Genomic DNA, 128,732 nt, shown 5'->3' on the forward strand with positions numbered 1-128,732 from the left:
TACAGCAAAATTAACTTCTGATGAAAACTCCCTTTAACAAAGACCAGACTAAAATGCACAGGAGAAAAGTCCCTGTCCTGCGGCTACCCAGGTGCGCTTTAAATTCAGACCATTTCCGAAAGGGTTATAAGGAAGTGAGTCTTTAAATCAAAATCTCCATGGTTGGGTTTAATATGAATAAAGAAGCTTTTTAAAAAAGCGTCTTATTTTTTCACAGAGGAGAATGTTTATAGTTGAGATCCAACTTGAGAACCACACAGAAAAGTCAGGCTGCCTTGTTCTAGGCATTGCTATTTGAGTAGGCAAGAACACAGCGCATAGACCACCTCTTCTGTTTGGTGTGGGATTGAAGTCATTACTGGGGTCTGTGGCATCCATACTTTAGGGCAGAGGAAATGGCTGGGAGTGGTTACTGGGGCAGGATACATCCTACTGTCCCTTGGAAATATGAGGTGTCATTTTCTTTTCCCTAGGGGTCTATGTTTGTTGAAAGCATGTTAGCATCTTCTCATCCCAAGAATTGGCTACAAGAAACCCCTCATCTGAGCTACCAGAAATGTGTGAGTATAGCTTTTCAGAATGTGTGTGCACACTTCGCTGTGTCTGACTCTTTGCAACCCCATGGACGGTAACCCGCCAGGCTCCGCTGCCCATAGAATTTCCCAGGCATGAATACTGGGGTGACCTGCCATTCAAATGTACTTATTTTCAAATCAGAACTAAGAAAAAAAGTAAAATGCATATTTCAGTTTTCAAAGTTGTAACCTCACGTCAAATTCATAACGCTATTCCTCAATGAGAGCTCACACTAAACGCATGGCAAAAGACTACTGCAGTTGATGTAAAGCATAATTTAAAATACGGGATATTATTTTAGGCAGCTGTATTTCCTCTTTTAACCTAGGCTCAAAATGTAACACTATGTTTCAGATTTAATACACCCATAAACAAATTCAGAATACACCAAAAAACCTTACTTTTTCCCCCCTTAGTCACTAGCCAAATTTAGAAGGCCAACTAACACCTGCTTTCAAACCAACCTTGTTTTTCCCTGGTGGCTCAGTTGGTAAAGAATCTGACTGCAATGCGGGCGACCTGGGTTCAATCCCTGGGTTGGGAAGATCCCCTGGAGAAGGAAAAGGCTACCCATTCCAGTATTCTGGCCTGGTATAGTCCATGGGGTCGCAAAGAGTCGGACACAACTGAGCGACTTTCACTTCCTTCCAACCTAACACTGAACTTGAGTATTTAGGAGATTCAGGTATGACATGTATGTCTTCCTTTGGTTCTAGCATTATATTTTCAGTTCATTCTTGACTTTAAAGAAAGTGTTTAAATGTGTTTAAAGTGTTTAAACCTTCTAGAATTAAACCAGCTTTTCTATGATATAAATTATCAGTCTTCTTTTCAGCTTCAAACTGGTTTTGTAATGACTATTGCCTGTCACACTTTGTCACAGAGGAATAGCAATTACAAACGTAAACGTGAATTGCATATTGATAAATTATCACTGCAGAAAAGCGTCTGAAAAGGTTAAGTGCTACTTTTGGTTACTTGGCACCATGCTTTTCTAAAGACAAAAACACAATGAGAGGGACATCCTATAGCCATTTCTCGTTTATCAAAGTGTAAGGTTTTTTTCAACACTCACTACATTCTACTCTGGCCTGCACTCCTTCCAAAACAGTATATTGGAAGCTTTTCCCTGTAAGAATGGAGGGTCTGCAAATCTCAGTGTAAGAAGCCTACTTCAAGTGTCTGATGCTGAGTGGATAAGTGCTAAACAAAAACCCAACATCCGATTTATCTACCACTTACATTACTAGTTACAGTTAACTAATCCAAGCTTCAGTAAATTAGAAAGGCAAATCTGTTCATATTTTACTGCAAATCTTTTTTTTTTTTTTTTAATTGATTTGGCTGTGCTGGGTCTCTGTTGCTCCGCAGGCTTTGTTGTAGTTGCAGCGAGTGGGGGCTACTCTCTAGTTGTGGTGTGTGGATCTCTCATCGTGGTGGTTTCTCTTGTTGATTACCGGCTCTAGAGCACAGGTTCAGTAGTTGCGGTGCATGGACTTTTGTCTCCAGGCATGTGGAATCTTCCTGGACCAGGGATCAAACCCATGTCTCCTACATTGGCAGGCGATTCTTTTACCAGTGAGCCACCAGGGAAGCCCGCAAATCTCAATTTTTGGTTTTTGGCTTTTAATTAAAAATCTCAACCTTGGGGCAATAGAGAAGGTTAACTACAACCCAAGAGCTTGGTATTTAAATCTGACTCAGTAACTTTAGCTTTTAAATCTCTCTAATGTAATACATTCATGACCTAGTCAGACTTCCTAAGGAAGATATGGTTAACACAGCCTTGTAGGAATCCACATTAGGCCCATTTTGCTGAGAAAGGATTTATACTAAATGCTTAAGACATTCTGAAAGTAGATGACTGAAGAACTAACTACTAGTACTACTGATTAGTATTTTCAGTAGTAATAACCTTCTAGATTTTTGACTTTAAACACACAGCCTGAAAAAGCTGTTTCCCTATTCACCCAACAGGACACACTAATTTACATCAAGAACCCTTTAGGGACACATCCCAAACATAGAGACCTTTGGGAAAAGGATTACGAAGGGTTAACCTATATCTCCTTGGTGACCCAAAGACACTATTCCTTGCTGACAGCCTTGGGGCACGCATAGTAGGACACTGCCAGCCTTCACAATGTTAACACTTCCTTCTCAGTCCCACTTAAGAGCACCAGATTTAAGACCCCAAGTTATCTACTTCCAGATTCCAAAGATGCACCCAGTGTTTTAATGGGTGGGGAAGAACTAGATGGCAACTCAAAGAATACACATGGAATCCTCATGTGAGGATTTGCTTGCGGAAAAACACTCCAGTGTCCAAAGCATCTGTTTTGAATAGTTTTACATCTATACAATTGAAAAGAAATAGGAAAAGAATTGACTTCAATTTTGTAGGGTGGTCCCCACTGGGCTCCCTCTGGGGCAGGAGGTGGTGAAGGGAAGGAGGCTGGGGCAGCTGGTGTTTGAACTGTCATTTACATGAAAAAAGCCCACCACAATGAAAAACTTCTATTTTTAGATAAATGCTGATGGAGCAAAAGGAGATGACCGTCTGTTTTCAGATGACAACTAAAAGCATTCCCATTTTACTCTTGAGCTGCATACATTTCAGTGGAATATCTTTAAAAATCAACTGATTTTTATGTGGGTCTGTAATTTGTTTTGTGGAAGAAAGTTTTTAGTAGAGCTTAAGAACATTTCCCTTGAGAATTTAGGTCCTAAAGCAAATGAATTATTAAGGAAGCCTTTGCTATCACCTTAACTTTAAACTTCGAGGTAGAAATATTATCCATTTTCTATCTACCTGTAAATCATCAGATTACAATGAAGCAATTCAAAATATTGGTGGCCATATACATTTTCACTGTTAGATATGTTCATGTGTCTAAAAATACTTAAAAGTCAAACGGCTTAATCCAACTAGTTATCCAAACTGCAGAATACTGGATTTATTCATCTTCTCATTCTTTTCAAAAAACAAAGTTTGATGAAAATTAGGGCTATGTCTCTTTCTTTAGCAGTAATGCTTGCAGTAACCCAACTTAAGGGAAGTACCAACAGGTTTCTATGGAAGTCATATTTCTTTGGAACAAGGCAACAAAGAATTACTTTTCAGATGCAGAGCAGATGGAATCTGTTAGACAATTAAGTGAATTTCCACTTCTATTCAGTTCAGTTGCTCAGTCATGTCCAACTCTTTGCGACCCCCATGAATCGCAGCATGCGAGGCCTCCCTGTCCATCACCAACTCCTGGAGTCTACTCAAACCCATGTCCATTGAGTCGGTGATGCCATCCAACCATCTCATCCTGTCGTCCCCATCTCCTCCTGCCCCCAATCCCTCCCAGCATCAGGGTCTTTTCCAATGAGTCAACTCTTCGCATGAGGTGGCCAAAACTGGAGTTTCAGCTTCAGCATCAGTCCCTCCACTTCTATTAACACCCCTCAAATATGTGACCTGCTTTATTGCTGATTTAAGTGAACTTTGAAACCAAGTGTTTGACCAATCTTGGTTTTATAATGAAGGGTTGTCAATAGTTAGACCACATCTCGTTTGAAAGGCTTAGATGTGAAGATACAAATTAAGGGCTGCATCCCTCTACTTAAAGTTCCCTGCAGATCAATTACACCTCTAATTTACCTTCCATTTAGAAAATCTTATTTTAATAAATAAAAGGGGAAACCATAATTTAATTTATAAAGTTTTATTTTTGTATATGTGCTAAATCTTAGGAACTGTGGACAATCTTCAGTCTGTTGGCTTGTAAAAGGCTGAGAAGTATGTGATCTGGGTGGTGAGATTTCCTTTTAGGAATCTGGATTTCAAAATGCAAAAAAATTTTTTCACTCATAGGCAAGTTTAGAACATGGTGCACCTGTCCCCCTTTTTACTTAGACCTATAAATTCGGAGGAAAAGTGCTACATTTCTGCGGACGTAAAATAATCTAAAATAATCGTAAATACAATCGGCAGCAAGTTCTTAATACATTTAGCACTTCCGTAGTGATTTACCACACCCAAAACCTTATTTTCAAACACTAAACACTCACATAGGTGCAGGACCAATTTTAGTTGAGCCCCACTAGGAAACCAGTACTGAATTTTTTTTTAAAATCAGTAACACAAAAACTGGGGGTTAAGAGGAGCAGTGTTTACTTTCTCGGCAGTATGTAATACCTTCAAACTAGAAAACAAAATTGGGCACTTACGAAAAGGCAATTTTTTTTAATCCAGTTATAATTCTAAATAAGGCAGGATATATCCACCAAAATTAACCACAAGATTCAGCCAAGTAAGAGTTCCAGCTGGAAAAATAAGAAAAAATGGAACTATTTTGGAGTAGTCATCTGAGTATTCACAGACTTGCTTTCATTTATAAATGTAATTCAAATAAAAAAGGCTCCTCTTCTTTTTAACCCACTACTTAAATACTTAAATTGTTATCATTCACTAATAAAAGTTAATCATGAAAAAAATATAAAACATTTTCATAATTCTAAATTTGTACACATAACAGCTCAAAGACAAGGCTGGGAAATTATCATTGAGAGAAAAATCAATGAAGACAAAAATCCCAAATATGAGGATGTTCTTATTTCTGCCTCGACAGTGCTGAACATGAAAATTTGGTTGATAGAGGGCTTAGAAACAGCAGCAGTATGGTTTTTGCCAAGTTGTGCACTGAAATACTTAGATCCAATAGGGCAAAGCCCTTGTTCACACAGATTAACAATGCAAGTATCTTCAGTCTTTATGTTAACAGATTCTACTGTCTCCTATAAAGTAACCACGCCATTTAGAATTTTCGGGGGTACTTTTCTGAAAGGAAGACTAGTGATTCTGCAACAAACATTTAAAGTAGGAAATATATATATGGCTCAAGAAATCAGTTGAGGGAGAATTAAATAATCTGTAGGCACTTTGAAGACTTGAAGTTTAAAATGTGCCATTTGTTTTCAGAAAAAGACCTCAAAATCACCGCTATGTTGCTCTTACAATAACATGCATCTTAAAATTTTCAGTTATACATTAATGCTTGCTTAAGAGTTAAATAGAGAAAATAATTTGCACAAACAAAAGTAACTCTTTCCATTCACTTTCCCTAGATCCTGATCACAGCACAGACCACTCTTTCTCAAGTGGAGGGGGAAAGGATTCACAAGCCCTCAAAGCAGCCAAGGTGGGATCTCCCTCCAAGGAGAAAAATTCACAGCCTTTTAAAATGTCAAGTTTTGACGTCTAGGAAGTCATTCGTTTTTAAATTAAGTATATTACATACTTTTGTTAAGGACCAGGACACACACAAATCACTTCAGATGGTTAGATGGTGTAATTTATGATAGCAACTTGTTCAAATAAATGTAACCTATTTTTGCTCATTGTTAAGTAAACTTGGAATTGAGGAACTTCTAATTTAAAGTTACCAATTGGAATTGCAGATAGTGTGTATGACTTTGGCTCACACTTAAACTCATATGTAATATACTCAAGGTAAAAACAGGCTCTATCTGGTGTCAAATTTTCCTAATGTTACAGAAAACCTAGAAGCACAGATTGACTAGAGTACTGCAAATAAGATATCCAAAGCTTTATCTTAAATACCTGCCCCCTTTAATCACAAAATAACAAATTCTCAATTTTGTTTCTGCTTTGTTCAATTCCAACTATAGCCTTTTTGACAAAACATTTGCCTATTAACTGAATTGTAAAAAATACAACCAAGCTTGTGCTCATTAAATATACATGTATATAAAAAACATACAAAAAGTACAAGATTGATTATGTTAGGAAACTTTTACAGTGTCAACATCCTGTTTTTCTCTTAAATCTTCAGTCAAGGGCCAAAGGTCAAATCTTTCTGTGCACAAAAACTCAATGGGACTGAACTCCTGAATTCAGGGTCATGTCTAGGTGTGTTATGCACAGAATTAACCTTCATATGCAGTCCTTAAAAAAAAAAAAAAAAAAGACAAAAAAGTAACAACAACAACAAAAAACCCAGAAACACACCACAGGACGAAAAGTTCTTCTTAAATCAAATTCTATTTGTGAATTCAGCAAAATAATTTCTATAAAATAAAACAGCAAAATATTTAAATAGAATAGGGTGGACTGTATCTGTTTGCAGGGGTATTTGGTTTTTAGACAGGTTCCAAAAAATTACACACATTCAAGTTACCAATTCTCTTTTAAATACAGTATTAGCTGATGAATTTATCATCTTAAATGTTTATTCTGATATTGATACCTCAATTATATTAACCAGTTTTCTTTTTAATTAGACCCTGCTTCAAACATGAAAATTTTTGGAATAATGGAAAAGGAGCTAGGACAACTCTTGCTTTCAAGTAAAACTGTGACTGAGCAGCAGCTCAGCAAACATCTTGGTGCAGTGGTATTCCAAGTACTGTGGGTTTCTGAGGACTTCCGCTTCCCTGGGATCCAGTAGAAGGCAAGTTTTAGAAGGTTCTCCTAGTAAGCTCTACAAAAGAAACAAAACAAGCACACCAAATACAGTCTTCTATTATGCTCCGAGCATCCTGGCATAGCAAATTTTTGCATATGTGTTTTAAATCTTTTAAAATTCCCATTACTGACACTTAAAGTTTCTTTATCCCACCCAGAGATTGAATTGTCAAACATTAAGATGTAAGCAACATATGTGTAACTGAAATCCACCTGTTTATCACACTTCTCCCCTTGTTTTTCTATTTTATATTCTAGGTGTAAGAAGGAAAAGCTCTGAGCAATCCAGCTGCCACACTGGGACAACTGCTGTCATTACGGTAATTTTTTCCTCATTGGCTACACTAACCTGGTGTGAAGCCATGCTAAATGTTACAGCATAACTATAGCTTCAAAGTGATTAACCTAACATCAGAATAAAAAGGCAATGAAAAAGATCTAGAAACAATGTTACATCACCAATTTTCCACATCAACCAAATAATTTAAAGGTTACCAGCCTTACATTGCTCATAATAAAACTGACTCCAGTGGCAAAGAATTAACATGAAACTATTGGTGTGGCTGACATGGATGGGCTCTGGTTTGTTGCTGTTGGTTTAGTTTTTGTTTTTGTAAAGGAGTTGATCCAACTGCCGTCAGGCAGGCAACACTGGTTGCAGAGTGCAATGGGTATAACAAGAAAATTAACTTTTGTAGGTTTTGTAGATCTGTGAGTCTCATCAAGAAAAAAGTCTCGCTTAAGAATTAACAGTCAGACATTAATATACTATATACACCTTTGCCATTTACACATTAGCATCAGGCCATTTATTACAAAACACTATACACTTTCCACTGCAGGCGAGTTATATATTGACAGCAAATTTCTGCAGATAAGACAGTGAATAAACTTTCCACTCCATATTGATTAGGAATAGTTTTTTCTAGTTTTAAATATTAGCCAGACACAGAAAAAGGTTGGACTGTAAGGCCTGGGTGCACAGTCTTGATGGAACCAGTTAATCATGTGCATTTCACTGATCCTTCGTCTGAGGTGGGGACACTTCTTCACTGCCTTCATAATTTTCTTGTGCTCGTTGGCCAGTTCTCTGAGGGTTGTTCATGTGATGCGCCGCTGGGCCTGTATACGGCTGTCCATGCACATGGTTATTCTGGGAGGGGAGACAAGATCTGCATGTTAAAACTTTTAATATATTGAACTTCAACTTTAAAGACCACAGGCTGAAGTTTGTGGAAATGTAAACATTTCCTTTTATTCCTGGGACTTAACGAGTAAATACGCTTGGGCTAATGATGAGAAACGTTGGTTTGAAACAGAAAAGACAGCCTCAAAGCCCCAAGTAAGAGCAGCATAGGTGTGATTCTTTGGCCAAGGTGATTTTAAGTGTCCAAAATTATTCACATTCAAGTCTGACAAATAAGGGATAACACAGCCCATTATTGCTTGTGGTAAAAAAAAAAAAAAAAATTCACAAAAGAGCCAGAACACATCCATTCTCACTCTAAGCACATAACTTCTATATGAGAAATCTGACTAAATGATCATATGAAATCCGCATAAGCAACAACCCTCAACACAGAATGATGTTAATGAAAACAAAACAACATTGAAGATAATGGATTAATCAGGCATGATTAAGCATGAGCTTTCTCAGGGCTGAGGGAAGTAACTCTTCTGCTGGATTTGGGTCCTTAATGTTTTAAACCCCTGAACTCTCATTTTTCTGTACATTCCCACCAGGCAAGCCAAGAAGATTTTAGGCTTTCACTTTCTGTAATTTCTATTAGGAAAATAAATATCTTGAATATGCATTTTCTAATTATCCAGCATGCTTCTACCTCTACTATGAACTGTAAGAATGCTTAAATAATGGCTCTGAAAGCATGGTTCCTAGACCAGCAGCAGCATCAACTGGGAACTCATTAGAAAAGTAGACTTTTCTGCTCCCATCTCCTAGACCTATTGAATTAGAAACTCTGAGGTACCCCACCCCGCCCCCACAACAGCCCACCAGGGGATTCCAATGCTTGTTCCAGAATCACTGCCACAAAAGATCAAAATTAGTCACACCTGGGACTTAGACACATTCTCATTTAGAAAGTTTCATCTAAATTTAGTTATTGATCTTCAAAAAAAATTCAGGGAAATCTGTCAAATCCCTGACTTTTTTCCAATAATTTTTTACTGTCATTGAAGTCTTGGTTATGCTATGTAAGCAAACAGTTCTTCCTTCATTGCCATATCCAGGGTCTTCCTTCACTGCCATGTTTCATGTCCCTACTTGCAGACTTGGCCTACCAGGAAATGTCATCTTAATCCATTATACTAAATATTATCATTTTATATTGATACAATTAATCATAGTTTTTACTAACTTCATCTACTAAGTACAAGAGGGGTGCATATATTTGACCAGGAAACATCACAGGGGAAGCTCAAACATGTCACACTGTGACCCCATGCCAACCATTCCTCTTTTGATCATGCCCCCAAAGCTGGTCTAGATTACCCCCCTATTACTTTACATTGGCAACAAAAAACTTAGCCATCCCATAAATAATGCGTACAAATTCTAGGGGATAAAAACCCAAACTAAGCCTGATATACCTGCTGATACTGAGATCCGGGTGAGTGGGGGTATAACGGGGCATCTTCAGGTGGAGGTGACTCATGCTCATCCGGGGCATCTTGGTCATCTGGCTCCTGATTTTAAATATTTAAAGATAAAGAATTATGTAGGCAAATTCAGTTTTTGGGGGGTTTGAAATAAAATCTTTAAAAAACCGACCCACTAACAAATTTTATTATAGACAAAATAACTGAAAGAAACCTGATTTGGGTTCTTTCAGAAATACTAGATTCAGGCAATCTCCCCCAAATTACTTTAAAAGAAGACTCCCTCATTAAATTAAGACCACATATAGTATACACATTAAAGCAAACAAAATCTCCACATAACCCCCCTCCCATTATCATTAATATAAACACTGGCCTATAAAGTAAAGAATTACTTTGCTTTCTTCCATTTCTATCTGCTGCACACTGGTGGCTTTTTTTACCTCCTCTGGACAGAGTTCACAAGCTTTTGCAAGTGTCATCCTAGCACTATGTGATCTCTCCAAGAAATAACCATTTGATGTTTCATTGCTTTGCACCGGAGGAGACCAATTGTTATAAGTGTATTGAGGATTGCCAGTGTATGGTCGTCTTTCAAGTTCATCTCCAAGCCATTCCACTGCCCAGGTCCACTTCCTTTTAAGATCTCCATTGCCCTTCAAAAAAGAAAGCTATGCATGTAAAAAGGTTTTGCAATATTTTTCAAAGTTAACTTGAAACGACAACTCCAAATTCTCAAAATTCTCTTCTTTTAAAACAGAATCCTTAAATCAGATTCAGGTTTCTACAAAATTATACACACACACGACAGAGGTTTCTACAAAATTATATACACAGACACACAGAGAAAAAACCCTCACCTGTAGAATCTGGTAAGCAACAGGACAATTGCTGAAGAGAGCTACCATACATTTTATACACTGGTATGCTCTTTTTTGATAGTGATTCTTAGAGCGCTGGATTGTGTCAAACAGCCCATCTCGGTCATCTGGGATTCCTTTGAGTGCATTGTGAATTCTGAAAGGAAACGACATAAATTAAAACTTCTAAAATCAAACAGCAGCTAACATTTACTAAGTACCTACTATGGGCCATTCAATAAAGGTCTTTAATGTAGTCATGTAATCTAATACTTGAACACATAAGAAAAAAGAGGTTAAAAGGCTTGCACCCAAGGTCATGTGGCTGCCTAGAACCAACTTATTTCTGATCCAAAATGACAAATATTGTGTGATTCCACTTACATGAGGTATTCAAAATAGGCAAAAGTCAGAGAAAGCAAGAATAATGGGCACAGAGTTTCACTTTGGGATGATGAAAAAGTTCTGGGGATGGATAGCAGTGATGGTAACACAACACTGTACACTTAAAAATGGTTAAAACAGCAAATCTTGTTATGAATACTTCCAATTTTTCAAAAGAGATTTTAAAAATTACCTGCCTGCAATTCTACTCTGAGCTATATAAAAAGAGAATTGAAAACACGTGGTTTTTTGAAAATACAAAACGTGTACATGAATGTTCACAACAGTATTCTTCACAATAGCCAAAAGGTGGAAACAATTCAAATATCCACCAACAAATGAACAAATAGATAAAATGTAATGTGTATCCATACAACAGAATATTATTCGGTCATGAAGAGGGATGAATTACAGATATGTACTCTAACATGGATGCATTTGAAAACTCTGCTAAGTGAAAGAAGCCAGATACAAAAGAACATATTGTATGATTCTGATCATATGAGATGAACAGAATATCCAAGTCCTGGGTATTTTGCCCATGGATAGACAAACCTATAGACAGAAAGCAGACAAGTGGGTGTCAGGGGCTGGGGGATAGGAGGACAAGGAAGTGACTGCTTAACTGGGTTTGGATTTTCCTTCCAGAGTGATGAAAATGAACGGAATTAGACAGTGGTTATGGTTGCACAACACTAAATATACTAAAAGTCACTGAACTGCATATTTCAAAATGGTTAAAACAGTAAATTAAAAAAAACAGTGAATTTTATCTCAATAAAGAAACATTACCTGTATAGTCAGTAATTTAAAAAAACCTTTTATACACTGTATATTTTACTTAATAGAATATTTTAAATCAAAAGGCAAGTTTTGTCTTTTTTGTATTACATGCATTCATAAAATTCATTTTGTTTGGAAGTAACTTTGTAATTCTGCAAAATTAAACCATCTCAGGCCACATAATCAACCATGTACAGGCTTCCTGCTATTTAATCTGAAACACTGCAGTGTATTTTCTGTTTTTACCTTCAATTTTTTCAAGTGATAACGAATCAACTGCTTCACAAATGCCATCTTTATCAATATTATCTTTGCCTCCCTTGTTCTTCAATGCCTAACAGTGCCAAGCCCATGGGAGATGCTCCATAAATACACAGTTTACTGAATGACTAATAGCCCACTATGAGAAAATTATTTTCAAGCTTGATGCCAGGGAATCATAACAACAATCTTATTACACAAAAAACAAACTCTCATGTTTAAACCAGCACACGTGCTTTTAGCGTTATTACTTATTCTAATTAGGGCTAAGATATGGCTAACTGGTTTAAAGCTATACATATTTACAATATTTTCAAAAGAAAATAGTGAAAACTTAAGATTCCATTTCAACTGACTCATAAGTTTTAAATCCTCTGATCATATTGAGAAAGGTACTCGTAGTGTTCAAAATAAACAGCTACAGTTTTGGAACTATTAAATTTTGTTTTTAATTTCTGGTTTAATCTGATTTTTGTAATATTAACTGTTTGAAAACTATGATTGTTAATTTTGGTGAATAATTTGAAAATATTATTTCATGATTTCTGGCATTTGCAATCCACACTAAGACTCAAGACTTTTTATTTTTTGTTGTTACAGAATTTGTTTTCAGGTTTCTGTTTTAGTTATAGTGACAGAGAGGAAGCAGTCTACTATACAAATTCTTAATGGTTTCCCAACAAATTCTTCAATATATATTAAATAAGATTTCTTTAAACAGAACACAATTTTAAAAAGGTTATGTATTGACTGGTTGAAAAAAAATGTGCCCAGAGGCTTGCATGAACCTAACTCTGTGTATCTCCCGGGAGCAATGACCTAGCACTTGCTCAGTGTTCATACTGACTTTCAGATCTAAATTAACTACTATGAATATTGGGAACCGCCTATACTTATTTACCGAAGGGACTCTCACGTAATTCTAAAACTAACGTAATCCAATCCTAAAATAACTCTAGAGCATCACTGATGAAATGGAAACATTCACCAAAAAGTTCCTCCAAATAAAAAACATAACGCCAATTGAAAGAAGAAGGTTAGTATATTAAGTATGCAACTTGGGCAATGAGAGGGGAAAAAAAATGAAGTTGTGAGGGAAGGGGGAACCTTTTTATTCATCCTTAAGTTTTACAATAAAACATTTATTAGACTTCCAAGAGGTTAAAAAGAATAAATGTGCTGTTAATTTCACTTACTCTAAGAACTGGGCAAGAAACAAAAAAAGGGTAGCTACCTGTGAGTCTGCCAGGAGTCCTCGATCAGCAAGATCTGCAGAAGCAGATCCAAGTAGGGCCGGAGTTCGTAAGTATAGGAATATGCCACCTAAAAACAGGTCAAACATGGTGAAGACCTTATTTAAAGCAGCAACAGTGGTGATCACTTTGTAATGTGTAATGTATAAAAACATCAAATCACTATGTTGCACACCTAAAACTAGTATAACTGTAAAGTCAATTATACTTAAAAATATAATAAAAATAAAATAACAAGTTATAGAGACATATGAATGTATATTTTCCTTTAACCTGCCAGAGAAGTTCACTGAGGACAGTAGATGAGAACTGAGGATTCTCCCAGCAGCAAAAACGAAGCAATTTGACGGTTTCCTCTGAGTTGCTGCAGTCCTCAATGATTTTCTTCACATAACTTGTCCTCACAAATAAAATGTCTGCCACGTTCTGCTGAATTGGCATTATAGGTTGTGATAAATTAGGATCACCAAAAGGATTGGGAAGAGGAGGGTTACCTAGAATACAGATTTGTCATCAATGAAAAACTAATCGGCTTTTCCACAAGAATATCCAGCTTTCACTACAGAAAATAGGTTCATCATTGTTTTAAAAGAAAATAATAATATAGACCGTTTCCTAAGTACAAAGAAAGTAATATGAAGCATTATAATGATCAGATATAACAAGATGATAAGACATAAAAGTTAAACACCAATACTGGTGTTTTCTTATTTAAAAGTTAGTTCTTAAACTACTTCATAAACAAGATACCAACCTCAGTAGCAAATAAATAGAAAGATTCCCTTTTAAGCATGTGAAAAACGTGCAGGACTCAAAATATTATAAAATATTCCAAAGCATGGACTTTCAGATTCTTGTTTTATACTGAAACTTCTTCAGAATCACTTTTAATGAGGTACTATTTATGGCCAGCAGTACTTTAAAACCAATGTAAAGAATGGAGTATTTGACTTTACCATTGATTGAAGACTGCATTCTTGACGAGACATTGCAACAGCGGATCAGCTGCGACACTACCGAGTATAATTTGCCTAATTCAGCATACTGATACTTGATTGGAGGACCTGGACCTTCGTCTAAAGACACAAGCATAAAGGTAGCAGGTACACTCAATTTCAGGAGCTGTGTCTTCTCTGCCACACCTACAGTCCAGAAGGGAGAAGCAGGAAGAGAGGGGAAGAATTATATGAAAGAACTGGGATGGAAGGGCTTCATAATAAAGTAGTTATTTTTTCTACAACCTTTATGATCAGAAGATTACTTTTACTTGGCATTCAGAGTATTATTAAATCATACTTAATACAAAGAATAATTATTAAAAAAATTAAAAGAACCAAAAATCTAATTGGAGTTAAGTATTAAAAGGACACTGCAATCCTCTGGACACTTTCTATGGCCAGGGGAGTCTCAGGGACCAGCCTAGACAGCAATCCTTAACATTAGGTGAATGCCGAAAATGGAGAAATCAGAGTTCTTTTATAAATTGCCTTTCTTCTTTCTTCTAAGCCAAGCTTCTTGAAAGACGCCTAACCTCGTTCCCTCTACTTTCTCATTTTCCCGCTCTTCAATCCATGCTTATCTGGCTTCTGCCCCTCTTCTTGGTTTAAAGTTAAGGAATAGTTCTCAAATTGTAACCATTTCACCCTTTGTTGGGTTCCTCTCTTATTTTCTTTCTACCTCTTCTTGGTCTTATTTGTGAGTCCTCCTTCTGTCTCTTAAAAAGTGATGGGCCTCCAAGTTCCCATGTCAGGCTATCTCCTCACACACACACACACACGCCTTCCCTGGATGATCAAACCCATTCTAATGGCTTCAAATTCCAGCTATTTTCATTCAGCTGATTCAAAAATATTTCCAAAGAGATCCTGTTCTACTGGACACCTCTATCTGGGTGTCACAAAGACTCAAATTCCCTGTCCATGTTCTTCCTGTGTCTCCCCTGCTCAGCACATGGCACTACTACCTGCTCAGCTTATCAAGCTGGAATTCTGGGCATCATTCTTAACATCTCTTCCACTTTACCCTTCCCTGAACATCCAATCACCAAATCCTACTGGCCTTGCATCTAATGAAAAGCACCAGAATTTGTCTACTTGTATCCCCCTCACTGTCAATTTCTCAGTATAAGCCACATTTCTGTCGACAGGTGGTCTAGGATTAAAAAATCCTCTAGCCTTAACTCCCTGTAATCCATTTCACACTGGAGCCAGGATGATCTTTCTAGAAGCCAGACATCTACTCAAAATTCTATAATGGATCATCAATGCCCTCAGGATAAAGTCCAGAATCTCTCAAGGCTTGACAGAATAGCACAATTAGAGAATTCTGCTCACTGCTCCTGTCATCCCCATATTACATCAATTCTAGTCAGACTGAATAACCTTTCATTTCCTCCAATGAGCCATGCTGAATTTACTTCCAAGTCTCTGCACCTGCTGTTCACTCTGGATGGAAAAATTCAACCAATTCCTACAATCAATTTCTCCATTAAGTCCCACACACTCCCCAAATCTGGTCAGGTACCCCTATTGATGTACTTCCACAGCACTCTGTATTTTCCCCATTATTGTCACAAACATATTTTATGGCAAGTACCCTTTAATTTGCTTCTATACCCCATTAGAAAGTAACAGTCTTATTTATTGCCATGTTCCAAGAAGTATATAATAAATACAAGTCCACAATCCCTTATTTGAAATCCCTAGATTCAAACAGCTCTTTTCATCAATATAAACAAGTTCACTTATAAAGTTGGTTTGAAAATCTGGCCTAAACTGATAAAAGCTATTACAGTCTTCCATCCAGCCCCTCTCAATGTGAATATTCATGTGTATGATTACAAAGTGCTGTTCTGGACACTGCTCCAGGGATGTTACATAATTCATGGTATATGCACTATTTTACCTTTCTTAAACCCGAACAGTTCTGAACCCCAAAGCCTATTGGTCCTAAGGATTTTGCATTAAAGTTTATAGACCTGTATTTGCTTTCAGCAGCAAAACTTTAGATTACATGATGGACAAATGATGAATGCTTTTTTAGACAGGGAATACCTAAAAAAGGGAGTTGAACAGAGTAGAATTTTTATAAATACCTATGATTTAGCACATCTAAGTGTAAAGTACAGATTCCCCTTATGCTTGTTTGTGTAATAAATATTCTTTTCATCTGCAAATATGCAAGTATTTCTAGTATGGGGAGGTAAGGGAAAAAAAGACAAATACAAAGTAGAATGTTGCTGTGTTAAAAGGGTCATGGATCAATGGTGATTAGTAAGTGACACACACAAACCCTGGAATGACAGTAATGTTTGGGTTTAGAATTTAACATAAATAACAGGCAATTTAAGTGAATATTTATATTATCCCCAACTTTTAATTTCATTTACTTCAAACCAAAACTTAAGTATAGACCAAATCCTTTACCCAAACTTGGTGAATACTACACAATCATCTGGGGCCTTTTGAAAATGTGGATTCCTCGTGTTAGTTCTGAGAATTCTTATTCAGTTGGTTTGGGATGGGGCCTAGGAATCAGTATTTTCAAAAAACCAGGTCTAGCACCACTGCTTTAGGGAGATAAAAATATGACTAAGATACAGATTCTGACCTGTGTCTGAGCAGAGATAAGACACATGCATAAATAAAAGTACAAGGTAAAAAGTGTAGCAAAAAGTTTCAGATAAAATTCATAATAGAAAAAAAAAAATTCATAATAGGTTTTATGAAACACTTTCTATTTTAGACCAGGTTATATTTCATCACTTGACTTAAATGATTTCATTACTTAATACATTAAAACAAAATTACGAAAACTTAAATTCTTACCTAAATTGGCATACATTACAAACAGGTTGAAATACTGCTGTAAATGACGCCCATGCTCTGAAACTTCTCTTCTCAGCAGATTTAATACTGCTCTTAGTAAGTGATCACTCAGGCTTAAGTTGTCATAAGCCTGTAAAAGATGAAACATTGGTTGTTTTCTAGCAACAAGATGCAGGTATGATATAATTTCCTTCACATAAAAAAGGAAGATGTACATATACATGTTAAATATAGGCAGATATTTCTGGAAGGGCTGATCACACAAGAACAATTAAAAAGGGTTGCTTTTTTAGGAAAGGGGATGAATTAAAATTCATGTATAACATATAACAGTAAGTGTATAACTAAGCCACTGAATGTAACCAAATTAACAGAAAATTCCGTTAAGTTTTAAAGAAGCAATAGTCACTATTCATTGCTGGGAAGTACTTTTTAATGGAACTCATAGACATTGAGGCATCAGATCAGATGGTTATTACATGCTCATGCACATTTGTTAGGTAAACATCTCAAACAGATGCACATATGTGTGGCTTCAGCTTCCAGGAAACAGAATTCATGTGTAAGCATTTAATCATTAGAAGTAAACTGGGCAATTACCTGACTAGAAGGTCCTGGAGAGGCAAAAGGTGAAGGACATGGCCCATCTTGCAAGGAAAAATGTGCAATAAAAACTATCAGTTTTGCAAATGCACCTCTCACTTCTGCACTAGGGCACTCCAGAAGGTATTCAGAGAAGCGATTTGAAACATTAAAAAGGACATTATGAGCAAACCAAAAACGTACATTCTTGCTGTGACGAAGCAGAATACATAATGCATCATACCTAAGACAAAACAAAATACGAGGTTCAATGACAAAAACGATAATCCCCATTAACATCTTACTATTAGAATAGTTAGGTAAATACTGTTAAATCAAGGTATGATATAAATGGTCTCTAAACTTCCACAATTAGAAACAAATTCATTTTAAGGTTTTACCTTTTTAATCTACGGCTGAATGTAATCTAGGGAAGCTAAAATGTGATAATTTTGTGATTAGATAACCTTTAAGTATCATCCTGTAATGTTTTGTACACAGAAGTCAAAGATATGATATACACTATAACAGAAGCCGGCTCTTGAGTAATAAAAGGCCACATTTAATCTCAGGAATTACTTAAATATGATATCTTTCACTATTGCTACCAAGATTTTTTAAATTCTGCATTCCAAATCTGAAACAAGATTATTACGGCTTGGAAAAAATAAAGCAGTATATTAAAGAACCAAACTAAATGCCAGTAATAATAGGAATGAAAATCCAAAACAATGTACCAATCACTGGCGGAGCCACGGACTATTTTCTTGGTATGAAATCCTGTGGTAAAGAGGAACCTAGCGGCAAGCTGAATACTAATCATTGTGATTTCTTCTGCTTCAGGCAACAGGTGATCTTGCCCTATAAAAAAAGTGCAGATTAAAAAAGAGTCAAATTTGTATGCCCAAGCCCCATTTTCACACAAATCTGCATCACCTACAATTTTCCAAGCCCCAATTATGTTAAAACCCCTCTGAGGCTACTTATGAAATAATTCTGTTCATTAAAGCACACTTCAATTAGTGCCTGAGTAAATAAAAACAAATTGTTATAACAAACAAAAGCTCCTCTGTCTCTAAATACCCAGACAATATATAATTCTCAAACAGTCATCTGAAACAGGACTTGAAAACAATCAGAAAGAAAACAAACATATTGACGCTTGCTAAGAAATCCTGCAAGAGGAGGAATGCTTTGTTACTAAGAAGATAAATTCTTGATACTTACCTGGAGGAGGATTTAAGTAAACACCATTACATGTAAGCAGTTTTTTCATAAACTGAAAATATTCCAAACTGTATTGCATTCGGTTATGCATGAACTGCACGTTCTGTTTCCGTACACTTCTCTCAATGGCTGATGGCATAATAATCTGATGGGGTCTTGTGGTGATAGCAAGCTCTGATATATATCTTATCAACTCGTCGCCCTGGTCTATTGTGTCCAATCGTTCATAAAAAAGTATGTAAGCATTCCACCACCTTTTCTGGCGCCTGTATGACATGCGCTTCATCATGTGATCGAATACTTCTCCCATGTACTCTCCACCAAAACACTGGTTTTTCATTTCTTCATCGTCATCCATTTTACATTCAGTTACATCTCCATCATCAAATTTATACCAACGGTTTCTCTCACCATCTCCTCCATTCCTCTGAATGATATAAGAGTAGTAATGTCCTCCGCTTGCTTGACCGCTGTGTACGAGCACCCCCACAAGTCTGTATTTGGTGCTTCCTGCCGTCTCACTGTCAGACTGCTCATTCTGTTGTATCAACTGACTCTCTGGGTTTACGTTATCTCCTTCCAGCTTTGCAACACCTGCAACTGTGTAAGGTTCCATGTCCAGCTCACGAGGAAATTCAAAGTAATCATTAAACTTGATTGCACATTCTCTTTCCCAATCATAGTCGAATCGTTTTAGTTGGATAGCAAGAACAGGAGGCAATTTTTTAATAAGCAAGCGCTTTACAGTATCAACCTAAAATGAACAGAGCAAATTACTAGATGTTCTCTTATAATCCACTACAAAAAAACACCAAACTTTAAAACTCTATTGTTAAATTCTCAACACTAATTTGAAATTTTAAGTGTAAACATAACGTGATAGTGAACATAATCAGAGCAATTCTGTCAGTTTATAGTTTTAATGTTAACTAAAACAAGTAATATAGAAGTACCCTGATGCCACTTGCTACAAACTGCAAAAATTAGTGATTTACTCACTGCCTGATTTCAATATTGGCAGTATTATCTAACCATTATTATCTGTTTGATATTTATTGTTATTTTAATGAAGGTGTGGTTTCCTGTGAGCCAACTACAGAAATATAATAACAGCACCTAATATATATTGGGCAGTTAGGTATCAAATTATATGCTAAGTGCTGCCCCAGGAGTAACATGTATAATCCTCACAACCCTCTCAAGCAGGTACTACTGAACCTTAAGCATGAGAATGAGGAGCAGTTGAAAGATTTAAGTAACCTGCCTCAAGTCTTAGAGCTGTGAGTGGCAGGGGTATGACTTTACAGGTCATCTCAACCTCTAGATTTTAAAACCTCTCCAAGTGGTATGTAAAGTCAAAACAATACAGGTGACTTAGAGGTGAGAGGGCTTGGGAGCCCAGAAAGATACTATTAAATGCCCATAGACAAAAACCAATACCAGGTGAGTCAAAAAAAATTTGATCCAAGTGGTTTAAAAAATACAGGTGGTAGAAGAAATCTTATGTGGCTAAATAAAGCAATTAAAACAGTTTGGTTTCAGCGAACTTCTCAGTCTTGGCTAGTAACTCTGGATGTGAGAGGAGCAATGTTTTCCTCTATGAGCTCTGTAGCTTTGCGGAGCTCAAGCAGTCTGGTCAGATATGGATGAAAGGTGCCTGTGTAAGTCAGACAAGAGATTAAATAAGCTATTGTGACCTCTGAAGTGATTCACTCTTATCTTTACCTGTTTCCCCTAGCCCTTTCTGGCACTAATTTCTCTCGATAGTCTTTACCTGACAAACCTTTTAAGTCTGTTATCTTAACTACCTCTCTGCTACCACCGTTAACAAAGGAGGGCAGGGAATAAAGAGGGCAAATTTCGAGAACAAATGAAAACAATCATTCTTCCAAACCCATTATATGTAACCATCATTATTTTAAACAAAACTGGGCAATCCATACCTTTTTATTGCATTTTTCACAATGATAAGCATTTGCACCTTCTAATAAATCTCCTTTGACATATTGTTCCAAAGAATCAAGAAGATTTTGGTGATTTCTAATGTCTACATTCAAAGTCGTAAAAGATTCTTCACACTCGTATCTAAAGATATTATTTAAGAAATGATCAAAGAGAATTTATTCCTTAATTTTCTAAACATCTTACTTAGTTATGGGCTCAATGTAAACTACTTTTGCAACATTTATAATAGAACACAAAACCCATTAAGTCAAAAAAATGTTCTAATAAATGACAGTTACCATTTACGGGCCATTTACCCTCTGCTGGGCACTACATTAGATTATTTACACACTATATACATAACAGGTTCTTTGTCTTCACAACAAATATTCTCTATCACCATCTCCACATCAGAGATGAGGGAAATGGGGTTCAGAATGTGATTTGGCCAAGATTACTAGAAGAAATGGTGTTTTGAAGCTAGATTTGTCTGGCTTCACAGCTCTGTCTCTACATAATCTATGATGCTCCTTCCGCCATCATCTGTTTAGATTATAATGAGCTAAATTTCTAAATGTTTCTCCTCTTCTATAATGGAAACATTACTAAAGCACAAGTTGAACATACAAATGAACATGTGCTAAGCAATCAGACTAGGAGCCAGAATCCCACCTTTTGGCAATATTCTACCAAAGGAATTCTCAGATTTGTGATGAGACATATTCATAAATTTAGAACATGCGATGTGAGAATTTCACTCTCAACCATTAAATTAAATCACTGAACAAATATATGCCGTGCCTACCATGTATAAAGCACTGTGGGATAGTCAGTGTTTAAAATGGTCCCTCATATTAAGGGCTTTTCAATTTAGTTAGTGAAAAAGGCATTTATAAGTGACATGAATGGAATATGAAGTATTAAGCAAACTGTTATGATAACTAGGGAACAGCCCATAGATGAGGAAAAAGAAGTTCGATTTTATGATTTCAGGTAAAAAATTGGTCATTCGAAAATGAGAAGTCAGCAAAGTTTTTCTGTATGTAAAAGGCCAGAGAGTAAATATTACCAGCTTTTTCGGGCCATGAGGTCCCTATAGCAACTACTCAAGTCTGTTGTTACAGTGAGAGCAGTCAGACAGCTGGTAAAGGAGCGGGTATGTGCCAATAAAACTCTACAAAAACAGATGCAGGGTTGGACTTGAACTATGGTCCATAGTTTGTTAACGGTTATTCTAGATAAATACCCTAAAACAGACTGTCACAGGACTCTTCATTTATGTAACCTTCTAGCATGGAACAGGACTAGTTTAGTTGTGGAGTTAGGTATTTGAACTTCAGGAATTTTACTTAAGAATAGAGAACAGCATCGAAACATGTATATTATCTAGGGTGAAACAGATCACCAGCCCAGGCTGGATGCATGAGACAAGTGCTCGGGCCTGGTGCACTGGGAAGACCCAGAGGGATCGGGTGGAGAGGGAGGTGGGAGGGGGGATCGGGATGGGGAATACATGTAAATCCATGGCTGATTCATGTCAATGTATGACAAAAACCACTACAATACTGTAAAGTAATTAGCCTCCAACTAATAAATGAAAAAAAAAAATTATAAACTAGAAAAAAAAAAAAAGAGTATATGTTCTCTGGACATTTTCACTTAGCAAAGAAAACCAGTAATTTCCCAATAATTTTGAAAACTGTCTATAAGAAACCAAGACAAACTGACCAAAACAGATAGCCAGAAAATTTTTTTTAAATCAGTATAAAAACAAGAGGTTAAAATGACAATTTTATGGTCCACCTAATAATGCACAAGGTCTTTCAAAAGAAGCAAAAGTTGCCCAGTCTGTGTAAACAATTTTATGGCCTCATTCAGAATGAATAGCTTAACATTTATATATAATATTACCACTCCCTCAATCATTTCCAAAATGAAATGATTCTAAAATGGTTCAAAAATGAAGCACCCCCCACTAACCATACACACACACAACCTCTGACTATACATAATGCTCTTTTGTTGCTGTTGTTCAGTTGCTAAGTTGTGTCCTTGTAGAAAATACTACCTCTTACTGTGATATTTTGGTGAGAAGGGACTTCAATAACTAACATTGATTAACTGATGACATGCAAGAGAAGTTCCAAAGTAAAACTTCCATAAAGTAGTCATAAACGTGTATCTGTCAGTAATAAACTTTAATAGTTATTTTAACTATTTTCAATAAAAAGAAAAAATCCAAACAAATTTGTTTATAGTCATTTTTCGCTATAAATGCTTTGTGTGGGAAACATACCTTAAAGACAATGACAGTGAATCAATGCTATTTTTAAAGTCAGTATTTCATTTGTATAGGAAATAATGCCCCACACTTGTCATCTTCTAAACTTAACATATTTACAATATTATTAACTATTTTAAGATAAAGGAAAAATTCATTAGTAATACCCGTATATGCAAAATGCCATGTTATTTTCTTAGGCATGATCATACATAAGGACATATAAGAGTATAAAACAGTAAGAGCTTAGGTGGAGTTAAAGGAACCAAGTATTATTTGACAAAAACAAACAGATCCACAAAGGTCATGGAACTTTTCTGTTCTGTTAAACTTCATTGTAATAAAATGTGAAAACAAACAAACAACCCCCCCCAATAGTAAGGTATGCACAATTCCCATCTCAGGTATTTAGTAATCGGTAGCATATTTCACTTGTTTACATAATTAATAATAAACAGTACAACATACATATAAAGTATGCAATTAGTACTCACCTATGTGGGCAGCCTTGGCAAATCTTCTGATCGGCAAAGGAACCTCCTAAGACCTTACTTAGCATAGCTGGATGTCCTAAGGCTTTCAAAGCTTCATCTAAACTATCCACCAATGAATTAAAAAATTCTAAAGCATCATGTTGTTCACGAAGATTAACAGGCTCACCCCAAAGCCTAAGAAATGAATGGAGTAAAATATGTAATGTGCGACACTCCCAGAACAATAAATACCATATATTTTTCAGGAAAAAAGCAATACAACCAAAATAACACAGATAAACTGAGATTTTATTCCTCAATTACATGAGGAAGTAGGAAAAAAAGGAATGCTCTTTATGTATTGATTGCTGTGGAGGAGAAAGTAAGATTCACAGTAAAGGTGGTACTTTTAATAGGAAAGAAATACCACAAAACTACAAAGAAAAACTACATAGGTGATGTTACTATATGCTTCTCATTGCACTGCATTCAGAGGTATTTCTTCTTGCCAAAAAAGTTTAACCTGAATCTAATCATGGGGAAATAATCATACAAATCAATAAAGTACCATAAAGGTCATGACAAAATAGGGAGATTAATTTAGAGATGACTGAAGAGCTAACAACCAAATTCTTGTGAATCCTTCTAGGAAACCAGTCTGAAATTGGGGGGGAAAAATTACAAAGACTATTTTGGGGAAATTGGAATATATACTGATGAATTAGACATTATTGAATACTAAATTTCATGCATGTGATAATTGTATTAAATATTATGTAGAAAAATGTCCTTATTCTTAGAGGATACATTTTGAGGCATATAAGGAGATCAAGAGTAATATTTACAACTATCAACTAGTTTACAAAAAACAAACAAAACCCAAAACTCAAGTATACCCATAAGCAAATATGGCAAAATGTTAACAATTGGTAAATCTGAGTGAAGAATATGCATCATAAAGGCAATTCTTATACTACTTTACCTTTTCTGCTGGTGTGAAATTTTTCAACATAAAAAATTAGGGGTGCAAAATGTGGTTAACTCACCCACATGTACCTGGAGTACATCACAGGTCTAAAGTGTTGATAATCCAAAAGTGCTAGTCTAGACAAATTGAGAGCTCCACTAACATAGGGAACAATTAACTGAGAAGCCAAAAAAAAGCAAACATATTACAAGAAGAGTGATAATTATAACCGAATAACAAATTTTAAGACAAAAGTTCAAAAAGTTTAAGAGTAATAATCTGGAAGAGAAAGAACAGAAATGCTAAAAGCCTTATGGCAGAGATGGGACAAGCTAGGGAAAGAAAGAAAACTTGAATAGTCAGAGAGGAAGGTGAGAGTTCTGCCAGGTGATGGGACTGAAAGAGCGAAAGCAGAGCTGGGAAAGGGGTGTGGGTGGGTGTGTGTGTGTGTGTGTGTGTGTGTGTGTAAGCCGGTAAGTGTGGATTAAATAGGGGGCCTAGTTAGAGAAATCGGTGGAATTTATATGGTGAGTCATAAGGAGGTCACGGTATTATAAACTAGTGGTTTCAAAAGAAATCTAAGTAGTATCCTGGTAGGGAAAAGGGCAGCTGCTATGACTGAAGCAGAGAAGGTGGACCAGAGCAGCAGTGTCAGGTGACCCTTGGCTCCCCTGCTCTCAGCTGTCTGGGAGATACCCTGAAGGGATTCTAAGGAGTATTATTTAAGGGAATTCCCTGCTGGTCCAGTGGTTAGGACTCCATGCTTTCACTGCCAAGGGTCTGGGTTCAATACCTGGTTGGGGAACTAAGATCCTACAAGCTGTCTGGGACAGCAAAAAAAAAAAAAAAAGGCAAGAAAGGAGTACTATTTAAAAACAAAAACACTACTACGAAGGATTATGGTGTTTTCATACATAGTACAGATACGTAGTTGTATAATACTACAGTATTTTAGTATAGCGCATGACACAAGAGGTAATAAAAAAAAAAGGTGAAATAAATGAAGCCAGAGAAATAAGATCAAGATATAACTGAAGAATTTTTTACATTAAAAACAACAACAAATCCTGCCCCACCCCCCCACCCCAGGTATTTATCACACCTTTCCTATAAAATTGTACATAAGACTAGCCAAAAAGTTGCTATGGGGATGTTTCCTTTACAGATCTACTCTGGCTATTAAATGAAAGAATGATAAAACTAGGATGTGACCATTTTGTAGTCCTGAGGAAATGTTGCACTTAGGCAATGATAATCAATGGGTGTTATCCTAAGAGGCAGAGAGACATTATGTACTTCTCTTCACTGAGCTTATTGTTATCACCTATGAGGTAGGCCTTGTCTAGCCACTCCAAAACAAGAAAAAAATAACAGTGGAACCTGATCAAGCCTCTCTCTCTCTCTACCTATTTATGTGACATGTAGGGAACTGAGGAAAACACAGCACCACAGGGATCTCAATAAAATCCAAACGGGAAAATGTATGGAGTTAACTACTTATTTGTTTTCTATCCCCAACAAATAACTACAAGGGTGGAAAGAGAGACTACAGAGACATATCAACACCTGTAGCATATGGACTTCATTTGGGTCATGATTTCAAAAAACTTAATAGTAAAAAAAAAGAATTATGAGGTCATTGGGTAAAATCAAACATTGACAAGGATATTAAGGAATTTTTAAAAGACACGACAATAGTATCACGGTCATGTTAAAAAAGACATTAGAGATACACACTGAAATATTTATGGGTGAAATTATGCATCTGCTTCAAAACAACCTAAAAAGCAGCAGATGGGAATGTAGATTAAATGGCAATGAGTTGACAATTATTGAAGTTGAGTGATGAATATATAAGAGTTCATACTCTTCTCCCTACATATGTAAATATTATAAGCTTTCAGAATAAAATATTATTAACATCTTATGAGACTAAAGAATGCTGCCTCTAACTAAGACATTTTCTACCTCCTTTGGGGACAATGAGAAAACAAACCTAACTATGGAAATAAACTTTGACTATTACTACTGCTTAAATATTAAACATAAAAGTGCTTTCCAATAAAGGTTTTAGAAGTTTAATGTTAGTGTCATGAGAAGGTCATAAAGGTTTAAGCAATATCCCAATTACCAGTCATCCATAACTTACCTGAACTGTTTCCAAAATCCTCTGGGCACATAGTACTGTAGTCGAGAAGCAGCTAAATGACCAAAGATGACCTGAAGGTGTCTCAAAACACCAATATTGTACTCTTTTCTGTCTTCTGTTTTACTTAATGCTGGTTTGTCTTCAAATTGTTGAGGGTATCCAAATACATCATCTCTGGGATCAACATTGCTCTGGAAAGCAAAACGTATCACTAATGAGCTAATCGAACTTCAAAGTAGAGTAAAAATTATGTTGAGACAAATGCTGAACGATTAGTGAACAAATCACTTGTATTTCTATTTATTTCCAAAGCACTTAATGGTCAATTTATAAATTTTAATTTACAGTATTAGTGTTTATCCCCACCCATTTCACATAAGAGTTATCATAAAGGAATAAATATGTATTGCAGAGGTAGGTGATAGAGCAAAGGACAGTTAAGTAATTAACTTAGGCTGTACTGGACACAAACGCAGGCTTTGCTACTTATAAGGCTAAGTGACTTTGAGCCATTAAGTGCCTCATGTGTAAATGGGTGAACATACTCTTCATGTAGCTGTTGTGAGGAGGATATGAGATAATGTATGCCAACTGCTTAGACTTGTAAACACTCAATACAATGTACATGTTAAGAGAGTAGTACCCTTCAACAAATGGTGCTGTAAAAACTAGATATCCATATGCAGAGGAATAAAGCTGGACTTTCCCCTAACACTATACAGAAAAGGTTATTCAATATGGATCAAAGATTTGAATGTAATAGCTAAAACTACGAAACTCTTAAAACATAGAGCAAAAACTTCATGGCATTAGATTTGACAATGATTTACTGGATATGATAACCAAAAGCACATGCAACGAAAGAACAGAGACATATCGGACCTCAGAAAAATGAAAGAGCCCTGTGCAAAGAAACTGGAATCCTAGGACGCTGTTGGTGGAAAATGTAAAATGGTGTAGCCACTGTAGAAAACAATTCCTAAAGAAAAATAAAACTATCAAATGATCCAGCAATTCCATGCCTGGGTTCAACAACCAAAGAACTGCAAGAAAGATCTTATGCCCATGTTCAGAACAGGATTATTTGCCAAAAGGTGGAAGCAGACTTCCCTGGTGGTCCCAGTGGTTAAGACTCCAAGCTCCCAATGCAGGGGGCACAGGTTCCATCCCTGGTTGGGGGACTAAGATCCTACAAGCCGAGTGGCAAAAAGAAAAGAAAAAAGAAAAAAGTAGAAGCAACCCAAGTGTCCATTGATGAATAAATGGATAAACAAAATGTGGTACATACATTCAAAGGAATATTATTCAGCCTTTAAAAAAAAGGAAATTCTGAAACATGCTATGAAATGGATATTACGTTAAGTCAAACAAGCCAGTCACAGAAAAATAAACATGGTACGATCTACTTTGATGAGGTACCTAGAATGATCAAATTCATAGAGATGGAAAGACAATGCTGGGTGTGGAATTGTGTGTGAGACCCAGATGTAGAAATAGACAATGGTCAGCCCCTGCTCAGGAGAAACTTAGTCTAGCGAAGGAAAAAAGCACAGAGGCAAAAAAAGCAAACCTGGGAAAAGTTGAGGCAAGTGTATGTTTCAGAAGCCCTCCCCGTAAGTGATTCAACTACTCAGAGCAAAGAGTTTGGTGACTGAAGAGATGGAATGAGAAAAGAACCATTTAAGATATTTGCCACAGACAGAGCATGCTCTGGCTTCTCTCCTCGGCTCTCACCAACACCATGAATGGGAAAAGGTCAAATAAAAACAAAGAAATACAGGGTGAACACAAACATGACCACAGTCTCTTCTTTAAAGAACTATGCCATAGATCAACTCTGCTCCATCACTATCTAATTTATTCACAGCTTTATTTCTGCATTGGATACTTGGCAAGAGCCTAAATTTTGTTGCAAGTAGAGAGAAGCTTGTTTCCTAGGTAAAAAGAGTTATGACCTGGGAGAAAGGCAAAAGTAATCAAAAAGTAAGCATAGGTAATGAAACTGGTATATTATATAACAGCATAAATGGAGATACATAATTAAAATACCAAACAGGAAAGTAAAAGTGTAATCAAACTATTATTAAAGATGAAGGTTTTTATCATCATACAAACTCTAAATTAAACCAAACCTCCAAAAGTGAGTACATTAACTGTTGCTTTAAAAATATTAACTATTAAAAAAAAAATATTAACTATCATAAAAATCAGCTGTAGTTGGAAGTCCCATAGGTAGTGAGCACTATGTCGAGGGAGCAGTCTACACTGGGAGGTTCTAGCTTTATTTTCAAAAATAGGCCAACAGGTCCAATGAAAGTAGCTCTCTAAGAGAGAGCAAGAGTTATCATGTATTAGAACTTCGAACACAGAAGACAAAAATGCTAAATAAAATTTACCTCATTGTCCTGCTTCTCATCCCCAGACAAATCATCGTCGACATCACTACCTGTGCCTTCAATTGCAAGAATACCATTCCTAATGGACGGAATCATGTAGAGCTGCTGAATCACAGAGTTCATGTAACAAGTAGCACCAGCGTTTTTCAGCCCCACAAATCCTTTTGGTGGGCGGGGTCCAACAGGCGGTAGATATTCCCACTCAGTAAGTGCTTCACAAGCTGAGAAGACAAAAGGTTCTTGCAGCGTGAATACAAATATTTTGCCCGCTTTATACTTTATCAACTTGATAAATTAACATCACCAACAATTCCACTACTCTTACGGTGACCTGAAGCAGTGCTCTAAGCATACATTTCAGTCTCAATAAACCTAAGATGTATGTTCTTACCCCAGGGTCTGTGAACCCAAGTTTTATCTGAGGTTGCTTCTAAGGCAGTCTCAGTAGTCTCACAAGATGGCACAAGGCTATTTTCCACATGTTTACTTTTAACTTTGTTATAGTTTAGTCATTATGAACTTAACTTTTTCTTCTTTTGTATGTTTTTTTAAAGCACCTTCAAACTCATTCTGGCATGAAGTGTTATATAAAATATATAAATACATAATAGCTTACTCAGTTTCAAATAATCCTAAGCTATTACCTGGGTTAAAAGCCAGGTTCTGATACCTACCAACTCTTTCATCTTCAGCTAAGCCTCCGTTTCCTTCCTAAGAAGTGTCGTAATAAGAGTAACACTTGGCTTGCTTATAACTACAATGTTATTTTGAGGAGCAAAGGAGACAGTGGATCTGAGTTCTGTGAGAATTATAAATCACTGAACATCTCCTTCTACCTAGTATAAACCTGAAAACAATGCAAATATCATCACTGCCTTTAAGACCAGTTAAAGAAATTATAGCACATTGAACTGAAAGATAAATAGCTAATAAGTGGATTTAGGTAAATATTTATGTGTTGATAGGAAATAGATATATTAAGGGAGAGAACAAAGTGAAGAACACTGTGCACTACATCACAATGTGTGGTTAAAAAACTAAACAAACCGAACAAGATCTTGTGTGCGTATTCTGCATACAGAGATGCTGGGAGGACAGCAGGGACTGAAGATGATGGCCACAGCTATTGAAGGGGACAACGGGACTGGAAGGGGCGGGAAACAGTTTGTAGGATATACCCTTCTTTGGTACTTGAAATTTTTACTGTGCAAATGTACTACTTAAAAACAAGTGGCCTTTCTCTTTCTGACATCTTGGAGCCTGTGGAGGAATGCTGGGAACAGTACTTCTAAAACAAATAGGTCTGGAAGGCTATGGTCCAAGGTTCCACTTTTGGTGGCTATAAGCAGGGTCCTGTGAAACCAGAGGGAGCATTTGGTTCCTCTTCTGAAAATTGGAGGAGTTTATGCCCAAGATGAAACCGAAATTTGGGCAAGAGATGTGCTCACGTGTACAATGCAAAGAACAGTGACTCCTGGTGCCAAACTGAACAAAACTGTAAGAATCTGGGAAAAAGATAACTTGTGTCCATGGAAACAGTGGCCTGGTTCTTGTGGAACTCCGCTATATCTCTTGAGGGCTTAAACTTATTGAAAACTAAAGTGTGGAATTGTTTAAAAAAATGAAAACAAAAAATCCCGATCCTACTGTATATAGATTTTGATTGGATAACTATATAATCTTTTAAGCAGTTTAATCAGAACCTCCTAAAATATTATTAATTAAACATCCTGATATTCTAAAATATAACAAATCACAAAAAAATTTGACATGTTCTCGAAGACTGCCTATTATCAATTATATTCTTAAGCTTGGTTTTCTTCTAAAACAGAACAGCCTCCATTGTGGTTTGCTTTCTTATGTCTGTTGTATCAGTCATTTTCATATCACCCTCATCCCCTCTGAGCTTCAGTTCTGTATCAGCGAGATCTGGAGTCTACAGTCAGTTCCATGGGCTTCATGTGAGCATTAACTGAGGATCAAGGGCACTAGAATGTTACCTTCTCACATCCTAGTCTTTAAAACCAGATTTTCTCAGAATTCATTTGAAAATAACATAAAGAGCTTCTAAGTGAGGGCCTAAAAGGTTTTTCAATGCATGTAATTTGAATTTTTACATTGTTGAACTCTGAAATCTATTGACTATTTATTCCCTCCTGGAAAAGGAAATGGCAACCCACTTCAGTATTCTTGCCTGAAAAATCCCATGGATACAGGAGCCTGGCAGGCTACAGTCCATGGGGTTGCAAAAGTCAGACATAACTTAGCGACTAAACCACCATTTATTACTCTGGAGTTTGGATTTTAGTCCGTATTTGACTGAAGTCAAATTTTGTGGCTAAATGCTTGTACCACTCACAGGAAGACATTTTACAAACATCTGAAAACTTTTCTACATTAAGACTCGCTTGTAATGGTGTTAAACTAGTTGTGAAAGAAAGGAAAATATTGAGTTGAAGATATTTACTAAAAGGAAAAGAATTTGAACAGATTAGAGAATTATCTGTCATCAGAACTTTGTATTTTAAAATACTTACTAGTTATTGCTGTGCCAATGTAATACATTTCAGTCAAAGAATCTACTATCTGTTTGAGGTTCCTCACACAGCCAACAGCTAATGCTACAAGTAACTCAAAGCCCGCATTAATGGTAGCTGGTGAACCACAGACTGGAATAGCCTGTTCGGCTGGCAGTTCTCCATTTCTCATATACTGCAGGTAAACATTGGACGCAGGGAAGATGAAATCATCAATTAATTCCTGCAAAGTTGAAAAAGGATTATGTATTAGCAATGGTATGTATTTATATAAAACAAATATAGTTATTTATGTGTGCATGTGTTTCTTAAGAAAGAAATGTCTCTTGGCAGGAAATATTGTTAAATTACTTGTCAGAACACAAGATCTCATTACATTTCCGCTAACTTACTTGTATTTTCTAATAAAAAGATCCCTACTTCAAAACACTTTCCTACAATTAACAAATCTAATTTGTCAGGTTAAAAACTATGTTAAGTATCAAGAACAAGCTGAGTGTAGCACTTACAATTCACATTAAGTAAATTTACTCTTAATTACATGTATACCAAAACTCACTTTGAATTAGAAGAAAATGTCCTAAAGTGGTACTTTTTGTTTCCCTGTGTTACCACGTACGTGAAAAAACTCATTATAGAAATATGCACAGTCTTGGGACTTTCCTGGTGGTCCAGTGGCTAAGACTCCACACTCCAAATGCTGGGGGCCAGGTTTTGATCCCTGGTCAGGGAACTAGACCCCACACACTGCCACTAAATACCTTGCATGCCACAGCTAAGACCCAGTGCAGCCAAATAAATATTAAAAAAAGAAAGAAATATGCACAGTCTTACATAATAGAGGTCTGTCTCATTTTACATAGTCTGATGAAGTGAAAAGTTCAGGTTTTCTAAATAGAAAAATTAAATAGTGCTTATTTACATAGTACTGAAATTTTATTTATGTATAAAATTTAGGAACGATATTTAAAACATTACTGTAGCCTCTATATTCTTTAAAAGTAGAAAAGAGAAAAGGACAAGATAATACACCAAAGACTAATGATACCATAAATTAACCAGATTTGCTAACAAACATTCAGAAGGTTATGATATCTAGCTTAGGACCAGGATGACATAACTTACCTTAATGAGATTAGCACCTCCTTTTTCACAACCAATATGATACTTTTTCTCAGGGGTTTGAAAAGCCAGTAATTCTTTTGTTACCCCAAGATGACCTTCCAAGATCGTCTCTTCAATACCCGTTTCACCTGTTCTCTTAACATCATCCTGCCAAAGAAAAACATCAAATGCCTAACTTATGAAAAGGTGGTAAAGAGGGAAGGAGAAGTCAGGACAAAAGAGCTGGACAGACAATTCCCTCAAACCTTTCTATTCTAAACAATTTTTTTCTCTCCAGAACTTTCAGAAGTAGGCTTCCCAAACTAGGAAGAAATGTTAATCCGAAGGCTACTAGCTATCAATCTTTTTAGAAATAAATTCTTCTACAACTAAGTATCAGATGTTAATAAAGTTAAATTAAGTGCTGGCCTATCACTGATTTTTTGATGAGAACAATTCAAAAATACTTTACAAAAGATGAAAATTTGCAAATGGGCCTAAGATTCTAAAATGGAAGAAGCTGAATATCAGTGTTTTGAGTCTCATGTAAAACAAAGCATTTCACAAAACTAGTTATGCATTCATTCAGTGAATCACGAGTTAGTAATATTCAACACCACAGAGTATATTCTTTGGTTCTTTAACCAAATTGCTCAAAGACTATCAACTATTTATTAATAAAACATTCTATTTATTGATACGATAAACACAGTATTAAATGCAACTTACCCTGATTCTCTTAAGCCAATCAATTTCGTTATTAAGAAGAACTTCAGCATTGGGTATGTTAATATTACTATTGTAGGCATAATTAAGAAGATGCCTTAAAAGAGTAAAGTAGTCGCCTGAATGTTTAGCTCTCTCTCTGGCTGTGCTCTGAAACAATAAAGTTGAATAATATTAATTTACAAGTCCATCCTTGGAATCCACTTTTTAAAAACCCAGAGTTAACTAGAGTAGATGACTAAGATAGTATGGGCAATTACTAATATTTATTAAATAAATACAGACTGCTCTGACTTTAATATAAGCTAGAACCATCAATTCTTGACTATTCCTGGTGTAAGAATGAATCACAATGATAAGCATATTTTTAAAATGTCTCACCCCCAAAACGGTGAAGAGCAGAGTAATGAAGAAAAGTAGAGGCCTGTGTCCCATGCAACATCTGGTGCACATTAAAAAGAACTGCTCCTGTGCCACCTGGCGAACAGTTCTGAAATAAAAATTTTTCACATTCAATATATTATCTTCATGAAAAAAAGGAAAAAAAAAAAAAACTTCCAACACGGTCTCTTGGGACGGGGGACGGTATTAAGGGGTTGGTAAACTCAAAGTAAAAATACAAGAATATGTAACACCCCTTTAAGCAGCAACATTTCATAGATGAACTTAGGCTCTGTGTCAAGAACTAAAATGTCAAAATGTCACTGACAGAATTTGAGGGATACCCTCTCACACCCTCTCTTCGAACAGGCTGGAAATGTTCCTCTAGATACAAGAATTCTATGGTAAATCTTATGCATCTTCTGGGCATTCCACAGAATTTTTATCTCAAAGCATATTACCCAGATCAGCAGCATCTGAGAACTTGCTATGTGGTTTCTCAGGTCCCAGCAATCCGTGTTTTAATAAACCCTTCAGGTGATTCTAACATGTGCTAAAGACTGAGGACAACTGTATTACACAACATTCTATGGATTACTCATGGGAAAAACTTCTCTGGTCCCAGTACTGGGAATTTTACCTAAGCATCATGGATCTCTTAAAAAATATGTATCCTATACAGCTATCACTAGAATAAATGCTTCAAGAGGGCAAAGACATCATCCATTTAGTTTACTTCTGTGCTCCTAGTCTGTACTTCCAGACTCTCTCATCTTTTATTTGGACTAATGAAGTAGTCCAAGTGCGTTTCCTGCCACTCTGTAACTTATTCTCAACAAAGCAACCAGAATAAACGTAAATGTTAACCCAGGGCCAATAGGGGCCTTCCCTCACAGTCCAGGGGTTAAGACTCTGTGCTCCCAGTGCAGGGGGCACAGGTTTTAATCTCTAGTCAGGGAACCAAGATCCCACATGCCCAGCAGAGTGGCCAAAAAACAAAACAAAACAAAACAAACCAACCCCCCCCCCCCCAAACCACCCAACCCAAATGGAAAACAAACCCTCCAAAGGATACCCATTTCACTTAGGGTAAAAGTTAATGTCTTTACAGTGATCTATAAAAATCCTCACAAGCTGCTTGTTGCCTCTCTGGCCTCACCTCCTATGACTTCCCTGCCTCTGCTGTTCCAATAATCCTCATCTCCTCCATACTGTTCCTGCCTTGGGATATTTGCATCTGTTGTTTCTTTCTGCTTAAAGCACACTTTCCCCAAGGCGGTAGGGGGAGGGATAAACATGGAATTTGGGATTAACAGACTACTACATACATATATATAAAGGACCTACTATATAGTACAGGAAATTATATTCAGTATCTTGTAATAACCTATGATGGAAAAGAATCTGAAAATATATATATCTAACTCAATCACTTTGCTATACACCTGAAAAAGCTGTAAAGCAGCTATACCTTAATTAAAAAGCAAACATTAAAAAAATATTTATTTGGTCACATAACCAAATATATATTTTTCACATAAAACATAAAATTTTAAAAAAGATATGATGGCGGTGTTAGCTAACCTAAGGCTATGGTGGTAACCATATTGCAAGATATGAGTGTATCAAACCAACACTTTGTACACCTTAAACTTACACAGTTATGTTGACTACATCTCAATAAAGCTGAACAAAATAAAAAAATACAATTCAAAATGAAAAACAAAAATCCCACCCAAAAATCCAACACACTTCCTCCAAAGATCTCTATGTCACTCTTTTCAGAGCTTTGTTTAAAAGGTCTCCTTCTCAGGGAAGCCTTCTCTGACTATCCCATATAAAACTGAACTCCACTGACCGCCCCCTCCCCATTCCTAATTCCTGCTTTCTCTCAATAGCATTTATTATAACATACCATATATTTCCCCATGTCTTCCCTCCCCACTCCTCACCTCCCTTTTAGTACAGACTCCCAAGAAGGTTGACGTTTTGCCTGTTTTATTTACGGCTATATCCCCAGTAGCTAAGTTACATATGACAGTAATAATGATTAGAGCTCAAGTTTAAAAAGTTACCTTATGAAGGTCAAGATTAGATTGACATAAGAGGATGGAAAACCGACATTTTCTACAAATTTGATTGACTTGCACAAAAAGAAGCCCAAAGAACAATCAATGTCATTGATTAAATGCTCTTTTTTTTTATTAAATGCTCTTAAAATGAAAAGCTAGGACTTTATAATTGGCCTTTATTCTTGGTGTATAATGTAAAAGTTATTACCATAACCACACCTTGTGAATTTCATACTGACTTAAAAACGTCACTAAAAAAACACTTGCCTTCTAGGTATGCAGAAAGGAAGCCAATGTCCTATTTATTTAAATCCTGTAAACCACATTTTTAAAATGGACTAAAATACATACCTCTTAGGTGAAACTAAATTCTGGAATTATAGAAAAAGTAATTTTACTTTTGAGAATAATGTTGGCATTGTGTAGACAAAACCAAACAAATTCAGGTCTAGGCAAAAACACAGTTTAATAAAAATTTCCTCAATATTAATGTTCTATAGAGACAATAAACATTTGATTTCCGGGACAAATTTTGCCAACATAAATTAATTCATTTCTGCTTCAAAAATTAAGATCAAATCTCTTACAATTAAAAAGATACTTACTTGCTGTGACAGTGCAATAGTAAATCAATAATGAATGTCTGCCAAGCCTTTTCTTTACTAAGAGTATCTAAGGCTGTTGGAATCAAGGCAAAACATAATGTCATCACTTCCATTGCTTCACAGCAAACCTGTTCATCCTCCAAATCTGGCTCATTGCCTGCATTGGTCTGTAAAATTATAGTCAGGGACAAATTACCTAGAGATGCATTTAAGAAAAATCTCATACAACTTCAAGTTAGTGCTTAATACATACCTACTCACTTAAACCACTTGGCATGAGCCTCTTTCCCTACAACTCCTAAGGCCCCTTTGGAATAGTCCAGAGATGACTCCAGAGGATGAAGTCTAATGCCATTCTTCCGCTACATCCCAAGGAGGGCTGCGGAAGCACACCGAGCATACTGCCTGCTTCTCTGCCCTTCTGGCTCCCAGAGACCTTCTGAGTTGTGTACTTCTGCACCAACAACTGTTCCTTCCTCAAGAATCATTCTGGCACTGCAGACAGACTACTCAACTGACTAGTTCCATCATGTAGCTTGCCTACAGCACTATTTTATTCAAACACAATGGTCTTAAGACCACTGTTCAGGAAGGATTTGAAGGTTTTATAAACTAAAATATGCTTCAGTAGGTAGCTAATAAATTCTAACCTGAATTTATCAATAAGCAGCGTTTCTAGTACATGCTGGCAAAAGAACAGGCATTCAAATATTAGCTAAATGAATAAACACCACCACACCAGACATACTATAGGACATAAAGACATATCCCAGGCAAATCAGGGTTATGTTGGCCATAAAAGGGAAGCTCTGACAATTTAATTTCCCCTTCTATAAAAGCAGCAGTGGTTATCAAGGGCAGGTATATATAACAGAAAGTCAAGAGTCAGTCTCTCTTCTTTAAATGACTTGATTAATCTAATGGGAGATCAAGGATGATACCTAACTGGTTGATATTCTTGACTGCTTTAAAAGAATCAAAAATACTTAAATGCCATGGTATCCCAACTGACAGTCACCCAAACTAAAATTTACACAAGACAAAAAGATAATGAAAGAAGAATAAAGAGAATAGGAGAAAGCAAATTCAGTATGAAACAATTATATCTGATCATAGTGAGAAGTAAGATAGTTTAAGAAAAAGCCTTGTGGCACAAATCCGAAGTAGTTTATTTTCAAAGTAAAATTTTACTATATCCTCACCTTAACTATAGCTACCAGTTTACTTTCAACCATTAAAATGCAACTGGTTTTACTTTTAAAGATGGCAGATATAATAATTCAGCCTCATGCACAATTAAACAGCATTTACTTTAAAGTATTATATTTCTGTGGTAATTCTTACCTTCTCATAAATTTTAGTGATTTCTTCATTTGGGCTAAATACTAGCTGTAATGCCCCACATCCTGATGCCCAGATGATTTTTTGGATAGCTCTAATTACACAAATATCAGGCATGTATCTTGAAGCCTGCAAGACAATGAGTAATTAGAACAGTGGATAAAGCATTGGAATGAAAAAAATCCCTAGAAAAGCAAAAATGCTTCTCTGTAAAGGAAACAGAAATGGCTATGAAGCAGTACCACTGACTTTAGGTTCCCACATTGCCTTTGTTCCATTATTTCGTTTAACAGCAATACCATGAAGTCTGCTCTCCAAGTTATTATCCGGCTCTACACTACTTTCAGAAGAATCTGAAAAACACTACAGACGTGACCTAACCATTCCACTCCTAGTTTTTTTACCCAGGAGAAATAAAAACTTACATCCACACAATCACTTGTACAGAATGTTCACAGGAGCTTCATTCAGAGCTAAGAAAGAGAAACAATCCAAATGTCTTTCGCCAAGTATGTAGATAAACACAAGGTGGAATATTCTTAATGGGATATAATACTCAGCAATAAAAAGGAATGGACTAAAGGTCCACACCACACAGATAATGCTCAAAGCCATTATTCTGCGTGAAAGAAGCTAGACATAAAAGAACACAAACTGTAAGATTCCACTTGTGTAAAATTCTAGAAAGTGAAAACTACTATACAGTAAGAAAAGATCAGTGGTTATCTGAGGCCAGAGGAAGAAGTGACTGCAAAGGGGCATACAGAAAGAGGGACAGAGATGTTCTGTGTCTTGACTACAGTGGAGGTGTGACATAAACATGTATTTGTTAGATTTTACTGAAGTATATACTTTAAAAGGATGCTATTCATTGTACATCATGTATTATGTGTTCAGCTGCTCAGTTGTGGCCAACTCTTTGCGACCCCATGACTGTAGCCAACCAGGCTCCTCTATCCCTGGGATTTCCCAGACAAGAACACTGGAGTGGGTTGCCGTTTCCTGCTCCAGGGGATCTTCCCAGCCTCGGGATCGAATCCATATCTCTTACATCTCCTGCATTTACAGGTGGATTTTTTTTAACCACTGAGCCACCTGGTAAGGTGATTAAAACCAAAAAGTACTAATATTAACATTAGATACAATTCATGTTAAGGGGACTTTATCTGGACTGACTTGGTGATTAGAGTGAGTGGGTCTAGGAAAAGGAAGCCCCCAAATGTGATAAGGGTTATTTCTACATTAACAGAGGGTCAAAAATGAAAGAAATGAACCTTCTGGAATTTGAGAGCCTTACAAGTTTAATACTAACCTCATCAGATATTTGCTGAGCAAGACGAATTGACACATTTCTAAGCATGCATTCAGATGATGGATTGGGAATGCTCTGAAGGGCACTTTGTAGCACCACTGCTTGATCATGAGTCACTTGGTTGACCTGAAAAAAGTCAAACATTTTAATACTATGTACATAGCCAGAGCCAATCATTTGCCCCTCATTCATCCCCCCCGCCCCCGATGACGTGCCTTCTGTAAATACACTGTAGAACCTGTGTGGCTTACACAAAAAGTTCTTTGCATTACCAACAATGTGGGCTTTCTCTTTACCTTGTGCAGTGGAGGGCCACATATCCCTCTGCAAATCCCTTTTAGATCAATCTGACTTGTGTCTCTACAGCTGCATTCAGCATAACTTGTAGAGGTGAGTGAATGATAAACCAAACTGACTCATTCCAATTCTATCTAGAAACTCAGTAAAGTACTCCACATGCATGCTCCTGGGCAGAGTCTGCTCCCCATTCACCTGGTCATCAAATTCTTCTTAGAAAAGGAGAAAAACTAAGGAATATCAGTAACAGAATAGAAGCATTAATGTATAAAAGGCACTAGAGCATCACACTTAAGTTCATAAAGAAAAAATGTTACTTTAAAGTCATCAGCCAGGCAATTCTGTTTTACAAGTTCTACCTCCTCTTTATGCTCCAAGTATTTCTACAACAGTATTTAAGACAACTCTGTGTTACTAATTTTGCCTTTAGTGTCCTGCTGACTGTGAGCTCCTTGAGATTAGAGGCTATTATGTACCTTCATATCCACAGTAGCACATTTTCTGAATAAAAGAGAAAAGTGAAAGAGGGAAGCATTTATATTTTCTGTTTACCTCATTAACAAGCTCCTGTGTCAGGGATTACAATAAAAATTTGTTTTTATCTTAAGAAGAATACCACTGTTTAAAAATCCTAGTAAATATACTACTTTTAATACAGAACAATTTAAGACTTAGGCCACTTTTTTTTCATTATCCTTTTTAATGAAAATTTCTAATATATATGACAATGGAGAGAACAGTATTACCCACTGTGCTGCTTTAACAATTATGAACAAAAGGACCAAAATTATCTTGGCTAACCACTCCTGCTCACTTTCCATCCTCTCCCTACCCCAGGATTATTTTGAAGCAAATCCTAAATACTATAATTTTATTTGTAAATGACAATTATTTTTGAGAGGGTTCTTTCTTTTAAACATAATCATAAGTATCTTCATCACACCTAAAATAATTATGTTATTACCTCAATTACATGTGATTATTATAACATCACATATATAATCAATATTCTAATCTCCCTAAGACCTAAGCCATTCCTAAAACAGAAAATTTGTATTCCTGAACCTTGTATCTTCTATTGCTAACTTAGAAAACTATCACTTATGAGGCATGTAAAAGAACTCAAATGCATAGTTTTGACTTCTCGTGACAGACATTGAATTCTGGCATGTCTTGAGAACCTTTGCTAAAATGGATCAAGGATGCCATCAAGACGACAACAGTCAAAATGAGATCAGAATTGGAGGTTAAGCCTGTTAAGGTGAGAAGAGAGGCTGGCAAAAGGGTAAATCAGTTACAGGTGACGCCTGAACAGCATGTGTGTTAAGACAGACATTCCATGCAGTCGAAAATCTGCACATAGCTTTACAGTTGGCCCTGGGTATCTGTGGTTCCAATCAAATTAGGATGGTGTAGTACTGCAGTGCTTATTGAAAAATCCATGTATAAGTAGACTCGAGCAGTTCAAACCTGTGTTGTACATGGGTCAACTGTACATCTTTTTTATTACCACCTGTGTCTATATGAGGTAGTAAAAGATTCATATGGAGTTTTTAATAGGTTTAAAATAATTGAAAGAGTGACTTCCCTGGTGGTCCAGTGGTCAGGACTCTGCGTTTTCACTGTTGAGAGTCCGGGTTCATTCTCTGGTTGGGAAACTAAAATCCCACAAGCTGCTCAGCAAGGCTAAAATAAATAAAGTAATTGAAGACTATCTGGGGTTTCTAGTGGTTCCATACCAACTTTAGGATTATTTGTTCTAGTTCTGTGAAGAATGTCACAAGTATTTTGATAGCAATTGCATTAAATCTGTAGATTGCTTTGGGTATGAACATTTTAACAATATTAATTCTTCCACTCCATGAACACAGCAAAACTTTCCATTTCTTCATATTGTATTACAACTTCCTTTTATCAATGTCTTATAATCTTCAGACTATAGGTCTTTGATTTCCTCGGTTAAATTTATTGCTACATATTTTTTTTCATGTGACTCCTTTCTTGATTTCTCTGATAGTTTATTATTAGCATATAGAAACGCAACAGATTTCTGTATATCAATCTTGATTCTTACAACTTTACTGAATTCACTTTTTCTACTATTTTTTTTGGTGGAGCCTTTAGGGTTTTCTAAAAATCGTATCATGTCATCTGCAAACAGGGATCGGGATCCAACAATTCCAGTCCTGGGTATATACTTGAAGAAAATGAAAACCCTAATTTGGACAGACACATGCACCTCAACGTTCATTAACAGCGTTATTCACAATTACCAAGATATGAAAGGAAGCAACCTAAGTGTCCATCAACAGATGAATGGATAAAGAAGACGTGGTCTGTGCGTAGTGTATGGAATATATTACTCAGCCACAAAAAGAATGGAAAGGTTTGCCATTTGTGACTACATGGACGATCATGAGGGTATTATGCTAATAGAATAAGTTAGAGAAAGACAAATATCATATATTTTTATGTATATGTGGAATCTGAAAGATAAAACAAACAAGTATAGCTAAACAGAAATAGAACCACAGATACAGAAAACAAACTAGTGGTAACCAGAGTGGAAAGGGGTAGGTTGGAGAAGGGCAAAAAAGGTGAAGAGGATAAGAGGTACAAACTACTATGTATAAAGTAAGTGAGTTATAAGGATGGAAGGTAGAGCACAGGGAATATAGCCAATATTTTATAACTACATGAAGTATGATCTATAAAAACATCAAATCACTATGCTGCACACCTGAAACTAACATAACATTGTAGTCAACTACGTGTCAATAAACATTAATTGAAAGTCAACAGGACTTAAGGGGGCCAGGAAGAACTCTCTGCTAAGAGTACAGTCAGTGAAAAGCATTTTTAATTTTAATACAAATATAATTTAATAGAAGGAAACCAATAAAATGAGGTACTACTGGAAAGGAACTGAAAGCATTTTGAATCAACTCTGAACTCTATACTTAAGAGTTACTAAGTTTAACTTTAAAAACTGCCATCTGTTATTATAAAAAGATTTTTTAAAAAGTCTGTATTACCGATGCCATGGGATTCACGCCTTCCACACCTGGCTGACAAGCTTCTGCCACGGCTCGAACGTGACCATAGCCAATGGCAGTTAGCAACAGCTTGGCTATTTTAAGAGCATTGAGGTAGGCACCCCTTCGAGTTTCCATATCTGCATTTGGTAAGAAGTTATTTCTGGTTAGCATGCTCAAGACAAGGGGGAGGCCACCACTTTTCAAGAAGTGAAACTGAAAATCAGAGGAATCATCAGCCAGAGGTGCACCAGCAGGCATTAACAAGGCATAGACTACCTGGAAAAAAGAAAAACTGTATTAAAAGATTTTAAAAAGACAACTTATTTGCCTCATCATCATTAGTTTAAAATTTTCCTGTATTTTTAAATTCTTTCAAAAATACTTCACAAGTATTCCATGTTCTTCACACTATCATATAAGAGATCAAATTTAAAGAACATGGGGTAAATTCAAAAAGTAAAAACAAACCTCTGTTAGGTATAGTACTTGTGAGGCTGAAGGACCAAAGAAAAGTGAGTCAAGAGATGGACTAAGGCTGCTGTCTCCAAGTTTGGCATGGTCTAAACAAATAGCTCTTAATTTTTCTATTGTTGTGCTGTCTGTAAGAAAAAAAAAAAGACATAGTCTAAAATAAAACAATAATTCATGCATTCATATTTCATTTTGGACATTCTGAAGACTACTTTAGTATGAAATAGAAATCAGTTGAGTTATAGACTCAAACTTCACAAGATATAACCAGATCTGCATTGATTTAAAACAAAGAAAAAGTCACAATCAATCAGGGCTCTTTTATCATTCAACACAGATATGAAGGAAGCAGTCTCTTCCTACTCAGAGATCTGAAATCAACATGTCTTCCTCAGACACTAGAGGCTGAAAATGGAGAAGGAAATGGCAACCCTCGCCAATATTTTTGCCTAGGAAATCCTATGGACGGAGGAGCCTGGCAGGCTACAATCCATGGAGTCACAAAGAGTGGGACACGACTGAGTGACTGAGCACACAGCAACGGAGACTAAAAAATATAACACACTTCAAAAGGAAGTAGTTCTTACTGAAAATAACAAAATGAAAGTATGACAAGCTCTCCTTTCCAACTTCTCTAATTTTAGCCTCCATGACACCATGTATTATCTGGTTTGTTACAATGCAAGAAACTTACTGGTACCATTAGTAACTGTACCTTAAAAAGTAAACATTAAAAAAAAAAAAAAAAGGAACAGTATCTCAAAGTAAAAGGATTTTTTTTTATAATATTAGAAGATGCACTTCATTTAAGTCACAGTGAAAAGATACAGTAGAAAAGAGAAAGAATCCTATTATTAGCTACCAAATACTCAAACTTACTTCAGAAAGTACTTTAATAAAGAAAAAATTTGCAAGGTAAATGCCCTATGATTTAAATACACTTGGATAAAAAAGATTTTCTTTTTTTAGTAAAAGCGTTTTTTCTTGAAGAGTAAAGATAACCGAAAATTACTATAATTTCCATCGGCTAAGCTAACTTTTAGTGGCCCGGAAATATCTTATTAAAAAAATTCAAATTAGTGTTGAAATATGTTGGTTTTCCCTATTCTGAAGGGGGAGTAACATGTACCTAAATGAAATATTGTTTTAATAATATAACATTTGTGAATATTTTCTCCTGTCATTAAATATTCACCCCTACATCATTTTTAATGATTAAAATGATATGTCACTTTAACCAGTATACTAGTTTAATATCTAACAATGGTTATTTTAGGTTTTCTCAAAAAACGTTTGTTAGACAATAAAGATCCAAATTATTCTCTACAAAGAAACCAATTCATACACTATATCTGAAAATATCTTGCTTAGTTTTATAAGTATTCTGAGTGAAGGGCAAAGGGAATAGGAGAAAAGAAACAAGAGCTATAAGAAAAGGATGCACTGAGTTTTAAGTAAATCATTTAATGTTGGATTATGGTTTATTCATTTGCGGGATCTGAACCAAATCACTAGTGGCCATTTCACCTTTAGCATCTATGAACCTAAATAACTTTAGGTCCTCGATTATGTACATGCTCATTTAACAAAATATGGAAAATAAAGAGAAAAATTTAAACTGCCCATAATGCTGGATTTTAGTTTATTTCTTTCTAGCCTTTGGAAGAGATACCTAAGCCTAATTAATTATATGATATAGCAGCATGCTATTAAAAAGTCTAGAAAATGATGAGCAGTAACACATGGGTTAAGAGTACAAACTTTAGAGCCCAACTGCATGCATTATTTTAGAACTTCCTCTAAGCTGTGTGTCTCTGGCCAAAAGCAGCAGCAGCAGCAACAACAACAACAACAACAACAAAAAATCACTCCGTGCCTCAATTTCCCCATCTTTAAAATACAAATAAAAATAATTCCCTCCATAGGAATGTTGTGAGGTTAAGTAACTTAACAAGTGTGAAGATATTAGTTAGACCAAACTCCTGGGAAAAAGAAAGCTCTGAAGAGGAAAAGCAACTCCTCTGCTGGTAAAGCAACATACATTTTGACTTCTCTGTAACAGGCAAGAACCTGGTTTCCTGATGTGCTTAAGGGTCACAAGAACTCTTGAGGAGTTTACCTACAGAGGACTGTGTAAGTTCTAAGGTTTAACAGCAAATTATAATGGAGGCACTTGAGTTTAGGCAAAGATTCAGAATAAACAGAAGTCAATTACTAGGAAAAAGCTTCTAATTCCACCTTGGTTTTGTTCCTTGGTTTTGTTCCTCCTTTTAAAATATGTGCAAGTGTACACAAACACTAAATGACTCCTCAAATGTTAGAAACAGAATTTATAACTACTTCCTCTTCTTTGAGCTCCTGCTTCCTTTCTTAAAGAATGTGTTCATGCACAGCCCATGTGTGTAACAACCACAGTGACAAAGACCAGGTTGACACTTGTTGAATACTGATTAAATACCAGTCACCAGGCTAGGGTTTTCCATATATGATCCCATTTAATCCATACAATTCTATGAATTGTTATTCATAGTTATCCAATAGTTATTATTGGTCCAGTTTTATAGATAAGGAAGCTCTGAAAAACTAAGATAACTTATGTCTAAGGCCATGGAATAGCAACTTGAAGAAGCAGGATCTGAACTCAAGTTCATTTGAGTCCAAAGCCTATGATTTGTATACTGTCGTACAACCATTACTGGCATTTTCAAAGCTGGCTATTTCAAATTAAGGTATGATACTTGGATTATATAAAATATGATAAAAGCACCCTCTTAAGTTTTCTGCTTGAGCTGCCTGGCAAGAGCTCCCTCTCACCATCTGGTGGCAGTATGCTCCAATCACAAGATCAGGGATTATGAGATGGCCTTTTCAAATATTAAAGGTGAATTTGCATACATAAAGCAACAACTCTTACTCGAATACTAGGTAAGTAAAATAAATTCTAAGCAATACAACGGATAAAGATCAAATTAAATCAAGTCATTAAGAAAAGCTTTATTTAAGAATGTAATTAACATCTGAATTGATTCTACACCATATGACTCAGGAAATGAGATGGGGTGAGAAAGGTCAACATACTTTAGAAAAAGAAGATAATGGAAACATAAGACAGTTTTAAAAATTATCTAGGCCAATTACTGAACTGCATTTATCAGCAACAAACTTCATTAAAATGAGAATAAATTAAAATACATAAACTCAAAACGAATAAAGACACTGAAAGGAGTGGAAAAAATGTTAGAGATGTCAGCTAATTATTGAAGGTGTAGAGGGGATGGAAGATATTAATAGCTGGCTTAGCTGAACCCAAGAAGTGCTTTTTGGGGAGAAAGAAAAAGGGTACCTATAAATCAGCACCCCACCAAATTCTAAAAGTTAAGGATATGAAAGCAAAACATACTTGAGCAGATACAGATGAATTAAAGACTTTGAAAACAGAGTGACTGAAGTCTGCAAAAGAAGCCACTTTCTACTCTATTTCCCTCCCTAATAGACTGATAAAGCTGGGAAGCAGATGTCTCACTAACAGAGAATAGAGACAGATATGGAATGCAGAAAAACTAAGAAGCAAGATTAGTCAGTATGTGTCCATGTTTGTTTTCTGATATAAATGTGTGTGTGTGTTTAAGTGTGTATTACTTCCTCAGTTCAAAGAAAAGGCCTAGGTGACAAGAACACCCCAATAGTAACGAGCACAATTTAGCTGTTGGATTCTGGTTTCTACCAGAGTACCCTCCCCCTTGCTAAAAGGAGAAATGCCTGTTTCTAGGGCTGGAATACAGAAAGCGCTACACGAACTTTAAATATCTTGTGCCAGAAAGTAAAAAGTACTGGAAAGATGATAAACTATATCTAAACTACATCTAAAAAAGCATTAGGTTCATATAAAAAACATAGTGTGTACATCCACTGACCATAACTGGGACAACTGAGCATCAAAATAAATAATGATTGTAATGGCTATAATGGATAAGGTGGTTAGATAGCATCACCGACTCAATGGACATGAACTTGAGCAAACCCTGGGCGACAGTGGAGGACAGGGAAGCCTGGAGCGCCTGCAGTCCATGGGGTCACAGAGAGTCCGACACGACTCAGCAACTGAGCAACAACAATGTAATGGCTATAACCCAATGGATAAAATAAGAATCTATGAGTAAATAGTGATCACACGTTAATTTACAGGGGAGAAGCAAGGCTCTACTTTGTCGTTCTTGGAGTTCTTGAATTGTAGTTGCAACTTTTCTGTAAAGGAGTAAATGTTTCCAAAAAGTTTTTTTAAACATTTTTTAAAAAGTTGTATAGAATTGAATGATCTGGTTCAATTCTTTCCACCAACTCTTATTTTCAGCTCATAACTTTGTAGAATGTTAGGTTTTAGATGAAAACATCTATTAGAGCACAAACACTGAAATGTGTTAATGAAAAACAAAATCCTATGGAAAGGATTCCTTGGAGGAAGGTCTTAAAATTTTAACACTAGAATACCTGGGGTCAAGAAGTTAACAGAAGAGCTAGAAAAAGTTAAGGATGCCACCACAAAGCCGAACTACTAATCAAATGTGAATGTTATATATTCAGATTAGTATTACTTTGGAAACAAACAAACCAAACCACCTCCCATGTACCCCCCTTCTGAAATAAATGCACGAAGGTTATCAGCATAACAGAGTCCCTCAAAAAAGGTTCAAGACATAGGAGCTGATGAACAGAAATCTACCATAGGAAGGCTGAAGAAAGAAGTCCCAAAATGGTAACTGCATAACAAACAGCAACCAGATGAGAGGAGGCAGAAGAATAATTCCAGAACAGTGGAGCCGACATATTATATAATACCCATGATAATGGAAAATTATTTTGAGAGATTATTAGAGAATACGTGGGAAGAATTAGTGATAGGTGTATAGAAAATCAAGAAAATGAAAAGGGAAAATTATTAAGCCCCGAAAAAAAAAAGCTGCCATTAATCTAGCAAACTATTTTTCACACACTCTTCAACAAGCAAATGCTGAATATGATTTTAAGAAAATATTGGAGGAGGGACTTGCCTACAGGGCCAGTGGTTAAGACTCTGCCCTTTCACTGCAGGGGGCTTAGGTTAGATCAGGGAACTAAGATCCTGAATGCCATGTGGTGCAGACAAAAAAGGGAAAAAGAAAAAATTGGAAGAATGTGGAAGTAAGTTTACATTTACACAACAGAAAACCAGTAGGTATGTAAAACTGACAGTTGTATGAGGGTATTATTTACAGATAATACAAACATAGATAATAAAAGCTAACAAATCGAAAATGGTTGTTTCCCAGGAATAAAACAGAAACAATGCTATAGATGACACATGATCCAACACACAGTCCAAGGGTCAGAAAATGTTTCCTGTAAAGGGCCAGATAGTAAATATTTAAGAGGCCATATGGTTTCTCCCATAACTGCTGCTATGCTATGACAAAAGCAGTTACAGACAGCATGCACATGAATGAGCATAGCTTACACACCAATAAAACTTTGTTTATGGATATCAAAATTGAAATGTCAATATAATTTTCGTAAGTCACAAAATATTCTTTTTTATTTTTTTCTATAGCATTAGAAAATGTAAAAACCCTCCTTAACTCTTGGACTGTTCAAAAAGCAGGCAGTGGGCTGGATTTGGCCAGTGAGCTATAGTTTGCCAACTCCCATTATTTTCCATCTAGGAACATAATTTGCTAACAAACCCATTCCTGTCCAACATGTACTTTATCAACACTATAATTATTTAAGAAGGAAATTCTTACCTGGTGGCATAAGTTTCATAAGTACTCTTGCTCCATCTCTAAGAGGTGGCATATTTAAGCTGCTACCCAAGTCCGCAACTTGCCAAAGGAAAGAGATGTATCTGGGATTCAGTGACATTATCTAGAATACAAAATACACGAAGTGTTTATCTGTAAATTACACCTCCACAAAGGAAGTCCCCGAATAAATGTTTGTTAATCTCCATACTGTTGCTTCTGTCATTTCTGTCCTGAAATGGTCGGCCCACACCATCTTCTCACCGTTAGAAACCCTTCATAATGTAGACTGAATATATTATCCGAGCCACCTCTAGTACGTTGTGTCCGACAGCTTTTTTACTATTTTGTTAAACTATTCCCATTATTCATACAAGTCAGATTCTGTACAAACAGCTGCCATGCCCCACTAACAGTTAAATTCCTAATCCAACTGATAGACTGCCAACTCTTCCGACACTAGAATGGCTGGTATTATTGTAGCCATTAAAATGTTTGTGGGGAGGTAAGGCAGGGAGACGTTACTTTCTTTAGAAACAAAAATACATTACTGACGATCTGAGAAAGACTGCGGGTATTTTCCTACAGAAACAGTTCTGAAGAATTCATTTTTTGTGACACAAATACAAAATACAGTGCTATTTTTCTCAGTGAACTTACAAGTTATAATTAAGTTGTATAATAGGCCAGTTTTATGTAAATATAATGACACTCTATCTATACAAAATGTGGTTTTTAAAATTTCAACCAAGTTACAATCACCTTTCAAAGGGATCCCTTTGAAAGTTGATGATTAACTGTACAGTTTGCCACAATAAATTTTAAGTTCAAAAAAAAAAAAAAAACTATTCCATACATGTTCCTCTTAAATAATCCAGCATAATGCCTTGCATACAGTAGTTCAAAACTATCTACTCACCACCCCAGGCAAACAGCTTTCCACTTCTGGATTGGGACCATCACTGTAATGATTACCATGGTTTCCAGGAGACCCAGTTGAGGAATCAGAAGAGCTATCAGGGCTTGAAGGCATATTGGAACTGATCTGTGTAAGTTTGGCTGTAATTAGCTAAAAATGATATACTAAGTTAGTATCAAAGACAAGGAAAACTACACAAAACAGTAGTGATACACCAATCAAAACAAAAAACGACACACTATATTTTTAGAAATATAATTTATAACTATTGTCTAACCTAATCACTTAAACAGTTTTGTTTTTAGAAATCTTTTCCTCTGCTATATTGTAGGTACCAATATGCCTGTCTCAGTGTTATAGTAATCCAAACACCTAATACAGTCACACATATAATGGATGCTCCATCAACATTTATTGATTAAAATGTTGACTACTAAACTGAAGAGTCCCAGGCTTGGTTTTCATGAAAAATTTGGTAATTATACTTACCGACTTATCTTTTAAGTTTAATTGTCCGATCAACTTTCTATCATCTGCAGGATCTATCAGTTCACCACCCACAAAGAGCTCAATTTTTGTATGAGCTACATTGGCTTTGATACGATTGAGAATACATCGTCGTACTGAGCCGATTGTATCATTTGTATGAGACCATACATCCAAGTCATCAACCTGTCTGCCTTGGTTTGGAAATCGAACTATAAAAGAGAGATGTTTACCACGGAAAGCTCTGGGGAAATAAAAAGGGAAAACATCATTGTGTTCAGCAGACTTTCAATTTTCTTGCTAAGAAAATAAAGCTAGGAATTTAAAATGGAATATTTTCTTACTAAACAAGAGAAAATGAGTTAAAGACATATCATTTTTGTGTGCTGTGCTTAGTTGCTTAGTCATGTCCGACTCTTTGCAACCCAATGGACTGTAACGTGCCAGGCTCCTCTGTCCATGGGGATTCTCCAGGAAAGAATACTCGAGTGGGCTGCCATGCCCTCCTCCAGGGGATCTTCCTAACCCAGGGACTGAACCCAGGTCTCCCACGTTGCAGGAAGATTCTTTACCATCTGAGCCACCAGGGAAGCCCATATTTTTAGGATCTTAAAACAAGTATTTACTGCTCCTTTCAACTACAAATATTATAAATAATCTTCAAAACACAACAATCATAGTTGTTACTCTTGTACCTAGTTTGTAGGTATCTAGTTACTAGACATTATAACAGAGACATGAGTAATATTTCACTTGAAAAGAAGCAAAAAAATTAACATATTCAAGGAGCAATTTAAATAATTCCATGGTCAAAAACAGAACTCTTAAATACTAATGGCTCATATTCAATAAATATTTCTAAATTATACATATTATTTGAAATTACTACATGGTAAAATCTTAAGAGAAATATCAAGACCCAAAGATGAGTGAATTAGCTAAGGGGAATTTTTTTTTTTTTTAAAAGGGGAATTTTAAGAGGCATAAATTCCCAGTTACAAAATAAAAGAGCCACAGGACACGTAGTAACTAGGCTTATCATGGTGATCGCTCTGTAATGAAATATTCAACCACTATGTTGTATACCAGGAATTAACATAGTATTGTAGGTCAATTATACCTCAAGATCAAATAAACTCATAGAAAAAGAGATCAGACTTATGATCAGCAGGCAGGGGGAAGGACAGGGAGTGAGGAATTGAATAAAGGTGATTAAAAGGTATAAACTTCCAGTTATAACTAAGTACTAGAGATGTAGTGTTCAACATGATTAACATAATGCTATTATATATGAAAGCTGTTAAGAGAATAAATCCTGACAGTTCTTGGCACAAAGGAAGAGTAATTTTTTTTCTTTTCTATCTGTATGAGATGATGAATGTTCACTAAACTTATTACAATCATATCATGATGTACTAAATCATTATAAACTTATATATCTGTATGTCTATTATATCTCAATAAAATTGGGTGAAAAAAGAAATGTTAGTAATCATTTGAAAGTATTTCTTACTATATTGGCTATCTGTCAAAGCAGCCTATTTTAAGAGTTCTTTCTAACTAACTCTGCAATCAGACTATTATTTTCAAAAGTGGAAATGAATGGTGTCAAAACACCTCAACTGCAAAATATCCCTGGCAACATTTAATGGGCAATAAAGTCAATGGCAAAAACAAAAACAAAACACCAAACAACCCTCCCCCCACAGAATAAAAAGAAACCAGACTTAATTTGAATGCCCTAAACAAAAACCAACAAAAAAACAGATCCAGAAAACAAAACAAAAATGGTCTACTATTAAAAAAAGATTCTGTAAGACATAAACACTGTTCGTAAGCAAGATGCTAAACATTTTCAAAAATGAAAAATTTCCTCTCCTTCTTCCTATACATCACTTTTTAGAATCCAATGGCTAGGAGACTGTCAAATCATTAAGGAGCAGCACAGTAGACAGTTACAAACCTTGACATAGGTAGAATTGTTCTTTCCTCATGATAATCACTGTCACATTCATTTATATATTCCCTTAATACAGTTAATACTCGAACCATTCGAACAGCTTCCTGTCTTGCACAATTAATACTGTCTTTGTCACCATCCAAAACACATAAAGTGTCATAGGAGGCTTTCAAACGATCAAAGCAAGACTGAATGAAGTCTTCATGGATAACCACCTACAAATAATGGGCCAAATAAAGACAGTTCAAGTTTTCTATAATTAAAGATGGGAACAATTAAGTTAAAGGTAGATTTCATTTAACCATAATCATATTTAACAAGAGGTTATACTGATAATAAAACACACTATGTTTGAAATAGACTTGTGGTTGCCAAGGGGGGAGAGAGGTTAGGGGAGGGAAGGATTGGGATTAAAGATGTAAACTATTATATACGGAATGGATAAACAACAAGGCCCTACTGCATAGCACAGGGAAATATATTCAATATCCTGTGATAAACCATAATGGAAAAGAATATGAAAAAGACATATTGTATATATGTATAACTGAGTCACTTTGCCGCATAGCAGAAATTAACAAAACATTGTAAATTAACTCCACTTCAATAAAATAAAAACAACAACAAACACTCATTATGTTTTGTCAAAGAAAGCTAAGGTTATTTCTAAGTTAACAAGTATAAACTAGACACACAAAAACTGAATTTCAGGATGAGGTGTTAAAATTGAAAGAAATTCAGCTGAAATCTCCTACTATAATTATACTCAAAAATAATCACTTTAAGATAATTTTCAAAACGAGACTCATTTAGACAGCAGTTTGTATGAGAGAAATGTGGATTAAATATTTTAGGTATATTTTTATAGTATGAGTTAAAACAAAAATTTTCTAGTTAATTCTGAATTAAAGATAAAAATTCTCATTAACAAGAGTTCTTCAATCAGAATTCAAACTTGTGAAAACTTTAATACATGTTAATCCTCACCTGATTGACCTGTAGCCTTGGACCAAGGTTTGTGTATATCTCTTTAAGGAGATCTATAGCTCGGCTGGCAATATCATCATTACTCTGAATCACCACCTAGATTCAAAAAGATTCAAGTGTAAGTATCTTTCAAGAAATATCTTAGTTGGCCACTTCCATTCAAACCATACCTTCAGTATTTTTAACACAGCATTCAATAATTTAAAAAGGAATATCGACTTGTAATAATCAAATAAAATTAAAGTGAGAAAACAGACCAAAACTGTAACAAAAGCAAAACTCAACTCTTTGTATAAATCAAGTTAAGAAAGGAAGACACATTTCACTAAGAAGAAAATACGCTGTCATTAGTATCATTTACTCCTGCAATTCAACACCTTGGTAACCAAGCGGCGGGCTTCCCTGGTGCTGTGTTTAGTTGCTCAGTTGTGTCCGACTCTGTGACCCTATGGACTGTAGCCCACCAGGCTCCTCCGTCCATAGGGATTTTCCAGGCAAGAATACCGGAGAGGGTTGCCATGCCCTTCTCCAATGGATCCTCCCAATGCAGGGATCGAACCCAAGTCTCCTGCATTGCAGGCAGATTCTTTACCATCTGAGACACCAGGGCAGCCCAAGAATACTGGAGTGGGCAGCCTGTCCCTTTCTCCAGGGGATCTTCCTAACCCAGGAATCAAACTGGGGTCTCCTGCATTGGCAGGTAAGCCACCAGGGAAGCCCCGCCTGCCAATGCAGGAGACGCAAGTTGGATCCCTGAGTCACAAAGATCCCCTGGAGAAGGAAATGCTAACCCACTCCAGTATTCTTACCTGGGAAATCCCATGGACAGAGGAGCCTAGAGGGCTAGGCTATGGTCCATGGGGTCTCAAAAGAGTTGGACACAACTCAGTGACTAAACAACAACAACCAAGTAGTGAGATATTAAAGAAGGAATTTAAATTAGTTAAAGGAAATCAAGATTACATGAAATACAGCTTAGCATAAAAGGCTACCCACCCCATTACTATAGATCTTTATCATCTAATCATATCAGTGGTTTTCAAACTACGTATAGAACTCTACGAGTGATGAAGAATGTTAGGGATGAACCCTGTAATAGGCATGGGAGGGGGAAGGGAGTAAAGCACAGGGAGACTGAGTCACAAGAAAAAAACAACCACCAGGCTGGCTTTCTTTTCTCACTTCAACTAGTTTTACATTTTGAAGTGTTATGTAAACTTTGATTTTTAAAAATGGTTTCTGCTGTTTAAAAATGAAAACCACTTAAAGTGTGAATAATCAAATACTAAAATAAACAACTTAGTCTGCCTATGGTTTGCAGAAACACATTTTATATCCAGAAAACAATATAAACTGCTGCGAACAGGTCAGATTTTTAGATATTTGAAGATAGGACTAATAATTAATAACTACAACATGGGTGGAACCTGAGGGCATTATGCTAAGTGAAATAAGTCAGAGAGAGAAATACTGTATGATCTCACTTACATGTGGAATCCAAAAATCAAAGAAACACAAACAAAAAATTGAACTCATAGATACAGAGAATAGATTGGTGTTTGCCAAATGAGTGAAGGGGCTCAAAGTAACATATAGCATGGTGCTATATTTAATAATACTGTACTGCATATTTGAAAGAGTGAATGCTAAGGCAATAAATTTTTCTTTTTGACCACGTCACACAGCTTGTGGGATCTTAGTTCCCTGCCCAGGGACTGAATCCAGGCCCTGGCAATGAAAGCAGAGCTCTAGCCACTGGACCACCAGGGAAGTCCCAAGTAAATCTTAAAAGTTCTCACTACGAGAAAAAAAAAAACTCGTGACAATAGATTGTGATCATTCTGTAATATGTACACATCAAATCATTATGTTGTATACCTGTAACTAATATGGTGTTGTATGTCAACTGTAACTCTACTAAAAAATATATATAATATTGCAAGTTAAAACAGTGCTGATAAAGTATACATTCATAAGCCTCTCTAAAGTCTTCTTTTCTGTCTTCTATATTAGCATTAAGTGCATAATAAGCTAAAATTAATACTGAAAAGAAACAGAGGTCTATGTTAAATTAAGAAGGGGAAGAAAATAACTTTCATGGAGAGGCATGATTTCTATGGTTAGTGCACTTACTTCTAAACACATTGGGAGCAGACAGATTCTAAGCCAAGAGAAAAGGAATATCAGTGGCAGAAGGACAGGGAGGTGGAGGGAGAGAGATATGAAAAAGTCCAATGACAAATGACATAGAAAGATAAAGATGAACTATCACTAGCTCCTAGGACAAGCATCAGAGCAGCATATATACATGCAATTTATACGTAAAATTGTGATTTCTTACCTATTTGAAAAAACTATATCACATACAGTGTTTATCAAGTTCCCACTTCTCACTTACCCTCCAAAGGTAGTCTAATCCAATCAGTTCCAAATCATCCATCATATATGCTCTCCTTTTGGCTACCAGTTTTCCTTCCCGACAATTCACAGCTTTGAAGAATCGTTCAAAACATTTCATCCCATTTTCAGTCAATAAGGATGGATCAAGCTGAAGTACATTGCTTTCAAAGAAGTCCTTATTAATATCAGGATCCAAGTCTGGTTCATCCCCCATCAACTTGGAATACCACTTAAAACAGGCTTCGCGATCACAAAGGTAAACTGCATTCTCTGCTAAGCATTTCCATATTTGTTTTGCCTGAGGAGCGCATAGCCACAGTTGGCCATCCTTTAATAAAAATCTTGAAAAACATAAAATTAGCAATTAGATCTACATAATTTTTTATTCTGAAAGGCAATCTATTTGTATATATGGGAAATAATCCACTTATCACAACTATATTCAAACTACAGGTAAAAGGATGTCAGTTCTTATCAGCATCTTAAAATAATTCATTTCTTAATTTTTATCTATTACTAAAAAATACTAGGTATTCATTCAGCAAGCACATATTAAGCATCTACAAAGACAAACCTTTGTTCTCTGTACACCTGAAAACACTGTAAATCAACTATATTTCAATAAAAACAAAAGGATATACAGTGGGAGAAAAAAAAAGATTTGTTCCCTGATTTGATCTCTGAAACCAGCCCATTTTGAAAGTATGTTTAACAGGTTATCTGAGTTTTAGCATTCTGCTTATATGGTATCACTGGAGAAAGAGGTATTCTGTGACTTTCACAGATAAATCATAACACTGAAGAGTTAAAATTCCTTAAATTTTAACATCTGCTGATGATCTAACAGTCATCACTCAGCACTTGGCCACATTGAACTGAGTAACCTACATATGTCTTAGACTTTTTAATGTAAAAATTCAACAGGATGCTTATCCATTATTCAACGGCATTCTCAGGGGTCTTTCTAGTTTGAGGACTATAGGTTTTGTTAAAGACAATAAAGGTGAACTCTGTTTCACCTAGTTTCTTCAGTTAGCTTTTTCTTTTAGTATTCATCCACCCACCCTGTCTGCCGTATCTCTGAATGACAGAATGAATATCTCATTTTATTCTGAAAAACTTAACACAATTTTTAGCTAATCTAATGGTGCCTCTTTACCCAATTACAGAGTTGGGTGAATGTATTTAAGGTTCCCTTTTCATTTCAAAGCATTTTGAGTTATTAATTCTAGTGTCTTTGGTATTTTCATAAGATTGTTGACCTTAACGAGGGCTTTCTAGCACCTGTCCTATTTAATAACCCTGTCACCCTGTCTAATTTATAGATAGGAAACTGAGGTTCAATGTGATAAAATACAACTGTTTTCATTTTTGGGTTGTATGTGGGTGTGTGTCTTCTTTTTTTTTTTTTGCTTTCTTTAAGCAAAAATTCCATTTGGAAGGGCACTGTATAAAAAATAAAAACAGAGTTGCTCCAACTGTTGGGAAGAGGAGGAAAGAAGTGAGAAAGGGATATAAAACTTCTATTGCTTGTCCAGAAATCTTGGAGGAAGCTCCTCAGAAGCCCTAAGGCTCCAAAGTAGGTTTGAAAAATCACTTGTCTAATAGAAAGAGCAAAGACTGAAGTCGGATACACCTAGTTGAGTAGTGCAACTAACTATATACTGGGGCTGTGTGATTCCAATAGCTTTAAGCCATGTGAATCTCAGTTTCCATATTAATCAAATGGGGATAATACCTGTCTCCCTGTGCTGCTATGAGGTTTAAATGTAAAGTGAGTAAAGTTCAGTTCCTGCGCCTTCAGAGAACTGATGTAGGTCATACAGGTAAGTATTATAGAGCAGGGACTAAAACAGGTTCTCTGATCCCAAACTTTAATTTAGCAAAAGAGCTTATAATCACTCTTCTGTTCTAGGCAATCTAAAGGATACAACACACACCAATCAATAACAATGACTTAACTATGGCAATGATTCTCAATCTGGGGAGGACGGTCCTTTCATTCAGATGGTTGAAAAACCACACCCACACCCACACCCCACTACAACTCACAGAACCATTTTGCTTTAAACAAAGGCCAAATTTCTTAAACTCTGGTGTCTAGACTTTACCCTCAAGTTAAAATCTTAATGTAACTACTTATGCAAATATTTCCAAGTAAGCACATAATAAGCAATAAACATAAGCCTATAATTAATGCAGTCCAGGAGAAAATTCCCCAGTGCATCAAAATAATACATGCAATAGATTTTCTGAAGCACTGATCATTTGGGCATCTCCCTTAGCATGCTTATGATCTGAAAATATATGGTGGGGTTTCTGAATTGCAAGAAACCTCTCATCATCAAAATTTTTTAACAATTTTAAATATATAAGTGTATAATCATTAAAAGCTAATCACTGAGTATATCAAGCCCTGGAATACATTTAGCTTTGGCTTACAGGAATAAGGGGCTTCCCTGGTGGCTCAGCTGGTAAAGCATCTGCCTGCAATGTGGAAGACCTGGATTCAATCCCTGGGTTGGGAAGATCCCCTGGAGAAGGAAGCGGCACTCCAGCATTATGGCCAGGAGAATTCCATGGACTATTCCCATGGAGTCGCAAAGAGTCGGACACAACTGAGCGACTTTTCACGCCCTCACTCACTCACTATGGGAATAAATCTCTTTTCTCCATCCCCAACAGAATGTTATTAACACATGATTTCAGACTGCCTTTGTCAGCCACTGTTAGGATTAACAAAGCACCAGAGAACTCAAACCACTCTTTTAGGGTACTGGTCAAAAAGACTTTTGTCCCCATTTCCTTAATATGGTTCTCCAGCTGGCTGTGTCAAATATGGAAATTTGTTCTTTAAAAACTAAATATATTCTCAATATAAACACACATGAAGACCAGAAGTCTATACAAAAGGTTTAAATATGTTCTTTTCCAATACTGCAAAGAAGAAAAGTTAAAACCCAGTCAATAATTTAAAAATATTTAATCATGAACACTCAGGGAAATGTCCTGTGACTTTCACGTAAGGATTTCCAGATTGGAAAAATCAAAGGTGACAAGAGTCACCTGACAAAGACCTAGCCATACAGCATATCAACTTGACATTCTTTATCTGTGTCTTAGCACTAATTGTTTAAAACAAACCTAAGGAAGTTAAGCCGTTCTTGGACTTCTTGAACATGACTGTATCTACTTCCCAGCCTCACAGTTTGTGGGTCATAGTCTTCATGGTCTGCAAATTAAGAAAAGTTGTGCATTACACACATGGTTATCCATATCATTGCTGACTTAATCGAAGGAAAACAAGTCAGTTAAGATCGTTAATTCTTTATCACTAAAGGCAACTTGAAATTTACTTATTAGTCATAGTTTCTATCCATCTCCTTTTTTCCCAATCAGAATAATCTTCCCTTTTTTTCTAACCAAAAGAAAATGGTCTGTTAAATGTGTCATCAAAAATAATCCTTCATACAACCCTCTGTCCAATTTTCATACATAATGAAGTAATGTCTGATTATAGCATAAGACTGACCTGAATGGTCTATGAACTGACCACCAAGACAAACTTTTTTCTCCAATTTCCTTTCTGTTATATTGAAATGTCTTCATGGAAAAAAAAATATAGCTATAAAAAATTATATTATTAACTTCTATCTGGACATTAGAGTGACACAAGATGCTCCTCTATATAATGAAGTTATCATACCATAATTATCATCAGCATGTTGTTATGAAAGTCTTAGATAAATTTAAGAAAACCTACCCTTCTATCATGAGTATGAGTAGGTACTGGTCACAAGGTCTAGCTTAAATGGGAAATTCTTAAAAAAAAAAAAAAAGCCAGTAAACCCTTTGATTTTACTTTTATTTGAATATATCATACAATGGGGAAAAAAAAAGAGCCTTGGTGTTTGCAATGGAAGATCAGAGCAAAAAAAAAAAAAAAAATCTTTAAAAGCACCTCCAGTCCTAAAACACCGCTGAGAAAAGGATTCCTGGTAATGAAGGCTGTGTTAAGTCCCACATTCTGATTACAGAGAGCATGTCAGTGCTGATGGTGGGGTAATGAATATAGCTTCCAACTCAGCAACCACCTAGATACTTAAAACAGAGGTAGCCTGAAAGCTTGGCTCATTGCATCAACATCAACATCAGAAACACACAACAACAGAGCTTCCTAGCCCATAAAAATGGATCCCAGGCTTTGGCCCAGCAGTGTGAAATGAGGATACAGTCAATCTTCCACAAGGCAGCGCTTCCTCAAGAAAACAAACTTCACTGGGCAAGTTAACCTGATGTTAAATCTTCTGAAAGTGCCTTCTAGTATCTGTTGGCCACTGACATCGGTATTGCCAGTATAAACAACATAAACTGCTTCGGGATATCTACTTTTCCTGCAGAGCCCTTAAAGCACACCATAACATTCTTTCCCTTCCTCCGCCAGCATTGCAGTATGGATGAAAAATGCAATCACCATTTGATTTTTCCCAGTTTTGCTAGATGACACAGACTTTTTCTCTGTAGCAGCACTTGGACTCCCCAAAGGACAGTAAGTAAACACACACATAAAGTTCCACATGCAATTAGCCCGGGGAAGAATAATGAATTAAAAAACCTGAATTCTGGAGAGAATACATATACACTGCTATTGAGGATGCTATCGTATTAATGATCAATTTTCAACCTCAACTCGCACAAGCACCAACGCCTTTCGGTGGCCGCCATCTTTCACTGACCCTTGAACTCAGAAAGCTCTTCCCTGTTCCTCTTCTCTACTGGCTCCTGATGGATTATGTCTTAATTGCTGAGTTGTAAGATACTAGTCCCTTGTGAGATATATGGTTTGCAGATATTTTCTCCCATTCTCGGGTTGTGATTTTACTTTAAACTGTAGCAGTTAAATGTATATTCCAATCACTGTTTTTTATCCTTACAATTTTCCTTTGCCTAACTCAAGACCACAAAGATTTATTTGTATGTTGTTTTATTTCAGCTGAGCCTTGAACACCACAGGGGTAAAGCCAAGTATAACAAATTCAGCAAACTGCAATCGCAGTTTCTCTGCATACACAGATGAAACCAACCATGGACCATTCAGTACTGTGGTGTTTACTACTGAAAAATATTCATGTATAAGTGGACTTTCACAGCTCAAATGGGATTTTCAAAAGCCAACTGTACTTTATCTATTGTAAATGGAATTATTTTGATTTCATTTTCAGAATGCTCATTGACAGTGTATAGAAATACAACTTGTATATACTGATTTTAATCCCTGCAATCTATGGAAACTCATTTATTATTAATTTTAATAGATTTTAGCAGATTCTTTAGGATTTTTTGCATATGAGATGTGTTATCTAAGATTAGAGACACTGTTTCTTTTCCAATATGGATGCTTTTTCTTTTTCATGTCTAATTAATTTCACTAGCATCTCAAGGAGAATGTTAAACAGAAGCGATTAAGAGTGGAAATCCTTGACTCAATCCTGTTCCTGAGAGGGAAGTAGTCAGCCTTTCACTGTTAAGTATGATGCTAACTGTAGCTTTTTTGAGATGTGCTTTAGCAGGTTGAGGAAATTTCCTTCTAGTCCAAGTCAGCTGAATATTTTTATAATGAAAGGTGCTGGACTTTGTCAAATGCTTTTTCTGCATCTACTGAGATAACCTCATAGTTTTGGCCCTTTATTCTATTAACAAATGACTTTGGAGTGTCAAATCAACATTGTATTCCAGGGACACACTGATTATCTTTCTTATATGTTGTTAAGATTCTGTTTGCTTGTTTTTGAGAACTTTTAACTATATTCACAAGGTCTGTAGATTTCTTTTCATGTCTTTGTATTATTTTGGTATCAGAGTAACAATGGCTTCATAGAATGAGCCTGGAAGTGCTCCTCTGTTTTATTTTTTGGCTGTGTTGGGTCTTACTTGTGGCATACAGGATCTTCATTGTCATGGTGGATCTTTCATTGCAGAGCACGGACTCTGTAGTCGTGGCGTGGGGGCTTAGTTGCTCTGAGGCATGTGGGATCTAAGTGCACTGCAAGATGGATTCTTAACCACTGGACCACCAGGGAAGCCCCAGTTCCTCTATCTTTTTGAAAGAACTGGTTTAATTCTAGTGTTAATTCTTCTTTATATACCCAGTAAATTCACTAATGAAGCCACCTGGTTCTGGGCTTTTCTTTGTGAGAAGTTTTTTGATTACTAATTCAATCTTTTTACATGTTATACACCTATTCAGATTTTCAATTGCTTCGTGAGTCAATTTCAGTAATTTGGCATTCTCTTATTTTTCTTATTTTTGTAAGGTTAGCAGTGATATCTTCTTTTTTACTTTCCCAACTGAGCCTAACTAGAGGTTTGTGAATTTTGCTGATCTTTTTGAAGAACGCTAATTGATTTTTCTCTTCTCTATTTCACTTATCTCCACTCTAATCTTTATTAATTTCTTTGTTTTCAGGTTAGTTTTCTCTCCCCCACTTTTTGAAGGTGAAATGCTACTGATTTGCTATCTTTCTTCTTTAATGTAAGAACTCAGCTGTATAAATTTCCTCTAAGCACTGATTTAGGAACACTCCATTAGTTTTTATATTTCACGTTTTTTTTTCATTCATTTCAGCATATTCTCATTTCACTTGTCATTTCATCTTTGACCCACTAGGTTAGTAATGAATGTATTCTTTTGGCACACTTGTGAAATTCCCAGATTTACTTTTTAATTCATAATTTAATTTCACTGTGGACCAAAAAAGACCCTACTTTGTATAATTTCAACACTTTTAAGGTTAGTAAGGCTTGCTTATGGCCTAGAGTATGGTCTGTCCTGCAGAATCCTGTGTATATGTGAGAATATACATTCTGCTGTTTTTGGGTGGCTCTGAATTACTGTCTGCTGTCACTTGCTTTCAGTCTAATTACTTCCTTTAGTATTTCTTCTCAGGCAAGTTGGCTAACAACAAATTATCCCACTGTTTGAGAATGTCTTTACTTTTCATTTTTGAAAGACAGTTTTGCTGAATTAAGGTTCTTAGTTGTCAGGTCCCTCCCTCTGCCCCTGGCACTCTGAATAGGTGGTCCTATTGCCTTCAATGTTCTGATAACTTAGTTGTTCATTTTAGTGGGGTTTCCTCGTCTATGAGGACATAATTGAAAGTGGCAGCCCTGAGAAGACAGAATGCAAAAATGTGATCTACAGTAAAGACAAGTCCTCCAACTCTACCCAGAAACCAAGGAAAAAAAGGTAAATAAAACCTTTACAAGTGTTCAAGTCAGTATAGTCTATCCTACCAATAAGGTAAAACTTAAGTAAAAACTGAAAGATGGTTTTATATTGTGTTGTATATGCGCATGAAAAACTTTAAGAATAACTTGGTAAGCACCAAGACAATAAGAATAAGAACATGAGTAAATACTGAAGATAATTTTATTTTTTTTTCTGAAGATAATTTTAGTTATAAATAATGCTAAAACAGGAGGTAGAATCAGTTGACTGTACTATTGAGGAAGTGGGGTTTTTTCCTCCCCATAGCTTAAGATACTAGTAGAGATGAAACATGGGCAGGACAAATACTTAATATTGGTGAAATACTTATCAGAAACTAAGAATATCAGTAAACTAGAAACCTGATATTATCCTACTGAATAATGTCTCATACCTAATGGTATCCATGCAACACTTTTATTATATAGAGGCTAAAAGAAATTTATTTTAGAATTACAGACTTGGAAATTAGTGACTGATGGTATCATCAACCACCAATTTCTAAATGCTGTGAAAAGCCTGTTTTAATAGGAGAATTTTACTAGCTGGAGACTGATCAGTATTAATCAGAAGAGTACTATAATATAGGAAGAAAAGGTATATCAAAGGTTAGGACAAACAGAAGGTATGGTTCCAATAAACTCAGGGGAACATAGCAACAAAAATTCAAGGGCTTACTATGTGCCAGGCATTATTCTAGCATAAATAACTTGTTCAAGGTCATACACCTAATACGTTAGGTCATGTTTCAAATCCAGGCAATCTGTGCAGATTCACAGCTCTTACTTTATGAAGATACAGATGATATAAGAAGGGGAAACTGAAGCCTGAAGATGTTAAGTCCATGCAACTGAGATGAAGCAAAGACTCATGTAGAATTTGACTACAAAGGAGCAGAAAATTCAAGTGAGTCTGAATTGCATGTGCATCAATCATCTCCTGATAGCCTCCACAGCAGGGGTCTCAACCTGTGCCAATGAAACTAAATGAAATACCATATGCAAATAAAGTATGTAAAAATTAGTAATGGAGTCATGTGATTTATATTAAGGCTTCATTGGGGGAAGGCCTTTATTAGCCTCTGTTGAGGGCATTATACCAAAAAGAGGAGGTGACATCATACTGAAGAATCAATTACATTAAACTAAGCTTATACCTCTCTCAGATTTCGTTTGACATATGCAAACATGTCCCAAATGTTGGCTGCATTCATATACTGCCATGATTATTCTAGCATGCTACTTAGAAGGAACTAAGGAATGAAATTATAAAAGATCACTGCCTGGTGCCTATCAGTTGCCTGATGCTTAGATTGCTAATGCTCAGAGTGGTAAATGGAAGACAGTCAACAAAATCAGCTCAGGTATCTGAGGGCTGTTTCATTTTTCAATTATGTTTATCTGAATTTTATATGGGAATGTATGTATGTACCTGAAGTGTTAAGGAAAAATATCCTTGCAATGTGTAAGAGCCTTCGTTGGAATTTTATTCAACAATGCCAACAGTCTAAATCTTCAAATAATGAGGTATGAGAAATATCCTCATTTTTAGTACATATATTGGCTTCTGCAGACTCTAACCTGTTAAAAGGAGTGGTATGTTCAATATCCATTATGTTAATTCTATCTCTCTGGTAATATAAAGTTTTCTTTCTGTGCCTATGGGGACCAACTTCAACCTACAAGAAAGTTTGGGGGTTTATTTTGGAGCCTATGAATTTGGTGTAAGACAGAGGAATATGTACCAACAATCCATCTGCACTCTGGCACACACACTCAGACACAATTGTCAGAGGGCAAAAACACGCTGAAACAGAGCTCCATATATGGCAGGTGCTTAAAAACTGACTGTTGACGCCACAGAAATCTCTACCAGAACATGTTAAAGCAAATTCACACTTTGAAATCCAATGTAAATATGTGGACTCTAGTAGTCTCGGATCTCATAAACTTTCAATTCATAACGTCTGAAGAACTTATGAAACACAGACTTAGGATTACAAAAGAACTATGGTATTTGCAAGAACAGACTTTGACAAAAGTTTTCTTAAAAAGATAAAGGTGGTGGTAGGAAGGAAACAAAGGATGGAAGTGAGTCAGGTACATACCTAGAAAGGTAACAACCAATTGTAGTATAGGCAGGCAGAGCTCCCAGGCAGAGAAGAAAAAGAAATCAATTTAAGAAGGAGAGTAAGAAAGGCAAGCACTTAGTAAAGAGCCTTGAACTGCTGGCCTGGAGTTTAGGGTGTGTAAGATAAGAAGTAAAAGAAGATCACAAGCTCATAAAGGAACACAAGTTATAAAACCTTGCATCTTTAAAAATATATCTATTGTCACTTCTATGGTAACTGATTAAAAAAAGCTGGGAAGGGAAACTGCTGTGATTTCCCATAGCTCATGTTAGATTACAATACATACCTCTAGCATATAGCCTCATGCTTTCCATGTAAGTTGCAAGGTTTTCTGCTACCAAAGTAACTAGGGCATGATTGTGCTGAAGTTGATTGATTAAGTCATGGCGATAGAACACATGGGGACTTCGCTGTGTTTGACTGAAACGAGAAGAACTTAACAATATAATTAGGCAATTAAACTCTGCTGTAATCAAAAGAGCTTATACAATTCTAAATTCTTAGCTCCTAATTTAAAAACTTAAAATGGTTTCCTTCGTAACAGAATTAACTTGGCCATTTACTTTAATGATAATATTAAGCGATTTAAAAGAAAATAATCAATGCCTCAAAAATAAGACATTAATTCCATTATTCTTACTCTATAGAAAAACTACACATTAATATTTTCCAATTCACACCATGGGAAAAAAATCAATGACTGATGTCTTCTTCTATACTATATATAGTAGTACCAAGGTGCTTCTAAGTTTACATGATTATTATCAGAGTTATAAAACAGAAACATTTCTTGTAACATTAGCACCACGAAGATTTATGTTGTAATTGTAGTGGAGGATTTAATCAAAGAAAGGGCTTTCATTAAAATTTTATTAGCCAAAGTACAGAATTATCTCTTATTTCTAGCAAATATGCCAATATACTTTCAGTGGCATGTTTTCTATCTATTAATGTCATTCCTCATTTCATTTTCTCTCTCCTGCTTTGTTTCCCTTTTCACCAGTATCTACACTAATCCATTAATTTTTCTTACAGATGGTATCTTCCCATGATCGGTTTACTCTGAAATAGTTAATGTTTTATTGACTTTGAAATGTCATACTACGTTAAGTCTTCACAGTAAAATAAACTTGCTGGTTTTTTAAATAGTTAATTTTTAAAGTTAATTTCAAATATTAAATTGCATGTATGTTTAAATGATGAAAGATGACAAGGCATAGTTTGAAAATACCTTTTCTGATATTTTTTAGCTAAATTTCTGTTAAATAGCCAACTTTAAATATCTTAACATGCCGAACTTTAGTTACTGAAATAATTTGTTCTTGAACTTTCTGGTTATATGAGCTGGAACAGATAACATGAAGGCAATATTATCACCTCTATTCTGATACTTATCACTAAATTCTGTCTTCTTCATCAATAAAATCAAAGAGGTGGATGTGATAAAGGAATCCTCTTTTTTAATTTAGTGTGTATGCTTCCTGTCACCCTACTCTAGTTTTCTTTTTAAAACCTGCTTTCACCAAACAATGTTTCTTTTCAATAAAATATGTAATTAAAAATATTGAAATTTTCTGTTAAGTCTTACCTCAAATTCTGAGGTGCTTCACCAAACAAACTACAAATTTCTCTAATTTGTTTCAGTGCAGGAATTACCCATTTGTCATTTGTGCGAAGCTCTTCTATAAAGCGATCTATCCACTGTATCTTCTGTGTGTCACGGTCCTTAAGAAACAATTTCAGTGTTTTATATAGGTCAATACTCAGAAGAATTCTACCTCCAAATTAGTTTGAGAATTACCAAATAGAGCTCTTCTTGTAATACCAGCATCATTGCAGTAAAGAATTTAATGATAAAAAAAGCTGCTTTAAATATGCTTTTATTCCACATATACTACCAAAACTCCTAAATACTATTATAAAAACTCAACATGACATGGATTCACATATAGCTACTGAAAGGTATTAAGCACACTGACAGAAAGTTTGATTTTAAAAGTTGCCAGGAGGTAGGCATTTAAGCTTTACCCAATGTTTTAAGAGATTCTACCATATAATAAAAATCCAGTAAGAACACGTAACTCCAATTGCTACTCTGTATGGGTTTGTTTTTAGCATAGAAAGAACACAGAAAATTTGTATTTTACCAAGGAAACAATGGTACAGCAACTGAGTGAAAAAAATTCACCAAAAACAAAAATAAGGACATCTCCACATACACACAAGGAGAGAAAGAGAAACAATGATAAGCAATTAAAATTAACGTTATAAAATCAAAACTACTTCAAATATTTTTACTTCTCATACTTTATTTACTTTACTCCTTCCCTGAGTTCACAGTAATCAGAAATGTAGGTTTGTGTACCTAAAAATTTAAGTTCGGATTACTTTTATTTTGTGTTTGTGTGTTTAATGAAATAATTTAAACTTGAGGTTCTTATTATTTGATATACCAAATACTTAATGAACTATCTCAAGTATCGGAAAAAAAACACCTACACCTGCTAGAACTTATTGGTTTTTATCTAAATTTCAGTTCATCAGTATGGCAAAAAGTTTTAACAAGCAGGAAATTAGTTTTTCAGCAATATTCATTTTACCATGAATTAAAAGATACACATGCTACAAGTTAGAATGCAGGGAAGTTGTGCGACTTGCTTACAGGGAAGGCACTAACATGTTTCAGTGTTTAGGAAATTCTATTAATTTTTCTTAACTTCCCTAAGAAGCAAAGAAAACCTAACTTCTCTTACCTCTGAAGTCCATAATTAGCTTTAGTATCGTATTATCTACTTGAAACTGGTATTTAGCACCATACATCTGACATTACCACAACTTTGTAACTTACTTATACTGTCTTTCTACCAAGAAGACTAAAATGTGTTCAGATGATGCAGAAAATTTAAGACATAAGAGACAGAGGAAGGCAGTGAACCAAGTATGTCAATTCTTAAAGATCACTTCAAAAATAATGTCAGAAAAACCTAGAACTATTCTATATCTAAAAGCCATCCTCATCGTGAAAGAGAAAGGTCACAAAAAGTGAGCAAGACAGCACAGCCTTACCTGGGAACAACTGTAATCTAGTATTTTTATGTGGGCGCTGAGGGCCAGGTCCATGATGTCTACAGGCACATCATCACTATGGGCCAGATTCCAGAGGAGGTTCAACACTTTGTGCGCCATCACACCATCTTTGTCATCTTCTGCAAGACGACGTATCAGCTCAAGTAGCTTTTCTCGCTGCTTTTTACTCGCATTTGTCCAACTGGCCTAGAAAATAAATCGTAAACAATATGGCAACACCACCTATTTATTCATCACTGCTTAAAAGTGTCACCAGATAAACAATATTCATCAGAAAAATAACACAGCAGAGCACAGAATTATTCGAGTGGTATTTGAGCAGTAAGATACGATAGATTTAAACTCCCAAGAAAAATTAAAAAAAATCTCTGTTTACAGTTAAATACCATAGATCAGGGTTTCTCAGTCTTGGTATTACCAACATTTTGGACTAGGAAAACTGTTGTCGGGGGCTGTCCTGTGCACTATAGGAAGTTTAACAGCACCCCTGGCCTCTACCCCACTAGAAGTCAGTAGCAACTCCTCCTTTTATCTGTAACAACCAAAAATATCTCCAGGTATTGCCAAGTATCTCTGGGAAGCACAAGAGCCTCCTGCTGAGAACTAGTGCCTTAGACTCAGTCTGTCATTTGTACCTTTAAAATTATATTAAAAGATGTTAAAGACAACTTGATATACAAAAATATTCATAATAAATGAAAAAGCAATGTGCATTGCACACATTAAAAAAAAAGTCTATAACAAACTCTGTTATTATCTAAGAAGAAGTTTCTAACTTACAGGCATGATACAATGCTATTTCAATTTAGTAGATGACCGGCCACTCATTTAAAAATTCTAAAATAGAAAAGAAACAAAACAAAACAACCAAAACACCCTCCCTAAAATACTTCTTTCTAAACACCCAGTTTATATAATGGTGTGTGTGTGCCTGTGTCTGTGTGAATGCACTAGTGGCATGTAGTGGGGGTAGAAGCCAGGGACATTGTTAAACATGAGGAAACGTGTATGTATAAAGTTGGTAACTGGTTGTTTATTGGAAAGTAAACTGAAAGCAACCAAATGGCAAATAGCAGGATGATTAAGTAATTACAGAGGATTCTTTCAATGGAATTATTATGCAGACATTAACAATGTGGTAAATACAGGATATCTTGAAGTCAACTGGAATGCATACTTCCAATTCCTCCAAACCCCTTAAAATTATGAAAGGAATATCAGAAAGCTGCTAAGAATATGACGGAAATATTAGATTATATTACAAATAAGAATATTTTAAAGAGACCAGCAAGCATAATGTGCCTCCTAAAGGAAGAGCACATCACCACCTATGATATATATTAGCAAAAGAACAATGACAAAGCCTTTGTTTCATACTTTTCACAATCAATAATCAATCCAGTTTCAACAAATAATTTACAAGGAAAAACAAAAGACAATGGGGGAAACTATAGCTTCAAAGAGCCTTAAAAAACATTTGCAACTGATTACAAACTATGGAGCCTAATTCAAACAAACTTCAAACAAAGTATAATCTGAGACAACTGGAAGTTTTATCACTACGTGACAATTAAGGAAGCATTAGTTTTTAGGTATGATAATGATATTGCAAAGTTTTTCTTCATGTACTCATCTCAAACAGATATATACTAAAATCATTAAATATGAAAAGGAGAAATTGATTAAGAACATTTGTTCATCCAAAGCCACCATAAAGTTAAAAAAAAAAAAACCAACCACAATTTACAACACTTAAACTGATAAAGACTAGCATTCAAAATGTGTCAAGAATTTCTATGAGTCAATAAGGAAAGTATAAATAACTCAAAAGGGAAAAATTAGGCAAAAGACTTGAATAGGCTTCTCTCTCTCTCTCACACACACACACGAAGAATAGAAACGTATGAAAAGAAGTTAAACTTCATTAGTGATCAAGGATATAAAAACCAATACCACAGTGAGGTAACACTTCATACCAAGCGGACTGTCAAAAATCCCTAATTCTGACAAAAACAAGTGCTGGCAAGGATGTGAAAATCTTGATGGGACTATAAACTGGAATAAGCACTTTAAAGAACATAGACTTAATTAGAACTCAAACAATGAAAAAGTAGACCAGGTAAGTATATAAGTCTAAGTCACTAAGCTTTGAAATCATTTGGTTGCCCTCTATAAAGAACTGCAAAGTGACCTGGACTTCATGTTTCCTTTCAATCCTCATTAGTAGGAAGTTTCGACACACTCTATAAAAATTCTAGTTTTACCAACAGCTCCAAAAACACTGCTTGTTACCAAATAATAAATGCTCAATAAAAATCTATTAAGCCAAAGTAAGGTGGAACATAGATAATGGAATTCTTTTTATATTTAGACTATTATTATATTTAGACCACTCTGAGAAGAGGGGGTAGAGGGTCTAGAGAACATCATAATATTCAACCTTTCTTCTTTCCTTTTCCCAGCATGGTCATCACTGGTCACAAACCATCATTTCATAAGTCATCTCAAAATTAGAAATGAATGGCAATTAGAGTACCCACCTAACTGATTCTATTATTTCCTTAGCTGCCTTTGATGACTTCAAACTTAATTTTTCCATAAGGCAGTGATTTACAACTCTACTGTAATTATCTGAGAATCCTGCTTAAAATACAGACTCCGAGGTCCTAGCAACTCAGAATTAATTGGTCTTGGATGGAAGCTAGTAATTGGTATTATTTTTTCTTCAACTGTGAAATACACATCAAGAAAGGTACAAACATACACATTGTAGTACATAATATGTATATATATGTACCTATGTAACTATTACCCAGGATGAAAATATCAAACGGTAAGCGGCACTCCAGAAGCTAGCTGGGTCTATTTCTGAAGTTTATGTTCTATCAAGGTTTATGAATTCTTGTGTGCCTTTATTCCTTTCTTCAACCTTCTGTTTATTAGACTCATCCTTGTGGTTGAGTTGGTCATTCTCATTGTTATGTTTCATTATATGAACATTCCACCATTTATCCAACTTACATAGCAATTGTTTGCTATTACAAATAATTGTGCTGCAAATGTTGAATGTGTATACTGGTGCACATATGCATCAGTTCCTCTAGAGTATATATTCAGAAGTCAAACTGACTGTCATGAAAATCTTAACACTTTGCCAGAAACACCAAACTATTTTTCTAAGGGGTTGCAAGAACTTATGTTCCCATCAGCAGTCAGTATAACTTATTTTTAACAAGATACCTTCACGATCTTACACTAGTTATTAACAGAATACCCCTTTGTGAACACTGCCATGGCGTCTTGTCTTCTTAATCCACAAATTCACTCATCACTTGGCTTTTACAAACCCAATACTAGTAACTGGAGAGACCACTATACAATATGGCCTTAAAAAGTGCAGGACGGCACTAATGCAGATATGCCCATAGGAGCTCTTGGGCTACACCTTATGAACTACAATTCCACAAAGTCCATGAATTACATTTCCAGCTTGCCTGTGCATATCACCCTAGACTACCAGGACTACCCACAGCAGGTAGTCCTTGCTGTTGACGATGTTTCATTGTAATCACTTATCTTTCCCTTCAGTCCTACAGAACCTATAATAAAAACACAAACTGCTAGGGGAAAGGAATCCAAATTAACCACCTGAGTTTAAAAAAAACAAGAAGAAAAAAAAAAAAAAAGGTTCTTTATTTATAAGGGCTATTATTATAAAAAGTGCTCACTGAAAAAGAAAACAATGGTCAATTCTCTTACACCAGAAATCATTTAAAGATTTCTATTTAAGTATTTACTGGGTAAGAATCATTCATAGATCTAATGAACTAATTCTATTAAAAATCAAACTGTACTACTAAACTACGTTAACTATTACCTTAAAGCAATCAAAAAGATGATCAAGTTGCTCAGGAGAAAAATCCCATGCCAACTTTGCCAGTAGATCGTGTACATTCTTCACAATGGCTTCATGCTTCCCTGCCTGTGGAAAAAACAAACAAAATCAGAGCACACTAAAATCTCAACAGCAATAAGTAGCATATACTGTCTATGAACACTATTAATTAATCAAGTGTTCCCATCTCCATCTAACTGTGTAACCTAAGAAAATTCCTAACATTTTACATGCTTTAGAACAGCCATCTAAAACCTGACAGCTTGATTTCTTGATGGTTAAATGTAGATGGTTAATGTAGACTTTGGGAACTCATGTTAACTTTTAGTACAGTTTATTGAATTTAACATGACAATTTTAACAATGCAAATAGGAAAATAATAAGGCACACCAGTGGTATTGTTTCAAAACTGGAACCAAAGACAAAACTGAATGTTTTCTCAGTTTCTGAAGACTAAATAAGGGCTTCCCTGGTAGGCTCAGTGGTAAAGAATCAGCCTGTAATGCAGTAGACGTGAGTTCAATCCCTGTGTTGGGAAGATGCCCTGGAGAAGGAAATGGCAACCCACTGTAGTATTCTTGCCTGGGAAATCCCATGCAAAGAGGAGCCTGGTGGGCTACAAGTCCATGGGGTTGCAAAAGAGTCGGACACAAGTGAGCGACTAAACAACAACAACAAACTCAATAAACAAAGCTTTGTAGTACAGAACTCATGAATAATTCTCAAGTGCTCCAATGAACAGAAAACTTGTCATTAAGATAATCATACAGTTTCTATCTCTGAAACCAAAGACTACTTACCGTTCTAAAAACTATTAATTCTTTGGATTATCACAGGTTTTTATAAATAATTTAGTGATTTAACTCTCCTGACACTAGAGTTCTTTAAGTATACGAAGAAATCAATTATAGATGTCTTATACTCTTTCAATAGACATTTCTCATTATTTTACTGTTTGTTTCTTATTTAAAACCTACAAATTGCTGACTTTTACCAAATATATACAGTAGATGATGGACTATTTTTATTTTAAAAATATGACTGGCTACTTCAAAAAGATTCTTGACAGGACTTTCAAACAATGTAAGCCTTCATTCCATTTCACTACAACTACTTCATTTCTTTAGTTTTTAGTACGTTTCTTTTTACAAATCAAATAACCACCATCTTAAAGTCCTTACCTGTGCTGCCCAGATATTATCAAGATCTTGTAAGGTCAGGGCTTTTTCTTTGATGACAAAACGAAGAATCTTCTCTAGCTTTTCCACATACTGTGGTTGATGAAGACTATCTCGCAAGACTATCGACAAAATATTGTTCTGCTGTATCCATTCCTAAAAAGAATTTAAAAACTTGCCTCAAAGCTTTCAAAAATATAATAATTATAAATACAATTATACAATTTTTATAATTTTATAAATACAATTTTTATAAATATAAAAATATATACATAAAGTATTGCTCACACTTCTAAGCATTAGTAGGAATTTAAAAACTCACAAAATATAATGTACTAATGTAACACATTTATGTGTTTTGATACAAAATTATGAAAAATCACAATTTCATGGAACTTAACTTTGCACAAACAGAAATGCTTCATGAATTAAAAATAGTGAAATCATTAAAAAATATTTTACTCTAGCATTTACTCAGAAAATTATTACTTAAATGTAGCAATCACCATGGTTTAACTATGGTAGATACAGGACCCATTTTAGGATTTAGATTTTTTATACCAGTTTTGATTTGGATAAAAGGTACTTTTAAATTTTTTGCTTTTATTTATTACCCAATTACACTATTATTGTTTATCCATTAGCTTGTTTAATCTTAACAATCCTAATGAGGGCTATACTGCCCTATTACAGAAAAGTAAACAGGCTCAGTAGTATTGGAACCAGAAAGTGAATCAAGGCTGTAAGCTTCCTAAGCCTGAACACTATGCTATATTGCTTGACAGGCATTTATTTAACATTTAAGCCAATAAAAGAAAACTAACTCATGATATTATACAAAATAGCCCACACTGTATGATTTCACAGTGTTCAACTTATTAAAACTATATAGTCCCAAAACATGTTAGAGAAGGAGGTACACTTCTCAGCTGGTAAAGGTCCATTTTTACTTCTAATCTGTTACAGGCATATATTTTTGAAGAACACAATTAAAATGTGGCAGTATCAATTTGCTACAGAAGTTCCTAGACACTTACTGCCATTTTCTGTATTCATCTAGGCTCAAGGACCAGAATGAGACCTCAGACCACACTGAGTAGCTCTGTGCTAGACCTCCCATGAGGTGAACAGACAAACAACACACCCCAAGCCAGAAGGCTACCACCTGACCCCCTAACACACAGCCAAAATCAAGGCATCCTCCACATACCATACCTTTTATCACATCCTAATCACTGTTTTCCCTATTAAACTGAGGCCTCCTTGAGGTCAAGGACACTTCTTTTACAGATGTCTCCTCAGTACTGTCAGACAGTATGCACTGAGGTTATGCAACCAATATTTAAGTGGCATTCTTACTCATTTTTAAACTACAAGGATGCAATCATCTCTGGTAAGTAAAATTTCCTAAACTTTCAACATCAAAATAATATAAACGCAACTGCTTAAGTGAAGTCCTTACAATTATGATAAAACATTAACTTACGTGTTCCTTATTCCAGTAATTTTATTTCCTATTTTAAAATCTTTAAGTGGATGGAATTCATCAAATGAATAGGTGACTTCATTCAACAGGTACCAGATACTACCCAATCACCTTTCTTTACTCAACTTCAACTCCCACCCAGCTGATAATTACTTCAGAACACCTACATTCAGCAGTAAGTGTATCAAAGATGTGCTAAGCTACCCATTATCATCAAATAATTATATATCACCAAAAAAAAAACACAAATAATAAACCATGTTAGTTACAAAAAGTTATCAGGATTAACAGTCACAAACTGATCCAACCATCTCCCAATTGCAACATTTTCTTTAAAATGCTAATATCACTAACTTTAAGTAGAGTTACGGTTTTTGCCTTAGACAGATTCTTATTCATGAAATTAGAATCAAAGGACTTACCGCCATTCGTTCAGCTGTGAGCCATTCTTCCTCCTCAGGGTTACCGTGCCGATGGGTGTAGTATGATACACTTGATATCACCTTATTCACCTCATTAAGTGCATTCATCTTTCCATTGAAAGAAGAAATTTGCAATAATCTATAAGAGAAATTAAGTGTTAAATATGATTCTAAAATTCACATAAATTATTTCAAGAGGTAAATATCTTACCTAAGTATCATTTTTAACCTAAATATTTCTAAATTTTTTACAGTTTCTTCTTGTCCTGGAACTCTTGAAGCTAAATTTTTCAAAGATTTAATAATCATTGAAAGAGCATCATTTTTGGCTTCATTCTTTGCTTCTTTTTTCAGTTCTTCATCAGTTAAGTTTTCTAAAAACTGTGGAACCATTTCTATTACTGGAAGAAAGTACTTTTTCACCGTATGAAGAGTGAGAAACTCATAGCATTGTCCAAATGGTCTGAAACAAGAAAGACAGAAATTTCTTTCAATATACAATTTCTTACAATCAACTAGGACTGAACTCAGACTATTTTTTTTTTAATCCAAGTTACCAGCTAAAGAAACCATATTTGAGAAAGGAAACTCAATTTTTATTAAGCAATTAAGTAGCAATTTCTAGAATGCACTGAAGATTCATTTTAAAACATAACTTACTTAATAAGGGCTGCAATTATTTGAACATTTAATGCTGATCCATTAATAAAACGATCATGCAAAATCTGGAATCCATTTAAAGTGCCGAATTTGTTGAGAAGATCCACTAGCCAACCCTGTAATACAGTTAGTAAAAAAGTTAACTTCCGACTTTGGGAGGGAAAATGCTATCTGAAGTAATTTCTTAAACACATTAGAAACAGGAAATGCAATAAAGGAAAATAATTATGTAAAACCATCTTTGAAAAAAAGACACAAAATATTGCATGTTGTTAACAGTAATCCTGTCTATGAGAGAAAAGCATAATTGGTAGTACCGATTAGATCATTAGGGCACAGCTGTTTGTATCAATATAACTGGTGAACTGGAATTAGAAGCCATGCTTCTATCTCAAATATCCCATCATGAGACTACCTTATTATCTGAGGTCTATTTTTAAAAATTTAAGAGGGTAAAAAGACTTTAAGAAAAGAAAGATTATTTGGTAACCTAAGGTACTGTTTGAAATTTATTTTTTGTTGTAGCTTTGAATAACCACAAATACCCTTGCAACACAATAATCTTAAAGCTCAAGAGTGACCTATCCATTAAAAATGAATTCCTGGTATCCTATTTGCTGCTCCTAATTAGAACATGCTGGTTGATGCTTTGTGCTGACTTGTGAATACCCCCCAGTTCTCATGTTAGAGGTACCACAATGCAATATACTATGAATTACCTTTCAACCTCCTCCCTAAGAGACAACAAGTACAATGTAGCTGGGATAGGCAACAGTATGTGTAGTTAAAAGCATGCCTATAGGTAAAATTAAAAACAAATCAATAGCTTACATAGATAAAAGAATCAAATATATTTAAAAACTCATCTACCTAAAACAGCTTTCTATTCCTTGCCTTCTAAAAGGCTGCATTTTGGAAGTCCCTAAGGGAAGAAAAACAAAGGGAGCTGGGGGTGAGGGAGGGGAGGGGCACTTTCTATATTAGGTCTTAAGCGAAAGTCATTTCTACAATTATTTAAAAACAAACAAAAAAAAAACAATGTTCAGGACATGGGGAAAATGCCAAGTATTAGATAATGCTTTAAAGAAACACTATGGCAGTTTTGATATGATTTTTATAAGTTCATTATAATATTTTCCTTTTAATTTGGCCTTAAAAGGCTAAATCAAAACAATGAAAAATCTGAGCATTTAATTCACCAGGTCCCTTCTGACATTCAGCAATTCAAAGAAAGTACATTTTTATTATGTAATATATTTTTATTTCTCCAGTAACTGCAATGAGACTATTAGGCTGACACACTCAACAGTTATTATAATATATATAGCATATTATATATATGTGCACAAAGTAAAAATCAGTCTAAAGTTAATCTCATGTTTTTAGTTGAAATGTACATTTAAGCAATTAGAAATACTCAAAAACTAGTAATATTCAAGAAAAGCTAGGCTTCAAAGATACATAAAAAAATCTTCAACTCAAAGCCATCCTAAATCAAGTTGTCCCCTCTGACACTCTTGCAGATTATTGACTATAGAGCAAAAAATTTAAAAAAAAAACAAAAAACAACAAAAAAAAACAGGTATATTTTGGAGATTGTCATTATTTAAATACTGATTTACTCAAACAAAAACAAGCCTGAAGCAGCAACAATATCAATCTTAGGAAAAATCAGAAAATCTTAGCTCAATGTAATCAATATACTTTGATGACTTCCACTTTTAACAGGATAAACCAAACATTTTAAGTTCAAATTTTCCTGTTTTTTAAAAAAAAGAATAATAAGGTCATCAAATTTAAAAACGTCTTCCTAAATTCTAAAATTTAAAAACTATATATGGTTAATTATTTAATATTAATTAGAATAAGTATAGTTAGGCATTCTTTTTTTTTTAAGGAATTCATTTTTTAATGTACATTCTATTTATGCTGGTATAGAAAATTTACACTGGAGGACTTTTGCATTTTGTATACTAAATATATTTAATTGATATTTGTCAGCTTTGCTACTTTGCTTTCATTTGTATTTTCTATTGTTTTATGACACATTAGACAGGCCTCAGTCAAAGAAATAATCTACTCCACCCTTATTGAAAAGGAAAAACATGTTCTGTTTCATACTAACTCAAATTATGACTATTTCCCAAGAGAATGGGCAAAAGACAATGGGACTAACTATACTGAGAAAGCCAAAAATATTTTTAAATTAAAAAAATAACAACAACAATGCAAAATCCCTTGAAGAGCTATATGAAATAACTCTACTCCATGCTACCAGGAGGTTAAGGTCATTTAAAGTTCTGTAGCAGAGCAGAACAACTGTTAACATTTAACTTTAAAAACAACAAATCAACACACTTTTGGTGATCGAGGGTCTGGAGAACGAGCAAAGAGTTCGTCTTCAGGCAATTGAACATTTGAGGAAACGGATTCACACGGACGTGTACCATTGTAGATATGGAATTTGCAATGAGGATTTAAGGCCATGGAGAGAAGTTCTAGAAGTGGAAACCAATCCTGGGACAACTTGGCCACACATAGCTCCACCAGGCGATGAGTATTATTGATAATACACCTCTGTTATATAAAAGGAGAGGGTAATTAATGAGATAAAGACATTCTGAACAGAAGTATCTTCCAATCTTGATTAATTATATTTTAATAATTATCCTTCAGTTGTTCAATACTGATCATTTGAGTTATGTTTAACTTTACTAATATTGGGATCAAACCGATGTATCAAAAAAGAAATTAGGGAGGTGGCAAAGAGTTTCAAGAGGGAGGGGACATATGTGTACCTATGGCAGAAACCAACACAATATTGTAAAGCAATTATCCTTCAATTAAAAATAAATTTTAAGAAAGAAATTAGCATTTACTTAAATTATATAGTATCTACTTTCAAAAAACATTTGCAATGGCTTACAAAATGAAGTAGGCACTGCTCTGTGTCCCCAGACAAGATGAAAATTACCACTGCTTCCTCTCTGCAATTTTTAAACTAGAGGCAACAACTCTAAAATCTAAGCAATGTACTAAATATCCAAGATGGAACAGGTTTACTATCTAAGCCTCAATGCAAAAGTCTGATACAACTCCCAAAGCTTCCATTCCATACTCAAAAACTCACAATTTGAGACCATATTTTCCTATAATAAACAAGGAACAGAGACTTGTAGTAATTACAGTACTTCAATCTAAAAATGCACATTTTTTTTCACTTTTTAAGATCTTTAAAATCTGATTATATCATATAATCATATAATATTATATCATATAAACCTGAGACCACTACTGAATATTGGCTTGTGGTTAAAAATTTCAAGAGATCTTCTCCCCCTCCATCAGGTGCCAAAGTTGAAATGTGCAGGTTTCTTTGGTGTCTCTTTTTGTATGTAGAGTTTATTTCTCTGCATTGACCCTTTGTGTGCCAGATAATAGGTTCCCCATCTTGGGCATTTTCCTTCCCTAGTGGTACATAAAATGAGTGACTGGTGCATTTCACAACCGTGTCATATTTTCAGTGAAATATGGTGGCATCTCAAAAGTCACAAGGCACTTGAGAAATAAGGAAACAGATTAAACCAATGTTTTCTATCTTGAAAACTCACACTCATTCTAAATGATTATGCTTCTTTCAACCGAAATTATAACAAAATTTCTCATTTTAAAAAATCCTTTAATTCAAGTAGTGATCAAATATGTAACCAAATATATATATATATAAATCAGATTTTTAAAATAAAAGACTCACATGAATTTCAAACTTCCAGCCACTCACTGCCTCGTCTGTAAGGATTTTAGTGAAAGATATTGTTAGCCCATCTCGAAAAAATCGCTGACATGCTTCACTTTTAACATCAAGGCCTAAGAAAAGGAGAGAAAAATTAATGTAAACAAATTATTTATCTGATTGTCTTACAATGTCCAATTACATGATAAAAGCAGTAACTGTAAAATATTCAGTAACAGCTAACAATTGCAGACTAGTTTTGGAAAAGAATTCATAGCATTATCTAAGAGGTCAAAAAAGTAACATTGAAAAATAAAAACCACCATCAGTGAATTTCAAAAATACTTAACTGTATAAAAGTACATTAAGCCAAGTAATACTAGGATAAACTGAAAATATTTCTAATTATGACAGTGGCCCAACATTAAAAACACAATGGTTATGAGAACAATGTGCTAGGAGATTTAAATACGTTATAGTATTTTATTGACAACAAACTTTAAAACAAACAAAAAATGATGCTTCTCAACTATTTTTAAAATCTCATTTTGGTTGTAAATTATCCACTTGAAAAATACTATTATATTATTCTACAGAAGAGCTTCATCAATTAAAGATAAATTATCATCTTCATTATTAGTCTCTTTTACTGGCCTAACATCTGTTTCTTAATGTCTTTAATTCCATCTGGTTTCAGAAAGGCAATAGTGCTACATGTCCCCAAACACACACAAAAGATCTTTAACTCTTGATGACAAAATGAAAAGCCATTCAATTTGTATATAAAGTATTATCTGATTTTGGTTAAAATCTGAACCTTGTCTAAAATTAAAATAAACCATGGGTCCTAAAGAAATATGGGGGAGTGGGAGGGGTAGAGACTGCATGTCCCATGGATGTCAATGATATTAAATGAAATAACCATTGTGTGTTTTTACCTAACATTGTATAGTCAGGACTTAAAACATGCCTAGGACAGAAGTTTTCAAAAAATTTGCTGAACTGATGAATAAATGTGTAAAAGAACAAAAGAAATTTGAGCAGTAGAAACAATGGTAATCTGAAAATGCATTTTCGTAACTCATTATATTGGTTTTATAAGATTAGTAAGGTGTAAAGACACATTCTTTAAATGAAGGAGGGTAATGAAGACAAAGGAAATTTTACCCTTGCCATGGAATGAGACAGACTTAAGCTAGGTACCAAAGACAATTTTTACAATAATTAATTTCAACTGATAATTGGAACACATCCATGGCTACCCAATTTCAGAAGCTAAAATGTTGCTGCTGCTTACTTTAATCTCCAAAGCCTTAAAAATAAGTAGATATTACAATAGTAGCCCTTTGCTAAGAGAATTCAGTTGCACCTCAAGAATCAATCATTGAAAAAAATTATTTCCAAAATTAAGCTTTTACTTCTAGACAAGAATAAAAAGTTTTTAAAAAATGGGTTTTTAAAAAAAAAAACAAAAAACACACAGTATCTCATCTTTCAAGTCTTTTTTTTTCTTTTAGAGGAAATTCAAACCTTTCTGTGTATTAAAAAATAATCAACACATAAGCTGGACAGTTTAAACATGATTATATACAAATTTCATGTATAACTTCAGAGAGTTCACAAACATCCTTCAAGGTTGTCCAAAGGATATGAACCCGTGCTCCAGGTATAAATCTTAAGCCATAGCAAGAAAACTTGCTAAATGTTCTTGTCTAGGAATATACAGAAAAAGTATTCAGGCATGAAGTGAAACTATTTTCTAGTAGGATACATTATATGGAAAGCCTCATACCATTTAAACTTACCTTTTTTACTAAGGTCAATAGCAGCTTCTAAAAGCACTTCTAATTCCCCTTTTGGCAAAACTGGAACCACCCATCGAGGCCTAAGAGTTTTAATAATATACAAAGATGTTTATTGGTTGAACACTGAAAGAGGCACTATAAATGAGTTACTAATTACTTACCTCACCATGAAAATATTAAAATTAAAATGACACTAAAATATTAAAACCATAAGTTGGCAAACTATCTGCTTTGTTTGACTAAGTGTCATCTGTTGTCTCTACAAACAAAAAACTTTTTAAGACACTGTCAAGAAAAAAATATAAAAAAAAAGAAAATATAGCAATGAGAGAAGGGGGAAATAGATTATTTTAATAACTTAGCTATAAAACTACTATAATAATCAAATATCACTTAAATGGATATCTATTGTTAGAATTCATACGAAAGTGCAAAAAACAATCATTTTATGTTTCTCTTCCCCAAGAGATTTGGTAACATGCAATTTTGTCCTTGAGTGAGCAACCACCAGACAAAAATTGAAAAGCAAAATATAACTTTTTGCTATTGTATCTCTGTTATAGAGAACGGTCAGGGACATCACAACTTTATACAACTGTTTGCTTGCTTGACTAATTCATTATATACATTTAATGTGTTCTTTCAAATATACCTCTGAAAACAATGAATTAAATATATATTAATAGGAAAAATATTTAAGATAAATGAAATGAGGAAAACATTTCAGTAATATATAAGAATTCCATTATTTGTAGAGAAAGCAGTACTTATGATAATAAACACAAAGATAATCTGGAAGAACGCACACCTTATTGCTAGTGATAACTTTTGGTTGGGAGGTGTGTACCTAAGGAGGAAATTACAGTGAACCTTATTGACATAATATATTTCTATGTTTAACAGTGCGTACTTACATTATATTAGTTATGGAATCAGAATGTTTTTAAGAAGTAAACTTAGTAAAGCAAGTAAGTCCCTATAAGCGTGTGTTTGCCTTTTCTTTTGAGGGGATGTGTCACACCTCCCTAGGACTCACTTGTTGAGCTTATAGCCTGGTGTAAGACCACAGACCTATGGGGGCGAGGGGGCGGGTCCCTGACACACTCTTCCCTTATCTTCTTTTTAAATATTTTCCTTCCGTATACACAAGCTTAAACTTTCACTCTCTGACTCTTATTCCAAATAAAGCGTGGGGGTGGGTGGAGGTGAATGTTTGTATTATGAGTATGAAAAAATGTATACTCTGAACTACCCCCATGAGATGAAGATCAGGAGAAACAAATGGGTGAGATGCTTAAATGCCTCAAACTAATCAGTTGACAAGGAGCAGGCTCTGAGGAACTCAATCTCCTTATGACCTGGTTTACCTCAGGGCCATGCAAAAAGTATTCAAGTCATCCAGTAACCCATTCACCAATAAGAAAAAAGGGAAATCACACATATGGTTCTACTTCAGTAATACACCAGCTAGAGTGATCATCATTAATCTTAACACTTTATTGACACTGTTACTTCCTTTCATTTTTAAATCCATTAAGAACCACAGGTTGCAAAGTACTTGGCAATGACTAAGATGTTAAGGTTATTTAAACAGGCAACATAGTTAACTGATATTCCTATCCACTCTTGCTGTTTTCTTAGTACTAATGACTATGCTGAAAATCTTGTTTTTCCTGTGTATGACATACATCAAAAAATAAGACAAAATCAACTCACCTATTGATCATGTCATCCAACTTTGCTAGGTCAGTATGTGGAAATGCAGGCTCCTCATCTTCAAGCTGTGATGGGGCATCACCCTGACCTTGTTCATCGGGAGGAGTTGCCGGGGAATTTTCATTGGAAGAATCAGGCGATGAGGTCTTAAAGATTAGATATTCCAGATTTAAGTTTCTATAACAAACGTACATCTAATAATTCAAACACCAAAGCAGATTAGGGGGACATAATTTAAATTTTTAAAAAAAATATGATCATTGTAAATTTATGATGTATCAGGCAGTCTCTGGGCTACTACACTTTAACGTAATTTCATTTAATCCTCAACAGCCTAAGGAAGTATTCTTCCACTTAATAGATTAAAAAAACAAAACCTCAGACAATACATAATTAGCCCAAGGTCACAAAGCTCCAATTCTGTGGTCAGGATTTAAATCCAGGTCTAATTCTAAAGTCTGAGTTCTTATCTACAATGTGTACTGCTTCTCCACTTACATTTTCCATTATATGAGCCCTTCATGATACAAATTATTGCACACATTTTAGATTAAAAAGTCTCTTGACTTAGAACTTTTATTTTTCATTTTGAAGAGGAAAAATAACTTTTATTCCATAGTTACCCTAGTCTCAAACTACTATCGAAACAATTATTAAAACTTTATTGTGGTTTCTAAACAAGTCACTTCATCTTCAACTAATAAGGCTAACTTTACTCTTCACTGTTAGTGCTTCTTCCCCACCCCCCATACTTTAGTTGTAGAAATACTGTGCACAGCTAAGTGTATGAACTTTTAAAACCCTTATTAATTTTGAAAGCAGATGGTATTTTTCTCCTAATTGAAACTAATCTAAATTTTAAGCTGATTTTTGTGTGTGTTTGAATTTTTCTACCCACTGTAGGTTGATGGCCCTTTTAGAGAAGGCCCCATTCCTTATCATTTTACTAGCACTTACTGAACAGATGCATAAATAAATGCTTGTACTGAAGATAGGTGGGTATGCTATATTCTAGTTACAAACTTTATACATGAACTCATAGAGACAATTTGCAAGAAAACAGCAAATCTTTACTTAAGATGATGAACACTATGCAGGTGCTAAAGGGCTAGTTTCAAGGCAAAAAAACTACAGAACAGAATTCAAGTTTTAGAAGCCCAACAGAAATATTTGCATTTTAAGTATGTAACTTAGGAAGTCTGCTTCATTAATTTTTAAAAAGCCCCCCCCCCATTTCCTCTGGTATATATGTATTACAGATATGCTCACAGAAATTGTAAAGACAAAAATAACAATTAAGATACCCATAATAAAACACCAAAGATAAGCACCAGAGACATTTTCAATTATTTCCTGAAATTTTTGTTCTGTGATCTCCACAAATCCTGTCCATATACACGTATAAATTTTCAATAAAATTGGGATTATACTTGCTTAGGTTTGTGTCTTTTTCCATTTAAGTATTTTCCCACATCACTAACAATCTTTTTTAAAGAGCTGATTAATGGCCATATGGCCGTAGCATTCAATCAATTAAAATTAAAGGACATTTAGCATTCTGCAATTTTTACTGCTAACATAAAATTATACTTCTATATATAAATCTTTTACATAAAAATTTTCAATTTTTCCTTAGGACAGGACCCTGGGAATATAATTAGTACAACAACGGTAAAAATTATTTCTTTTAGGGCTGCTGACATATATATTACCAAATTCCATTCCAGAAAGTTTGCACCCTCCCATAAACATCTCCCGAGTGTTCATCTCATAGGGCCTTTGCTGAGGCTGCTTCATTTATCACTGAGCTGTAGTAGAGATTAAAATTCTCTCCTGTGGGAACGCTTTTAAAAATTACTATATATTAAGTGAAAAATCTGATTGATTTTAGAAATTCCCTTTATGCCATATGAAAAAAAAATACTCAAGGTAAGCCATAAGGTGGGCAGTGATTAGTGCTATGGTTGCTTCTCCCAGGTCCATTAACTGCCAAACCTTTTGAAATAACTAGAATCCTAACATTAGTAGAGAATAAGAAAGCGAAAAAGGGAGGCTACAGACGGTTATGAATATAATTTGTGGGAATTCCCTGGCGACCCAGTGGTCAGGACTCCGTGCTCTCACTGCCAAGGGCCCAGGTTCAATCCCTGGTCAGGGAACTAAAATTCCACAAGCCATGAGGCCAAAAAAAGTGAAGAATGCAATTTGTTTGTTCCTTTTTAAATTATCGTCTCCAAAAATATAAAGAGCTCTTTAAAGGAAGAGGACATAATGCAGATGCATAATATTAAGTTGAAGATCACAAACCCAAGCGCTCTTAGTATACCTTAAGAGGAAGATTAGAGATTTAATTTCTACCTAAAGCCATGCAAACCACAAACACTGGCGAATGATTTAGGAGTCTGTGCACAGTGCAGGTATGAAACAGAAAAGAGAGGGCAAAAGACAATGGAAATCGAACTACAAGCTCCTGGTTTAAAAATATAAAACTCTGGCATCCACCACAAACTGACTACGTTTAAAGAAACATGAGTACCGGCTAACAAATTTATGACATAGGAAAGACTTAACTCTGTCCAAGACCTGTGACCATATACCTAAGTATTACATGTCCTAAAAGTGGGAACTGGAGAGGAAAAGGAATAAAGTTGACATTTATTAAAACCTGACTTGCTCACTTCTTTAAAATGACAGGAGAGGATGAAAGTGGGGGAAGGAGGGCGGGAAAGAGGACGACACACATGGGCGCACACACACACGTGCAACTCTTTCCTATCATACTTGTAAATAGAGAGAATGACCTATAATAGCTCTACAATAAAAACTTACCCTCCAATGACAGATGTAAGTACTCTACAATAACTTTTGCCTAAAACTTACCCATACAGAATTCTACATAAACATGCACCAACTGTAAGCAAGTCTGTGATTCACAGGCATGCCCCGCAGTGACAAATTCACCTCTAAGTGCTATTTGAGCTGCATTACAAGTTTTAATGTTTGTCTTATTCAATTTAATATTTCCTGGTATAAAAGAATGTACAATAGAAAGCTGAAAATTAATTCTTTAAACTCCCATTTCAAGAAATGAGAAAAAGAACAGCAATTCAAATTCAAAAGAAGTAAAAGGGAACATGAAATAAGGTTAAAAGCATACAAGTAGGAAGGAGGAAGAGAGTTAAAGCCAAAAATTGGTTTGAGGGAAGGTTTGATGAAATTGGTAAATCCTTTAGGAGAGGGTAATCAGGAGAGAGAACACAAATTAGCAGTATCAGGGATGAAAAAGGAGATGGTACCACAGATCCTAAGACATTAAAAAGATAAAAAAGGATATTATAAACAGTCTTGCTTCAATAAATTTGACAATCTAGATGCAGTGGACAAATTCCTTGAGAAAACACATTACCAAAAGTCACACACACACACGTATCAGAAAATCCCCCTATTAAAAAAAAAAAGCTGGATTTGCAGTTATATCCTTTCCACAAATAAAGCCCCAGGCCAGATTGTTTCAATTTTACTGGTGAAATTATTAATGCAGAAATAACTGAAATCTTACACAAATTCACCCAGAGAACAGAAAAAGAATATTACCCTCTGAGTTTTGAGGTCAGCATAAAATCTTGATACCAAAATCTATTTTAAGCTCTTAGAAAATATTATTTCATTTGATCCTCTTAATGATCCCATGAAGTAGTTACAGTATTGTTATCTTTTTACAGCAGAAAAACTGAGGCTTAAAAGGTCATATAATTTACCCAGAGTCATAAAGCTAGCATCGTATGGTACAAAGCTTAAATGTGAACACAAGCAACATGACTTGAGTCCATACTCTCACCAAAGGCTACATCAAATGACTTAATGCTTTGCTCTGGAACTGACAAAGGGCTTAACTTTAATGATTACTGGTAGAATAAGGCGCCAGAGGGAAAAAGGGGGCTACAGACCCAAGCATCACCACCTATACAGCATTTGAGATTCTTGTTACTGTGTAAGACACCTGTTTATTTTTCTTAATAACAGCTTTATGGTTACTTCCCAAATTATTCAGAACATGGGATATTTAGTTATTTAGAACATGGGATATCTGTATCCGTAACAGATACACCAACGTAGCTTTAACTAGTATCTTAAACTTCCTACCTGATTCTGTTGGAGGGCGGGCTGAGACTGTCCATCAGGAGCCTGGCCCTGGCTGTCATTCCCTCCTACTGGAGAGCCACGAGTCGTGGCTGTCATACTCGACACAGGGCAGATCTTTGCAATTTTGTCTGCTTATGTAGTTGTCTTGAAAAAAGAAATTATAGTCCACTTATAGAAGATGAAGTACCAGCATTTGTCAGTCTTAAAAAGCTCCAATTCAAGAATAAACCATCTTGCAGAGACCATTGCATAACCTACAAGTAGAAGAAAAAAAAGCACATTTGTTTTAGACATAAAAAACATTTAAGAATTGTTCAAATTCAATATTACCAGTGAATCTAGTCAGGAGAAGGTGGCTATATAAAAGAGGACAAAGTGAAAAGTTAGTTTCATTAATACTGTATTTAAATAAATTGATAATAGTGTATCAGTAGTTACATCAAGAAAACATACAAGTACAGCCTCATAATATTTCAGTTTCCTCCTGGGATTCCAAAGACCTTATCAAGGTTATTTACTTGGCTGTTATTTCGATTCAACTATGGAGTGGCAAAAACTGTCTTCAATTTGCTAATGCCTTGAATATATACAATTTCACAAACCTATTTAAGACATAAATCAAGTAATAAAATCTGAATTATTAAAAATATTTCATGTCAATGTATGACAAAACCCACAAAATATTGTAAAGTTATTAGCCTCCAACTAATAAAAATAAATGTAAAAAAATATATATATAAATAAAAAGATTTCAGGAAGAACTGTACAACTAACATTTATCACTGGTACATGGGTATTAAAATGGTTTCTAAACAAATGTACATGTGGTTTTAACAGAAACTTTAAAACTTTGGGGGCCTTTTTCTTTGGAGAGGGCTCAAACTGGATCCTACTCCTCCAATACAACCTGTTTTGTCAAATGACCTTGACTTTTCCCTTTTGGGAAGGTTTTGGCCACAAGCACTCCCAGAGCCACGGCAGGGCTCCAGACCCAAACTGTTTAACAATGGAATTCTTCTTTGCTACCTGAGCAGCAAAGGTGTATAGAGGAAGACCACCAAATCCTCAATTCTGTATTCTTGGCTGCAGAGTAAAATCATCCAAGGTGCTTTTAAAAACACTGATGTCCAAACCCCTCTCCAGTATGAATAAATTACAATATTTGGAGTTAAGCCTAGGCATCAGTACTTTTAAAAAAATCTCCCCCATAACTAATTCTAATATGTCACAAGAATGAGAACCTCAACTGATTGATTTACAGGTATTTAGTTTTAAGGAAACCACATTTCCATTTACTCCATGTTTGCCTCAAACTTAAATATAATCACTTAACCTAGAGATGGGGTTCTAAGAAGATTTCCTTTCACTTATCAAACTGGAATAACAAAAAGTTTAAGACTGATAATATCAAGTACTGGTGAGGCTAAAAACGGAAAAACCTTTATTTAATACGTAAAGTGGAAAAACAAAAGGTAACATGGTTGAACAGCCTCTCTCTCACTTTTGCTTTCCATTTTTATACAACCTACACTACAAAAAAGTTTTACGTGAAGTAGACAATTTAAAAAACCCAGAAAAACCCACCTATCACTTTCTTCAGCCATTTTGGGTTGGCTGGCAAATTGTTGAACTATTCTTTTTCTTACCACTCAAAACATCAGCTAACCAATTCAACTTCAATCTTCTCTACTTCAACCCTGCTCCATCCAATCTCTTCCTTTTGATCCCATTACTCATGATCCCCAATGATATCCCAATTGTCACCCCCCTCAATCTTTTCCTGGATGTCTCTTAGCCTATAAATGTGCTTGAATCTTCATTACCAAAATGAAAATTCACCAACTTCTGCCCTTCCCTTTCCCCCCAAATCTTAAAAAGAATGCCTCTGCTTCCCCCTTCCTTTCTTCCATTCTCTCTCATCATCTACTTGTATCTAAGCTATCAAGACTGTTTTAAGCCAGTGGGTCTTAGACCTCAGTTGAGGTCTATGGACAGGTTTGAGGATTAAATCCCCTCAAATTACATGCAAATTTTTATAAATATGTACTTTGGAGGGGGAAGAAGGTCTGGTTCACTGACCAATGCTCTACTAATTGACAGCTGATAGTCAAATGACCGTCTGTTGCTGTTCACCCTGTCTGTCCTCTTCTCAGAATTAGCCACAACTGGCTGCCACTACTCCCATGTCTGTTCCTGAACCTCTGAGGTTCCTTGGCTTTTACAATCCTGAACTTTGATTTCCTTTCCACTTCTTTTCAAAGGGGAGGGAAGAGAATAGTAAGTAGATAGTAGTCACATCAGTGACAAGTACAGTTTTTGACGCTGAAACAACAGTGAAAACATCCACTAAACAGTTGACTTTAGGTCAGAAACTGAAGGAAAACTTGGGGGTGGGGGTTTTGAAGAGAACGCTAATGTTCACAAAAGAGTGGGAGATGGATTCATTAGCATCGTATGGGTTGTTGTTCAGTCGCTAAGCCATGTCCAACTCTGTGATTCCATGAACTGAAGCGAACCAGGCTTCTCTGTCCTTCACTATCTCCCTAAGTTTGCTCAAAATCATGTCCATTGAGTCGGTGATGCCATCCAACCATCTCATTATGTTGCCCCATTCTCCACTTGCCCTCAATTTTTCCCAGCATCAGCGTCTTTTCCAATGAGTTGGCTCTTTGCATCAGACAGCCGATGTACAGGAGCTTCAGCTTCAGCATCAGTCCTTCCAATGAATATTCAGGGTTACTTCCTTTAGGATGGACTGGTTTGATCTCCTTGCAGTTCAAGGGACTCTCTAGTCTCCTCCAGCACCACAGTTCAAAAGTGTCAATTCTTTGGTGCTCAGCCTTCTTTATGGTCCAACTCTTACATCCATATATGACTACTGGAAAAACCACAGCTTTGACTATATGGACCTTTGTCAGCAAAGTGATGTCTCTGCTTTTTAATATACTGTTTAGATTTGTCATTGCTATTCTTCCAAGGAGCAAGTGTCTTTTAATTTTGAGGCTGCAGTCACCATCCACATTGATTGTGGTATTTTCCTATAAACTAGAAGACCATGGCTCTAAGAAGTGACTTGAACAAAACACAGACAGATAAGTTAATAACTCTAAAGAGAATTCTATTACTTTATCCACTAAACCAATGCCATCACTCTTCAAAAGGTATTTCCAGGAAGCAAACCCAAGGGTGAATGGATAAACATTTGGTATACACACACAATGGAATAGTATTTAGCGTTAACAAGGAAGAAAATTCTGACTTCGATGTACCTAGAGGACATAATGCTAAATGAAACAAGTCAGTCACAAAGGGGCAGACAGTCCATGACTCCACTTATACGAGGTAACTACACTCAGAGAAGGCAAGTAGAAAGGTGGTTTCCAGGGGCTGGAAAGTGGGGTGACAGGCAATTATTGATCAAGAGGTACAGAGTTACAGTTTGGGAGGATGAAAAGTTGTGGAGATGGCTGCACAATGTTAATGCACTTAATGCCACTGAACTGTATTCTTAATAATGGTTAAAATCGGTTATATATTTTCCCCACAATAATATATTTTATATATATATTAAACGGCTCTCTTGCTTTGTACTCCTTTAACATTAGGACATTAACTTAAAACATCTTAAAATTATATTCTCATGTTGTTTGTTTATGGTCAACATCCATATGCATCTCAGTGACTCTCCATCTATAGACAAATCAAAAATATCTGGCAAAAGTCAGAGGACAAATTATTCTAGATAAAAGCATTCTGTGGATAACTAAGGGACTATCCTTTTCAACAAAATAACACTAAGGTAAATGGAAAGGGCAGCAGTCTGAGACCTCTCCCCAAATAAAACCTTTCTCTCAGACCACAGAATTAAATCATCTTCTCCACATTTCTGTGCTGGGCAGGCACAGTAGGTCTCAGCACAGCACATACTCCACTCTATTCTGCTATTTTTAACAGTCATCTCTCTACCACCTCCTAAGAACTGGATACTATTTCCTTAGTGTGCTAGGTTGAGAGATTAAGAACAAGACACAGGAATGGAGCAATTAAAAGTAACTTCTGGATTCAAACATAACTCTTGCTCAAAACCCCACCTCTGCCACTTACAAGCTGCCCTATCTTAAAGTCCAGTAACAAACACTCTCACTAATTTTCCAGGTCTTTAAAGCAGACAGTGCTACCCACAAAAATGCCATGAAGGGGCTTCCCTCGTGGTCCTGTGGTTAAGACTGCATGCTCCCAAGGAAGGGGACAGAAGGTTCGATGCTCGGTTGGGGAACTAAAATCCCACATGCCATGTAGCACAGCAAAAAGAGAAAAAAAGTCATGAGAATTATTTTAATAAAAGTGTTTCATAAATACCAAACACACAGTAATTCTCAAAAATTTTAATTTTCTTTTCCTTTTCTATAGTGTACTGTGCAGGATTAGTGAATATTTGAGCTAAAAATTCGAAAATAATGTATTCAAATATAATTTGGAAAGTCTGAATGGAGGGGAAAAAAAAATCAAAGATATGCTACAACTATGTTACCCAAGAATAACACCACTATTTTTTTCCTCCTTTTTCTTTTCTTCTTTTTTTTGGGCTGCACCACAGGGCTTTCAAGACTTTAGTTTCCCCACAGGAATCGAACCTGGGTCACTGGCAGTGAGAGTGCGGAGTCCTAACCACTGACAGCCAGGGAATTTCCAACACTAGTAGCTTTCTTAATTTTTTTTTTTTTTAAGTGAAATGTTAGTCACTCAGTCGTGTCCAATTCTTTGCCACCTCACGGACTGTAGCCCGCCAGGCTCCTCAGTCCATGGGATTTCCCAGGCAAGAATACTGGAGTGGGTAGCCATTCCCTTCTCCAGGGGATCTTCCCCACCCAGGGATCGAACTAGGGTCTCTCCTGCACTGCAGGCAGATTCTTTTACCATCCGAACCATCAGGGAATCCCCTGGAACATTGGTACCTTTCTTAAGAAATCCCATTCAATTCAAGTGGATGGGATTTGAATGGCTATCACACTGCTTTACTTGATTACAAGAAGTACTCTCAAGGTTCTAAAGGAGCTTATCTTCCAAGTCACAGATATTTAGGCAATTCATAGCTGAGTTAGAACAGACTTTCTACCAAGTCAAAGTAGCAGTATCCTACACAGAACTGAGCAACCTAATAATCATTCAAATAATTTAAAACCTGACACAATACCCACCACCTCCTGTAGGAACACTAAAAGTCAACAAATCACAATGTGAAAATTTACTGTGCGATGTAAAGTCTGAAACCTAACATTTTATTTTAGAAAACCTAGAGTACTGCAAGGGTCATTGTTTTCCCTCCCTTCCATATGAATTTTACCAGAATGCAACTTGGATTTTCTGCAATACAAAACGGCAATATTAGGTGTTTTATCTGGGGGGAGGTCTCAGACTGCTGCCTTTTCCATTTACCTTAGTGTTATTTTGTTGAAAAGGATAGTCCCTTTAGAACCTACAGTATTTTTATATTCAAACTTAGCATCTTCCAAAATGGGAATAGCATCATTATCCATTCACCCTGAATAAAGCTTGGTCACCCATTATACTAAATAACCTAGTATTCCATAAACATCAACCATTTGTATTTATTTTAAACTTTATATGACTGAATTTCTATAGCAGCTTTCCAATGCAAGGGCCTTAATACCACAGAAACCCTCAAGACAAAGAATGGTCCTTCTCTACATTCTTCCATCTCTGCCCAAACTTTCCCTACATTCTAGAATCTCTTTTATACAGCACACTGAAAGTCTCTACAATTCCACATATATGATCCTAGTATACTTAAAGCGTCCCTTCTCTTTCTAAATTTTCCTTTTTTCATCCAAAATATAAAGGACGTTAAAATAAAAACTCAAAGCTTAGTCATTTAAGAAATATATGCTGAGTATCTACAGTGGGCCACATATTGTTTTAAGCATAAAGGAATAAATGCATGGCGTTACACAGCTGGCAAATCTCTCTGCTCTTGTGGAACTAACATTATACATTGTGTTGAGAGATAAACAAGCAACAATGGCAAGTCCAACAGTCCAACAAATTATTTACTGATCACCAAAATGAGTTCATTAGAAACTAATCTGATAGATCATCCTTATATACATCCGTGAAATTATCTTGAAAACCTAACTTATTCTGGTTTTATGTGTGAAAACCAAAGGGGAAAATTATTTAGCATCTTTATCCATCTAGTGACTTTCTATGTTTAATTGGCATCTATTACCCTTGTTTTCCTCTTAAAATACTTGACTCAAGAGGTGAGAGACGTAACTGTGAAACACAAGCTGTACATACCTAGCACTAGACCTTACTACTCTGACCAATCACTACAAAATGAAAACCTTAATTACAACTAATTAGACAAACTATTATTTTGCAATTAATACTCTAGCACATAACAGAAAGAAAGAACTTACATGTTGGTTTAAAATTTTACTGCAAAATGTGTTAGTCGTCTCATCTTTATTATAAGTCAATATGAAACATCTTTTAAGTACTAAGCTTTATTTCAAAATAACCACTATTTTAGTGTATTGGCTTATTTTAAGCCCAGAGTACTTAGATCTTCTTGAATCTTAAATGGGAATTTCTATTGCTATGATAGATCCAACATGTTTAAAAGCAAACTTTTTATGCATTGTAGTCTGGAAGAAAAAATATCCTTCCCTACATAGCAGTTCTTCTACAACGTAAGAAATGACACACATGGGGTATTACAGGTTTGACACACTTCCATGGACAGAGAAAAACTGCCAAAATCCTCAACATGTATGAAACAGAACACGAAATTAAAAAAAAACAACATCAAAAACAGGTATGTACTTTTAATCATTTGTGCAATACCTGGACTTCTGGTTTTTTAAAAATCCCTTCTAAGATAACATTGAAATGATAAGTGAAAATTATTGGGGGATAATCCTGACTAATTTTTAGATAAACTCATTTGCAAACATTGTCACTGTATTTAACTAATTATTTAACTACTTATTATTATTACTTGTGACATAGCTCACAATCAATTATATTAATACACCATGACCCATAACCACTTTAGTGGGTAAGGCAAGACACGTTTCAGTATTTATACTATCCAAGGAATTTTTTCTTTTGTGGAGTTGTTGGTTCTATTCCATTCAAAGTTTCTCTGTGGCTCTACAATTCTGTATCCCATTATTTACAATGGGTGTTTTTTTGCCCCACACCAAGTAATTATCGATACCAGCTGGATGTCCTACAATTCAACTCAATTCTGACACTATCTACCGAAAGACAGCTTCAGATTCCACTTGCTAAGGGCTCAGTGTTACAAGATTGACCCTCCTCCCACTTCACCTATCAGCCACAAATCCAAGTTGTCACCTGTGCTTCTGACCGACAGGCTACAGAATGGAGGCTCCAAAGATTCCCTCTTCAGGTTAATTTGCTAAAGCAGCTCACAGAAATCAAAGAAACATTTTACTTACTAAATTATTGGTTTATTTATTGTAAAAGGGTATAAGTTAAGAACAGCCAGATGGTATACACTATTCATAGGGTTGGCTTCCCTGGCAACTAGCCCCCATCCTTGGCTTTTCTAGGGGCTTTTCAAGTTATTTCATTAACATAATAACAGACACCTTCCAGATCCTCACCACTTAGATAATGCCAAGTTTTAAAAGCTCAGTTGCCAATAACTGGGATACACACCCTTTCTTACTATAAATCACAATATCACAGGTTCCTTTCCAGTTCCATCTTAATTTGTACATTACTCTAGAAAAATTATGAGCACTTACGTACGAGGCACAATAGTAGGTCCTTTATTTATATAATCTCATTTAACCACCAGGATACCTATTCCATGATTATCAGTCCAATTTAACAAACAGAAGCTAAGAGATTAAGTAACTTCAGTGTCCAAAATGGCATTAACATCTTTTTAGATTCTCAAAGCCGTTGGCTCTTCCATTATATATCATGAAGATTCTCTACAGCCCCCAAGATAAAGATATTCTTTCCATATTTGAAGAGGGAGAATTAAGAGGGAGGAGAAGGTGGGAGACAAGGATAAGAGACTGATTTTTCTCTTAAAAGTATGGTTACTGTCAGGCCTGTCTGTGCCAATTATGTTTCTCTTTTTTGGCATTAAAAATGATCACTATTGAATTTTATTAAAATGCAAACCCTAAAATATCATGGCCCTGCTTAAAAATCCTCAAAGACCTGATGAAGACCAAAATACTTCTCTAATGGTCTAGGAGGCTCTTGAACACCCAACTTCGGGCTCATCTTGCAACTACTCTACCCAAAACTTCTTGTTGTCCCTTCAAAATGTACTTTCTCATGCTGACTGTGCAGCCTTTGCAAAAGTGGTCTTAGTCTTGCCCATACTGATTCACCAATCCTCAACTCTCCTTACTCAGAATCCATCAAGTACTCCTATCAGAGGCTCTCAGAGGAAACTGCACTTTTCTTTCATAGCACCTGTGTATGATCTCTCTCCCTACCAGAACAGAAAAGCTCCACAAGCGGGAATTCCCTGGCAGTCCGGTGGTTAGGACTCTGAAATTCTACTGTAGGGGGCACGGGTTTGATCCGTGATAGGGGAACAAAGATCCCACGTGCCTCAAGGAACAGTTTAAAAAAAAAAAAAATAACTCTAAGGGCTGAAGCTGTATGAGCTTTGCTCATCATTGAATCCCAAGAATTCATTGGCACACAATAGGTAAACACTCAAAACAAAAAAAAAGGGAGTGGTGGTGTTAAACTACAAGTCAAACCTCTCCCTTTCCAGTTCTATTAATTCCTTTTACGACATGTCCAACATAATTTTTTCCACTCCCACTCACACCACTCCAGGCTAGACTCCAATTTTAACATCCTGGATGGTCTCCACACTACCAATCTTTTTAGTATATTATTGCTAAATTAATCTCTCAACATTTTCAGTCTCTGAAACCTTTAGTGGCTTCCTCCTCTCTACTTTTTACATAATATTGTTCAAGATCAATCACAATCAGCCCTAACTTATCTTTCCAAGTCTATCTCTCATTCCCCAATTTCAATACTATCACAGTCAGGTTGACAAGCCTCAGAAAGTGAGGCAGAGTGAAGAGGCAGTCAAGTGGAAGGGCCAGAATTCTAACTGAGGCAGTACAAGTTCCAGGGTTCTACAGTCTTAACTACCAGGCCATGCACAAATAATGCCTGAAAATAGGGAGAAAACTAACATTAATCTCACCATATCCACACCTCCAAGATACAGTATCAAAACATTTATGATGCAGAAGCACATTTGATAAAATTGGATTTTTCACCTAATTTATAATTTCCTCATGCTAAGTATTCTTCTATATTCACCTTTAATGGCTACATATCACAAAATATTTTCTTCTAAAGCACAATAGCTGTACTCCTAAGAAACACGGCATAATCAAAAATGATGTTATAAAAATAATAGTTCAATGGGAAAATGCCATTTCATATCCATAACTATAAACCTAAATATCCCTAGGCAATTTTAAAATGTAGCCTTCACTCAAGAGTAAAGGCCTTTCTTTTCATCATTCAACCAGCACTGCCATTATCATTATAACAGGACTCATCATTCTTATCACACATTATTACAATAAATTATACACAAAACCAGTCAAGGCAGCTATATTAAACAGAGTCCCCACCCCTCCAGTGTGATGCTAGTTTTAGATAGCTTCAAATTCGATCAATAACTCAGGCTAATGCAATTGAAGATGTCTAATTAATCTTTGTTAAATCCAAATACATTACTTAAGCTAAATGTCCATATTCTATTATTATCAGTATTAAACACACACACCATTAATTTTTGTCACCAAATCACTACGTACATCCACTAGTACTTCCTAGAAGTCATCACAACAGAACTGCATCCTGCATTCTCAACTCTGTGGCAAAAGAAATTTATTCATTTAGAAATGCTCAGTAAATGGTCCTTTTTATTCAAAACTTCTCCATACTGTGTCTGTCAAGCCATATGTACACAATTGGGGTACTAGAGGTTTTTATATGTACATAAAAGCTTCAATAAATTCTAGCATCCTTCCCAAAGCATTCTCAAATGTGAATTTTTTTTAGTGGCTGTAGGCAATGAGTAATAAATTAAAAATGACTTACAGGGGACTACCCTGGCAGTTCAGTGGTTAAAACTCCCCCTCCCCTCAACACAGGGGAGACTGACTGGATCCCTGGTTGGGGGACTAATATCCTTGTATGCTGCTGCTGCTGCTAAGTCACTTCAGTCGTGTCTGACTGTGCGACCCCATAGACGGCAGCCCACCAGGCTCCGCCATCCCTGGGATTCTCCAGGCAAGAACACTGGAGTGGGTTGCCATTTCCTTCTCCAATGCATGAAAGTGAAAAGTGAAAGTGAAGTCACTCAGTAGTGTCTGACTCCTAGCGACTCCATGGACTGCATCCTACCAGGCTCCTCCGTCCATGGGATTTTCCAGGAAAGGGTACTGGAGTGGGGTGCCATTGCCTTCTCCAAATTGTATGCTGCACCGTGTGGCAAAAACAAAAAGACTTGTGGAATGATGGCATCAAAAGCTCTGTGGACGCTCTCGCCAGTGAATCAACTGTAACTGGTAAAAACCATTAAAAAACTTTTTTGTAAGTCTCTAGAAATCATCCTAAGGGTATACAGCAAATGAATACTAAAAAAATCTACTCAGTAAAAACAGAGAGTCTGGCATTTTGAGCCAGCTCAGCAGGACAGAAGCTCCATTCCAGGTGGGTCCAGAGAGGAACACAGGGCTCTTGCCCCCAAACTCCCAGTCAACCCCTCCCCCCGCCCACCCCACCCTCCCCTTAAGAGGAGGAAGACAGCAAGCATTTCTCCGCATCCTCAACTCTCAGCTGCAGAGGCTCCTACTGCAGGGAAGAGCAGCTGAGAAGTCTGGGGGGGGCTCTTTCCTTCCATCCAGGCCCCACTTGCAGAGCAGAAGCTTTGACCCCAGGTTCAGCAGGCCGAGAATAACGCGGTCCTAATGCCCCTCACTCCGTCTCACGCACATGACTGAGGTTCCACACCAAGAAACTAGAGGCTGCTGCTCCCACTCAGCACTGCTCATGAAGCAGGGGGTCACTGGCAAGCACCCCATGAAGCAGGGCCACTGTTCGACCCCAACTCTGAAGCAATGGTGTAAAGGTTTTGTTCAAGGGGAGAAGGAGGCCAGAAGGGATCTCTGAAGCTGTCTCCAAGTAAGCTGACTTTACTTGGAACAGAGTAAAAGGAAGTTCGTGCCCGAGGCTGCACTTTAACATAACGCAGGCTGAGGTAATAAGCAATTAAGGGGCTGTCCGTCTGATGAGGGCAACAAGCTCAACTTGAACAGAAAGAACAAGGGGAAAAAACAGCCAAGAAGAGCCTCCCTGAGGTCAGAACAAACCTAAAAAACTGACCTCAAAGATTACCTCTTTGGAAAGTAGGGGAAATCGAGCTGGATAAGGCTGTGGGGCAATTAAATCCCAGGATATCACCTAAAACAATACAGCAATCAGCCATTTTTAGTGGAGACTAGCATTTGCAGGTGATGCCAACAGAGGGAGACAGTTTGAGAGGGAGATCATCACAAAGCCTCGCTAAAACCACTGTTGTCCCAGGATGGCTGGGTGTGTAACTAAAGCTGCGCCCGCTGAAGAGCAAAAGCGCAGGCTGAACAATGCAGGGAAAACAGACTTCTTTAAAGTAGTCTAGCCAGTCAGTAGACAAATAGGTGAGCAAATAACAAGGCCCTGGGGATGGGGGTACTGGGGACTCAGTATACAAATTTGCTGCATTATATGAAAGGTCCGATTTTCACAATAAATAAAATTACAAGATATGCAAAGAAACAGGAAAGTGTGCCCCATACACTGGGGGTGGGGAAAAGAAGGCAAGCAAAAACCAAACGACTTGGTAAGTATGTTTGGGACTTCCTTGACAGTCCAGTGGTTAAGATGGAGGGCATGAGTTCAATCCCCGGTCAGGGAACTAAGCTCCCACATGTGGAGTGACACTGCCAAAAAACAGACTTCAACCTCGCCCCACCCCCCCCACTTTCAATAATAGATAGAACTAAGCAAAAGGTCAACAAATAAAGACTTTAACAACTACACATCAACTAAGTCATAGAGACATCTATAGAACACTCTACCCAACAGCAGAATATATAGTCTTCTTGAGTATACATGCTAGACTGTCGTCAGTCTCAAGATATTTAAGGACAGAAAGTTAAGTCTATTCTCTGAACACAGTGGGATAAAATTAGAATTTAGCCAAAGGGAATTTTGGATATTCACAAATATGTGAAAATTAAATAGATTAATTTTGGCATGATAATCATTCAAACCACTTACTAGCTCCTCAGCTCATTTTCCCGGTATAAAATCCTGCCACATACAAATAATAAAAATTCTGAATTCTCCTTAAAGATAAAATAAAACTAAGGTAAGATTTTGTCACTGAAATATACTTTAACATTTTTTTCTTGGTTAATGTGTATATAAAATACAAAAAACTTAGGCACACAAAATGGTTAGACTAATGCACAGCACTTACCTTAAGAAATAAAAGCATTACGAGTCCTTATAATCACTGATTTTTAAGACTGTCCAGCCCTACAAACAACAGGTATTCAAACATATACACCCAAAACATTAATGAAAACTTAGGGAGTATTGGAAAGATTAATAGTCGTAAGTACAATCTATATTTAACTATTTCAAATCAATGATACAAAGAGATGGGGAGGAAAGCGAGAAATTAGGAAAACAGTATGGAATTAGCGTAGAAAAAGAATGAACCAAAAAGGAAATGAGGGAAGCAATGGGGCAGGAGTGACAAACAGTTAACATCTACTGAGCAGTTACTACGCATCAGGTATCATTTAAAAGTTTTGACCTATTAACCCATTTAATACTCAATCTCAAGAATTAAGTACTCATTATTATTACCATTTTACAGATGGAAAAATGAGGCACATAAAGGTAATCTGACTAAAATGAAATAACAAATAGGGGACAAAGCTAGCAAATTAAATTTCAAATCTAGATACCCTGGTGCCAACAGTTTTGCTCATCTCCCTGCTATGCTACAAGTGCTATTCCTATTTCAGCGCTATAGGAGGAAAGACCATAGAGGGGATAAATAGAAGGACTTCATCAATTCTATTAAGTGTGTTAGTCAACCACTTTTGTTAAAGATCTCAAACTTATTGTGCCAGAGGCAGTGTGGTATACAAAAGCAATTCTCTGGCCAGAAATATATGAACTTAAATTTCTACTCTGGTACGTAACTATGTGATCTTGGGCAAAATTCCCAAACCTCTTTGGGACTTGGTCTCCTCACCTGAGGAGGACACAAGGCTACAGTTGTGATGATTAAATGAGGTAATGATTATCTTTACATGTCAGAGGTGTCCAGTTAAGCATTAGTTCCCTTTCTTCTCAAATAATATTTCATTGGAGGGGGGACACTTCAGAGACAACTATTTTGTTAACTAAGTACTGCGGATGGAACATGTCCGAGGGTTTGGGAGTGAAAAACACTTGGTAAATATGAAGTCTGGGAGGGGGCGGGGGGAGATGTGTTCTGTTACAAAACATGTACAGGTATACCTTGGAGATGCTGTGGGTTCAGTTCCAGACCACCACAATAAAACAAATATCACAAAGCGAGTCACATGAACTTTCTGGTTTCCCAGTACACACAAAAATCGTGTTTACAGTATACTGTAGTCTACTCAGTGGGCAACAGCATCATGTCTAAAAACACAATGTACACGCCTTAATTTTAAAATACTTTATTACTAAAAATGCTAACCATCACCGTAGTCTTCAGCAAGTCATAATCTTCTTGCAACAGTAAAAAAGATTACTGATCACAGACACCATAATAAATAATGAAAAAATCTCAAATATTGCGAGAATTATCAAAATGTGACCGAGACACAAAGTAAGCAAATGCTGTTGGAAAAATGGCACCAACAGACTTGCTCGATGCAGGGTTGCCACAAACCTTCAATTTGCAAAAAAAAACCCATCTGTCAAGATCATTAAGCAAAACACAGTGTAAGGTAGTTTTTTTGTACTGAGATTTACCTCACTGGAAATACCAGTAAACACACCTGAAAATCATGTTAGCTCATAAGCAATTTTCCCCTCAAAATGCTAATATTTTGTACCAAGTAATGGCAGCTGAATAATGCAGCCTGAGGATGGCATAAAGGTCTGGGCTGGAAAGCCATCACCCTCCATTTTTCTTGGCTCAGTCTGGCCATATGCTGCTCTGTCCTGGAAGTACATACGCTGTTCCCTCTAGTCTGTACATTTTCATTTTATCTCAGTCTTGTTCCTAACACAGTAACCTCCCCATTCCCTATATGGAAGGGTTACCTTTAAAAAAATAAATAAGTCTATATTTACCATACTTCGTCAGGAATTTAGGATCTTTTAAACTGTGCTGTTTATTTTACTGAAATTTTTCTTGTTTTTGTTGCTGCTCTAACTACAAGATTACACAGCTTCTGAGCGATCAGTTTGCTCTCAACCCTATTTTCCCCGTAAGTCCTGTTACTTTGTGGTGCATGATTTTGCAGAACATGGTTTTTTAGCAATTGCAATATAATAGATACACATGGAACAGATCATATTTAACCTCCAAGCATCTATTTCTCATCTATTTCAGAGATTCCTGAAACACTTTAATGGAAGAATGATTTTGAAGTGCCATGCGCAAAGGCAGCACTCAACAAATAGTAATGTTTTAACAAACGCTGGTTATTTCTCCCTTGAAATGCTAGTTCAATTATTATGCACACTTGACAATTAATTCTGAACTTTCCTGGGCTCCCTATGAATATGATCTCTGGATCAGTCCAGAGGAAAAGTATTCTCCCAACTGTAAATTACCAGGATTCTGTGTTCCTGATATACATATCATAACTGTGCAGGTTGAACTTAATTAATAAAATGAACCGCCTCAACAATGTTAAAATGGTTGCTTTTATTATTCTGTTAACATTAACACAGAAATCCCATATTTCAAAAATTTGCCCTACTTTTCTGAAAAGTCTCAAATCAAATCTTACCATCTGTAAGACAATTCATAACACAGCATTCCTATCAGAATTTGTGCTGGCTCTAAAGAAAATGTTACAAGAGGAAAACTAAGGAAACCAGTAACCAGACATAGGTTACTTACTGTGTAACACTCAGTAATTTCTATCTTTTGAGTAAAATAATGAACAAGTGAACTGCCCCTTTAAGTATAAATATATTTTTCACTTAGTAAATAGGGAAATAACCTGGTAAACATGGAATTGGAGCCCCAGTTCCAGTCATGTGACTCCAAGCATCAGATTTCCATCAATAATATACTAAGCTGGCTCAAGTTTGCCAAATCTGGTTCTACCTTAACAGTATTTAAAAAAAAAAAACTAAATTACTTTCTATTTTAAGGCTGCTTAAATATGTGCATAAATGAAATTAGAATTCAACTCCTTATGCTTACTGCTCTACTACAAAACAAGTTTACAAACTAAATACAAACAAAACTATTAATATTAATAATACGTGACAGATGGTAGCATGTTGCTGACTGTTCGGGCATAGGTTCCTTTGAGCGCTGCATGGCTATCTTACTACCATCACGGACCACGCGGGAGATACAGCTTTCCTACTTAAATTACTCCATCACTCGGTCTCTATACAGGATTTGCTGTGACATCACTTTTCCTTCACACCAACACATCATTTGTGTGTTAGGTCTGCTTCTGTTGCTCTCATCTGACAAACTGTACAGTTGAACGTTATTACATTCAAAACACAAAGCGAACATTAAGTGCTGAAATGGTGTGGCAGTTCTTGACTCGTAAGACAGTCATCCAGGTACCCAAAAACACATACACTAATATTTAATATCATAAAAATGAAAAAGACTTGTTGTAAAAAGAAAATACTTCTTCTAAATTGAGCAGAAAAAGGGCACCATAGAGATACTTGTTTTAAGGCTAGAACCTTGCAGGGCATCAGGGAGAGGTGCTTAAACACTACGAAGATTTGGAAACTGCTCCAATTGTAGGAATTTCTACATTTACATTTTCCCTTGAAGGTTTTCAGTTATAACACTGTAAAGCTCACTGCTCTCAGCAAGGTCTCTTTTTTTATTGAGTCTAAGGTCTATTTCCCTTGTCACTGACACCTACTGCTTACAGTTCTGCCCACTGAAACAAAAGTTAATAATATTCACCACTTTCTAAATTATAATCCTTCAAAACACGGGGATTTATACTGTACACAAACTCAAATCACTTCTCAAAAAAAGATATACTTTTCCTTAAATATTCCTTTATTAAATCCTTAAAAAAGAGTGCGAGGTCTCAATAAATGTTAGTCCCTAAACAAATCAATCTACTCATAAAAAGCAAGTGAGCAACACTGACTTAAAATATTAGACACGGTGCCATATCAAATATCACAGAACATATGCCCACTTATCAGTCTACTCTTTGTTAAAAGACAGGTTACGATAAACAACTCAAAGCTATTCATTAACAACTCCTACCAATCTTTATCAAAATTAGTTAACACTTGGCTTCCCTGGCGGCTCAGATGGTAAAGAATTTGCCTGCAATGCTAGAGACCCAGGTTTGATCCCGGAGTCAGAAAGATCCCCTGGGGAAGGAAATGGCTACCTACTCCAGTATTCTTGCCTGGGAAATTGCGTAGACAAAGGAGACTTGCCGGCTGGCAGAGTGGACACAAGTTGAGGGAGTGACACTTTCACTTAAAAGTTACTAATCCCATCATGACTATGTTGATCCAACAAATTGAAGAGAGACCTCATTTCATTTAGTCATTTTATACAAGGCCAATAGATTGCCAATAATTACCATTTTCAATGTGCATTCAGTAGGTAAGGACTCTTTTCGCCTGAATCTTCACGAGACTAAACCACAAATGTAAAGAATTTGAAAAACCAAGAATTTGAAATTCCTTCTCGTCAATGAGACTATCTTCACTACATCTGAGGTTACATATAATAAATTTTTAATAAGTCTTGAGATATAGTTCTACTGTATTTAGTTTATTTAGAGTTGTACAGCTATCACCAAAATCAGTTTTAGAATATTTATCACCCCAAAAAGAAACCCCATACTATTAGTGGCAATCACCCCCATTCCCTCCTGCTTCACCCCTAGCCCAAAATTAATTGATACTCTTTGTCTTTATAGATTTGCCTGTTCTGAATACTTCTTATAAATGGTACCATACAACATGGAGTCTTGTGACTGGCTTCTTTCACTCACCACGACTGTTTTCAGGCTCATCCAAGTTTTACCATGTATCATTTCTCTTTGCTGCTGAAAAATATTCCATTGTATGTTACACGTTTTATTTATGTATTCATTAGTTGGACACTGCATTATTCTATAATATGGTTTTATACATGTAGACTCCACTGAGAGAGATAAGAAAAAAGCTATCCTTTCAAGTTTGCATTACTGTGTACAATTAATCCTAAAGGTTCAAAATAACATTCTTGCAGTATACCATGAAGGCTAATACTCAAATCAAAAGAGGAAGCTACATAAAGTCACTGAACATGGAAACATTAAAAAGTTTAAAACATTCTAATACCAATTATGGCACCTCCCTCGCTTAGTATACTGAGACCTTTAAAAAAGAGGCCAGAGGTTAGCAATATTTTTGACAGATCACAAATGAAATAAGAAGCATAAGTGCTAAAGGCAAGGGAACCTCAGCTTTAAAATGAGAGGCTGCTTGCTAAGGGCCCTTTAGCTACATTTTATGCCTACGTGCTGTTGGCAAAAGAAGGCCAAATTAATAACAAGGGGAATGCTAATGGAACTCATTTAGTCAGACATTATACAGTGCAGTGGCTAAAAATATAGAATGAAGACAAACTGCCTCAGTTATTTACTAGGTGTCCAAACCGGACAAGTTCCTTCACATCTGTATCTTGGTTTCCTTACATATAAAATGAGGATAATAGTAGCTATCTTTTCAAGTTGCTGTAAGAATATAAAGAAATTTTATGCATATATATAGGTGCTATGTGTGTGTGTGTGTGCAGTCGTGTTTGACTCTCTGTGACCCCATGGACTGTAGCCCACCAGGATTCTTTGTCCATGGAATTTTCCAGGCAAGAATACTGAAGTGGGTTGTCATCTCCTCCTCCAGGGGATCTTCCCAATTCAGGGATCAAACCCTCATCTTCTGTACTGGCAGAAACTGGCAGGCAGATTCTTTACCGCTGAGCCACCAGGGAAGCCCAAGGATGAGTAGCAGGCCAACCCAATAAACGTGTGCAGGGACAGAGGAACCTAAGGCAATGTAGTTCAGAGTAACAAAAGACCAGCACCGACTACCAAATAAGGCTGATGGCATGCATAACTGGGCAGCATCCACAACCGTGGTTCTCCCCCTCTGTCATCAGATGTAATATAGATATATTTTTTGGCCATGCCACGGCATGCAGGATTTTAGTTTCCCTGACCAGGGATCAAACCTGTGCCCTGTGCAGTGGAAGCACAGAGTCTTAACCACCAGACCGCCAGGGAAGTCCCTAGATGCAAAATTATAACAAAGAAAATTTGGTCTATACAAAAAGTTCACTGGTGGTAAAACATGCAGTCTTATTAAAACAAATCAGTAGTGTTAAGGGTATGCAAGAGTTATCTCTACCCCTGCCTATTCCTTAAAGTATGTTTATATAGGTGAAATCTTGTTAAATAAAGGCAGGGTGAAATAAAATATCTATGAGAAAGATAACTTGTTTTATCTTGGTGACATTACTGAATAGCAACTCTGTGCCAGACCCTGAAAAGATAGACTAATAAACAACACACAGTTTCTGCCCTTCAGGAATTCACTAGTCTAGCTCCCTCCCCACTAAAGGAACAGACAGCAAGCAAATTCTTTAAAATGTATTTCATAACTGAATTTCACACACACAAAAAAACAATAGCCAACCTGGGCTTCTCTGGTGGCTCAGTGGTAAAGAACCCACCTACAATGCAGGAGACTCAGGAGATGCAGGTTCGATCCCTGGGTTCAGAAGGTCCCCTGGAGAAGGGTATGGCAACCCCACTCCAGTATTGTTGCCTGGGAAAACCCATGGACAGAGGAGCCTGGTGGGCTGCAGCCCGTGGGGTCACAAAGAGTTGGACATGATCGAAGCAGATGAGCATGCACACAAGCTTAGCGACATTAGGATGCATTAAGAATAAAAGTCCTGGACAGTCCTGAACAAACGGAGAATGGAATAAGCTTCCTGGTTTATAGCTTTTATGATAACAAACAAACTTTTTTTTTAATGTTTTTACATTTTGCCCGTCCTTCACCCATTTCTCCCATCCTACTCCCTACCTCTGGTAATCACTAATCTGTTCCCAATATCAGTGAACTTCAATTCGTTTAAGATTCCACATACAAGAGAAATTATAAGGTTTCTGCCTTTCTGACCTATTTCACTTAGCACATTGCCCACAAAGTCCATCTGTGTCGTCACAAATGACAAAATTCCATTCTTCTTTATGGCCAAATAGTATATACAAACATACCACAATTATATTTTGGCTATTGGAAATAATGCTGCAATAAACATGGGGGTGTATACATCTTTACAAGCTAGTGTTTTCATTTTCTTAGGAAAAATACCAGAAGTAGAATTGATGCATCATATTGTAGTTCCTGTTTGTAATTTGAGGAACCTCCATACCATTTCCCACAGCAGCTGCACCAATGTACACCCCACCAACACTGCACACTCCTTTTTCTCCAAAACCTCACCAACACTTGTTATTTCTTGTCGTCTCGGTTTATTTCTAAAGGTCGTATTTTAATTGGAAGTATTCAATCTCTCACGTGCAAATGTATTTCCAGACATATTCTAAAGCCATAAAATGCACAATTATGTTTTAAATTATCACAGGAATGTTTATCCTCTTTGTCACTACTAGATCAATTACTAGTTCATCTTAAAGAATCTCTTATTTCAGAGAATTCAGTGAACTAGTGATTTTGAGCAGCAAAACAGTGTGTGTGTGGGGGGGGTGGCTGTGCTGTATCTTCACTGCTGTGAAGGTTTTCTCTAGTCTCATTGTGGGGGTTTCTCTTTTTTTTTGGGGGGGGGGGTTCTCTTGTATTGGCTCCAGGGGGTGTGGACTTCAGGACTTCTGGCTCCTGGGCTCCAGAGCACAGGCTCAATAGTTGCGGTGCACAGGGCTTACCTACCCCGTGGCATGTAAGATCTTCCCAGACCAGGGATCGAACGCATGTCTCCTGCATGAGCAGGCAGACTACTTGACCACTGAGCCACCAGGGAAGCCCTTGCAAGAGACTTAAGTCATCAACTGGCCAAGCTTCAATTTTACAGGTAAGAAAGAGTTAAATGGACCAATAAATAAGAGTTTAAAAGACCAATAAGCATATGGAAAAAAGTTCTATCATCATTAAACACGGGCAAATAGATACTGAAGCCACAATTAGATATTTCTAAATCTCCACCCAAATGGCCAAACTTAAAAGGACCAACAATGCTAAGTGCTAAGGAAGAACATCAACTACACTGATGGTAGGATTCTAAACTAGTACAAATACTTGAGAAATCGATTTGGCAGTATTTACTAAAGTTAAACACATATATACCCTACAATCCAGCAATTTCACTTCTGGGTGTATACCAAAGAGACCATCAAAAGACATATACTGGACTTCCCAGGCAGTCCAATGGTTAAGACCCTGTGCTGCCAATGCAGAGGACACGGGTTTGATCCCTGGTCAGGGAACGAAGATCCCAGATGCTGCACCACAAGGCCAAAAAATAGAAAGTAAACCTATATAGCAGGGAAGCCACTCAAAGATAATATCAAACTTCCCTTGGGAGTCTAACGCACTGGTGTTCAAAGTGTGGTCCACTAAGAGCCTTTCAGTAGATCTAACGGATCAAAATTGTTTTCACAAATAATATGACATTATTTGCCATTTTCACTGTCATTCTCTCTCGAGTATACAGTGGAGTTCTTCCAGAGTCTATATGATGTACAAATTGAAGAAAGTAGTAGACAGAGACTCCATCTTTTTTCTTTTTAATTAAGTCAGATATGAAATTTTGCAAAAACATTTTAAAAATGTCACTTTTAATTTCTGTTTTGGAAGTTATTTTACATGTAAGTATTATTTACATTAACATGAAATGAATTTTATTTTCAAACACACACAAAGTTTTTAAGTGTCTCTGTTTTAGTTTCTAATACAGTAAGCATCGATGGACAGAACTCCACATAAACAAAAGCTCCTTGGGGTCCTCAATAATTATAAATGGGTCCTGAGATCAGTAAGTTTAAGAATGACTGGCCTACTGATAAACAATAAAAACGATAAGCTTCTTTTGCCACTTAAAGTGATGAAAAAAAAAAAACCAACCCCAAGGTTATCAACATTTTCTCTGAAACCATCTGTGCCAGACAAAAATCACTGCTACTATATTTATCTGCATACTTTCTTAAAGCTTAATCTAGACTTCAGATGCGGAGAAGGCAATGGCACCCCACTCCAGTACTCTCGCCTGGAAAATCCCATGGACGGAGGAGCCTGGTAGGCTGCAGTCCATGGGGTCGCGAAGAGTCAGACACGACTGAGCGACTTCACTTTCACTTTTCACTTTCATGCATTGGAGAAGGAAATGGCAACCCACTCCAGTGTTCTTGCCTGGAGAATCCCAGGGACGGGGGAGCCTGGTGGGCTGCCGTCTATGGAGTCGCACAGAGTCGGACACGACTGAAGCGACTTAGCAAAAGCAGCAGCAGACTTCAGATGAAAACTTAACCAAACTTTTAAGCTGCTCTGCTAGCCAAGAAATTATACCTCTGGCTAAATTCACACTGTAAGCTGTTGGGCAAGTACAATTAACCCACAGGATACTAAATAAAATAAAGCCCTCCACACACACACAACCAAAAACAAGGGTGAGGAAAAATTCAAATTATCTCTCCCTACTTGTCAATCCCATGCTAACTAATAGGCTTAGGCCTATTAACTGTTAACAAAAAAAACTTTTCCGATGTTCCTTTACTTGAAAATGTCTCTTCTGTAAGACTGCAGTTTTTTCCACATCTCTAGGGATACAGATAAAATTCACTAACTTAAAAGAAATAAATAAAGTTCCTTAAGTCATCTCTTATCCAACACCTTGGTTTTACAGGTAAGTGTAGTGAGGACTCAGAAGGTTAGTTAAGTGATTTAACATATAGAGGGGGATACTCAACGATAACAGCCCTTCTGACTCCAAATCTAGTACACTTTCACTGACTATGTCATTTTCATTTCAAATATGAAAATTTTTTTAAAACAAAAAACTCTCCAAAATAGGAGTCAGTGGGGTTATTGCAACTATTTAAACAATAACATTATTCATCTATTTTGTGTATCAAATCTATTTAAAAAGCTGTAAAATATCACCTATACAAATCATGGAGAGCCTACAGTTAACACTTAACTGGATGCCAGTCAGATTCTAGTCCCCTACATGTTGAGGGAAAGGGTTGGTTATATATATATAAAAAGGCATGTGCTTTGAGAATCCACTGTTTAAGTAGTGGAGCCACAATGAGAAAGTCATTCTATAATACAGATTCCTTTCTCCTGATGACCTTTCAATAGATCTGAACAGAAAGAAGCTCTCAGTGGAGAGAGTGGGGGAAAAAAGAGTTTAAAGGGAAGATAATAAAGGTTTTTAGCTATGTACTGTTTTTTAAAGGCTTTCCAGGTGGCGCTAGTGGTAAAGAACCTGTCTCTCAATGCAGGAGAAATAAAGAGACATGGGTTCAATCCCTGGGTTGGGAAGATCCCCCTGGCGGAGGAAATGGCAACCCACTCCAGTATTCTTGCCTGGAAAATTACACGGACAGATGAGCCTGGCAGTCTACAGTCCATAGGGTAGCAGAGTCAGACACGACTGAAGCGACTTATCACGCACTCCATTCAGTGACACAGAAGCCAAAGCATCATCCTCATATGAGTGAAGTCTCAAGTACCTCCTTCCCTTACTCCACTCCCCCTAAACCACTCTTTTATCTTCAGCCGTGCGTGCGTACATGCATGCTCACTCACTCAGTTGTGTCTGACTCTGTGACTCCATGGATTGTAGCCCGCCAGGCTCCTCGGTCCACAGGATTCTCCAGGCGAAAATACTGGAGTGGGTTGCCACTTTCTTCTCCAGGGGATCTTCCCGATCTAGGGATTGAACCCAGGTCTCCTGCACTGCAGGCAAATTCTTTACCGACTGAGCTACGAGGGAGAAAATAAATACTACTTCCTACTATAGAGAATCAGAAAATAGTTCATTAAGGTGGCTTGTGAGCTAGGTGGCAGGCTAGCCACAAAGGAGAGATAGAGTTCCAAAAGTACAGCCACGGGAACTGCAAAGACTAGAGCATCCACATCAACCATGAATAGTTTGGTTAGGTGGGAGAAGAAGTAACCTCTGAAAAGTAGATGGCAATTACATCAAAATGACCTATTTGGGTAAAGCTGGTAAGAGTTTTGAGCAGTATTTGGGAAGAGAGAAGGAAGAGAAATGGAGGTACTTGAAGAACCTGATTTTTGTGGCTGTGTGGATGAACAAAAGGCTCCCCAGGTGGCGCAGTGGTAAAGAATCCGCCTGCCAATGACACAAGAGCCGATCCCTAGATTGGGAAGCTCCCCTGGAGTAGGAAGTGGTAACCCACTCCAGTATGCTTGCCCATGGGCAGAGGAGCCTGGCGGGCTACAGTCCCTAGGGTTGCAAAGGAGTCGGTCATGACTGAGCTACTAAACAGCAACGACAGATGAACAGAAGCCAAAGAATCTTTCCATTAGTCTCCTTTCACTGACATGATTCTTCTTCCCATGGTGCACTGAGGATAACTAAGGTGATCCTGGTGTACTGTGCGTGTGTTCAGTTGTGTCTGACCCCGTGCAATCCCATGGACTGCAGCGTGCCAAGCTCCTCTGTCCATGGGATTTTCCAGTAGAAGCAATTCAAGATAGCTGACAGGTAGCTCTGATAATGACATTCATTATAAGACAGAGACTCCATTGGGCTTCTCCAAACCTCAGCCCAGACTCACAGTGTCTCTCACCCCAGTTCAGCATGTTTCAAGTTAAAAACTCTCAAGAATTTTGGATAACTATATTGTACACTTGATACTAATACTGTATGTCAATTACATTCAACAACAACAAAAAGAATTTTGGTAACTGATTGATATCTGTGTACAGGGAACACGGTAAACGTTTATACACAGGTTAAATATAAGAAAACGAGACTTTCTGTAGTCATTTCCACAAGAGTCCGGGCAAACGCTGTCTAGTCAGTACCCTCCTTTCATACATAATGCATTCCTGAAAATATGACAGAAGTCAAATCTTTCAAAGCCAAACAACAGATTGACATGTTTTTAGAGGTGTTTCCAACTTTGTCAGAGTAAAGGAAAGTATTATAAAATCCCTAATTACACTTCACCTTTCACATATAAGCTTTATTACATACTTACCATACTTAATTTCCTATTTTGTTCTAATTATTTCATTCACCACTGAACAAAGTCAACCAACATAACCAATGAGCAGAACCTAATCCAGTTAAGGTTAAAGATTCATATCCCCAATCAGTTCCTTGCCTCAAAGACATTAGGTTTGAGCCCCAAGCTGATGCACTTTTGTTTTCCTACTCATTTTTGAAGGGGCAAAATACAATTGAACTTGCAAATTAACATACAAGACAGTACTGTACAAATATAGCGTAACTGCCGAAACAGAACTGTTCTCAGACAGGCACTGCTGCTGCTGCTAAGTCGCTTCAGTCATGTCCGACTCTGTGTGACCCCATAGACGGCAGCCCACCAGGCTACCACCATGCAATAAAAAGACATTTGCTTCATTTCAGCTAATGGACAGAAGTCTGAACGCGACTTAAAGAAGGGAGGTTACTTCCCTGGTGGTCCAGTGGTTAGGAATCTACCTTCCAATGCAGGGGATGTGGGTTCAATCCCTGATCAGGTAATTAAGATTTCACATAATTCGGGGCAACTAAGCCCATGCACCACGACCAGAGACGCCCTTGTACCACTAAGGAAAAGTCCATGTACCACAACAAAGACCCAGTGCAGCTCCCCCCACCAAAAAAGAAAAAAAGAAGGGAGGTTAATACATAGTGTGTTAAAGTACTGAGTATACAAAAATCTTATGTATCACCGTTGAGGACTAACATGTTTCAATGGAAAAAAATACAGAAACAGGAAGCAGAGCTCAAAGTTCTTGGAAGAAATTCACTCTACACACACACACACACACACACACACACACACACACACACACACACAATTAGACTATTAACTCTTACCTCCTTTCCCAGTCCACAGCACAGTTTAAAGGGTGGGGCGGGGGGGGGGAGGAAATAGACTGGAACCAGGACTGACAAAAGTGAAAATAAACATTGAGAAAGTGAGATAGCTTAAGGAAAAAAAAAAATTTAATTCAAAACAGTCTGGGACCTTTTTAGTGTATATGCGAACCATCCTTAAACTTCAATAGCCACCAAAGAAGAAAAGCAAGAAATACCTAAAATGAAACAGGCCAAAAATAGTTAAATTATACTCCCGATGTTACTCCCACTAGCAAAGAACAGAAAGCCCCTAAAAGGGGGATTGAAGAAAAGGCAAGCGAAGTGGGGACTCACACAAGGTGTACCAAGAATCCTGAGACAAACGAACAGAGGGCAGGGAAAAGAAAGTTTTAAACAGCAGGAAAGTTGGAAAATCATATTAAAATCAATTTCATGATTTTTGAGCAATATTTACCAAAGCAGCATCTTAAAAAGGAGCAACAGAGTGAGGAGGGACCCAAAACAGCGTCTTCTAGGATGAACGAACAGCACACTCTGAAGTCCTGAGGCAGAAGTGGAGGCAGGACAGGAGCAAACACGACTTAATAAACTGATCATGTGACGAGAACCTTTAACACACAGCTAATAGCAAGGTTGCTTCTACATGACGGCATTATCAGGGGGTGGAGTCTGTGTGTTTTGCTCCTTGCTTTCCTTCTCTTATGCTACCCAAACTTTTAAACAGAATAGAAAACAGTAATTTCATAATCAGGTAATTTTTAAAAAAGCACATAACATCTTTAGAAAGCTTTCCATCAAATAATAAATTGGTTTTAAGTATTTAAAAGCAAGTTTTGGGGTTTTGAAAAATTCATTTAAACAGAATATTATCCCCTCAGAAATCAAATTAATGAATATTTTGATAATGAACCTTTCCAATTTAGCTTTCCTTTAACATGAGTATCAAACACCACTGCACTGCTTTTAAAATGGTGCTCTTTGCCCCCAGACTCCAGTTCTAAAGGGTTTGTGAAAATTAATTTTTAAACTCCCTCCAACCAGTATGTATAATGGGGACAACTCTGTTTTGTTCACCTTGTGTATCTGTTACCTGGTATAACACTACACAACAGGCATTTAACGTGTAATCACTGAATTTAAAGTACAAAGCAAAACAAAACAAAAAATATTCAAAAAAATTAGACAAAGCGATTAACCTGAAGAGAATTAGGATATGCTGGATTTCATCTCTAAACCAGTAATTCTCCAAGAGTAGTTCCATGCTTGGGAGTTGTTAGAAATGCATGTTCTCGGGCCCCATTCCATACTTACTAAATCAAACTCTGGAGGCAGGACCCAGCAATCTGTTTTAACAAGCCCTCCAGGTTTGAGAACCAATGCTCCATACCAGGGCTGCCAAACTACAATCACAGATGAAACCTAGCCTCCTGTTTTTGTACAGCCCACAAACTTGAGAATGGATTTCACACAGGGTCAACCTGATGGCAGAGCATATGAACTTTAAACTCCCAATAGGCAAAATACTGTATTGTTAGTCTTCCCCCCATTCTATGCCTCTCATTAGACCAAAATTACAATTAATTGTACTCAATTATCATTAAAGTTTAAATTTTATCAACAAAAAATTTACCTAATAGCTTTGATTTTGCCTCTTAGAATGCAAAAACTGAAGTCTATAATATTTACAATCTGGCCCTTTACAAGAAACAACTCAGGCAGTGTTATCACGGAGAGGCCAAATCTTTCTACACTACCTAGGCAGAACATGCGGAGAAGGAAATGGCAACCCACTCCAGTGTTCTTACCTGGAGAATCCCAGGGACGGGGGAGCCTGGTGGGCTGCACAGTCCGACACGACTGAAGAGACTTAGCAGCAGCAGGCAGAACATGGGTCTAATACCACATAATTTCCTTATCCAAGTTAAACAGGGTAGACTTACTTAGAAGTTCTAAGTAGCCAGCTGAAAGAAAAGACCAGAACACAGAGAGGAAACCAACCACCTAAACTTACAACTCTTAATAATCACCAAAGTCAGTATGAAGGAAATGGACATTAATAAATTGACAGGAAAAAGAGGTTTCTCCTACTCCTTTTCTTTCTAAATTTTCTTCTCTTCCCACTTCATAGGCTCTGTAGCAGAGGATCGGATCCAAGACAACCAGCCCAAAGCCGTCCCAAGGAAAACAATTCTTCGGTAATGGTTGGCCAATTAGTCTGAAGTGTTCAAAGCGTACATGATTGATCAGTTACAGAAAAGATAAATAGAAAGGGGCCATAATATGATACATCAATTTTGTATAGGCCATTCTAGACATCAGGAGTCAAACATTCCCCCAAATTTTGCCATTCAGGCAGTCAAAGTTATTGTTTACAATCTTGGGGGGAGGTTTCTTTTTGTTTTGGAGGCTTGGTTTGTTCTTGGCCACACGGTGGGCCATGTGGGATCTTATAGTTCCCCAACAGGGATGGAACCCATGCCCCCTGCAGTGGAGGCACAGAGTTTTAACCACAGGACCACCAGGGAAGTCCCGGTAAACAATGTCATTCTATGTGTTCTGTAATACACAAAGGTGAAGGACAGAATCTCTGACCTTATTTATCCATTATTAAGAAGAGATTTTAAGTGTGAATTTTGAATGACTACAAAGGTTATGGAATCCAAAGAATTCAGTAGTTAACATGGCTTGTTAGATATGGAAATAGCTTCACACAGAAGCTAGTCTATGCACACTATCTTAGTGAAGTTACTTAGTTTGTTGAGCCATGTTCCACACCTGAAAAACAAGGAGTTTGACTAGATCCTTCCAGGACTGCTCATCATAAAAGGATTATTTGGTCAAGTTAAGTGACTCCAAGTAATAAAGAGAATGGGGGGGCGGGGTGGGGGGAAACGCGCACACAAAGAAATAGAGGAATCATACTAAGAAAATGAACTAAATGTCCAACAAATAATTATTGAAAGTCTACGTGCCAGGCATATGTCAACGACTTAGGATCTTGAATCTGATCAGATAGATGCCACCAACCCAGAAAGAATCTGAACTAATAAAATTAATCAAAGCATCTGAACAAAATAAGACAAAAAAATACAAGCAGTGCAGAGATAACTGACAGAACATCAATGGTAAAATAACAGTTGACACCAGAGTATGTAGTAGTTACTGGCCCAAAATTAAAAGCATCCTAAATACGGCTATTTCTAAAACCAATACTGAAAGAATACATGTCCGCTGTACTTGACATTTGGGCTCACCGGAGAAGGCTGGCATTCATAGGGAAATTCTATTTAATTTACTTAAAAAGAATAAACGGTAAAAGGCAAGTTCCACTGGCTTGAACCATAACTAAGCATATTTCTTGCATGCGTGCGTGCTCAGTCACTTCAGTCGTGTCTGACTCTATGTGACCCCATGGACTGTAGCCCGCCAGGCTCCTCTGTTCACGGGACTTCCCAGGCAAGAATATGGAGTGGCTTACCATGCCCTCCTCCAGGGGATCTTCCTGACCCAGGGATCAAACTCATGTCTCCTGCATTGCAGGCGAATTCTTTACTGCTGAGCCACCAGAGAAGCCCCAGCGGATTTCTTACAACAACTTAACTAAGGCCCCTTCTATGAAGCACAATAAGGAATAACAAAATTAGAGCTAGGAAGGACTCTTTTAGAGACCAGCTAGTCCAATGGCCCTCATTTCATATAACAAAAGCTTCCAAACAGTAATCTCTAGAACAGTGCCTGGCACGTGGTAGATGCCAAATAAATATTTGATGAAAAGAAAACTAATGCCTTAACAGGTATTAATAATGTTAGTATTAAAGTTGAAACTCTTAACTCTAAGGAGATGCTCAGTAAGAGATAAAAAATAAAAATGTGTTAACTCAGAATCTCATTTTCCCTTTTTCTAAAATACATTGCCAAAAAACAACCTAGCTGCTCATCAGAATCATATTCTTAGTCTTTAAATGCCAGTTGCTACCTCAAATCTACTCAATTATAATCTCCAGAGAGTAAGACCCAAGCAAATACATTTTGAAAAAGCTGCACAGGTGATTCTGATACACAGCTCAACTAGAGAATTGTTAGACAGTGACTGTAGAACTGGAAACCCACCAGCTATGAAATGCATGTAGAGAGAGAGTGCGTGTGCTGGGGCCCAAAAGACTAGCATGGGCACATTTGAAGAAAAAAATTTATGTAACGTATCTCATCTTAACAGTATGCCTTTTCACACCATATTCCTTAAAAGCATATTACATTGATCATTACTTTATATGCAAGAGTAATAACAACGATAAATTCAAACTCCAATATCAGACCTTTCGTGATATTTTTTTCCCTCATGATGGACCCTACAGCATAGAAAATAGGAAGCCAGTGATCATTAAAGTGACAGATCTGTGACAAATCGTGTGACACCTTAAGGATGCTCACAGACTCTGTATTAGCAGCCTTCTCATATAGAATTTAGCACAATGGACCAAGGGAATTAAGAGAAATACCAAATAAAGGTGTTATTGCTATTTCATTCATCCCATAAAATTATCAACCAATACTGCAAAAAAAAAAACAGCAAAATAAAACCCTTCATTTTGAAAACCTTTTTGTGAAAATTACACCGATTTTAAACTAAGCTAAGTAAAACTCAAGAGTTCTCAAATTGAGGTAACAGAAATTCACATGATACTAAATGTTCACTTATGGGATGATTTAAATAAATTGCTGGGAAAGAAATGTCTGATGTTGCATCTTTTAGAAATCTTAAGTTGCCTTACGTTATTTTAGTCATAAACAGATCCACCAACTAAACGATCAACCTGAACGTGTTGGGAAACATATGGAAGGGGAAGGAAGAACCTATTTGCAGCAGAGTTTTAGCATTTCCCTTAGTCAATCAAGATATTTCTGAAATTGCGGACCATTGTATTTTTATTAAAATTTTAATCTAAAGCCTCTCTGGTACAGGAAACAAAAGTCCCATTAAAAAAAAATAATTGGCATCATTTTATTAACAAGGCAGAGTAGTCGAAGCACCACTACTTGAACCTAACAGACCTTAGCCCTTTGTTTAATGGAAATAATATTTAATATCCACATATGGTGTCAAATGGAGTGTTTAACACAGTCCTGGCACATAATTCAACAAATGACAACTGTTGTGATAATGGAAAACAGTTAAGGAAGAAAAAACTATCTTATTTATCCACTAGAAAGTTCAGTAAGAACATGCTACCAGCAATAACAGTGGTTTTTCAACCCTGACAGCGTGACAATCACCCACAATCCTTTTAAAAGACACTTCTGCCCAGGGCCCATATCAGACCAATTAATAAGTCTTTGGGAGCAGGACCCAGGCATTAGTTTTTGTTTTGTTTTTAAAAACAAAAAACTTCCCTAAGTGATTCTAATGTACAGTCAGGGTTGAGGTCCAACGCATTAAACCTTTTCTAAACATTGTTAGACTCCATGTTAAAATTAGAAGAGAATTTAGCAATAAATACAATACCTTTCGAAGATACAGCTCCTCAAAGAACTACATAGAAACTAAAACCCCATTTTCCAAATTCTGGGGGAAAATATCTCAAGATTCAGAAAACATACCACCACTAAGAAAAATATAATGCAGGCTAAATAAAAGCATTACACTGTTTAAAATTTAAAAAAAAAAAAAAAAAAAAACCAACTAGCTCCACAACCACAGAATAAAATTCCCCTACCCCTGTTAATTGTCCAAAACATTTATAAGAGAACTAATCCTTTAAAACAACTTTCTTTAACCTGATTTAAATAAAAGTTTGGTTGCAATATAAAAATTCTGAAAGTACAAAAATTGTTATGAAACAAACAATAAGCTTACGAAACAATGAGCTAAAAGAATGCTTGCTGTGCCCAACTAATCAAGAACTTGAGGACTAGCAAATTCATGAGAAAAATCCATTTTCAAAAACGAAGCAGCATTATTAATATCATATCAGAAGAATTATCTTTAAGGAGGCATGCATAAAATATCTCGTTTTCTTGAGATATCAGAAAATTTATTTCAAAAGCCTGGGTAAAAAAAAAGATCTAAAGTAAATCCTCCTGAAGCATTTTCATCGATAAACATTTTCATCGATAAAACAAGAAAACTACGTAACACCAAGGGATTCCAGAAATTTGATGAAAGGCAACACTTGCCCTTCAAAGTTACTTTCTTAGGAATTTAGATTCTCAGATTCTAGATTCATAGATTCTTGTATGGTTTTTGCTGCTATTTAATCCCTCCAGAAATTTTCTCTCTCAGAAACTACCAAGGTCAGCAAACAAAAGAAACGGCAAGAGAACATTAACATAACAGGTTAAGAATTACAAATTGTGTTCTTGCAAAAAATATAGGGAACAGGGTAGAGGGAAAAAAGCATGTATAGTTCAAAAGGATCATTTTTAAATGAGAAAACAAAACATAATAAGCTATCATAAACATTTTGAGTTCGCCCTTGGTGTATCAATTCCAAATGTTTTTCACTCTAATCCAAGCGCTGTACAAGTATGACAAAGCACATGGGTTATCAAATTGAGAATGTTGACATCTTTGTACATTTAATGCGTAAATCTTTCAGAACTATGAAGGCATTTGGTAAAACCAAAATGGCAGCCCACCGAATCAGTACACCAGTAAGATCTAAAGAAGAGTTTGTAGTCTCTATTTTTAAGTTCAAGTGTACGGATTAACAAAGCCCAGCGAGTCACGGTTAAGGAGTCCTTACCATATAATCACTAAGAATGGATAATGCGCTCCAAAAGAGGTTAAGTACCTGCTAAAAAGTTTCTTTAATCAAAGACTCCCAAATTCTTCCTCAAAAGTTAAGGTTTACCAATGTTAGGCAGATTCAGGGGGACTCGAGGGTTTCCAGGTCAGAGAAAGCTGCAAAAGTCTTTTCCCTCGCCTCGAAATGAAGCGTGACTATTTAACCATGAACCCGCTCAGTTACATTCAAAGATAATCTGAAGAAATTACACACACCTGTAAACTGCACGACGGAAAACCCAATTAACATTTTAGCTATGGAACTTCCAAATAATAACAAGCTTAATTTAAGCAGATTCTGTTGAAGAGTTTAAAAATCCCCGGGTAAGTTCCAGTCGCCCCAGAAATCCATACAAATACTGCAAAACACGTATACACCTGCTCCCTAACTCTTGAATATTTCACAATGAATGAAAAATATACCATTTCTCAAATCCGAAGCCTCACGTCACAAGAATCCGAAGGTTTTATCATTAACCAACTCGCACATGCTAGTACTTTTTTTTTTCTTGCAGAAACAGTTAAAAATATAAAGGTGGTGGGTCCAAGCTCGCTGGGAAGCGATTTCTGCATCAAAACATCTTCCGCAGCTTTAGCCCTCCGTAAATGAGGGAGGTGGAGGAGGCCGATAACCCGGCTCCGGCTCCCAGACCCCAGGGCCCAGGAGAAGCTGCGGGTTATCACGGGAGGGTGGGGGGGAGGTGGACAAGTCGGCGGGCCCGATAGCCAGGCGTAGCCGAGGCCTAGCTCTACGGCTCCAAATCACTCCACCTCAGTAATGGCGTTTGGTGTCAAGTGGAACGAGACCGGGAAAGAGCGATTGCGAGCCCGCCGAGCGCCGGGCTGCAAGCCCCGAGGCCTGGGGGCGAGGAGCCCCCGGCGCCGACCTGGCCGTGGGCTGCGGATGCGGGGGCTGCACGCCGCGCCCGGAGACTCCCTCCTCCGACTCGGCCCCAGACAGGACGGGAAGGGGAGGAGGGGGGAGGGACAGAGCCGTCAGCCATTTTCCCTTACAGTCCAAAACACACAGACACGCTCCCGGGACGCCGGCTCGGAGTGGAACGGGGACCCGCGCCCCGACCAGCGCCGCGCGCTCCCGCCCCGCCCGAGGCCCAGGACCGGGACCGGGACCGGGACGCCCCCGGCCCGGCCTGCGGTCGCGGCGAGAAAAACCGCGCACACGCACACCCCCTAGCCCTCCTCCCCTCCCCTCCCCTCGATCCAGCTGTTGGCCCCGGAAAAGCGCGTCGTCCCGGCGCTGCTGGCTACTCACCGCACGACACAGGCGTCTTAAGAAGCAAGACACGCGGAGGCGACAATCAAGGCTCAGTCCCGGGACAAGGCCGACCCTGGGTGCATCCCAGGCCCAACGGTGACGGGCGACAAAGTGTGTCGAAGGACCGTAGGCGTAGGGACCGGGGAGCTGCACAGGGGCACCGGAATTCGCTGCTCGCCGCGCCCGCCTTGCAGCAGAGGTGGCCGCGGCCGCCTCCTCCTCCCCCTCCCTCCTCAGCCGGCGGCGGGCCTCTTCCCCCTTCTCGCCTCGGGCTGAGGCTCTTTCTGAGCGCAGACGGGCTCCGGGCGGTGCGTTTCTCCTGCGTCACCTCCTCCTGCTCCTCCTCCCGCAGTGGCGGCTTCACCTTCTACTGGTCGCCGCCTCTGTCCCCGCTCCGGGCCTGCTCACTCTGCTGCGGCTTGCTCCTAGCACCCGGCGCCCAGCGAAGCACCGGGCGCAGAAGAAGCCGCCTCCCGCGAGGCCTGTGAGCTGAGCGATACGGGGAGGGGCTCCGCGCGGCAGAGGCCCGGACGGGCCGGGTGCAGGGAGGTTGCGGCTCCGGCGGCGGCGGAGACTAGCTTCCGCAGCCGCGGATGCCCGTCCTCTTCAATATGGCGGATCCGGCAAACCAAAAAAAAAAAAAAAAAAAAAACCGCTCGGCCAGTGGCGGCGGCGGTAGCGGTGGCAGCAGCAGTGGCGGCGGCGGAGGCAGCAGCGCGACGGCGCAGACTCCTACAAGCCCCAGCCCCGCCCAGACCCGAGGTTCCCCGCCCTCGCCAAGCCCCGCCCCTCACGGGGCCAGCCCCTGAGCCCTCCTCCTCCTTCACCCCACCCCCCTTCTCGCTCAGCGGCTCCTTCTCTCCCTTTTCTCCCCCGTCCAGCCGGGGCGGTCTTCCGTCGGGGAAGAATGGCTCCCGCCTCGGGAAAAGCCGGGCCAGGCGAAAGACCCTCGGAATTCGAGGAGCCGGGCTGGGGGAAGGGAGGAAAATGCGGTCAAGATTTCTCAAACAGTACCGTTTATTTCGGTCGGGCCCTCCAGGGTTGTACTACGGCCAGGAACTGTTCCATGCCCCTCGCCTCCGGGGCGGTGTGAGGGCAGAAGTGGCAGGATGGGCAGAAGCGGGGACGGGGAGACCCGAAAGGCTCTGGCACGCCGGAGAAGGAACTGGGATGTCAGGATTGGCAGGGTGCGTGGACAGGACAGAGTTAACCGCGCACGCCACAGTCGCGTCGCTCACAGTTTGACTCGGGCCGCTTGTTTTTGTTCCATTGTGAACCGAGGCCCCGCCGCCGAGTGCCCGGATGATGACGTCACCACTCCCCCCCTTTTCCGGGATTGTGGGGGGAGGGGCGGCGGATTCCGAGACCGCGCGCTGGGCCGTCGCGCTCGCAGTGGTTGGGGGGGGGGGGGGGTCCCAGTGGCACAGCTGACCCTCGACACGTGTGAGCCGGCCAGGCCCACGGGGCGGGTACCTTGCGAGGGCCGTGGTGCGAGATGCCAAGGGCCAGCCACCTGCTCCTTGCCGATAGGGAGAAGGTGTGGCTATCTCCTGTGATGGCAGGGGGGAGTTGGGAGTGGGGGCCCTCTCCCCAATCTTAGAAGCAGGTGCTCTGAGAAGTTCATTCAGGTGATCCTGCAGCACCTGTGCCAGAAAGCATTTGGGCTCCTTCACAGCCTGACCGTGACCTGCCACCCTTTGGAGCCTTGAAACATCAAAGAGAACACTGTTAGGTGCCACTGGTGGCATAGCGAATGTGCCAAGATTAGCCTCATACCAAATCATCGGCACAATTCAGTGTTAGAACCCGGAAGGGCCTTACGAACCTATGTCATCCATGTCATGCATTATTTTCTACTTTTGTTTATAGTCCAACGTGAAGCCTATCAGGCTAAACTCAAATAAATGGAGTGCAAGGAAAATACAGCCTGTCTTGAATGCCCAGAACAAGACAAAAGAAATGCAGCTCCTAATTTAAGCACAGATACTCTGGACGTAAAAAACGCTGTGGACACCAAATTGTATGCAAAATTAGAGCAAAACCCTAGAAAATAAAATTACGTTTTGTGTAGAACAGGGTTGGATTTAGTGGCTACAATTAAGTTCCTTTTTAATAAACGCTTGTTAAGATGGAGTTCAAACTAGGATGACACTAGGAGAGCATAATGTTATTAGTACGTTAAATTTTCAGGGCTTCCCTGGTGGTCCGTTGGTTAAGAATCCGTCTCCCAATGCAGTGGACACCGGTCCAAGCCCTGATCCGAGAAGATGCCGCATGCTAGGAGGCAGCTAATCCGTGAGCCACAACTACGGAGCCCGAGTGCCCTAGAGCATGTGCTCCACAGCAAGAGAAGTCACCCCAGTGAGAAGCCCAGGCAGGGCAACTAGAGAGAAGCCCCCGTTTTCTGCTGCTAGAGAAAACCCATGCCCAGCAATGAAGACCTAGTGCAGGGTAAAACAAATATTAAAAATAACTTTTAACTATTTCCGTATACAGTAGTAAACTACACAGTTTCACCATAAAAATCATCCAATAAAGTGTCCAAGACACAAAATTCATAGGCCTAATAACTGACACCACATTTAATCTTATTTTTATAATTATTTCCATGAATGGATTGTCTTCCACTAGTGTATGAGCTCCTAAAGAGTAGACTGCCATCCACGTACACTCCGAAGTGAATGGTTGTTTTATTTAATCCTCAGAACCGCATGAGATAGCCAGAACATTTATTACTATTGATGTTAGATAACAAAAAGGATAAGTGATTCTTACAAGGTCACCAGACAGGATTGGTAAATGTTTACCCCTATCAAAACTGCACCTTTGGGACTTCCCCGGTGAGGAAGACTCCAAGCTCACAATGCACGGGGTCTGAGTTTGATCCCCGGTCAGGGAACTAGATCCCACATGTTGCAGCTAAGAGCTCGAAAGTTACGACTAAGACCCAGCACAGCCAGCTAAATAATACTTAAAATAAAAAAATTTAAAAATGCATCTTTAAAAGGATGTCACTGATTCTGTTCAACATTGTACATGTGGCTCAAACCAAGGAAAGAAAAAGAACTACAAGGCATTCAGGTAAGAAAGGAAGAATTAAACTATTATTTGCAGATGACATAATCTTATATGTAAAAAATCCTGGTGAATCCACTATAAAAAATTATTAGAGGGGCTTTCCTGGTGGTCCAGAGGTTAAGAATCCTCTTGCCAATGCAGGGGACACGGGTTCAATCCCTGGTCCAGGGATGACCTCACATGCCACAGAGCAGCTAAGTCCGTGCGCCACAGCTACTGAGCACACACTCTAGTGCCTACGAGCAGTACCTACTGAAGCCCATGCATCCGAGAGCCCATGAGCCGCAACAACGAAGTCACTGCAATGAGAAACCCATGCACCACAGCTAGAGTTAGCCCCCGTTTGCCAAAATCAGAGAGAGCTTGGGTGCAGCAATGAAGACCCAGTGCAGAAAGAAAAAAAACTATTAGAGCTAATAAATGAGTTTAGCAAGATTGCCGTATATAAGGTCAATATTTTAAAACTCAATTATATTTTTATATGCCAGCAATCAACAGTCTGAAGATGAAATTAAGAAAACAATTCTACTTCCAATAGTATCAAAAAGAATAAAATACTAATGAATGAATTTAAGTAAAGGACAAGATTGGTATACTGAAAACTACAAAACGTCATTCAAAAATTAAAGACCAAAAGAAACGGAAAAACAGCCATTGTTCAACAATTAGAAGATTTAATATTGTTAAGATAGGAGTACTCCCCAAATATATCTACAGAGTCAACCCACTCCTTACCAAAATCCCAGCTGGCTTTTTTGCAATATGCACAATGAAAAGATGCTTAACATCATTAGACATTGCTGCTGCTGCTGCTGCTGCTAAGTCGCTTCAGTTGTGTCTGACTCTGTGTGACCCCATAGACGGCAGCCCACCAGGCTCCCGTCCCTGGGATTCTCCAGGCAAGAACGCTAGAGTGGGTTGCCATTTCCTTCTCCAATGCATGAAAGTGAAAGTGAAAGTGAAGTCGCTCAGTTGTGTCCGACTCTTAGTGACCTCATGGACTGAAGCCTACCAGGCTCCTCCATCCATGGGATTTTCCAGACAAGAGTACTGGAGTGGGGTGCCACTGCCTTCTCCGCATTAGACATTAGGGAAATGCAAATCAAAGCCATGAGAAGAAGCCACTTCACACCCATTAGGATGACTGTTATCAAAAAGTGGAAAATAACAAGTGTTGGCCAGGATGTGGAGAACTTGGAACTCTTTTTTTTTCTTTTTTTTTTTTTTTAGAACTTGGAACTCTTGTACACTGCTGGTGGACAATGTAAAATGATGCAGCCAACATTTGGCAATTTGGAAAAACAGTTTGGCAATTCCTCAAAGAGCTCAACTTCAATCATATGATCCCGCAATTCCACTCCGAAGTATATACCCACAAGAACTGAAAGCAGGGACTCAAACAAATACCTGTTCACCCATATTTACATCAGCATTGTTCACAATAGCCAAAATGTGGACACGATTCAGATGTTCATCAACAGATGAGTGGAAAAACAAAATGTGGTTTAAACATACAATGGACTATTAGTCAGGCTTAAAAAGGAATGACATTTCAATACATGCTACAAATGGATGGACCTTGAAAACATTGTGCTCAGTGAAAGAAGTCAGACATAAAAGGTCACATATCAGATGATTCCACTTAATGAGGTACCTATAATAAACAAATTCAGAGACAACAGGGCTTCCCTGGTGGCTCAGAAGGTAAAGAATCCATCTACAATGCAGGTTTGCCGCCTGGGTTGGGAAGCTCCCCTGGAGAAGGGAATGGCAACCCACTCCAGTATTCTTGCCTGAAGAATTCCCGTGAACAGAGGAGCCTGGCAAGCTACACTCCATGGAGTGGTAAAAAGTTGGACACAACTGAGCAACAAAGCACACACATAGAGACAACAAGTAGGATAGAGGTTACCTGGGTTGGGGGAAGGAGAGAATGAACAGTAATTGTTTAACAGGTACAGTATTTGTTTGCAGTGATGAAAAAGTTCTGGAAATTGAAAGCGGTGGAAGTTGCACAGCACTGTGAATGCACGTTAAGCCAATGAATGGTACACATTTTAAAATTTTATGTTATACACATTTTACCAATTTTTTCCTACCTGCAACGTTGTGCAAGTAGGAAAAAATCAATGCCATATGCTTTAGCCTAAACTACATCCCCATCAGCAGTTCTAGGGGGACTTAGTCCACCAAGTCAGCAGCAACTCATTCCTTTCTCTGCTCCCAGGGTGGGTGTGGCCTATAAGACTGCCCTCTTTTGACACCTTCCACTTGGCTTCCCTCCAAGCTCAGTTGGTAAAGAATCTGCCTGTAGTTCTGGAGACCCAGGTTTGATCCCTGGGTCAGGAAGATCCCCTGGAGAAGGAAATGGCAACCCACTCCAGTTTTCGAGCCTGGAGAATCCCATGGACAGAGGAGTCTGGCAGGTTACAGTCCATGGGGTCACAAGAGTTGGACACGACTTAGCGACTCAACCACCACCACTCAGTTAATGGGATAGAAAATGAACAGTTTTAAATTTAAAGCCTAGGGCTTCTCAGGTGGCCCAGTGGTAAAGAATTTGCCTGCCAATGCAGGAGACGCAAGACACTCAGGTTCGATCCCTGGATCGGGAAGATCCCCTGGGGGAGGAAATGGCAACCAACTGCAGTATTCTTCCCTGGAGAATCCCCATGGACAGAGGAGTCTGGCAGGCTACAGTCCATTGGGTCACAAAGAGTCCAATAGGACCGAATGACTGAGCACAGCACAAGTTTAAAGAATAGGTTCAATGTCACAGTGCAGCTCCTTAAAATCCTTATAGTCCAGGGCCTCCTTCTTAGGTCTTTCATTTTGGTTTCTCTTTTCTGACACCTATCCTTTAGGTTTAAAACTATAATTTTTTACTTCCTAGTCCTGCCTCGGTAGAGCAAAGCCTTACTATATCACATTTCCTAGTAAAATTTCCCAATATACTCTTCTTTCCATGATCCCCCAGAAAACCTTGGTAAGTTTACTCATTACTTCCTAGTACACTTTACTTAAAGAATAGACAGAAGGAAAAAATATATAATTTCCTGAACAATTGTTATTATTTAATACTTTCAGGGCTACACATTTCAAAGTTCTATAGGCAAAGTGTTAAATGCTTCACCCCTGCAGAAGTGTCTTCTAGGTTCATGTCCAAGCTAATATAAAAAAGGAGGGATCTTTGATAATATGCCCCCTAGAGAAGGCTTTGTGATTTGAATGGAATGAAGAAAGTCCACGGTGACTGGGTATTTTAACATAAAAATATGAGAACCAAGAATCTGAGGACATGGCCCCATTTCATCTTCCTTCATGACATCAAGCAGAGAATGAAGCCAGGGAGAAAAAGTACAACATAAAAGATCACAGCCGATAATATGCTAGTGCTCAAGGATATTCAATGGAATTTTAGACACCAGTGCCTAGAACAGACATGCTTAAAAATAGTCCGTCCATCCTGCTCTGAGAGGATCTCTCTGAAACAGACTTATTCCCAGTCAAGCACTTGGTTACAGTCCAGGTTGTTATTTCACTTATTTTACTCTAGAATTTTTGGTTCTCTTGGGTTTTACTTAAATTTTGAAGAATTCTATTTCATATATTTCACATAAACCACAGTGCAAAATGATCTGATCCTTTAAATGTGTTTTTACTAGCACAGTCTTGCTATTTCATCTAAGCTAGAGAAGTACATATTTTCCCAGTTGGAGAGTAACAACTGCACGTCTAGAGAAGCCTGAATCTTCCTTTCTCCAGTTTGTGGCACAGGTGAGCTGCTTGAGCATGACTTCCCGATGCTAATTAGGCCTCCCTCCTGCCCTTATGCTAGTTCTAATAAACTCAGAGCTCCTCAACAGTGGTATAGCAAGGCTCTGTCCATGTATCTGTCCAGAAGATTCCAAATTTTCCAAGTCTTACTTAGCCAAAGTATATGCCTCATGATTTAAATGTGGAAGTGCAAAGTTGACCTGATCTTCTCAACCATTTTCACAATCAAAACAGCACTACGGTTACCCTGCCACCAAGATGCTACCATTTAGCTGCTGTGTGTGCGTGCTAAGTCACTTCAGTCATGTCTGACTCTTTGCAACCCCATGGACTGTAGCCCACCAGGCTCCTCTGTCCATGGATTCTCCAGGCAAGAATACTATAGTAGGTTGCCATGCCCACCTCCAGGGGATCTGCCCCACCCAGGGATTGAACCTACTTCTCTTATATCACCTGCATTGGCAGGCTGGTTCTGAGGGCACCACCTGGGAAGCCCTCATTTAGCTGCTATGGTACGCCAAATCATAGTGGAAAGTTCCAAGGCAGGAGAAGCTATCTGCACTCTGCATAGGGGTCAGGCTGAAATCAAGAAGCTATAGATTGGAAGTCTGGGCCTTAAAACACATTTTTCTGGATAAATGTTATTGATTTTCTAATTAGAGCCAAAGGCCAATGCGCAGTCATCCATTAAGCCTTTGAGATGCCCAAATGTTAACCAGGTACCCAGAGTATTATGGCCTGCAGGAGTATTTGAGGCCAAGTATCTCCTGAAGAACGGCTTCCCTTGTAGTTCAGTTGGTAAAGAATCTGCCTGCAATGCAGGAGACCTGGGTTCGATTCCTGGGTCGGGAAGATCCCATGGAGAAGGAAATGGCAACCCACTCCAGTATTCTTGCCTGGAGAATCCCATAGACAGAGGAGCCTGGCAGGCTACAGTCCATGGAGTCGCAAGAGTCAGACACAACTTAGCAACTCAACTACCACAGTCTCAAAAACGACAGAATGATCTCTGTTCATTTCCAAGGCAAACCATTCAATATCAAGGTAATCCAAGTCTATGTCCCGACCTGTAATGCTGAAGAAGCTGAAGTTGAACAGTTCTATGAAGACCTACAAGACCTTCTAAAGCTACTACCCAAAAAAGATGTCCTTCTCATTATAGGGGACTGGGATGCAAAAGTAGGAAGTCAAGAAACACCTGGAGTAACAGGCAAATTTGGCCTTGGAGTACAGAATGAAGCAGGGCAAAGGCTAACAGAATTTTGCCAAGAGAACACAAGAGAAGACTCTACACATGGACATCACCAGATGGTCAACACTGAAATCAGACTGATTATATTCTTTGCAGCCAAAGATGGAGAAGCTCTATACAGTCAGCAAAAACAAGACCGGGA

The 128,732-nt window shown here is 37.1% G+C and overlaps 1 protein-coding gene and 1 long non-coding RNA gene across 6 annotated transcripts in view; one reads left to right on the forward strand and one right to left on the reverse strand.

The window, feature by feature from the left end:
* Positions 1-558, forward strand: part of LOC122436031 — a 7,751-nt gene extending 7,193 nt beyond the window's left edge. Inside the window, exons 4-5 of the long non-coding RNA XR_006267807.1 lie at positions 1-91; positions 474-558. The exon at positions 1-91 is cut by the window's left edge and continues 47 nt beyond it. This is a non-coding gene — a long non-coding RNA (uncharacterized LOC122436031). The remainder of the gene's footprint in view (positions 92-473) is intronic.
* A 6,051-nt stretch (positions 559-6,609) lies between these two features.
* On the reverse strand, positions 6,610-121,628 carry USP9X (ubiquitin specific peptidase 9 X-linked). Of its 5 annotated transcripts, none has more exons than XM_043460164.1 (45): positions 121,498-121,628; positions 86,992-87,245; positions 82,849-82,994; positions 81,133-81,212; positions 79,349-79,461; positions 77,953-78,171; positions 75,595-75,710; positions 75,146-75,397; positions 74,935-75,073; positions 73,030-73,182; positions 71,830-71,934; positions 67,932-68,138; positions 66,454-66,590; positions 65,152-65,300; positions 58,612-58,699; positions 55,466-55,808; positions 53,068-53,163; positions 52,084-52,295; positions 50,124-50,364; positions 49,635-49,784; positions 48,719-48,839; positions 42,939-43,069; positions 42,468-42,746; positions 39,136-39,261; positions 37,827-37,952; positions 36,483-36,649; positions 33,806-33,914; positions 33,428-33,574; positions 32,720-32,866; positions 31,595-31,817; positions 29,058-29,278; positions 26,662-26,852; positions 23,567-23,740; positions 20,791-20,932; positions 18,848-19,601; positions 18,358-18,481; positions 17,639-17,864; positions 17,039-17,168; positions 14,168-14,353; positions 13,485-13,705; positions 13,193-13,281; positions 10,531-10,687; positions 10,066-10,326; positions 9,662-9,757; positions 6,610-8,204 (listed from the first exon to the last, which is right to left on the reverse strand). In XM_043460164.1, exons 2-45 carry the CDS (start codon positions 87,085-87,087, stop codon positions 8,067-8,069), a joined length of 7,728 nt encoding a protein of 2,575 aa, XP_043316099.1. In that variant the 5' UTR covers positions 87,088-87,245; positions 121,498-121,628; the 3' UTR covers positions 6,610-8,066. The 5 variants fall into 5 exon arrangements, with proteins under 5 accessions (XP_043316099.1, XP_043316098.1, XP_043316100.1 ...); XM_043460163.1 differs by lacking the exon at positions 121,498-121,628 and adding an exon at positions 120,481-121,133; XM_043460165.1 differs by lacking the exon at positions 121,498-121,628 and adding an exon at positions 120,481-121,132 and having other exon boundaries at positions 65,152-65,285.
* Positions 121,629-128,732: the final 7,104 nt, after the last annotated feature.

Source organism: Cervus canadensis, chromosome X (genome assembly GCF_019320065.1).
Source record: "Cervus canadensis isolate Bull #8, Minnesota chromosome X, ASM1932006v1, whole genome shotgun sequence".
In the NCBI taxonomy this organism is placed as follows: domain Eukaryota; kingdom Metazoa; phylum Chordata; class Mammalia; order Artiodactyla; family Cervidae; genus Cervus; species Cervus canadensis.

Coding starts and splice junctions, on each gene's coding strand:
- USP9X (XM_043460164.1), bottom strand. CDS start 87,087: ATGACAGCCACGACTCGTGGCTCTCCAGTAGGAGGGAATGACAGCCAG. Junction 65,301..66,453: donor GAAGCACCTCAGAATTTGAG/GTAAGACTTAAC, acceptor TATATTGTTAAG/TTCTTCTCGTTTCAGTCAAA. Junction 48,840..49,634: donor AAAGCTGTTTGCCTGGGGTG/GTGAGTAGATAG, acceptor TTTGTATTCTAG/ATAATGTCACTGAATCCCAG.